This window comes from Oncorhynchus tshawytscha, linkage group LG05 (assembly GCF_018296145.1).
Source record: "Oncorhynchus tshawytscha isolate Ot180627B linkage group LG05, Otsh_v2.0, whole genome shotgun sequence".
Taxonomy (NCBI): Eukaryota; Metazoa; Chordata; class Actinopteri; order Salmoniformes; family Salmonidae; genus Oncorhynchus; species Oncorhynchus tshawytscha.
The window spans coordinates 90,172,719-90,316,897 of NC_056433.1; the positions used below are offsets into that span (position 1 = coordinate 90,172,719).

The 144,179-nt window shown below is 42.4% G+C and overlaps 3 protein-coding genes across 9 annotated transcripts in view; 2 read left to right on the forward strand and 1 right to left on the reverse strand.

Annotated features, from left to right (window-relative positions):
- chd1l (chromodomain helicase DNA binding protein 1-like) overlaps positions 1 to 19,769 on the forward strand; it is a 58,549-nt gene extending 38,780 nt beyond the window's left edge. Inside the window, exons 17-24 of one of the 3 annotated variants that reach the window (XM_042322677.1) lie at positions 1 to 100; positions 325 to 515; positions 652 to 750; positions 3,753 to 3,823; positions 6,425 to 6,539; positions 6,712 to 6,820; positions 17,397 to 17,850; positions 18,739 to 19,769. The exon at positions 1 to 100 is cut by the window's left edge and continues 52 nt beyond it. In XM_042322677.1, coding sequence (XP_042178611.1) covers positions 1 to 100; positions 325 to 515; positions 652 to 750; positions 3,753 to 3,823; positions 6,425 to 6,539; positions 6,712 to 6,820; positions 17,397 to 17,850; positions 18,739 to 18,861 — 1,262 coding nt within the window. In that variant the 3' untranslated portion in view covers positions 18,862 to 19,769. Of the gene's footprint in view, positions 101 to 324; positions 516 to 651; positions 751 to 3,752; positions 3,824 to 6,424; positions 6,540 to 6,711; positions 7,315 to 17,396; positions 17,851 to 18,738 lie in introns of those variants that run through there. The other 2 variants (XM_042322679.1, XM_042322678.1) reach the window with 2 other exon arrangements.
- A 1,000-nt stretch (positions 19,770 to 20,769) lies between these two features.
- On the reverse strand, positions 20,770 to 25,715 carry LOC121846570 (deleted in azoospermia protein 2-like). The gene is made up of 2 exons (XM_042322680.1): positions 23,567 to 25,715; positions 20,770 to 23,445 (listed from the first exon to the last, which is right to left on the reverse strand). The coding sequence occupies exon 1, from the start codon at positions 25,205 to 25,207 to the stop codon at positions 24,179 to 24,181; it is 1,029 nt and encodes a 342-aa protein (XP_042178614.1). The 5' UTR covers positions 25,208 to 25,715; the 3' UTR covers positions 20,770 to 23,445; positions 23,567 to 24,178.
- A 3,828-nt stretch (positions 25,716 to 29,543) lies between these two features.
- On the forward strand, positions 29,544 to 97,069 carry traf3ip2l (TRAF3 interacting protein 2-like). 5 transcript variants are annotated; one of them, XM_042322682.1, is made up of 10 exons: positions 29,544 to 29,697; positions 36,868 to 36,962; positions 60,563 to 61,191; positions 69,010 to 69,046; positions 69,163 to 69,248; positions 70,592 to 70,689; positions 76,531 to 76,599; positions 90,810 to 90,926; positions 91,966 to 92,040; positions 96,115 to 97,069. In XM_042322682.1, exons 2-10 carry the CDS (start codon positions 36,919 to 36,921, stop codon positions 96,259 to 96,261), a joined length of 1,302 nt encoding a protein of 433 aa, XP_042178616.1. In that variant the 5' UTR covers positions 29,544 to 29,697; positions 36,868 to 36,918; the 3' UTR covers positions 96,262 to 97,069. The 5 variants fall into 5 exon arrangements, with proteins under 5 accessions (XP_042178616.1, XP_042178617.1, XP_042178615.1 ...); XM_042322683.1 differs by having other exon boundaries at positions 60,566 to 61,191; XM_042322681.1 differs by lacking the exon at positions 29,544 to 29,697 and adding an exon at positions 50,246 to 50,334 and having other exon boundaries at positions 60,566 to 61,191.
- Positions 97,070 to 144,179: the final 47,110 nt, after the last annotated feature.

Below are 144,179 nucleotides of genomic sequence, written 5' to 3' on the forward strand. Positions count from 1 at the left end.
CTGAGACTGACCTGAAAGAGAGGGAGGAGGCTGCAGCTAAGAGGGCCAGAGTACAGGAGGACAAGAGGAGGAGACTACAGGAGAACAAACACAGGAAGAAGTAAGAACAAAGTCATTTTCACAAGAAACCAAACTGCAGAAAACTGACTGAAACAGGGAGGGACTAACTAACATTTTCAAATAAGAAAACTTGTTTCTGTTACAAAATATGTTGCTATGGTTTGCAACAGTGTGCATTAATGAATATGACCCTGATCGTGGGATAGACACCTGCAACATAGACCCTAGTTCTGGTTCTGGTATAATGAGGCGTTTGTGTTGCAGGATGGCATGGTGGGAGTCCAGTGGGTACAGGTCCCTGTGTTTACCCTCTGTGGAGAGCGAGGAGGAGGAGGAGGCTGATGACCTCAGTGTGACCTCTACAGATTCAGAACACTCTGCTATTAGTTACGTGTTGGGCGATGTCACACACCCCTACGCCAACCAGGAAGATGCCATCATAGTGCACTGTGTTGGTATGGAATCATTCTGATATTAAAACATTCATTTTGGTTATTACATTGCTTACAGCAAAGAAAGAGAGCGCATACAAACATGAAAACATTGTATTGAAAACGTCAATGTCTGTGTTTATGCCCTGGCATCTTGTAGATGACTCTGGCCGGTGGGGTAGAGGTGGTCTCTTCACAGCATTGGAGAACAGGTCAGATGCACCATGTAAACAATATGAGCTGGCTGGAAAGATGAAAGGTGAGCTCACATCGTCCAGGGTCACAAACCCTTTTTCCGTAAAGAATATTAACGTGGGCCTCCCGGGTGGCGCAGTGGTTAAGGGCTGTGCCACCAGAGGCTCTGGGTTCAACCTTCGTCTCTCCCGAGCCCGTACGGGAGTTGTAGCGATGAGACAAGATAGTAGCTACTAACAATTGGATACCACGAAATTGGGGAGAAAAAGGGGAGTAAAATAAAAAATAAAAAAAATAAAGAAAATAATATTAACGTGCTAGAACTGATGCGGCGGGCAAACGCACTGGAAAAGCATTTAAATGGACGAGGCACACGAGAGCGCGTTAGATACATTTGCTCAGAAGAGGTGGTTTCAACTCCATTCTAATATGGACTTTGCTTCTGGAAAACCGTATCAAGTCACGGCTCAGTTGTGTCGAGTGCTGCTTTGGATGTCCCTCGTATACTTCTGTTATCGGGGAAAGGTCCACAATGGAACTTATATTAATGTGGAGAATGATACATTTACATCGGTTGGCCATCAAATATAATTGTCTATGCTTTTGTGGGCTAATGTAGCCCCCATTTGATACAATAAATATGTTGTCGTGAGGACAGTCTGAGGACTGTTATTTATCAAATGTTTACATTTATTTAACTAGTAGGCAAGTCAGTTAAGATCAAATTCTTATTTTCAATGACGGTGACCTAGGAACAGTGGGTTAAATGTCTTGTTCAGGGGCAGAACGATGGATTTGTACCTTGTCAGCTCGGGGATTCGATCTTGCAACCTTTCGGTTACTAGTCCAATGCTCTAACCACTAGGCTACCCTGCCGCCCCATTAATGTTGTGACTTGACTTTAACATTAATCTGAGGACTGTTATTTATCTAATTAACTAAATATGTTTAATTGTTAAATTCATCATGTAACAATTAACTCATTAGGATCTGGGGCACCACGAGAGAGGTTCTTTAAAGAGTTACCATCTCCTGAATTAAACTCTATACGGTCTTTACCTTTTCACATCTATAAACAGTCAACTTATTAATCATAACCTTGTATCATATCATTCTGAACAGCCGTAACATCCTTGCGTCTGCAAAAACCTGAGCCTTACTTATGATTCAGCACAGTCGTGGCCAAAAGTTTTGAGAATGACACAAATATTAATTTTCACAAAGTCTGATGCCTCAGTTTGTATGATGGCAATTTGCATATACTCCAGAATGTTATGAAGAGTGATCAGATGAATTGCAAAGTCCCTCTTTGCCATGCAAATGAACTGAATCCCCCAAAAACATTTCCACTGCATTTCAGCCCTGCCACAAAAGGACCAGCTGACATCATGTCAGTGATTCTCTCGTTAACACAGGTGTGAGTGTTGAGGAGGACAAGGCTGGAGATCACTCTGTCATGCTGATTGAGTTTGAATAACAGACTGGAAGCTTCAAAAGGAGGGCAGTGCTTGGAATGATTGTTCTTCCTCTGTCAACCATGGTTACCTGCAAGGAAACACGTGCCGTCATCATTACTTTGCACAAAAAGGGCTTCACAGGCAAGGATATTGGTGCCAGTAAGATTGCACCTAAATCAACCATTTATCAGGTCATCAAGAACTTCAAGGAGAGCGGTTCACTTGTTGTGAAGAAGGCTTCAGGACTGTTGTGAAGAAGACTTTTGGAGGATGGCCTAGTGTCAAGAAGGACAGCAAAGAAGCCACTTCTCTCCAGGAAAAACATCAGGGACAGACTGATATTCTGCAAAAGGCACAGGGATTGGACTGTTGAGGACTGGGGTAAAGTCATTTTCTCTGATTGTTTGGGGCATCCGGAAAAAAGCTTGTCCGGAGAAAACAAGGTGAGCGCTACCATCAAGTCCTGTGTCATGCCAACAGTAAAGCATCCTGAGACCATTCATATGTGGGGTTGCTTCTCAGCCAAGGGAGTGGACTCACTCACAATTTGCCTAAGAGCACAGCCATGAATATAGAATGGTACCAACACATCCTCCGAGAGCAACTTCTCCCAAACATCCAGGAACAGTTTGGTGACGAACAATGCCTTTTCCAGCATGATGGAGCACCTTGCCATTGGGCAAAAGTGATAACTAAGTGGCTCGGAGAACAAAACATCGATATTTTGGGTCCATGGCCAGGAAACTCCCCAGACCTTAATCCCATTGAGGGCGGGTGGACAAACGAAAACCCATAAATTCTGACAAACTCCAAGCATTGATTATGCAAGAATGGGCGGCCATCAGTCAGGATGTGGCCCAGAAGTTAATTGACAGCATGCCAGGGCGGATTGCAGAGGTTTTGAAAAAGAAGGGTCAACACTGCAAATATTGACACTGCATCAACTTCATGTAATTGTCAATAAAAGCCTTTGACACTTATGAAATGCTTGAAATTATACTTCAGTATTCCATTGTAACATCTGACAAAAATATCTAAAGGCACTGAAGCAGCAAACTTTGTGGAAATTAAAATTTGTGTCATTCTCAAAACTTTTGGCCACGACGGTACATGCCAATCAGGATATATCTATAGCTATGTACTGTACATGCCAATCAGGATATATCTATAGCTATGTACTGTACATGCCAATCAGGATATATCTATAGCTATGTACTGTACATGCCAATCAGGATATATCTATAGCTATGTACTGTACATGCCAATCAGGATATATCTATAGCTATGTACTGTACATGCCAGTCGATAGCAGTCAAACGGGTTAAATCGACATCATCAATGGAAAATCATATTTTATCTTGCAACATATGCAATCTCCTTTATTAGCTCACAGTAATTCTCATTTTGATGGAAAACCACATTTTGCTTCTTAATTCCCTCAATAACACTCAGGAAAAATGTTCTCGATGTCTCTGTCTACTGGCTCTACATCAGCCCTGGTTCTAATGTCTAATCTAATGGCCTCCAGTGCCTTAGACCTAGTTGTAACTGTACTACCTGTGCTGTCCTGCCATCACACACCAGTAAATCAGAGTTATTTCTGTTTCAGACTTGGAGCTGGGATCTGTGTTGCTGTTTCCTGTTGATGATAAACAGTCCAGACTGGATGGCCAAGACCAGGTAAGTGTAGCAGAGATGACGTAGACCTGTCTGTGTCACCCTCATGAGGAAATTTCCTCTAGGTCTAATGGTTGATGTTCAGGTGGGTTCAGATCCCACCTGTTACATAAGCACACACACACACACCCTCTCAACACACAGTACGTGTCTATGCCCTAACATCTTCTCAGAGTGTTAAAGCTATAGAACCTTCAGAAAGTATTCACACCACTTGACTTTTTCCACATTTTGTTGTGTTACAGCTTGCATATAAAATGGGATAAATTCAGATTTTGTCACTCTCCTAAACACAATACCCCATAATGTAAAAGTGGAATTGTGTTTTTTCACATTTTTACTAATTAATAAAAATGTGTAGCTGAATTGTTAAGTCAATAAGTAGTATTAAACCCCTTTGTTATGGCAAGCCTAAACATTTTCAGGAGTAAAAATGTGCTTACCATAATAAGTGTCATGGACTCACTCTGTGTGCACTAATGGGGTTTAACAATATTTTTGAATGACTACCTCATCTCTGTACCCCACAGATACAATTATCTGTAAGGTCCCTCATCTCTGTACCCCACACATACAATTATCTGTAAGGTCCCTCATCTCTCTACCCCACACATACAATTATCTGTACGGTCCCTCATCTCATCTCAATTATCTGTAGGTCCCTCATCTCTCTACCCCACACATACAATTATCAAGGTCCCTCATCTCTGTACCCCCACACATACAATTATCTGTAAGGTCCCTCATCTCTGTACTCCACACATACAATTATCAATTCATCTCTGTACTCCACACATACAATTATCTGTAAGGTCCCTCATCTCTCTACCCCACACATAGGTCCCTCATCTCTCTACCCCCACACATACAATTATCTGTAAGGTCCCTCATCTCTGTCCCTCATCTCCACACATACAATTATCTGTAAGGTCCCTCATCTCTGACCCCACAGATACAATTATCTGTTAGGTCCCTCATCCCTGTACCCCACACATACAATTATCTGTTAGGTCCCTCATCCCTGTACCCCACACATACAATTATCTGTTAGGTCCCTCATCTCTGTACCCCACAGATACAATTATCTGTTAGGTCCCTCATCTCTGTACCCCACACATACAATTATCTGTTAGGTCCCTCATCTCTGTACCCCACAGATACAATTATCTGTAAGGTCCCTCAGTCCAGCAGGGAATTTCAAACACAGATTCAACAACAAAGACCAGGGAGGTTTTCCAACTCCTCGCAAAGAAAAGCACCTATTGGTAGATGGTAAAAAAAAAAGCAGTCATTGAATATCCCTTTGATCATGGTGAAGTTATTAGTTATACTTTGGATTGTGTATCAATACACCCAGCCACTACAAAGATACAGGCGTCCTTCCTAACTCAGTTGCCGGAGAAGAAGGAAACTGCTCACCATGAGGCCAATGGTGACTTTAAAACAGTTAGAGTTTAATGGTTGTGATAGGAGAGAACTGAGGAGGGATCAACAACATTGTAGTTACTCCACAATACTAAACTAATTGAGAGTGAAAAGAACGAAGCATGTACAGAATACTAATACTCCAAAACATGTACCCTGTTTGCAACAAGGGACTAAAGTAATAATGTAAAAATATTGCAACGCAATTCACTTTTTGTCCTGAATACAAAGTGTTATGTTTGGGGCAAATCCAATACAACACATTACTGAGTACCTCTCTCCATATTTTCAAGCACACTGTTATGGGTATGCTTGTTATCTTTAAGGGCTAGTGAGTTTTTCAGGATAGAAAAGAAATGGAATGGAGCTAAGCACAGGCAAAAAGGAAAACCTGGTTCAGTCTGCTTTCCACCAGACACTGGGCGATGGCTTCACCTTTCATCAGGACAATAACCTAAAACACAAGGCCAAATCTACACTGGAGATGCTTACCATGAAGACGGTGAATATTCATCAGTGGCAGTTACAGTTTTGACTTAAATCTGGTTGAAAATCTATGACAAGACCTGAAGATAACAATGATCAACAACCAATTTGACAGAGATAGAAAATAACAATGTGCAAATGTTGCACAATCCAGGTGTGGAAAGTTCTAGAAACTTACCCAGAAAGACTCACAGCTGTAATCGCTGCCAAAGGTGCTTCTACAAAGTATTGAGTCAGGGGTGTGGATACATCTCTAAATGATATATTTCTGTATTTAATTTTCAATGATTATCAAAAGAAATCTAAAAACATGTTTTGACTTGGTCATTATGGGGTATTGTGTAGAAAAAAAATCTGTTTAATCAATTTGAATTCAGGCGGTAACACAGCAAGATGTGAAATAAGTCAAGGGGTATGAATGCTTTCTGTAGGCGCTGTATGTTCCTGTGTGTGCCCAAAGGTAATCACATGCGTCAAAAAGTCAGGACACTCTGCTCTGACATAATTAAGATACCTGTGTAATTATGATGATGATGTACCTGATTTGTATAATGAGTGATTTGTTCCCTCCCTCCTGTTCTCAGATGACCCTGATGTGATGTGTTCTGTCCGTCCGTCCGTCCCCAGGTTGTTCTGATGTGTCTGTCCGTCCGTCCGTCCCAAAGTTGTTCTGATGTGTCTGTCTGTCCTCAGGTGGCCCTGATAGTGGCCCAGCAGAGAGCCAGAGACAACAGCCTGTCAGGGATCCATCTCTCTGCTCTGGAAGAAGGACTCCAGAAAATCTACAGGGTCGCCAAGACTAACAAGGGTAGTCTGTCTGTCTTTGTCTGTCTGTCTGTCTCTCTCTGTCTGTCTATGTGTAGTTGGAGTAAGAGACCATTTACTCTGCTGTACACATCACTAAAGATGTTGATTTGAGTCACAAAAGATTTCATTTGTCTCCTTATTTCCCTCTCATACACCTCTCTCCTCTCCCCTAGCTAGCGTCCACCTCCCCCGTATCGGCCACTCCACCAGAGGGTTTAACTGGTATGGAACAGAGAGACTCATCAGAAAACACCTGGCCTCCAGAGGGGTACACACCTCCATGTATCCTTTCTACTCCTTTACTAACACACCTCCATGTATCCTTTCTACTCCTTTACTAACACACCTCCATGTATCCTTTCTACTCCTTTACTAACACAACCCCATGTATCCTTTCTACTCCTTTACTAACCCTAACACTCCATGTATCCTTTCTACTCCTTTACTAACACACCTCCATGTATCCTTTCTACTCCTTTACTAACACAACCCCATGTATCCTTTCTACTCCTTTACTAACAACCCCATGTATCCTTTCTACTCCTTTACAAACCCTAACACACCTCCATGTATCCTTTCTACTCCTTTACTAACACAACCCCATGTATCCTTTCTACTCCTTTACTAACACACCTCCATGTATCCTTTCTTCTCCTTTACAAACCCTAACACACCTCCATGTATCCTTTCTACTCCTTTACTAACACACCTCCATGTATCCTTTCTACTCCTTTACTAACACAACCCCATGTATCCTTTCTACTCCTTTACTAACACAACCCCATGTATCCTTTCTTCTCCTTTACAAACCTTAACACACCTTCAAATCAAATCAAATCAAATCATGTATCCTTTCTACTCCTTTACTAACACAACCCCATGTATCCTTTCTACTCCTTTACTAACCCTAACACCCCCATGTATCCTGTCTACTCCTTTACTAACACACCTCCATGTATTCGTTCTACTCCTTTACTAACACACCTCCATGTATTCTTTCTACTCCTTTACTAACACACCTCCATGTATCCTTTCTACTCCTTTACTAACACAACCCCATGTATCCTTTCTACTCCTTTACTAACAACCCCATGTATCCTTTCTACTCCTTTACCTCCAAACCCTAACACACCTCCATGTATCCTTTCTACTCCTTTACTAACACAACCCCATGTATCCTTTCTATCCTTTCTCCTTTACTAACACACCTCCATCCATGTATCCTTTCTACTCCTTTACTAACACACCTCCATGTATCCTTTTCTCCTTTACAAACCCTAACACACCTCCATGTATCCTTTCTACTCCTTTACTAACACAACCCCATGTATCCTTTCTACTCCTTTACTAACACACCTCCATGTATCCTTTCTTCTCCTTTACAAACCCTAACACACCTCCATGTATCCTTTCTACTCCTTTACTAACACACCTCCATGTATCCTTTCTACTCCTTTACTAACACAACCCCATGTATCCTTTCTACTCATTTACTAACCCTAACAACCCCATGTATCCTTTCTACTCCTTTACTAACACACCTCCATGTATTCGTTCTACTCCTTTACTAACACACCTCCATGTATTCTTTCTACTCCTTTACTAACACACCTCCATGTATCCTTTCTACTCCTTTACTAACACACCTCCATGTATCCTTTCTTCTCCTTTTTACCTCCAAACCCTAACACACCTCCATGTATCCTTTTTCTTTACAAACCCTAACACACCTCCATGTATCCTTTACTAACACAACCCCATGTATCCTTTCTACTCCTTTACTAACACACCTCCATGTATCCTTTTCTTCTCCACCTCCATTACAAACCCTAACACACCTCCATGTATCCTTTCTACTCCTTTACTAACACACCTCCATGTATCCTTTCTACTCCTTTACTAACACACACCTCCATGTATCCTTTCTACTCCTTTACTAACACAACCCCATGTATCCTTTCTACTACTAACACACCTCCATGTATCCTTTCTTTCTCCTTTACTTTACTAACCCTAACACACTCCATGTATCCTTTCTACTCCTTTAACACCCCCATGTATCCTTTCTACTCCTTTACTAACACACCTCCATGTATCCTTTCTACTCCTTTACTAACACACCTCCATGTATCCTTTCTACCTCCTTTACTAACAAACACCTCCATGTATCCTTCTACTCCTTTACTAACACACCCCATGTATCCTTTACTAACACACCTCCATGTATCCTTTCCTTTACTAACCCTAACACACCCCATGTATCCTTTGTATCCTTTCTAACCCTAACACACCCCCATGTATCCTTTCTCTACTCCTTTACTAACACACCTCCATGTATCCTTTCTTTACTAACACACCTCCATGTATTCGTTCTACTCCTTTACTAACACAACCCCATGCATCCTTTCTACTCATTTACTAACCCTAACACCCCCATGTATCCTTTCTACTCCTTTACTAACACACCTCCATGTATCCTTTCTACTCCTTTACTAACCCTAATACCTCCATGTATCCTTTCTACTCCTTTACTAACCCTAATACCTCCATGTATCCTTTCTACTCCTTTACTAACCCTAATACCTCCATGTATCCTTTCTACTCCTTTACAAACCCTAACACACCTCCATGTATCCTTTCTACTCCTTTACTAACCCTATCACACCTTAATGTATCCTTTCTTCTCCTTTACAAACCCTAACACGCCTCCATGTATCCTTTCTACTCCTTTTAAAACCCTAACAGACCCCCAAAAACCCTACCACACTTCCATGTATCCTGTCTACTCCTTTACTAACCCTAACACCCCAGTGTATTTGTTCTACTCCTTTACTAACCCTAACAACCTCATGTATCTTTTCTACTCCTTTACTAACCCTGACACCCCCATGTATCCTTTCTACTCCTTTACTAACACACCTCCATGTATCCTTTCTTCTCCTTTACTAACCCTAACACCCCCATGTATCTGTTCTACTCCTTTACTAACCCTAACACCCCGTGTATCCTTCCTACTCATTTACTAACCCTAACATCTCCTTTGGTAAACAGTTGTGTACTCTTTGTTTATTTAACCAAATAGCTTGCTGGCTAACATTAGCTGCCTAACTAAGTAGCATTGCTGTAACCAGCTAGCTGGCTAAATATGTCTTCAGCTAGTTAGCTAGCCATGTTCTATGCTGTCAGACTGATATACATTTTTGTAACTAGGCAAGTCCGTTAAGAACAAATTGTTATTTACAATGATGGCCTAGGAAAAGGCAAACGGCCTCCTGCGGGGACGGGGGACTGGGATTAAAAATAAATAAAATAAAAATATTGGACAAAACACTCATCACAACAAGAGAGACAGCACAACACTACATGAAGAGAGACCTAAGATGACAACATAACATGGCGGCAACATAACAACAACATGGTAGCAACACAACATGACATGGTAGCAGCACAAAACATGGTACAAGCATTATTGAGCACAGACAACAGCACAAAGGGCAAGAAGGTAGAGTCAACAATACATCACACAAATCAGTCACAAGTGTCAGTGTGTCCATGACGGAGTCTTTGAATGAAGAGATTGAGATAAAACTGTCCAGTTTAAGTGTTAGTTGCAGCTCGTTCCAGTCGCTAGCTGCAGCGAACTGAAAAGACGAGCGGCCCAGGGGTGTGTGTACTTTGGGGACCTTTAACAGAATGTGACTGGCAGAACAGGTGTTGTATGTGGAGGATGAGGGCTGCAGTAGATATCTCAGATAAGGGGGAGTGAGGCCTAAGACGGTTTTATAAATAAGCATCAACCAGTGGGTCTTGTGACGGGTATAGAGAGATGACCAGTTTACAGAAGAGTATAGAGTGCACTGATGTGTCCTATAAGGAGCATTGGTGGCAAATCTGATGGCAGAATGGTAAAGAACATCTAGCCGCTCGAGTGCACCCTTACCTGCCGATCTATAAATTATGTAGCATGGGTAGGATGGCCATCTGAATCAGGGTTAGTTTGGCAGCTGGGGTGAAAGAGGAGCGATTACGATAGAGGAAACCAGGTCTAGATTTAACTTTAGCCTGCAGCTTTGATATGTGCTGAGAGAAGGACAGTGCACCGTCTAGCCATACTCCCAAGTTCTTGTATGACGTGACTAACTCAGAGGTAGTAATCACACCTGTGGGGAGAGGGGCATTCTTCTTCCCAAACCACATGACCTTTGTTTTGTAGGTGTTCAGAACAGGGTTAAGGGCAGAGAAAGCTTGTTGGACACTAAGAAAGCTTTGTTGTAGAGCGTTTAATACAAAATCCAGGGAGGGGCCAGCTGAGTTTAAGACTGCATATGAATGGATAAGAGAGTGGATGAATCTGGTAGAGGGGCCAGCTGAGTATAAGACTGCATATGAATGGATAAGAGAGTGGATGAATCTGGTAGAGGGGCCAGCTGAGTATAAGACTGCATATGAATGGATAAGAGAGTGGATGAATCTGGTAGAGGGGCCAGCTGAGTATAAGACTGCATATGAATGGATAAGAGAGTGGATGAGAGAGCTTCCTACTATCTGAGCTATGTTGTTGATGTAAGAGAGTGGATGAATCTGGTAGAGGGGCCAGCTGAGTATAAGACTGCATATGAATGGATAAGAGATGGATGAATCTGGTAGAGGGGCCAGCTGAGTTTAAGACTGCATATGAATGGATAAGAGAGTGGATGAATCTGGTAGAGGGGCCAGCTGAGTATAAGACTGCATATGAATGGATAAGAGAGTGGATGAATCTGGTAGAGGGGCCAGCTGAGTATAAGACTGCATATGAATGGATAAGAGAGTGGATGAATCTGGTAGAGGGGCCAGCTGAGTTTAAGACTGCATATGAATGGATAAGAGAGTGGATGAATCTGGTAGAGGGGCCAGCTGAGTTTAAGACTGCATATGAATGGATAAGAGAGTGGATGAATCTGGTAGAGGGGCCAGCTGAGTATAAGACTGCATATGAATGGATAAGAGAGTGGATGAATCTGGTAGAGGGGCCAGCTGAGTTTAAGACTGCATATGAATGGATAAGAGAGTGGATGAATCTGGTAGAGGGGCCAGCTGAGTATAAGACTGCATATGAATGGATAAGAGAGTGGATGAATCTGGTAGAGGGGCCAGCTGAGTATAAGACTGCATATGAATGGATAAGAGAGTGGATGAGAGAGCTTCCTACTATCTGAGCTATGTTGTTGATGTAAGAGAGTGGATGAATCTGGTAGAGGGGCCAGCTGAGTATAAGACTGCATATGAATGGATAAGAGAGTGGATGAATCTGGTAGAGGGGCCAGCTGAGTTTAAGACTGCATATGAATGGATAAGAGAGTGGATGAATCTGGTAGAGGGGCCAGCTGAGTATAAGACTGCATATGAATGGATAAGAGAGTGGATGAATCTGGTAGAGGGGCCAGCTGAGTATAAGACTGCATATGAATGGATAAGAGAGTGGATGAATCTGGTAGAGGGGCCAGCTGAGTTTAAGACTGCATATGAATGGATAAGAGAGTGGATGAATCTGGTAGAGGGGCCAGCTGAGTTTAAGACTGCATATGAATGGATAAGAGAGTGGATGAATCTGGTAGAGGGCCAGCTGAGTATAAGACTGCATATGAATGGATAAGAGAGTGGATGAATCTGGTAGAGGGGCCAGCTGAGTATAAGACTGCATATGAATGGATAAGAGAGTGGATGAATCTGGTAGAGGGGCCAGCTGAGTATAAGACTGCATATGAATGGATAAGAGAGTGGATGAATCTGGTAGAGGGGCCAGCTGAGTATAAGACTGCATATGAATGGATAAGAGAGTGGATGAATCTGGTAGAGGGGCCAGCTGAGTATAAGACTGCATATGAATGGATAAGAGAGTGGATGAATCTGGTAGAGGGGCCAGCTGAGTATAAGACTGCATATGAATGGATAAGAGAGTGGATGAATCTGGTAGAGGGGCCAGCTGAGTATAAGACTGCATATGAATGGATAAGAGAGTGGATGAATCTGGTAGAGGGGCCAGCTGAGTATAAGACTGCATATGAATGGATAAGAGAGTGGATGAATCTGGTAGAGGGGCCAGCTGAGTATAAGACTGCATATGAATGGATAAGAGAGTGGATGAATCTGGTAGAGGGGCCAGCTGAGTATAAGACTGCATATGAATGGATAAGAGAGTGGATGAATCTGGTAGAGGGGCCAGCTGAGTTTAAGACTGTATCATCTGCATATACAGTGGGGCAAAAAAGTATTTAGTCAGCCACCAATTGTGCAAGTTCTCCCACTTAAAAAGATGAGAGAGGCCTGTAATTTTCATCATAGGTACACTTCAACTATGACAGACAAAATGAGGGGGAAAAATCCAGAAAATCACATTGTAGGATTTTTAATGAATTTATTTACAAATTATGGTGGAAAATAAGTATTTGGTCACCTACAAACAAGCAAGATGTCTGGCTCTCACAGACCTGTAACTTCTTCTTTAAGAGGCTCCTTTGTCCTCCACTCGTTGCCTGTATTAATGGCACCTGTTTGAACTTGTTATCAGTATAAAAGATACCTGTCCACAACCTCAAACAGTCACACTCCAAACTCCACTATGGCCAAGACCAAAGAGCTGTCAAAGGACACCAGAAACAAAATTGTAGACCTGCACCAGGCTGGGAAGACTGAATCTGCAATAGGTAAGCAGCTTGGTTTGAAGAAATCAACTGTGGGAGTAATTATTAGGAAATGGAAGACATACAAGACCACTGATGATCTCCCTCGATCTGGGGCTCCACGCAAGATCTCACCCCGTGGAGTCAAAATTACCACAAGAACGGTGAGCAAAAATCCCAGAACCACACGGGGGGACCAAGTGAATGACCTGCAGAGAGCTGGGACCAAAGTAACAAAGCCTACCATCAGTAACACACTACACCGCCAGGGACTCAAATCCTGCAGTGCCAGACGTGTCCCCCTGCTTAAGCCAGTACATGTCCAGGCCCGTCTGAAGTTAGCTAGAGAGCATTTGGATGATCCAGAAGAAGATTGGGAGAATGTCATATGGTCAGATGAAACCAAAATATAACTTTTTGATAAAAACTCAACTCGTCGTGTTTGGATGACAAAGAATACTGAGTTGCATCCAAAGAACACCATACCTACTGTGAAGCATGGGGGTGGAAACATCATGCTTTGGGGCTGTTTCTCTGCAAAGGGACCGGGACGACTGATCCGTGTAAAGGAAAGAATGAATGGGGCCATGTATCGTGAGATTTTGAGTGAAAACCTTCCATCAGCAAGGGCATTGAAGATGAAACGTGGCTGGGTCTTTCAGCATGACAATGATCCCAAACACACCGCCCGGGCAACGAAGGAGTGGCTTCGTAAGCATTTCAAGGTCCTGGAGTGGCCTAGCCAGTCTCCAGATCTCAACCCCATAGAAAATATTTGGGGGGAGTTGAAAGTCCGTGTTGCCCAGCAACAGCCCCAAAACATCACTGCTCTAGAGGAGATCTGCATGGAGGAATGGGCCAAAATACCAGCAACAGTGTGTGAAAACCTTGTGAAGACTTACAGAAAACGTTTGACCTCTGTCATTGCCAACAAAGGGTATATAACAAAGTATTGAGAAACTTTTGTTATTGACCAAATACTTATTTTCCACCATAATTTGCAAATAAATTCATTAAAAATCCTACAATGTGGGGCCTAGGATTGAGCCATTTGGGAAACTCCCTTGATGACAGGCAGTGGTTGAGACAGCAGATTTTCTGACTTTATACACTGCACTCTTTGAGAGAGGTAGTTTGCAAACCAGGCCAAAGACGCCTTAGAGACACCAATACTCCTTAGCCGGCCCACAAGAATGGAATGTATCTACCGTATCAAAAGCTTCAGCACAACATTGCTTCGAATCAAGGGCAATGGTGACATCATTGAGGACCTTTAAGGTTGCAGTGACACATCCATAGCCTGAGCGGAAACCAGATGGCATACTTTTAACAAGCATGCACGAGAGCACCAGCTGTTCTGGATGACTGTGTGATAACGCTCTCGGTAGCCAATATGAACAAAACCTTTAAATAGGTCAACATTCACAAAGCCGCTCGGCCAGACGGATTACCAGGACGTGTACTCAGAGTACGCGCGGACCAACTGTCAAGTGTCTTCACTGACATTTTCAACCTCTCCCTGACCGAGTCTATAATACCTACATGTTTCAAGCAGACCACCATAGTCCCTGTGCCCGATGAAGCGAAGTTAAACTGCCAAAATGATTACCGCCCGTGGCACTCATGTCGGTAGCCATGAAGTGCTTTGAAAGGCTGGTCATGGCTCACATCAACAGCATCCTCCCGGACACCCTAGACCCACTCCAATTCGCATACCGCCCCAACAGATCCACAGATGACACAATCTCAATCACACTCCACACCGCCCTTTCTCACCTGGACAAATGGAACACCTATGTGAGAATGCTGTTCATTGAATACAACTCAGCGTTCAACACCATAGTGCCCACAAATCTCATCCCTAAGCTAAGGACTCGAGGACTAAACTCCTCCCTCTGCAACTGGATCCTGGACTTCCTGACAGGCCTCCCCCATGTGGTAAGGGTAGGTAACAACACATCTGCCACGCTGATCCTTAACACTGGTGCCCCTCAAGGGTGTGTACTTAGTCCCCTCCTGTATTCACCCACGACTGCGTGGCCAAATATGACTCCAACATCATCATTAAGTTTGCTGATGACACAACAGTGGTAGGCCTGATCACCGACAATGATGAGACAGCATATAGGGAGGTGGTCAGAGATCTGGCAGTGTGGTACCAGGACAACAACCTCTCCCTCAACGTGAGCAAGACAAAGGAGCTGATCGTGGACTACAGGGAAAAGGAGGGCCGAACAGGCCCACATTAACATCGACGGGGTTGTAGTGGAGCGGGTTGAGAGTTTCAAGTTCCTTGGTGTCCACATCACCAACGAACTATCATGGTCCAAACATACCAAGACAGTTGTGAAAAAGGCACGACAAAACCTTCCCCCCCCCCCAGAAGACTGAAAAGATTTGGCATGGATCCCCAGATCCTCAAAAGGTTCTACAGATGCACCATCGAGAGCATCCTGACCGGTTGCATCACCGCCCGGTATGGCAACTGCTTGGCATCTGACCGTAAGGCGCTACAGCGGGTAGTGCATACGGCCCAGTACATCACTGGGGCCAAGCTTCCTGCCATCCAGGACCTCTATACCAGGCGGTGTCAGAGGAAAGCCCATAAAATTGTCAAAGACTCCAGTCACCCAAGTTATAGACCGTTTTCTCTGCTACTGCATGACAAGTGGTACCGGAGCGCCAAGTCTAGGACCATAAGGCTCCTCAACAGCTTCTACCCCCAAGCGATTAGACTGCTGAACGATTCATAAAAATCAACACCGGACAATTTACATTGACCCCCCTCCCCCTCTTGCTACTCGCTGTTTGTTTGTTACCTATGCAGAGTCACTTCGCCATACCTACATGTACAGATTACCTCAACTAGCCTGTACCCCCGCACACTGACTCGGTACCGGTGCCCCCTGTATATAGCCTCCACATTGACTCTGTACCGGTACCCCCCTTTATATAGCCTCCACATTGACTCTGTACCAGTACCCCCTGTATATAGCCTCCACATTGACTCTGTACCGGTACACCCTGTATAAAGCCTTGTTATTGTTATTCTTATTGTGTTACTTTTTATTTTAGTCTACTTGGTAAATACTTTCTCCTACTTGAACTGTACTGTTGGTTAAGGGCTTGTCAGTCAGCATTTCACGGTAAAGTCTACACTTGTTGGGTTGGGTTGTGCCATGGCGGAGATCTTTGTGGGCTATACTCGGCCCTGTCTCAGGATGGTAAGTTGGTGGTTGAAGATATCCCTCTAGTGGTGTGGGGGCTGTGCTTTGGCAAAGTGGGTGGGGTTATATCCTTCCTGTTTGGCCCTGTCCGGGGGTGTCCTCGGATGGGTCCACAGTGTCTCCTGACCCCTCCTGTCTCAGCCTCCAGTATTTATGCTGCAGTAGTTTATGTGTCGGGGGGCTAGGGTCAGTTTGTTATATCTGGAGTACCTCTCCTGTCCTATTCGGTGTCCTGTGTGAATCTAAGTGTGCGTTCTCTAATTCTCTCCTTCTCTCTCTCGGAGGACCTGAGCCCTAGGACCATGCCCCAGGATTACCTGACATGATGACTCCTTGCTGTCCCCAGTCCACCTGGCCGTGCTGCTGCTCCAGTTTCAACTGTTCTGCCTTCTTATTATTCGAACATGCTGATCATTTATGAACATTTGAACATCTTGGCCATGTTCTGTTATAATCTCCACCCGGCACAGCCAGAAGAGGACTGGCCACCCCACATAGCCTGGTTCCTCTCTAGGTTTCTTCCTAGGTTTTGGCCTTTCTAGGGAGTTTTTCCTAGCCACCGTGCTTCTACACCTGCATTGCTTGCTGTTTGGGGTTTTAGGCTGGGTTTCTGTACAGCACTTTGAGATATCAGCTGATGTACGAAGGGCTATATAAATAAATTTGATTTGATTTGATTTGACTTGTTGTATTCCGTGCATGTGGTAAATAAAGCTTGATTTGATACCAGAGATAATACTATAGACATCAATAAAGCCAGTCAGTTGGTTATTGGCACGTTTTTACAACACTTTTGATAAACTGGGCGCTCTAAAAGAATAGGGTTCCGTTTGGGAAGCAGACAAATGGCCTTTTCTCTGCATTGCATTTGTTGAAGTGTTGAGGGATCGAGTGCTAAATGTGTTTGTCTTAACTGTGAAGGCTTTGTTTTGTCCAGGATGTTTAGTCCTTAACTGGCCTGTCTGTCAGATACTACTACAGCAGGTCTGTCTCTACCTCTGCTTTAGGTACATCCACAACACCCTCCACAGCATCAGCCTCAACCTCCAAGGCCTCAGCCTCTAGCTCCAAGATCTCAGCAGCATCCCCCTCCCCATCCTCCGTCTCCCCCTCCCCAACCTCCGTCTCAGTCTCCCCCTCTCCTCCACACTCCCCCCCAGTGCCACATTATCCTGGCCCTGACTCAGACAGGGAGAGTGAGGAAAGAGAGACAGCCAATCAGAGCAGCAGGACCCCCAGCCCCTCTGGACCTGCTCTGCCTGACTTCATGAGAGGAGTTCATGTGTTCTTCTACAACCTGACAGCCTCAGACAGGAAGAGACTGGCCCGCTACCTCATCACATATGAAGGAGATGAGGAGGAGATCATGAGTTCAGAGGTCACACACATTGTAACAGAGCTGGAGAGTCCTGTCCAATCACAGGTGACCTCAACAGTCAGTCTTACATTTACAATTTCATGGATGGTTATAACATGAAAACCATTGATGTACAGTGACACATATATTTCTGATGTTGCTATGGTCTGATGATGCTAGTCTTGTGATGTTGCTATGGTCTGATGATGCTAGTCTTGTGATGTTGCTATAGTCTGATGTCTGATGTTGCGATGGTCTAATGATGCTAGTCTTGTGATGGTCTGATGATGCTAGTCTTGTGATGTTGCTATGGTCTGATGATGCTAGTCTTGTGATGTTGCTATGGTCTGATGATGCTAGTCTTGTGATGTTGCTATGGTCTGATGATGCTAGTCTTGTGATGTTGCTATGGTCTGATGATGCTAGTCTTGTGATGTTGCTATGGTCTGATGATGCTAGTCTTGTGATGTTGCTATGGTCTGATGATGCTAGTCTTGTGATGTTGCTATGGTCTGATGATGCTAGTCTTCTGATGTTGCTATGGTCTGATGATGCTAGTCTTGTGATGTTGCTATGGTCTGATGATGCTAGTCTTCTGATGTTGCTATGGTCTGATGATGCTAGTCTTGTGATGTTGCTATGGTCTGAAGATGCTAGTCTTGTGATGTTGCTATGGTCTGATGATGCTAGTCTTGTGATGTTGCTATGGTCTGATGATGCTAGTCTTGTGATGTTGCTATGGTCTGATGATGTAGTCTTGTGGTGTTGCTATGGTCTGATGATGCTAGTCTTGTGATGTTGCTATAGTCTGATGTTGCTATGGTCTGATGATGCTATGGTCTGTTGATGCTAGTCTTGTGATGTTGCTATAGTCTGATATTGCTATGGTCTGATGATGCTAGTCTTGTGATGATGCTAGTCTTCTGATGTTGCTATTATTTTCTGTGTCACCAGGAGCTCCAGGAGCTGATTGGTCAGCACCCTCATGCACTTCCTGTTCAGAAGACCTGGCTGGAGGCCTGCTTCTCTAGACAGAGACAAGTCAACACCACCAAGTTCCTGCACTGCTTTAAATGATGCATCTCTTCAGTACTATAACACGCAGGTGATGTGAGCCTGCAGGAGCCACGGATCAATTCCTTTTGCAGCACTCCCTTTCTCCCGCAACAATACAACTTTAATACACTCAACTGATTACACTGAAGTAGAGAACATTCCTTTACTCTGCTTTTTATTTGTATACATGTTAATCAGTTATTTTAACTTGAAATGTATTTTGGTAGTTGCAGGCAGCCTAGTAGTTACAGCGTTGGGCCAGTAACTGAAAGGTTGCTGGATCGAATCCCCGAGCTGACAAGGTAAACATCTGTCATTCTGCCCCTTAGCTAGGCAGTTAACCCACTGTTCCCCGAGCGCTGAAGACATGGGTGTCGATTAAGGAAGCCTCCCCCCGCACCTCTCTGATTCAGAGAGGTTGGGTTAAATGTGGAAGACACATTTCAGTTGAATGCATTCAGTTGTACAACTGACTAGGTATCTCCCTTTCCTTATCATTAGGTGTTCTCTATATCAGTGGTTCCCAACATTTTTCAGATACTGTCCCTGAGGTACCCCCATGGCTGGGAACCAATGCTGTATATCTGACCAGGTACCACTCTAAAGTGATATGTTATGGAACAGAGAGGTGGGGCTTATAGAAAAGGGGCGTGGCATGATGCTCCAGCTGTAGAGGTCAATGAGGTATAAAAGAACTGGGAACTGCTTCCAAGATGGACATCGGTTGTTTTTAATGTAATCTGCTCACGTTGGCATATGCTGTTTTGTGGTCACTCCCATCTGCTTGACAGAGCCGGTAATGCCTGATCACTAGCGCTGTGTGCACTGGCGCTAGCAGCAATGACGGCATCCAGAAGCATTGCAGACATTGAATGATTATTAAATGTTCAGCTGTCAGTGATGGGAAACAATTTGTTCCCAGACAATTATTAGAAAAAAAAAGCACTGGATATTTTTGGCACAAAGGTGATAACGAGTGTCTTTTTAGGATTTTTTCAAATTGGACTTATGGGGATTGTCCTGTTGTGCTTTGCTCGGCTTGGTAGCAACACTACATGGCAGCAGCAAAAACGCAATGTGACCAACAGGCACAACCACAGCGGTCCTTGGGACGTCCACAACCTAACTCTTTTACATTTCAGATTACTGGGGTAACGTTATTTGGGACAGCCCAAGGATCCCAGATAGCATAGAAAGGTCCGCTGTGGTTGTGCCTGTTGGTCACATTGCGTATATATGTGTGATGTATTGTTGTCTATGCCCAATAATGTTTGTACCCTGTTTTGTGCTGCTGCCATGTTGCTACCAAGCTATGTTGAAGTTTACATCCACCTTAGCCAAATACATGCACCAAAGTACGTTCATCTCTAGGAGACAGACCGCGTTTCCTATCTGAGCGGATTCGTGGTGTTTGTACAGATGAACGTGGTACCTTAAGGCGTTTGGAAATTACTCCCAAGGATGAACCAGACTTGTGGAGGTCAGAAAATAAAATTCTGACATCTTGGCCGATTTCTTTTGATTTTTTTATGACAAGCAAAGAGGCACGGAGATAGAAGGTAGGCCTTAGAAATACATCCAGTTACACCTCCAATTGACTCATGATAGCCTAGTGGTTAGAGCATTGGACTAGTAACTGAAAGGTTGCAAGTTCAAATCCCGAGCTGACAAGGTACAAAATCTGTCGTTCTGCCCTTGAACAGGCAGTTAACCCACTGTTCCTAGGCAGTCATTGAAAATAAGAATTTGTTCTTACCCGACTTGCCTAGTAAAATAAAATTGAATTTAAAAAAAAAAATGTCAATTAGCCTATCATAAGCTTCTAAAGCCATGACAATTTTCTGGAATTTGCCAAGCTGTTTAAAGGCACAGTCAACTTAGTGCATGTAAACTTCTGACCCACTGGAATTGTGATAGTGAATTAATCTGTCCGTAAACAATTGTTGGAAAAATTACTTCTGTCATGCACAAAGTAGATGTCCTAACAGACTTGGTAACACTAGTTAACAAGAAATTTGTGGAGTGGTTGAAAAATGAGTTCTAATAGCTCTACAAAGTGTAACTTCCAACTTCAACTGTCTAAGTGTTGAACATTCAAATATTTTCAGAAAATAAAGCTCAAGCACCAAGGAGAAGACAGCATTTGCGTGTTACATAAATTGCATAGTTTATTTACAAAAAAAACACAAAAAACACTGCAATTTGACATACCAGGTATCAAGCAGAAATGGACTTGATTTGTACCCATCAATATTATAAACTTACAGTATCATATTTATGCTTGGATATATTATGTTAACTAATAGCAAAGAAAAGTTTTGGAATTGTCCTAATCAAGACCATTTTAAATCTGTGTGACATGATCCCCTTTGGATGGATCATTTTAGAATGTCAGTGTACTAGCTAGTACACAGTGCAGGTTTTAATCATGAGCAGAGGGACCGGCTATGTGACAATTTATCCCTGGTAGATTTAAACCAGCATAATTCTGTGGTTCTGGTGAGAACTGGCAAAATGTTTCACAAACTCACCCATGTTGAGGGAGCGTGCCCTCCTTGACTCAACACTGAGAATTCTGAGCTGACTTAACCGGTCATCGACCATTGTTGTCCTAAGGTGGTTTTAATCCATTTTAAAGCTGAGAAGCTTCTCTCGCAATAAGCACTGCTTACTGGTGTAACAGAAATCTAAGTCGAAATAGCTCATGGAAAACCTCTTTATAAGGTTCTAGAAACACAACAAAGTCAAGGAGAGTAGATGGTCTGTCCCTTCCACTTCTCTCCTATCAAGAAGCCGCTTGGTTTGATGAACCTCGTGTTTGAGGTCCTCTGAATCTGACTCAAAGGTCTGAGCAAAGGCAAACAAAGGCTCCTCATTCAAGAATGGTGTCCTCTTTGGGTTGAGAGACTGGGCCCTTTGCATTATCTCACAATCCTTCTTTGAAAAACACCTCTGCAGCTCAGCTGTGAGACTGTCAAGCACCTGATTAAAGACAGCTCTTTGGAAGCTCTCACCATCACATTGGTCACTATTTTTCTGTCCTACAGTGTGCTCATCAATGATTTGTGGAATCACAAGCTTGTTTTAGACTGTCTTTTACACACTGTTTGTACACTTATTTTGCAGTGCTCTGCAATCTCTTTCCATAGTTCTCCATAGTAACCCTACCTTCTGTAGTCCTGTAATGGGTCTGTAAGGGCACCTACTAGACACACAGACCTTGCTAGGTCAAGAGAGCTTGGTTGGAGCATGCCAGAAGACGTTTGGAATCACCGAGCACTTTCCAAAAGAAAGAAGGCCCCTGAGAAAGATGGCCCCTTGCCTCCACTGATCTATCACCACTATTTTCAAGTGTGGTATCCTGTAGCACTCTCAGAACTGCTGGAAGCCTGTCCCTCAGATTACGGCATGCCATGTATCTGCATGCCCACCTTCCATCTGTAAGTCTCCGTAGTTCCCTGGGCTGCTGCTGTGGATTCAGCTCTTTCTGAACTGCAAGCCACTTGAGATGAACGTATGAGCCAGATACTAAGTTAGAAAGCTTCTGCAGGAGGCACTGATTTTTACAGCATCGACAAGAACCAAATTCAAACAATATGCATTACAGTGCACATACAATGTAAATCTTGCACTGTTTTTAATCCGTGCAGACACGCCAGAATGCTTTCCGCTCATGACGGATGCACCGTCACAGCCTTGCCCCACCAGATTATTTCTGTAGTCCAGACCGTGTTTTTCAAGGCAATCAATGTGAGACCTGCTGCATCTAACCCTTCAGCTGAAAGTGTAAAAATTATTTCGCGGACGGCCCCGTTGTAATAGTACCTCACAACTAAAGACATGTTATTCTTTCTTTAAATCTTTGGTTTCATCTGAAATTACACTAAAAACGTCACTTTCTTTAACTTCTCTTATTATTTCACTTTGTACCATCTCAGCATTGCTTTCTCAGCTCAGCCCTCAAGAACTCTCGATGACCTCTCTGCGCTATATTTTGAGTGGCAGTTAAGAGGAGCACATCTGTAATTGTTTTAATGTCAGTACAGTTTTCCTCCACTTTCTGTTTCCGGTCCTCATTCATGACATCTAACATTGATGAGTTGCTGTCAATAGCCCTTTGATGCTGATTCCAAGCATACATAGCATTGATATGATGCTATGCATTCGAATGGAGACGGCAGGGTAGCCTAGTGGTTAGAGCGTTGGACTAGTAACCGAAAGGTTGCAAGTTCAAACCCCTCGTTCTGCCCCTGAACAGGCAGTTAACCCACTGTTCCTAGGCCGTCATCGAAAATAAGAATTTGTTCTTTAACTGACTTGCCTGGTTAAATAAAGGTCAAATTAAAATCCCAGAATCTTTAAACAGCGCCTTTTCCCAGTTACAAAAACCTGACTGATGTGAAGGCAGATTCAGGTGTATTGGGCAGAGAAAAATACCGACAGGCGAAACAATAAGTCGAATCTTGACTTACAGAATATTCAAGCCATGAATTGTCCTTTATTCCAGGAGCTGATGAAAGCCCTTTCCCCTAGTACCATGCTGAGCTCTGGGAAATGTTTTCAAACACTGCTGTACAGGACCCTCTTCTCTGGATCTTGAAATGTCTGAAATTCACGTTAAATAATGTGTCATATCTCCATGGAAATGCATAATTAAGGGATCCACAAGATTAGAATATAACAGCTGCTAACTGAAATGTGTAGTTTAAGTAAAGGCCTGGCCTACCGTTGGGTTCTTTTGGAACAGCACATCTGGTGCTTAATGCAGTTGGGAGGGGCTTGATGATATCTACTCGCAGCTCTTGCTCACAGTCTTGCTCAGAGCCAGAGGTCTCGGTGTCATCCCTTGATACAGTTGGGAGGGGCTTGATGATATCTACTAGCAGCTCTAGCTCACTGTCTTGCTCAGAGCCAGAGGTCTCTGTGTCATCCCTTGATACAGTTGGGAGGGGCTTGATGATATCTACTAGCAGCTCTAGCTCACTGTCTTGCTCAGAGCCAGAGGTCTCTGTCAACCCTTGATACAGTTGGGAGGGGCTTGATGATATCTACTAGCAGCTCTAGCTCACTGTCTTGCTCAGAGCCAGAGGTCTCTGTGTCATCCCTTGATACAGTTGGGAGGGGCTTGATGACATCTCCTGGCAGCTCTAGCTCACTGTCTTGCTCAGAGCCAGAGGTCTCCGTGTCATCCCTTGATGCATCCATTACATTAAAATAACAACCATTAGTGTAGAATCACAATAAAAATGTCACAGCCATCAAAACAAGAACACACATGAGGTTTAATCTGACAAAATATTCTATTACAAACTGAAGCTCAACTTAAATTCTGAACTGGTCATGTGACTGACTGCCTGGTAGCTGCTCTGACCTGGTGGTGGTAGACTGGGACCTTGTGAAGTCTGACCACACTGACTAGCCTCAGGTAGGGAGCCGCTCTGACCTGGTGGCGGTAGACTGGGACCTTGTGAAGTCTGACCACACTGACTAGCCTCAGGTAGGGAGCCGCTCTGACCTGGTGGTGGTAGACTGGGACCTTGTTTAGTCTGACCACACTGACTAGCCTCAGGTAGGGAGCCGCTCTGACCTGGTGGTGGTAGACTGGGACCTTGTGATGTCTGACCACACTGACTAGCCTCAGGTAGGGAGCCGCTCTGACCTGGTGGTGGTAGACTGGGACCTTGTGAAGTCTGACCACACTGACTAGCCTCAGGTAGGGAGCCGCTCTGACCTGGTGGTGGTAGACTGGGACCTTGTGAAGTCTGACCACACTGACTAGCCTCAGGTAGGGAGCCGCTCTGACCTGGTGGTGGTAGGCTGGGACCTTGTTATGTCTGACCACACTGACTAGCCTCAGGTAGGGAGCCGCTCTGACCTGGTGGTGGTAGACTGGGACCTTGTGAAGTCTGACCACACTGACTAGCCTCAGGTAGGGAGCCGCTCTGACCTGGTGGTGGTAGACTGGGACCTTGTGATGTCTGACCACACTGACTAGCCTCAGGTAGGGAGCCGCTCTGACCTGGTGGTGGTAGACTGGGACCTTGTGAAGTCCGACCACACTGACTAGCCTCAGGTAGGGAGCCGCTCTGTGGTCTGGTGATGGTAGACTGGGATCTTGTGAAGTCTGACCACACTGACTAGCCTCAGGTAGGGAGCCGCTCTGACCTGGTGGTGGTAGACTGGGACCTTGTGATGTCTGACCACACTGACTAGCCTCAGGTAGGGAGTCGCTCTGGGGTCCGGTGGTGATGCAAGGGCTGGAGTCTGTTTGTGCTTCTTTAAAAAGAAGTCCGATATCTCTCCCTTTCTTGTCATGTTTAATTGACCCTATGCAAAAATAAGACGGTCTATGGTTACATCTAAGCATCCAATTACCCACATTTTAGTCCAATTATCATGACTGTACCTTAAAATCAACTACCAGTCTAAGTTACTATTAGATAATGGCTAGCCCTACTCTGCAGTAAGTAACTATTAGATAATGACTAGCCCTACTCTGCAGTAAGTAACTATTAGATAACGACTAGCCCTACTCTGCAGTAAGTAACTATTAGATAACGACTAGCCCTACTCTGCAGTAAGTAACTATTAGATAACGACTAGCCCTACTCTGCAGTAAGTAACTATTAGATAACGACTAGCCCTACTCTGCAGTAAGTAACTATTAGATAACGACTAGCCCTACTCTGCAGTAAGTAACTATTAGATAACGACTAGCCCTACTCTGCAGTAAGTAACTATTAGATAACGACTAGCCCTACTCTGCAGTAAGTAACTATTAGATAACGACTAGCCCTACTCTGCAGTAAGTAACTATTAGATAACGACTAGCCCTACTCTGCAGTAAGTAACTATTAGATAACGACTAGCCCTACTCTGCAGTAAGTTACTATTAGATAATGGCTAGCCCTACTCTGCAGTAAGTTACTATTAGATAACGGCTAGCCCTACTCTGCAGTAAGTAACTCAGCTAGCTATAATTTCTTACAACTTGATGATAGCAAACGGGCTATCTGCAAACTGTGGTAATCGTTTGAGTAACATTAACAGATTGATAATAACAATTGTTTGTTTTGAGTTAAAGTACAAAAATCTGAGTTAATGGATTTCAAATTGCTGAATGTTAACTTGCTGAACACTGACAGCTGTAGCCTACTAGTTACCCCACATTAGCGCAACATTCATATACTGTAATTTACGACACTGCACTGTATATGCGTGTATTACTAGCACAGATGTAAACAATGTTAGGCTAAATTGGGAACCGATCTCTCTTATCTGATTAACTCTGTTAACTTTAGGCCTTTGGCTCCAGACAGTTAACTTACAGTGACTCAACTTTCGTAAAAGTTGTTAAGGAAACCTAAACCCGATGCGAAATCTTAACTTACTTCAAATATGCTTTTGCCAATCGCAAAAGGAGCTGTGGAAATATTATCTTTGTTACGCTCGCCCCTATGAAGAGGGAACGAAACACCCTGCTACAACTCAACGTGAAGTGAAAGAGGTATGGACTGTAGATGTGAGTAAGGATGACAAGACAGAATTGACCATTTACTAGGAATTTATTCCTTCACACGGTAATATGGGGAAAAGGCTGGACGGAACCAAAGCAAAGAAAGTAAATATCAAAGCCCCCTCTCCTATCTAACATGCCTACCCACTACTTACCTAACTTAGCATCACCTGGTGCACTAACCAAAATGCAGGGGGTGGTCCGCCCAGGTCTTACCTACTAGTGTGCCTAGATAGTGAATATTGTAGCGACCCACAGACAGCTGTGTTTTATGTGTTAGGCTAGTAGGTGGTTGTGTTGTACTTACCAGTACCCAGTGTTCGCGGGGTCCGACATGCCAATCAACCTGCTATCTGCCAATCACGGGAATGCCTGGAATGTTCTGATGCCGGGCATCCTGGCGGTTGGCGGAGTGGCGTGGAGGGGGCGGGGCATTGGAAGTTAAGACCAGGTTTAGCCTTTGTTCTCTCTCTTACGTCTGGGCTTCACAAGAGAAGGTCCCAGTTGGCTTGTGGGGTATCTTTAATTTATTTGGTGTGGGCTACGGCCAAACAGCCTGTGTAAAGTTGGGTTAATTAACCGTCAATTCTTAAACTCAACCCTCTGTCTGGACAATTGTTCCTTTATGATCTAGTCAGTACATTACAATATATTACAGGTATATGTATGCCTGCGGGGCCTCTTGCCTAAGCACTCCCTAGATGCCTTCCCCATCCCCCCTGGGAACAAATGAAAGAATATTACAAACCACTTCACAACAAAACTGGGAAAAAAACTAACTCAGGACATTAAAGAAGCTCTCTCTGAGCAACAAACTAACACAGGACATACCAAATCTCTTAGCAACAACCCAACATGATATAAGCATCAGCCTCCTCTCTCTCAGCAAAAGTCTCTCAGCGAAAAAAATAAATCTCTCCTGAACAACAGAACACTGGCTTTTATAACTGGAGGAGTCTAGTGGGATTCAGCTGTAACTTGACGAGGGGGCGGGGTCAGCTCCAATTAGCCGTGGAGTCGACCAATCAGCTGCTTGGGAGATTTCAGGAAGCCATCTCCTAAAACACACTCAAATACACAAACTACAACACAGAAACTAGGGAACGGAACATTCTTCTGTATGTTCTTCTTCTGTATCTAGCAACCAACATGAATCTCTCTTCCTCGATTTGAAAAATGTGCCGCCGAAAGTCAAAATAAATGCTTCTTTCAACAAGAGGTGAAATGAGATGTCAATCAGCATTAAACTGCCAGTAGCGAATGACATATTTGGGACACCCCTCTGGTTCCGCCCCTGGTCCTTATTGAACCTCAGATTGTTGTTCTTGTAGCTGGTGCTATATGCTGCACCGCTGTAACTCTGCGTTGTGTGTGGTTGATAGACTATAAACGTGGACTTTGGAGATCAGGTCGTTTTAATCAAGCAGAACTGACTCTCTGCATCCAAAAGGAAATAAAACATTTGTAGAGCACATATGTTCTGAGAATCGTCGCCTCTTTCTACAACAGATGCACAATAGGAGGGACTGGGATCATTCGAGGAGCTAGCCATCGTTCACACATACAATAAATAGCCTGCTAATACCTTAGCTAGCTATTAACCACATGTTGAATTCAGAATGTTGATATCATCCTAAAAAGTACAATTACAAGTGCATCTTAACAAACATCCACTTATGAGTAACCTCTAAATATACATCATTATTCATGAACAAAACACTGTGTGTATGACTTTGTACTTAAAAGAATCAAACTTTTCTGAAGACAGAAAAAGCATGCCTACCTCTCTCAGTGCATCAAAATGATTTGAGCACGAGCACGCCGGGCAAAACGTATGTACACACTCCCCTTCTCCCAGGATGCAGGCATGCATAACAAATCAACACGACATATTAATATATGAACCTGGTGAAATTCACATAGTACTTTAACAACTGTTACATAGTCATTTTTCCATGTCCGATCCCTCACTGTTCTGGAGATGAATCTCATAATCACTGGACGCGGTGGTTCTCCCCATCTCTCAGCCTAGCCCGGCTGTCACGGATCCCTCTGGAACTTTCATTGCGAACACCATAAGTGTGCCCCCTATTCCCACTGATTGTATTTGTAAAAGTGTGCCCTTTATTCAACATGTTGGGGTTGATTATTCTTACAATGTCCGTTGGTGCGTGTGAGCACCTGTGCTGTGTGTTTTGGGCTTTCGTGCCATTGTGGATTGCCAGATGATTACGGGTCTCGTCCGGTGTGACAATCGTTGTGCGTGTGTGTATTTATTCAAGGTACTCCTCGCTCTTTTGTTTGCGTTTCAACCCAGTGTTTTTGTTACGTGTTTGTTTGGTCTTTGTCCCCGTGCTTTTACACCGCACGGCGTAATTTGGGCTAAATTTTAAAAAACGAATCATTCATGCCAACGTGACACAGGCGGTGCACCACATCCAGAGAACCTGCAACAACATTTTGCTCAAGCCCCTGACTATTGTCCTGCAAATGTCCTTCACTTGTGCTTTGATGTTCTCCTCAGCTCTTTCTGCGATTCCGTAAATTCGAAGATTCCATCTCCGACCCTACGGGTCAGTCTCGTTTACCATTTACTCCATTTCAGTGAGTTTCTTCTCTTGCTTTGCAACCTGAGTTTACAATGTTGCGTTCTGCTGCTTCAGATTTTTTACTTCCTCAGAATTCAAATCAATCGCTTTCTTCAGGTTAATGATGCTGACAGTGTTATTTCACCAAGTCCTTGTCATCTGCGCTCTCTGATTTTAGCAGCGAGGATACGGATGATGTTGTCCTGTAGCTGGCTCAGTGATGGTTCGCTTCTCAGCCTCTTTGGAAGTTGCTCCCAGGTTGGGCTATTCGGGTATTACTGCAAGCATATGAATGAGTTTCAGCAAAAGCTATTTCCTCCTTGGAAGTCTCACATCCAATATCTCGGCAACAGTTTGGTTATGATCTTAATCCATACTGCTAGCAATGCAGGTGTTAGCGATGGCTTGATTAATGACAAAATTATTCAAAATAGCTACATTGTATAGGTATATAATTGTGTTTGTTGCAACTGCAGCCTAAAATGATTAATGTGAGAACCGCTATTGTTCCTCAGCTATAAATGTTACTTCTCATGCTGCCATCAACGTATTGAGTTTGTCATGACGTATACAGATCTATGCAAACAACGTCAGTTATTGACCGAAGAGAGGAGGCTGGGCTTGGTGAACATTTCTCTCTTGGCAGTGTCACTTGAGCGAGTGTCGTGACATACATACCATACCGACTCTTCGATTTTCAACTTTTTGAACAAACCGTCAGGTCTGGAGTAAAATCCTTCTTTTGAACATGAGGTAGGTGAAATAGCCTTCTAGAGCACTATGCCCTGGTTAATATGAGATGTGGATCTCATCTTTTTCACTTACACCAGGAAGCTATTCTGAAAATATAGTTTACCCATCTATCAATTACTTCACAATGGAAGAAGTTAAACAGCACTAAAGCTACCCTTAAATATGCACTGTGCAGAAATTGCTCATGGTTGCTAAAATTATCATAGTTAACCTAATTTCAGTGTATGTAACAGAACAAACAGTCATTTATGTAATAATCATTGTACCATCTACACCCTTGTGAAATATATATTTCCATAACTAAATATTGTATTTTCAGCTGTTTGAAGCGGGTTTACAAAACTGAAAGTAAAAGACAAACTAATCTTAAGAACGGGAAGCATAGAAATAGCACACAGACCAGCTCTACTGCTTCTTAGATTTGCTTTCAAAGAGAATGAAAGATCTATGACTCACATTTCTATGTGAATTTGGTGCGGTCCCCCAAAAAGCTTTAAGAAAAATATAGTTTACTTAACTGGAGTTACTTTTAAAAATGAGTTTGCTACATCCAAATACTTAGTTAAAAATTGTCTTATGCAAATCTGGAATGTCATTGAATACAAATTGCAAGAACAGATCACTATTGGGTCATATGTTACCACAAGGTAATTTAGCCTATTTAAAAACTTTTTAAAAGTGAGAATTAGGCACTTGTGACGGTGAAAAAGGAAATGATTGCCTATGTCAACCAAGTGTTGTGTAATTCCAGTAGTTACCTACACCCCTAGATAGCAAAAAAGTAATCAACTACTGAAAACACTACCTAGATTTGAATTTGTTCAACTACCACCAAGCTACTGCTAAAATGGAGCTAAAGTACTAGTTGAAGTGCATGTAGTTAACTACTCTCCTTTATGTATCCACCGCAGTACGGGATCTGGTAATGTTTCTTTCCCAACATTTATATGTTATTGGTAAAGATTTGTTGCAATAAAAAAACGAATCATTTCCTGAATATTTTGTTCTGAAGGTACAATTGCAAGGCGCGTCTAGCTCTGGTCCAGGTGCGTCTTCTAGCTCTAGTCCAGGGTGTAATGCACATGCATGTAGTATTTTCCATGTCAAGAATCAGAAAGTCAACTTCTAACATTTTAAATTCAGTGTCACAATAAAAGCTTCTGAAAGTTCATTTTGATAACTGACAGACCGTAGATCTGAACACAGGAAAGCGACAGGAAGAGGCACCAATCGAAATTGCACTCAACGCAGATTTTTGCGGTCGATAGGATAGATGTCTCGGGGGCAGTTTCTGTGCACCTTTGCAAGCGCTGCTGCTCACGCAGGGTGTGACCATGTCAAGCAGAATGTGAACTGTTGGAAAATATGAGTTCAGCTTCTGTTCTGAATCAGGGTCAACGCTACTGCCCCTGCTGTTTCAGTGGAAAACGTGACTGACTACAATGACTTCATCAGCGAAACGTTCTGAGATGTATAGCCTCTAGGCCAGGGGTCTGCAACAGGCGGCCTGCGGGCCAAAAAACGGCCCGCAAGGGATTTTATTTTTACATTCTCTTTGTGCCTTTATTTATGGTCAATTTGCAGTGTGTTCATTATTTTCCGTCCCCTGACCATTTGCTCTGACAGCTGAATCTAGTTACATACCCCTGCTCTAGGCTTTGTGCATCACACCTGGAGACGGAACAGATACCTCTTTCCCAAACCATAGTAAATTATAAATACTCCGATTCAATCAAGCTGTCAAAAACCCAAACCTGTCCTCACCTTAAATATTGTATTAAATGACTCAGGTTTCATTACACCAATGTAACCATGTAAAAACACAGAACTTCTGATGGTTGGTTATCCGTCTATGTAAAAACACAGAACTTCTGATGGTTGGTTATCCGTCTATGTAAAAACACAGAACTTCTGATGGTTGGTTATCCGTCTATGTAAAAACACAGAACTTCTGATGGTTGGTTATCCGTCTATGTAAAAACACAGAACTTCTGATGGTTGGTTATCCGTCTATGTAAAAACACAGAACTTCTGATGGTTGGTTATCCGTCTATGTAAAAACACAGAACTTCTGATGGTTGGTTATCCGTCTATGTAAAAACACAGAACTTTGTAAAAGAGCTGGAATGTTGTGTACCTGAATATTGTAGTTGCCCCTAGACTACCTGAGGCCAGCCAGCTTTCACACATATCATAAACTTGAACTTTTATAACTCTGGACTGACTGTATGGTTTCTAACCTAGAATTTATAAACCTGGACTGTGTGCCTGCATGATGTGTCCCAAATGACACCCTTCACCCTATATAGTGCCCTTCTTTTGCACTAAATAGGGAATAGAGAGCCATTTGAAGACATGTATGCCTACAATCAAGACACATATTAACATTAAATGAGGATATGTTGATGGTTTGGTTTCCCATCAGGGAGAGTCGAGTTTGTATTTCCACTGAACTCGCATCACGTCCTCCTCCCCACTAGTGCTACTAGATAACAGACTATACTGCTGGTAAATTACTGCTACAGGTTCAGAAAAGTCCCTATGAGCAGAGTAGCTGTAGGTGGCATGGCACGTTGACTCAATAGCCTTTACATTTTAAATTAATTTGCCAAAATGACTATATCAAATCAAGCATTATTAATACAGCACATTTCAGACATGGAATGCAAAACTAACAAAACACAATGAAAATAAAAGCTGAAATAGTTACTACACAAAAAACATAAGATAAACAAAAGAATGACACAAACTGAACAACTAAAAAGCACGCTAAGGAAAAGCAAAGCTAAAAAGGTGTTTTAAAATCCCTTTTAAATATGTCCACAGTTTCAGCCCCCCTCAGGTTCTCTGGCAGGCTATTCCAGAGGATGGGGGCATAGTAACTAAAGGCTGTCTCTCCATGCCTCTTGGTCCCCCTCAGGTTCTCTGGCAGGCTATTCCAGAGGATGGGGGCATAGTAACTAAAGGCTGTCTCTCCATGCCTCTTGGTCCCCCTCAGGTTCTCTGGCAGGCTATTCCAGAGGATGGGGGCATGCTAAAGGCTGTCTCTCCATGCCTCTTGGTCCCCCTCAGGTTCTCTGGCAGGCTATTCCAGAGGATGGGGGCATAGTAACTAAAGGCTGTCTCTCCATGCCTCTTGGTCCCCCTCAGGTTCTCTGACAGGCTATTCCAGAGGATGGGGGCATAGTAACTAAAGGCTGTCTCTCCATGCCTCTTGGTCCCCCTCAGGTTCTCTGACAGGCTATTCCAGAGGATGGGGGCATAGTAACTAAAGGTTGCCTCCATGCCTCCTGGTCTGAGGCTTTGGGATAGTTAAAAGGCTGCCTCTCCATGCCTCTTGGTCCAAGGCTTTGGGATAGTTAAAAGGCTGTCTCTCCATGCCTCTTGGTCCTAGGCTTTGGGATAGTTAAAAGGCTGCCTCTCCATGCCGCTTGGTCCTAGGCTTTGGGATAGTTAAAAGGCTGTCTCTCTATGCCTCTTGGTCCTGGGCTTTGGGAAAGTTAAAAGGCCAGAGGACCTGAGGGACCTACTGGGTACATAACTTAAAGCATGTCTGATCATGTATTGGGGTGCATAATCATGGATTGAGTTGAAAACCAATAGAAAAATCTTCAAATTAATTCTAAAACTCGCAGCCAGTGCAGAGACCTTAAGACTGGTGTAATGTGTCCTCTCCATCTGGTCTTGGTCAGTACCCTGCAGCATTCTGTATGTTTTACAGTACAGAGACCATTAAACTGGTGTAATGTGTGCTCTCCATCTGGTCTTGGTCAGTACCCATGCTGGAGCATTCTGTATGTTTTGCAGTTGACCAATGGCTTTCTTGGGTAGACCAGACAGGAGAGCATTACAGTAGTCAAGCCTGCTTGTAATGAAAGCATGGATGAGTCTCTATCATCCTGAGAGAGAAACGGCTGCACCTTGGAGATGTTCCTCAGGTGGTAAAAAAGCTAATTTGGTCACATTCCTAATGTGGGATTTGAAATTTTGTAAAGAATCTAAAATAACTCGTTTTTTTTAACCTGGTGTTTTATCTTTATTTCCGGTGAATTAAAATGTGCGGCCAGCTTCTCTCTCTGTGCTTTGGCTCAAACAATTAGCACCTCGGTCTTGTCTTGATTTAGCTGGAGGAAGTTGTGAGTATTTCAATCACTAATACTGTCTAATAATTTATCTGTGGAGCTGAAATCCTCTTGTGACACAGACATGTAAAGTTGTGTATCGTCTGTGCAAACTCACCACATTTAGATGTGGAGGAAAGCTCACATAACTTTGCTGGGGTAGGATTTATCAGGCCATCAATGGTCAAGAAGAGCACTCAAATTATTCTCATTAGTGATCGTTATAAAATGACCCCATTTTGCATTTCTAGTTGCTCTCAGAATATCATAGTGGACCTGCAACTTTGACTTTCTCCACTTCTGCTCTGTCTTTCTGCAATGTCTCTTTAATTGATTAGTTTCCTCGCTCATATAAGGGGCTCTCCATTTGGATGTGTCCTTTTTCAACCTTAATTGAGCTATGGCATCAATGGTAGTCTAGTGGTTAGAGCATTGGACTAGTAACCGAAAGGTTGCAAGATCAAATCCCCGAGCTGACAATATAAACATCTGTCGTTCTGCCCCTGAACAGGCAGTTAACCCACTGTTTCTAAGCCGTCATTGAAAATTAGTCATTTGTTCTTAACTGACTTGCCTCGTTAAATAGGTTAAGGTTCAAAAAATGTACTATTAAAGTTATCAACTAAATCATCACAGGAGGGAGGCAGAATAGGTGGTGGAGTATTGTTCACTAAATAACATCTGTAGCAACTTCAGAGGTCAGATAGCGTTTCTTAATAATGCGTTTCTTAATAATGCGTTCAGTATTACCCTGTGCTGTGGGCAACAAGGTAGTATAAAGCAACATCAACAATAGAGGATATGTCAATAGAAAGCCCCTTGGTAATGACCAGGTCCAGAGTATGGCTGTGGTTATGGGTGGGCCCACTAGAAAGCCCCTTGGTAATAACCAGGTCCAGAGTATGGCCACAGTTATGGGTGGGCCCAGTAGAAAGCCCCCTGGTAACAACCAGGTCCAGAGTTTGGCTGTGGTTATGGGAGGGCCCAGTAGAAAGCCCCCTGGTAACAACCAGGTCCAGAGTTTGGCTGTGGTTATGGGTGGGCCCAGTAACATGATGGCTAAAGTCCATAGAGCTCAAAAGATTGACTCCAAGGCCATTGAACTTATCAATATTTTTGTCAACATGAATATTAAAATCGCCCAACACAATGATTTTATCCAAATTCTCAAGGACAATAGACAATAGTTCGGAGAAATCAATAAAGAAAGTGGGGCAGTGCTTTGGTTGCCTATACAGGGTTATGGCCAGCACTGGTGGCTGACATTTAAACAGTATAACATGATGCTCTGGTCTGGTGGCTGACATTTAAACAGTATAGCATGATGCTCAAAAGACTCAAAGTCGCCAAATGAAATGTCCTTACAGCTTTTTCCTTTTCTGATGGAGTATGAAAAGCTGTAGTCTGGGGGGTGGCTTCAATAAGAGAGCCACTACAGTCTGAAGACAGCCATGTTTCAGTGAGAAACATGCAATCAACTTTGCACTCAGTAATGAGGTCATTCATAAGAAAGGCCTTACTCCAGAGTGGCCCAGCGGTCTAAGACACTGCATCGTAGCGCTAGCTGTGCCACTAGAGATTCTGGGTTCGAGTCCAGGCTCTGTCAGCCGGCCGCGACCGGCGCACAATTGGCCCAGCACCATCCAGGTTAGGGGAGGGTTTGGCCGCTACTCCGGGCGCGGTGCACGCAGACATGGTCGGCAGGTGTACAGTGTTTCTTCCAACACTTTAGTGCAGCTAGCTTCTGGGTTAAGTGGGCATTGTGTCAAGAAGCAGTGCGGCTTGGTTGGGTTGTGTTTCGGAGAACGCACGGCTCTCTGCCTTCGCCTCTCCCGAGTCCGTATGGGAATTGCAGCGATGAGACAAGACTGTAACTACCAATTGTATACCACAAAATTGGGATGACCACATTTTCTGACCGTCTCCAATCTATCAGAATGGTAGGAGATAACAGTTTGAATAAACTGGCGGAGTTAAAGGAACATAAATAAGGTTACTCACAATAACCATAGCCTGTCTGAAGTATGTCCTGGGATATGTGTCCTGTCTGAAGTATGTTCTGGGATATGTGTCCTGTCTGAGGTATGTTCTGGGATATGTGTCCTGTCTGAAGTATGTCCTGGGATATGTGTCCTGTCTGAAGTATGTCCTGGGATATGTGTCCTGTCTGAAGTATGTTCTGGGATATGTGTCCTGTCTGAGGTATGTCCCGGGATATGTGTCCTGTCTGAAGTATGTTCTGGGATATGTGTCCTGTCTGAAGTATGTTCTGGGATATGTGTCCTGTCTGAGGTATGTTCTGGGATATGTGTCCTGTCTGAGGTATGTCCCGGGATATGTGTCCTGTCTGAAGTGAAACGTCTATGATTTTTCTACCTTTGTGTACCAATTCAGGATACATCACTATGAAGAGAACTGTGTTCTGGTCATGATGTGTTTGTCCTACATTTTTAATCTCAGCCCCCGTCCACGCAGGAGGCCTTTTGCCTCTTGGTAGGCCGTCATTGTAAATAATCATTTGTTCTTAACTGACTTACCTAGTTAAATAAATACAACATCCATATTTATGCATTTCTGTGTACTACAGATCAGCGACCATGATGTAATTCTGTTACCGGGTGGAAATCCACTTACTGCAGTTCAATAACCAACAGATTTTGGTGCCACCCCATTGTTTATACATATAGACATCTTTGAATCTTAACTCAGAGAAGATATTTAGGAGTTTTGGGAAAACGTGCCCACAGAGGGGAATTTTACCATCATTCTGTTACATCTGCACTGTTGGAGAAAATGTGTTTTTGTAAAATGTTAATTGTAAATTGTTCAAAGTAGTCCTTGTGCATGGAGTTGTATGGTTTGTTGAACTTTGAAATCATTGGTTTTAGCTCGGCATACTTTTAAAGTGAAAAAAACTGTCATTCTGTTACTGTAGAATTGCCCTCATTCTTTGCTAGCAGGATGTTGTGTGTTGCCATAAGTTACCTGTGATGTTGATTTTGGCAGGCTGTGTGTTGCCATAAGTTACCTGTGATGTTTATTTTGGCAGGCTGTGTGTTGCTGGGACTTGACAGGAGCTGATCCTCCAGTGGCAGACAGAATGATGCTGCCCACTCCCTGTTACTCAACCACAGCTACTAACAGGTAGGCCTACATGCTACAGTATGTCCTACTATGGGGCATTTCCATGTAAAAGGACACATGAGCACCAACGTGAAATTTATAGGAGCTTGTCAAATGAAAGATAAGTCCATTTTTGGGGCGAAATTAAGGCATATATACATTTTTCAACCATTTTCCATCGTAATAATTTAGCAAAAGTGTTTAATTTCTGGTCGAACAGATTGAAAAGCGGTCTTAGAAAACGTTTAGCAGAAAAAGTCTTAAAATGATATTAGAATACATCAATGCACAATGTTGAGGTAAAGCACCCAGACAACTAATATCAACATTTAGTTTGGAGAAATTACTTGCCTTCTGTAAGTTTGAGAAACATTACCTTGTCATACTATTACCAAAAACCAGCGGCGCAACTTTGGTTTTAGAAATGGGGGGGACATAATTATTATTTATTTTTTTATCCAGTCAGATAAACACTCCAAACAGCCTGACCGCTCGGAGGCGTCCACATGGTCCTAAAGCAAACCTTTGCCTTGTTTTGTATCACATTCCAATGATAAAACTGGCGGGGACAGAAATGCCACATACTGTTTCTTGAAGATATTTTCTAATTTCTCTCCTTCATGAAGAGGAAGGATAATGAAAGTTTACATAAATAACAAGGTAGACCTACCAATTAGTTATAGTATTTTTACTGATATCAAGTTTTATATCAGTGCTGTCACTAAATTGGTAACTCTATAACTGAAACATTTGTCGGGGAGAGTGGGGTAAGTTTAGCCAAAGGGTTAGTTAATTCACCACTTGTTTCTAGGAAACCATGTCACCATTTCATGGAGTCTGTGAAGGAAGACACCAAATGGAAAAAGTGTTAAGCAAGTCGGTCCAAAAACACAGATTTTTTACAAAGTCAAATCAATTTTACGCAGCTTTTTTTGAAAGAAATCACGTAGTAGAACTGCATAAGTGTTCCTCTCCACTTTCTGGAGGATGAGTTTTGAAATCAGTGGAATTAGAGTATGATAGCTAAGGAGATGGACAATATTCTGCCATTTGATTGCAAATGAATTCATTAGGCCCTAATCTATGGATTTCACTTTAATAGGAGAAATGTTCTCTGTTCATTGTGGCCTGTGGAATGTTGTCCAACATGCTCAATGGGTGACATGTCTGGTGAGTATGCAGGCCATGGAGGAACTGGGACATTTTCAACTTCCAGGAATTGTGTACAGATTCTTGCGACATGGGGCCGTGCATTATCATGCTGAAACATGAGGTGATGGCGGCTGATGAATAGAACAACAATGGGCCTCCGGATCTCGTCACGGCATCTCTGTGCATTCAAATTGCCATTGATAAAATGCAGTTGTGTTCGTTGTCCATAGCTTATGCCTGCCCATACCATAACCCCACCTCCACCATGAGTCACTCTGTTCACGACGTTACCATCAGAAAACCGCTTGCCCACACAATGTTATACACCTGGTCTGCGGTTGTGAGGCCGGTTGGACGTTCTGCCAAATTCTCTAAAACGGCGTTGGAGGTGACTTATGGTAGATAAATTAGCATGAACTTATCTGGCAACCACTCTGGTGGACATTCCTGCAGTCAGGATGCCAATTGCACGCTCCCTCAACTTGAGACGTCTGTGGCATTGTGTTATGTGACACAACTGCAAGTTTTTTTGGCCTTTTTATAGTCCCCAGCACAAGGTGCACCTGCGTAATGATCATGCTTTTTAATCAGTTTATTGATATGCCACACCTGTCAGGTGGATGGATCTAGGCAAAGGAGAAATGTTCTCAAATTTGTGTATAACATTTGAGAGAAATGCACTTTTTGTGTGTATGGAAAATTTCAGGTATCTTTTATTTCAGCTCATGAAGCACTTTACATATTGAGTTTATATTTGTGTTCAGTGTAGATGGTTTTACGATTGTTCTATACATCAGTTAGGGTCTCTATAAGCTTCAATATCAGGTCCTAAACATGGCATGAAAGTGCATCCTTGTAGCTGTGTGGGCTAATATAGTCAACCTTCTTTCCTTGGGGTTAGTGGAACCAATGGCCACCATACTCCATTCAAATGATGATTACATAGTATTTTTGTAATGTGTCATGCAAATGAACTCAAGATGGTGCGTTTTTATTGTTCCAGAGCAGACCTCATCATGTCCCGTGTATACAAATGTAAAACAAGCATGGGTCTATCACCCTTGAGTTTCTTCAAACAACAGGAAGTGAGAGAAGGGAAGAAGTCTATATGAGCAGCCCTCATCATGTCCCGTGTATACAAATGTAAAACAAGCAGGGGTCTAGCACCCTTGAGTTTCTTCAGACAACAGGAAGTGAGAGATGGGAAGAAGTCTATATGAGCAGCAGCAAGGGATATCTTTTTTTGACAATGACACTGAAGAGGTAAATTTGACAAAAAAAGATGAAGGAAAAAGGAAACCGCACACTGCTCTTGATAGTATCACTGATATTTAATAAGCTTACGTATCGTACTACGTATTCGTCGGAGCTTTTGTGAATTTCTTACAATTTGCACCCTTATGTGGACCTCGCCGCACCCACATCTGTGAAAATCTAACGGTAGAAATGAGTAGAGAGTAGCAGATGAACACAAGGTCTGATAACATGGAGTCTGAGCTTGATAAACATATCAAGAATCTAGAAAAACGACTCAGAAAAAAGAGGGAAACGAAGCGGTCTTCTGGTCAGACTCCGGAGACGGGCACATCGTGCACCACTCCCTAGCATTCTTCTTGCCAATGTCCAGTCTCTTGACAACAAGGTTGATGAAATCCGAGCAAGGGTAGCATTCCAGAGGGACATCAGAGACTGTAACGTTCTTTGCTTCACGGAAACATGGCTAACTGGAGAGACGCAATCCGAAGCGGTGCAGCCAGCGGGTTTCTCCACGCATCGCGCCGACAGAAACAAACATCTTTCTGGTAAGAAGACGGGCGGGGGCGTATGCCTTATGGCCAACGTGACATGGTGTGATGAAAGAAACATACAGGAACTCAAATTCTTCTGTTCACCTGATTTAGAATTCCTCACAATCAAATGTAGACCGCATTATCTACCAAGAGAATTCTCTTCGATTATAATCACAGCCGTATATATCCCCCCCCAAGCAGACACATCGATGGCTCTGAACGAACTTTATTTAACTCTCTGCAAACTGGAAACGATTTATCCGGAGGCTGCATTCATTGTAGCTGGGGATTTTAACAAGGCTAATCTGAAAACAAGACTCCCTAAATTTTATCAGCATATCGATTGCGCAACCAGGGGTGGAAAGACCCTGGATCATTGTTACTCTAACTTCCGCGACGCATATAAGGCCCTGCCCCGCCCCCTTTCGGAAAAGCTGACCACGACTCCATTTTGTTGATCCCTGCCTACAGACAGAAACTAAAACAAGAAGCTCCCACGCTGAGGTCTGTCCAACGCTGGTCCGACCAAGCTGACTCCACACTCCAAGACTGCTTCCATCACGTGGACTGGGAGATGTTTCGTATTGCGTCAGACAACAACATTGACGAATACGCTGATACGGTGTGCGAGTTCATTAGAACGTGCGTTGAAGATGTCGTTCCCATAGCAACGATTAAAACATTCCCTAACCAGAAACCGTGGATTGATGGCAGCATTCGTGTGAAACTGAAGGCACGAACCACTGCTTTTAATCAGGGCAAGGTGTCTGGTAACATGACTGAATACAAACAGTGCAGCTATTCCCTCCGCAAGGCTATCAAACAAGCTAAGCGCCAATACAGAGACAAAGTAGAATCTCAATTCAACGGCTCAGACACAAGAGGCATGTGGCAGGGTCTACAGTCAATCACGGACTACAGGAAGAAACCCAGCCCAGTCACGGACCAGGATGTCTTGCTCCCAGGCAGACTAAATAACTTTTTTGCCCGCTTTGAGGACAATACAGTGCCTCTGACACGGCCTGCAACGGAAACATGCGGTCTCTCCTTCACTGCAGCCGAAGTGAGTAAGACATTTAAACGTGTTAACCCTCGCAAGGCTGCAGGCCCAGACGGCATCCCCAGCCGCGCCCTCAGAGCATGCGCAGACCAGCTGGCCGGTGTGTTTACGGACATATTCAATCAATCCCTATACCAGTCTGCTGTTCCCACATGCTTCAAGAGGGCCACCATTGTTCCTGTTCCCAAGAAAGCTAAGGTAACTGAGCTAAACGACTACCGCCCCGTAGCACTCACATCCGTCATCATGAAGTGCTTTGAGAGACTAGTCAAGGACCATATCACCTCCACCCTACCTGACACCCTTGACCCACTCCAATTTGCTTACCGCCCAAATAGGTCCACAGACGATGCAATCTCAACCACACTGCACACTGCCCTAACCCATCTGGACAAGAGGAATACCTATGTGAGAATGCTGTTCATCGACTACAGCTCGGCATTCAACACCATAGTACCCTCCAAGCTCGTCATCAAGCTCGAGACCCTGGGTCTCGACCCCGCCCTGTGCAACTGGGTACTGGACTTCCTGACGGGCCGCCCCCAGGTGGTGAGGGTAGGCAACAACATCTCCTCCCCGCTGATCCTCAACACTGGGGCCCCACAAGGGTGCGTTCTGAGCCCTCTCCTGTACTCCCTGTTCACCCACGACTGCGTGGCCATGCACGCCTCCAACTCAATCATCAAGTTTGCGGACGACACAACAGTGGTAGGCTTGATTACCAACAACGACGAGACGGCCTACAGGGAGGAGGTGAGGGCCCTCGGAGTGTGGTGTCAGGAAAATAACCTCACACTCAACGTCAACAAAACTAAGGAGATGATTGTGGACTTCAGGAAACAGCAGAGGGAACACCCCCATCCACATCGATGGAACAGTAGTGGAGAGGGTAGCAAGTTTTAAGTTCCTCGGCATACACATCACAGACAAACTGAATTGGTCCACTCACACAGACAGCATCGTGAGGAAGGCGCAGCAGCGCCTCTTCAACCTCAGGAGGCTGAAGAAATTCGGCTTGTCACCAAAAGCACTCACAAACTTCTACAGATGCACAATTGAGAGCATCCTGGCGGGCTGTATCACCGCCGGTATGGCAACTGCACCGCCCTCAACCGTAAGGCTCTCCAGAGGGTAGTGAGGTCTGCACAACGCATCACCGGGGGCAAACTACCTGCCCTCCAGGACACCTACACCACCCGATGCTACAGGAAGGCCATAAAGATCATCAAGGACATCAACCACCCGAGCCACTGCCTGTTCACCCCGCTGCCATCCAGAAGGCGAGGTCAGTACAGGTGCATCAAAGCTGGGACCGAGAGACTGAAAAACAGCTTCTATCTCAAGGCCATCAGACTGTTAAACAGCCACCACTAACATTGAGTGGCTACTGCCAACACACTGTCAATGACACTGACTCTACTCCAGCCACTTTAATCATGGGAATTGATGGGAAATGATGTAAATATATCACTAGCCACTTTAAACAATGCTACCTTATATAATGTTACTTACCCTACATTGTTCATCTCATATGCATACGTTGATACTGTACTCTATATCATCGACTGCATCCTTATGTAATACATGTATCACTAGCCACTTTAACTATGCCACTTGGTTTACATACTTATCTCATATGTATATACTGTACTCGATATCATCTACTGTATCTTGCCTATGCTGCTCTGTACCATCACTCATTCATATATCCTTATGTACATATTCTTTATCCCCTTACACTGTGTATGACAGTAGTTTTTTTTTGAATTGTTAGTTAGATTACTTGCTCGTTATTACTGCATTGTCGGAACTAGAAGCACAAGCATTTCGCTACACTCGCATTAACATCTGCTAACCATGTGTATGTGACAAATAAAATTTGATTTGATTTGATTTGAGAGAAAAAAAATCTCACGGACCAGTTTGATGGGCTGGAAACAACATCTCTGTCCCATACAACTGTTCAAGAAATGAAAGGGTAATTGATATTGAACAGAGAGATACAACACCCCCATTCCATGAATTACACTTTGACCTTACACTTCAAACAACCCTCATCAATTTTGGAATGAAATCAATAAACTTTGAAGGAAAAGTCTTGTGATAATTCCCATGGAAATCATACTGGAAAATGCTGAATTTGAACATGCAAAGAATTGTGTATTAGATAAGTGGGAGAATGATTTTGCTAACCTGTTTTCAGGGAACAATATAGCATCTGTGTTTGATGACTTCTTAAATGATACTTGTCATTTAAAGAATTGGATGGGAATTAAGATGAATAGAGCTGGATACACCTGAATGCAAAATGTAACATGGAGGAAGTTAGAGGCTGTTGAGAAAGCAGAAACAAGAGAAGCATCAGGAATACAGGAGCTTCCAGGTGAGGTCATAAAGTATCCTAGGTTACTGCAGACTCTAGTCTTTTTCTTCCTGTCAACTTGGTACAGAGTCATCATTAACCCAATCCCAAAGTCATCAAAGAATGATCCAGGTTCCCATTCAATTACAGAGGCATCAGTCTTATTAGCAGTCTGCGGTTATACTCTGGCATCAGTCTTATTAGCAGTATGCGGTTATACTCTGGCTTCAGTCTTATTAGCAGTCTGCGGTTATACTCTGGTATCAGTCTTATTAGCAGTCTGCGGTTATACTCTGGTATCAGTCTTATTAGCAGTCTGCAGTTATACTCTGGCTTCCGTCTTATTAGCAGTCTGCGGTTATACTCTGGCTTCAGTCTTATTAGCAGTCTGCGGTTATACTCTGGCTTCAGTCTTATTAGCAGTCTGCGGTTATACTCTGGTATCAGTCTTATTAGCAGTCTGCGGTTATACTCTGGTATCAGTCTTATTAGCAGTCTGCGGTTATACTCTGGTATCAGTCTTATTAGCAGTCTGCGGTTATACTCTGGTATCAGTCTTATTAGCAGTCTGCGGTTATACTCTGGCTTCAGTCTTATTAGCAGTCTGCGGTTATACTCTGGCTTCAGTCTTATTAGCAGTCTGCAATTATACTCTGGCTTCAGTCTTGTTAGCAGTCTGCGGTTATACTCTGGTATCAGTCTTATTAGCAGTCTGCGGTTATACTCTGGCTTCAGTCTTATTAGCAGTCTGCAATTATACTCTGGCTTCAGTCTTATTAGCAGTCTGCGGTTATACTCTGGTATCAGTCTTATTAGCAGTCTGCGGTTATACTCTGGCTTCAGTCTTATTAGCAGTCTGCGGTTATACTCTGGCTTCAGTCTTATTAGCAGTCTGCGGTTATACTCTGGCTTCAGTCTTATTAGCAGTCTGCTGTTATACTCTGGCTTCAGTCTTATTACCAGTCTGCGGTTATACTCTGGCTTCAGTCTTATTAGCAGTCTGCGGTTATACTCTGGCATCAGTCTTATTAGCAGTCTGCGGTTATACTCTGGCTTCAGTCTTATTAGCAGTCTGCGGTTATACTCTGGCATCAGTCTTATTAGCAGTCTGCGGTTATACTCTGGTATCAGTCTTATTAGCAGTCTGCAGTTATACTCGGGCATCAGTCTTATTAGCAGTCTGCAGTTATACTCTGGCTTCAGTCTTATTATAGGGGCGGCAGGGTAGCCTAGTTGTTAGAGCGTTGGACTAGTAACCGAAAGGTTGCAAGTTCGAATCCCCGAGCTGACAAGGTACAAATCTGTCGTTCTGTCCCTGAACAGGCAGTTAACCCACTGTTCCTAGGACATCATTGAAAATAAGAATTTGTTCTTAACTGACTTGCCTAGTAAAATAAAAATGTAAAATAAATATGCCAGATGGCTGTGGGCAACACTAGTTCATTTAGCACACAAGATTTGCTTAGAATTCCTTGGCATTATTTGATATTATTTTATAGTATGAAGAATTCAACTGAACAAAGCTGAATAAAAAGGATATTTTCTCCAAAAGATTTGCGGGAGTGTGCAGCTGCGGCTACTCTGAGTGGTTAACAAAGGAACAGGTCCTACTATAAGCTTCATGTAGAGTTATTAATGTTATTAATGTAACTTTAGTTGTTCTACAAACGTTGGGCTATATGTAAGGCTGCATGATGAGACTCTAATGATTTGAAAAAAGTTGCATGAAAGGCATGCAACATTCTCCAAGATGGCGTAGCAGTAAGTCGTCCTGTCTCCTCGTGTCCCTTGTATATATCGTATATTTTTCGTTTTTTACATATTTTTCTTCGCATATCTCTTCAAAAACATTTTGCTAAACCTAAGCTTCCAAATACTCTCCTGCAACCCGCCTCACCCAATGTAGCTATTTTTCCTAAAGTATTTATATTTACTTCGGAACCGGAACCCCTCAACTGAAGCTAGCCAGCTATGCTAGCGGTCTTCAGCTAACCGGTCATCAGCTAAGCTAACCTTTAGCTCGGAAAGCTCTCGCCAGCTCGAACAAAGCGACTCTAACCAGAGCATAACGGACCTATTTATTTTTCATCCCCGGATTCATCCCCGGATTCCCACCGCAAACGGAACATTTTTCAGCTGGATCTTCACAACTAGCTATCTAGCTAAACCGCAACCCTGGATGATTACTCCTGGCTAGCGCTTCCACCCACTTAGCGTGAAGCTAGCCCGGCCAGCGCACCTGCACTACCACCGTAGCATACTCCTGGGCTACAATACCCGGGCCCACGACCGGTCTATCGATGTCACCGCATGAAGAGGAATAAACAGACTCACCCCATCGCGACGTCCCCCAAAGGCTAACTCTCTAGCCCTCGCTATCTCCCTGCTTGCTAATTCGGCCTGCTAACTGCTAGCTTGTCTAGCCCCGGTCCGCTAACTGCTACCTTGTTTAGCCCGGGCCTACGAACTGTTAGCTTGTTAGCACAGGCCTGCTAACCGTCTGAATCGCCGCGTCCCAAACACGCACCGGACCCATACTCACTCTCTATCTCTTTTTGATTTTTAATCTGTTTATACCTTTCCGGAAACCTGCCTCACCCAATGTGACACGGAATCGCTATTATTTTTAATTTTTAGAACACACTCAAGAACCTCCAGAAGCCAACCAGCTAACTAGCTACAAGCTATTTAGTCATTGTTAACTTTTTTTCAACCTGGATAACACTCGCCAGTCCAGCTCCCCTTGCCCCATCCACCGCTGCCCCCTGGACAATGATCTCTTGGCTACATAGCTGATGCAGGCTGGACTGTCCATTAATCACGGTACTCCATTCTGCTTGTTTATGTTTTATCTGTCGGCCCCGTTGCCTAGTCAACGCCATTTTACCTGCTGTTGTTGTGCTAGCTGATTAGCTGTTGTCTCACCTACTGTTTTAGCTAGCTTTCCCAATTCAACACCTGTGATTACTGTATGCCTCGCTGTATGTCTCTCTCAAATGTCAATATGCCTTGTATACTGTTGCTCAGGTTAGTTATCATTGTTTTAGTTCACAATGGAGCCCCTAGTTCTACTCTTCATACCCCTGATACCTCCTTTGTCCCACCTCCCACACATGCGGTGACCTCACCCATTACAACCAGCATGTCCAGAGATACAACCTCTCTCATCATCACCCTGTGCCTGGGCTTACCTCCGCTGTACCCGCACCCCACCATACCCCTGTCTGCGCATTATGCCCTGAATATATTCTACCATGCCCAGAAACCTGCTCCTCTTATTCTCTGTCCCCAACGCTCTAGGCGACCAGTTTTGATAGCCTTTAGCCGCACCCTCATACTACTCCTTCTCTGTTCTGCGGGTGATGTGGAGGTAAACCCAGGCCCTGCATGTCCCCAGGCACCCTCATTTGTTGACTTCTGTGATCGTAAAAGCCTTGGTTTCATGCATGTCAACATCAGAAGCCTCCTCCCTAAGTTTGTTTTACTCACTGCTCTAGCACACTCTGCTAACCCTGATGTCCTTGCTGTGTCTGAATCCTGGCTCAGGAAGGCCACCAAAAATTCAGAGATTTCCATACCCAACTATAACATCTTCCGTCAAGATAGATCTGCCAAAGGGGGAGGAGTTGCAGTCTACTGCAGAGATAGCCTGCAAAGTAATGTCATACTTTCCAGGTCCATACCCAAACAGTTCGAACTACTAATTTTGAAAATTACTCTCTCCAGAAATAAGTCTCTCACTGTTGCCGCCTGCTACCAACCCCCCTCAGCTCCCAGCTGTGCCCTGGACACCATTTGTGAATTGATCGCCCCCCATCTAGCCTCAGAGTTTGTTCTGTTAGGTGACCTAAACTGGGATATGCTTAACACCCCGCCAGTCCTACAATCTAAGCTAGATGCCCTCAATCTCACACAAATCATCAAGGAACCCACCAGGTACAACCCTAACTCTGTAAACAAGGGCACCCTCATAGACGTCATCCTGACCAACTGGCCCTCCAAATACACTTCCGCTGTCTTCAACCAGGATCTCAGCGATCACTGCCTCATTGCCTGTATCCGCTACGGATCCGCTACAATTTTGCAGATTAACACTGGAGTGATAAATGATCAGATGGTCATGTACAGGTAGAGATATTGGTGTGCAAAAGAGCAGAAAAGTAAATAAATAAAAACAGTATGGGGATGAGGTAGGTAAAAATGGGTGGGCTATTTACCGATAGACTATGTACAGCTGCAGCGATCGGTTAGCTGCTCAGATAGCAGCTGTTTGAAGTTGGTGAGGGAGATAAAAGTCTCCAACTTCAGCGATTTTTGCAATTCGTTCCAGTCACAGGCAGCAGAGAACTGGAACGAAAGGCGGCCAAATGAGGTGTTGGCTTTAGGGATGATCAGTGAGATACACCTGCTGGAGCGCGTGCTACGGGTGGGTGTTGCCATTGTGACCAGTGAACTGAGATAAGGCGGAGCTTTACCTAGCATGGACTTGTAGATGACCTGGAGCCAGTGGGTCTGGCGACGAATATGTAGCGAGGGCCAGCCGACTAGAGCATACAGGTTGCAGTGGTGGGTGGTATAAGGTGCTTTAGTGACAAAACGGATGGCACTGTGATAAACTGCATCCAGTTTGCTGAGTAGAGTGTTGGAAGCTATTTTGTAGATGACATCGCCGAAGTCGAGGATCGGTAGGATAGTCAGTTTTACTAGGGTAAGTTTGGCGGTGTGAGTGAAGGAGGCTTTGTTGCGGAATAGAAAGCCGACTCTAGATTTGATTTTCGATTGGAGATGTTTGATATGAGTCTGGAAAGAGAGTTTACAGTCTAGCCAGACACCTAGGTACTTATAGATGTCCACATATTCAAGGTCGGAACCATCCAGGGTGGTGATGCTAGTCAGGCGTGCGTGCGGGTGCAGGCAGCGAACGGTTGAAAAGCATGCATTTGGTTTTACTAGCATATAAGAGCAGTTGGAGGCCACGGAAGGAGTGTTGTATGGCATTGAAGCTCGTTTGGAGGTTAGATAGCACAGTGTCCAAGGACGGGCCGGAAGTATATAGAATGGTGTTGTCTGCGTAGAGGTGGATCAGGGAATCGCCCGCAGCAAGAGCAACATCATTGATATACACAGAGAAAAGAGTCAGCCCGAGAATTGAACCCTGTGGCACCCCCATAGAGACTGCCAGAGGACCGGACAGCATGCCCTCCGATTTGACACACTGAACTCTGTCTGCAAAGTAGTTGGTGAACCAGGCACGGCAGTCATCAGAAAAACCGAGGCTACTGAGTCTGCCGATAAGAATATGGTGATTGACAGAGTCGAAAGCCTTGGCAAGGTCGATGAAGACGGCTGTACAGTACTGTCTTTTATCGATGGAGGTTATGATATCGTTTAGGACCTTGAGCGTGGCTGAGGTGCACCCGTGACCGGCTCGGAAACCAGATTGCACAGCGGAGAAGGTACGGTGGGATTCAAGATGGTCAGTGACCTGTTTGTTGACTTGGCTTTCGAAGACCTTAGATAGGCAGGGCAGGATGGATATAGATCTGTAACAGTTTGGGTCCAGGGTGTCTCCCCCTTTGAAGAGGGGGATGACTGTGGCAGCTTTCCAATCCTTGGGGATCTCAGACGATATGAAAGAGAGGTTGAACAGGCTGGTAATAGGGGTTGCGACAATGGCGGCGGATAGTTTCAGAAATAGAGGGTCCAGATTGTCAAGCCCAGCTGATTTGTACGGGTCCAGGTTTTGCAGCTCTTTCAGAACATCTGCTATCTGGATTTGGGTAAAGGAGAACCTGGAGAGGCTTGGGCAAGTAGCTGCGGGGGGGGCGGAGCTGTTGGCCGAGGTTGGAGTAGCCAGGCGGAAGGCATGGCCAGCCGTTGAGAAATGCTTGTTGAAGTTTTCGATAACTCAAAGTGCTGTACAGAAACCCAGCCTAAAACCCCAAACAGCAAGCAATGCAGGTGTAGAAGCACGGTGGCAAGGAAAAACTCCCTAGAAAGGCCAAAACCTAGGAAGAAACTTAGAGAGGAACCAGGCTATGAGGGGTGGCCAGTCCTCTTCTGGCTGTGCCGGGTGGAGATTATAACAGCACTCCCTGATTGCTGCCTGCTCCGAAGCACCTCTCACTCACATGGCTCATGTGATCGGGTCTTTCTCACAGGCTACAAGTGAAGACAGACACATCGGGGAAGCAACTGCGTGAGTCCATATCCAATTCCGAGGTGCATATTGAAGATATTGGAAGAACTTTACTTTTCATCAGCCAACAAGATGAGTAGGCCTAACGAACAGCAAAAGCACTAGCCTATGTCAATCTACTGTCCCCTATAGTATGAACGTTGACCTTTTCTATTCTGTGCAAGAAATCAATTTTCCAACATAGTCTTGGACAGTTGTGGGATGCGATAGATCCCAAATTAATACAACCACTAGCATAAAAAAAACAGAACGTTTAGCTAAAATGTTGAACTTTTAGGCTATTTCTTCACATTATAAACGTAGCAATGCGGACATGGCAGTATAAGCGCAAATGTTCCATTAGCGGGGAAAACACCATGATCAAAAGTGACAAAAAATGTGATTATGCATGTAATGCTTTTATTACAAAGGTGAATTTTTATGGTGAAAATGATCTTCCCCAAACTGGAAACTCACGCGCTGCTTATGTATGTAGTTAGGCTCTACACCCCTTGTAAAGCGGATTAATGTGCTTAGTTTTAAAAGTTATTTGGCCACTTCCGTTGCAATATAAACCTTATCAAAACATATAGTCCTATGGGCTATGCTACATGAGGTGTGCAACTATGATTTGAACAACTCTGGGGGGAGGCTTACTGCACACAAGCTGGGCATCATTCACAAGTGATCGGCTAATATTGTCACCCATCAGTTGTCTTTACATATACTAAATGATATTTAATGAAATTTGTTTTGATTTAGGATGGACCATTATCATGCACCTGTTTAAGTGCACCTATGCACTTAAATAGCAAATGGAGGGTGCTTTTTCTGTGGTTCATTTTAGCCAGGTAGGTTATACACCTTTTGTAAAGACAAGCAATGTGCTTAATATTAGGAAAGTTGAGTTGTAAATACAGTTGGCCTGGCCTATAGGAACCTGGTAGGATTCTCCTCTTTTGTAATAGAGGCCATCACTCTGTTTTCTCACGCAATTGCATAGCCTATAGAAATGTTGCGCAACATGAGCTCATGGGCTCTTATGAAGTGTTTGATTAGATTTTCAAATATATTTGCATTGATGTCAGAGTGATTAGAGGGAAATAGAGTGCTGAGTACCGGGCAGTTAGCAATTTTGGTAGGCTACTCGCGCACTAGCGACTCCTGGCGCAGTGCGCACTGACCAGGTCGCTAGGTGCACTGTGTTTCCTTCGACACATTGGTGCAGCTGGCTTCCGAGTTGGATGCACGCTGTGTTAAGAAGCAGTGCAGCTTGTTTGGGTTGTGTTTCAGAGGACGCATGACTCTCGACCTTCGTCTCTCCCGGGCCCGTACGGGAGTTGTAGCGATGAGACAAGACAGTAACTACTAACAATTGGATACTACGTAATTGGGGAGAAAAGAAGGGGGTAAAAATAAATAATCTCTTATTCAATTATTCATACATACCCCTGTCCCACTGTGTCCCTTACAGCCTGTTTGAGTTCAGTGAGTACTGGTGCCCTATCTATTTGTCCTCAGGAAGCTTATCTCTAACCCAAACACCAGATGGCAAACTCTAATATAATGTGCCAAGATTGAGCTCCCTCTGTTTGTCATGTGACCTTGTATAGAAACCTCAGCATCTTCAAAATACTAAAATACTGCATTCCTATTAGGAAGAACTTCTCAATCACTACTGCTAATACACACAGATCACTCTCAAACAATGTTCTGCTTTTACCCCTATTGTAAGGTTTTAAAACAAAACAAACATGACAACTTTCTCCATATTGGAAAGAATTGTTTTTATTTGAGTCCACCCTAACAATGTTATATTTAGTACAAATTTCTGTTGGATATTTACTTTCTGCATCACATTTATTAAATGTCTAATATTTTAAGATGACATGTAATGTGGTGAATTTATAAAATACATTGTTCAATTCAGAATGGAAGGGATCACCTTTCTGGGACCAAGGTGTATTAAAACTGGGCTGTCACTGTCTATCAGCCCCCTGTAGATGGTGTGCTCTGTCCATAATAAGTCTCTACCTAGCAAGTTAAAATCTAGTAAGCCATTATACATTCATACATTGTTACTTTATCAAATCTAGTAACCCATTGTACTATTCATTTCTTTTAATACTTTTTCACCACTTAGGTACGTCTACGTGTGGGTGTGCAAGTTGTATATTATTATTATTATTTTCCCATTGTTACTTTATCAGAGCTCTAGTAACCCATTATACACAAATTCCTCCTTTACACTTGTGTTCTGTTCATACAGGGGTTTAAATATTTACACTAGTGTTCTATTTTACAGCATATTCGGGAATAGTACTTTCTCCTTTCATATCTCACATTCAGAATCCCTATATAATATTATAAATCAACATAAATGCTGACAGACAATTGTCAGTGGTGCTTAGGCATTCACATCCACACCAGTCCATGTGCATCTTCAACAATTCCTAAATACCTACAATAACATCTTGTGCTATTATCAGACCCCGTAGACTTTTCTATTGTTACATCCTATGCACCATATGTATCTTCAACATTTCTTACCGCTACTTCCTATACATATAAAACACCCCGTGCTCAATAATACCTTGTGCTAGTAGTCCCAGACTACGATGATCGGTGGTGGACTGAACCCCTAGATAACCTTATAGATCAAAAAGCTCAGCTCACACAGAACTGGTTGGGGTATTTATTCAGACACGCACCTCTTTCACACTGGAGCCAGTCCCCTGACAGCTCTCATTCACTCAGTACTTAATAGTAATATCTATTATTATCTACATTTCAATCCTCTTCGATCCACTCTCTGTGCATCTTCAACGATTTTCTTGTTGATTTTCTTAGAGCCAAACTACAAGAATGGAAACCTACATATGGATGTTTTATTGATTTTCAAAAGGCCTTATTTTGGGCAAATACAGATTCTCGCTTTCCAACATAAATGCAGGGGTGGAAGGTTATGATGAAGTTACATCTCTATATACAACTCAAGTCTCCGGTGGACAGGTTAATCAACAGAAGACTGGATGGTCTCCTGTATACAGCTCCAGTCTCCTGTGGACAGTCTCCTGTGGACAGGTTAATCAACAGAAGACTAGATGGTCTCCTGTATACAGCTCCAGTCTCCTGTGGACAGGTTAATCAACAGAAGACTGGATGGTTTCCTATATACAGCTCCAGTCTCCTGTGGACAGTCTCCAGTGGACAGGTTAATGAACAGAAGACTGGATGGTTTCCTATATACAGCTCCTGTGGACAGTCTCCTGTGGACAGGTTAATCAACAGAAGACTGGATGGTCTCCTATATACAGCTCCAGTCTCCTGTGGACAGTCTCCTGTGGACAGGTTAATCAACAGAAGACTGGATGGTTTCCTATATACAGCTCCAGTCTCCTGTGGACAGTCTCCTGTGGACAGTCTCCTGTGGACAGGTTAATCAACAGAAGACTGGATGGTTTCCTATATACAGCTCCAGTCTCCTGTGGACAGTCTCCTGTGGACAGGTTAATGAACAGAAGACTGGATGGTTTCCTATATACAGCTCCAGTCTCCTGTGGACAGTCTCCTGTGGACAGTCTCCTGTGGACAGTCTCCTGTGGACAGGTTAATGAACTGGATGGTTTCCCACTCAGTTTGGAGTCGAACAAGGCCACATTCTTTCCCTAACTATTTTTGCCCTTTTTGTAAATGACTTGTCCCAGCAAATCAAGCATGCTAACCTAGGAGATAAATTAGATGACATCACTTTAGGGATAATATTTAACACAGATTATATTGTCCTCCTTGCAGAGAGTGAGTTTGATTTGCAATGTTGAACGTGGTCATTCTGTGGTGTACAAAATGGAGATGGATGATAATCCCAGATCAACCCAGATAATCCTAGATAAACCCTGAAAGGTACATTAAGAAGTATTCAGTACTTCTCTTTTGGAGCCACTCCCCTAAACTACACCAGCTCATATAAATACCTTAGTTTCCTGTCTAATGAATGTGACCTTTGAAGTCTTTCAGATTCTGCAGGTAGAGCGTTGGTCTGTTGGTAGTAAACTGAACATCTGTGAAGACCATGGCTATTGTACATAATCACAGTTCTATCATTTATGTGTGTGTCCTATACTGAACTATGCCAATGGAATCTGGGTTTGTAAAGAATCTAAAACAGCAAACTCTATTCAGAATATGGCATACCATGTTTTTTGGGAGTGCATATGTTTGCCCCAAGCCTTACTATTCAAGGAGACATGGAATGGAGCCCTGTGAAATAAGACAGAGGAGGGAAATTATCAATGTCAGAAGACAGAATAACAACAACAAAACATTCAACTGGGATTAAACACACAGCTACCCCTGGACAAAGGAACACAATGCCATATTTTAAAGAAGCTGATCTACAACACATATTTAGAAACAAGTTACGATGCAATGCCAATATGAGCTCAAACAAGTTAACCCTAAAATACAACCGACAAAACTGGCCAACTGACATATGGCTAAAACCAAAACTCTAAACCTTCAACCAGACCAAAAACAGCTACAATCCAGAACCTTGTCACCTCTCACCTAAGAAGAAACTAAAGGTCCTTGTGTGGCCAGTTGAGAAACAGGATACTGCCCCTGGTAATGTAAGTAGGTAGGTTCAATGCCATAGATGAAGAAGAGGGGCTATGTACTATCTGGGATTTAGGGAAGGTCCAGAATTAACTTTATATGATGATTTGAGAGCTGTACTGTTTGATAAGAAAACAACATGAACTAAAGTTGAATGTCTCTTTAGGGAGTATTTGTGGTTGCAGACGGTCTCCATACTTGGAGGATGAGACCGGATGAGTTGTTTGGTTTTCTCAGTTCTGTCACTGACGTATGAACATTTATTTTTTTATCCAAAAATGTTTTTCATTGGCCAACACACCATATCTGTAACGGTTTTCTAGGTGTGAAGGAGAGTCGGACCAAAATGCAGCGTGTAGATTGCGATCCATGTTTATTCAACAAACGTAACACGAATCTAAATACAAACACTATAAAACAAATAAAGTAACGAAAACTGAAACAGCCTATACTTGCGTAAACTAACACAGAGACAGGACCAAATACACTAAGGACAATCACCCACGACAAACTCAAAGAATATGGCTGCCTAAATATGGTTCCCAATCAGAGACAACGATAAACACCTGCCTCTGATTGAGAACCACTCCAGACAGCCCAATACAAACACACCAGAACCCCAAGACAAAACACACCACAATACAAAAACCCCATGCCACACCCTGGCCTGACCCAATACATGAAGAAAAACACAAAATACTTAGACCAGGGCGTGACAGAACCCCCCCCCCCTAAGGTGCGGACTCCCAAACGCACCTCAAAACAATAGGGAGGGTCCGGGTGGGCGTCTGTCCATGGTGGCGGCTCCGGCGCGGGACGTGGAACCCACTCAGTTAATGTCTTAGTCCCCTCTCCTCGCGTCCCTGGATAGTCCACCCTCGCCGCCGACCATGGCCTAGTAGTCCTCACCCAGAAACCCACTGGACTGAGGAGCAGATCGGGACTGAAGGACAGCTCGGGAGTGAGAGAAAGCTCGGGAGTGAGAGAAAGCTCGGGAGTGAGAGAAAGCTCGGGAGTGAGAGGAAGCTCAGGCAGGTAGGTAGATCTACCAGATCCTGGCTGGCTGGTGGTTTCAGCAGATCCTGGCTGACTGGCAGATCCTGGCTGACTGGCGGATCTGGCGGATCCTGGCCGACTGGCGGATCCTGGCCGACTGGCGGATCCTGGCCGACTGGCGGATCTGGAAGAGTCTGGTTGACTGGCAGATCTGGAAGAGTCTGGTTGACTGGCAGATCTGGAAGAGTCTGGTTGACTGGCAGATCTGGAAGAGTCTGGCTGACTGGCAGATCTGGAAGAGTCTGGCTGACTGGCAGAGTCTGGAAGAGTCTGGCTGACTGGCAGATCTGGAAGAGTCTGGCAGATCTGGAAGAGTCTGGCTGACTGGCAGATCTGGAAGAGTCTGGCAGATCTGGAAGAGTCTGGCAGATCTGGAAGAGTCTGGCTGACTGGCAGATCTGGAAGAGTCTGGCTGACTGGCAGATCTGGAAGAGTCTGGTTGACTGGCAGATCTGGAAGAGTCTGGTTGACTGGCAGATCTGGAAGAGTCTGGTTGACTGGCAGATCTGGAAGAGTCTGGTTGACTGGCAGAGTCTGGTTGACTGGCAGATCTGGAAGAGTCTGGTTGACTGGCAGATCTGGAAGAGTCTGGTTGACTGGCAGATCTGGAAGAGTCTGGTTGACTAGTAGATCTGGAAGGGTCTGGCTGACTGGCGGATCTGGAAGAGTCTGGCTGACTGGCGGATCTGGAAGAGTCTGGCTGACTGGCAGATCTGGAAGAGTCTGGCTGACTGGCGGATCCTGGCAGACTGAAAGAACTGGCTGCTCCATGCTGACTGGCGGCTCTGGCTGCTCCACGCTGACTGGCGGCTCTGGCTGCTCCATGTAGGCTGACAGCTCTGGCGGCTTCTTACAGACTGGCAGCTCTGGCGGCTCCGTGCAGACTAGCAGCTCCTTACAGACTGGCAGCTCCGTGCAGACTGGCAGCTCCGTGCAGACTGGCAGCTCCGTGCAGACTGACAGCTCTGGCTGCTCCATGCAGACTGACAGCTCTGGCTGCTCCATGCAGACTGACAGCTCTGACTGCTTCATGCAGACTGACAGCTCTAACTGCTTCATGCAGACTGACAGCTCTAACTGCTTCATGCAGACTGACAGCTCTGACTGCTCCATGCAGACTGACAGCTCTGACTGCTCCATGCAGACTGACAACTCTGGCTGCTCCATGCAAACTGGCAGCTCTGGCAGCTCCATGCAGACTGGCAGCTCTGGCTGCTTCATGCAGACTGGCAGCTCTGGCTGCGCTGAACAGGCAGGAGACTCCGGCAGCGCTGTAGGGGAGGAAGGCTCTGGCTGCGCTGAACAGGCGGGAGATTCCTGCAGCGCTGTGTCGGAGGAAGGCTCTGGCTGCGCTGAACAGGCGGGAGACTCCGGCAGCGCTGGAGATGAGGAAAGCTCTAACAGCGCTAGATAGGCGGGAGACTCCGGCAGTGCAGGAGAGGAGAAAGGCTCCGACAGCGCTGGAGAGGCGAGGCGCACTGTAGGCCTGATGCGTGGTGCTGGTACTGGTGGTACTGGACCGAGGACACGCACAGGAAGCCTGGTGCGGGGAGCTGCTACCGGAGGGCTGGGGTGTGGAGGTGGTACTGGATAGACCGGACCGTGCAGGCGCACTGGAGCTCTTGAGCACCGAGCCTGCCCAACCTTACCTGGCTCGATGCCCACTCTAGCCCGACCGATACGAGGAGCTGGAATATACCGCACCGGGCTATGCACCCGCACTGGGGACACCGTGCGCACCACTGCATAACACGGTGTCTGCCCGGTCTCTCTAGCCCCCGGTAACCACAGGAAGTTTGCACAGGTCTCCTACCTGGCATAGCCATACTCCCTGTGAGCCCCCCAAGACATTTTTGGGGCTGACTCTCGGGCTTCCGTCCGCGCCGCCGTGCTTGCTTCGCCAACCTCATTCTCCGATAACCTTCCGCGCACTGCTCCATCGAATCCCAGGCGGGCTCCGGCACTCTCCCTGGGTTGACCGCCCACCTGTCTATCTCCTCCCAAGAAGTATAGTCCATACTGTACTCCTCTTTGGGCTGCTCCTGTTGCCTCCTCTCCTGCTGCACCTGTTGCCTCTCCTGCTGCTCCTGCCTGTTGACACGCTGCTTGGTCCATTGGTGGTGGGTGATTCTGTAACGGTTTTCTAGGTGTGAAGGAGAGTCGGACCAAAATGCAGCGTGTAGATTGCGATCCATGTTTATTCAACAAACGTAACACGAATCTAAATACAAACACTATAAAACAAATAAAGTAACGAAAACTGAAACAGCCTATACTTGCGTAAACTAACACAGAGACAGGACCAAATACACTAAGGACAATCACCCACGACAAACTCAAAGAATATGGCTGCCTAAATATGGTTCCCAATCAGAGACAACGATAAACACCTGCCTCTGATTGAGAACCACTCCAGACAGCCATAGACTTTGCTAGACAACCCCACTAGCTACAATCCCAATACAAACACACCAGAACCCCAAGACAAAACACACCACAATACAAAAACCCCATGCCACACCCTGGCCTGACCCAATACATGAAGAAAAACACAAAATACTTAGACCAGGGCGTGACAAAATCCCATAGTGTCAAAGTGGAATTATGTTTATTTTTACAAATGAAAAATTAAACGCTGAACTGTCTTGAGTCAATAACTATTCAACCCTTTTGTTATGGCAAGCCGAAATAAGTTCAGTAGTAAAAATATGCTCAACAAGTCACATAATAAGTTGCATGGACTCACTCTGTGTGCAATAATAGTGTTTAACATGATTTTTGAATGACTACCTCATCTCTGTACCCCCCACATACACTTATCTGTAAGGTCCCTCAGTTGAGCAGTGAATTTCATACACAGATTCAACAACAAAGACCAGGGATGTTTTCCAACTCCTCGCAAAGAAGGGCACCTATTGGTAGATGGGTAAAACAACAAGAAAAGCAGACATTGAGTATCCCTTTGAGCATGGTGCAGTTATTAGTTACACTTTGGATGGTGTATCAATACACCCAATCACTACAAAGATACAGGTGTCCTTCCTAACTCAGTTGCTGTTGAGGAAGGAAACCGCTCAGGGATTTCACCATGAGGCCAATGGTGACTTTAAAACAGTTACAGAGTTTAATGGGGGTGGCAGGGTAGCCTAGTGGTTAGAGTGTTGGACTAGTAACCTAAAGGTTGCAAGTTCATATCCCCGAGCTGCCCCTGAACAGGCAGTTAACCCACTGTTCCTAGGCCGTCATTGAAAATAAGAATTTGTTCTTAACTGACTTGCCTAGTTAAATAAAGGTAAAAAAAATAAAATAAATGGCTGTGATAGAGAAAACTGAGGATGGATCAACAACACAGTACTAAACTAATTGACAGAGTGAAAAGAAGGAAGCCTGTACAGAATAAAAATATTCCAAACATGTACCCTGTTTCCAACAAGGCACTAAAGTAATACTGCTAAAATGTGGCAAAGCATGTCACTTTTGTTCCTGAATACAAAGTGTTAGTTTTGGGGCAAATCCAATACGACACATTACTAAGTACCACTCTCCATATTTTGAAGCACTGTGGTGGCTGCATCATGTTATGGGTATGTTTGTAATGGTTAAGGACTGTGGAGTTTTTCAGGATAGAAACGGAACACAAGCAAAATCTCCACTGAAGTTGCTTATCGAGAAGACAGTGAATTTTCAAGTTACAGTTGACTTAAATCAGCTTAAATCTATGGCAAGACCTGAAAATGGCTGTCTAGCAATGATCAGCAACCAATTAGACAGACTTTGAAGAATTTAGAAATTAATAATGGGCTAATGTTTCACAATCCAGGTGTGGAAAGCTCTTAGAGACTTTCCCAGAAAGACTCACAGCTGTATTCGATGCCAAAGGTACTCTTTTTTTCTTTCTTCCCAGGACACACTTCAGACAGGACACATACCCCAGGACACACTTCAGACTGGACACATACCCCAGAACATACCTCAGACAGGACACATATCCCAGGACACACTTCAGACAGGACACATATCCCAGGACATACTTCAGACAGGACACATATCCCAGGACATACTTCAGACAGGACACATATCCCAGGACACACTTCAGACAGGACACATATCCCAGGACACACTTCAGACAGGACACATATCCCAGGACATACTTCAGACAGGACACATACCCCAGGACACACTTCAGACAGGACACATACCCCAGGACACACTTCAGACCGGACACATACTCCAGAACATACCCCAGACAGGACACATATCCCAGGACATTCGTCAGACAGGACACATATCCCAGGACACACTTCAGACAGGACACATATCCCAGGACATTCTTCAGACAGGACACATATCCCAGGACATTCTTCAGACAGGACACATATATCCCAGAACATACTTTAGACAGAACAAATCATAGAACACCTCAGACAGGACACAGATAGGCTATGGTTATTGTGAGTAACCTTATTTATGTTCCTTTAACTCCGCCTTCTAGTGAGTTTATACAAACTGTTGTCTTCTACCATTCTACCAATAATTTGGTTGTTATTCCATTGATTACCTCCAGCCAGATGACCCAGTGACCCAATGAACCTCATGAACCTTTCAAATGTTAGTCACAAATAAAACAGTTTTTTTTTACTCCTTTTTCTCTTCAAATCCGTCCAATTGGTAGTAACAGTTTTGTCTCATCGCTACAACTCCCGTACGAACTCGGGAGAGGCAAAGGCCGATAGCCGTGCGTCCTCCAAAACACAACCCAACCACAACCCAACCAAGCCGCACTGCTTTCCCATTTAACCCGGAAGCCAGCCGCGCCAATGTGTCGGAGGAAACATCGTACACCTGGCGACCGTGTCAGCGTTCACTGCGCCCGGGCCGTCACAGGAATCGCTAGTGCGCGATAGGACAAAGGACATCCCTGTGACAGAGCCTGGACTCGAACCCAGAATCTCTAGTGGCACAGCTAGACCACTGTGATGCAGTGCCTTAGACCACTGTGATGCAGTGCCTTAGACCACTGTGATGCAGTGCCTTAGACCACTGTGATGCAGTGCCTTAGACCACTGTGATGCAGTGCCTTAGACCACTGTGATGCAGTGCCTTAGACCACTGTGCCACTCGGGTGATTCTAACGTGTATTGACTCAGGGGGTTGAATACTTACCTAATCATACTGTATATTAGAGTTTTGAGTTTTTACAAATATTCACATTTTTTACTTTGACAGAGTACTTTGTGTAGATTGTTGATAAAAAAATTACAATCTATTTTAATCCCACTTTGTAACACAACAAAAAGTGGAATAAATCAAAGGGTGTGAATACTTTCTGAAGTACATGATGTAACTGAAGCCTGTCCTCTGTCCCAGGCCTAACCCTAACCTCTGACTCCTAACTGACCTCTGTCCCAGTAGGCGTGACCCCCAGCTGATCTGCTGCCATAGAGAGTTCCAGAACACTCCAGAGGAGGACGACGAAACCTCTACCCCCTGCCCTGATCTCCCCCCTGACCTCCACTCTGACCTTCGCCCCGACCTCCGCCCCGACCTCCAACATGACGAACCCAGCTCCATGGCTGGCTCTGCCCTCAGCAATCGGAGGGCGGGGCCCAGCTACACGCCGTATCAGCCTCCTGTAGGCCTCCCAGTCGGGTACAGCCAGCCTACCCCGTTCCCCAGCCAGGCTGATGGCTCCTGGCTTCACCCCAGCTATACCAGTGCCTGGTCTGGTCCTGGACCTGCTTACCCCAGCAGCCTGCCCTCCTGCCTCACCCCTCCGAACTACCCCAGCTACCCAGGGGAGAGCTGCTACTCCCGGGGAAGGTCCCTGTCCCTCACCCCCCTGCCGGGCCGTGACAGCCCTAGTATGACCAGCCTGGAGCAGCCCCACTCCCTTCACTCCATCCCCCTCTCAGCAGGCTTCTACCACCACTCTCTGACTCCATACACCTGCTGTGCCCAGTGCCCTGTGGAGGGCTTCAACATGGGCCCCTACCACAGCCCCCGGCCCATCGCTGGTTACCTACCCTCCAGGCCCATGTGTGAGTAACGCTAGCTAACAAACTTTTGTACATCGCACTGTTCCGTACGATTTACCTTATTTTAGTGTCCAAAAAAGGTAATAGTTCCAGGTCAACTGTAATATGAATACTATTGTAAAGCACAATTTCTCCCCTTTCCAACAAAATCAATGACGAGACCTTCAGGCTGCCCGTCTCTGCATGATTGAAGAAGGCAATGAGCTCCGTTGGGTCTTTTGAAAAATGGCGGGTGGGGATTCAAAACCTATTGCGTGATAGTGAAAGGGTGTGTAATCTGCTTTTTTCACCCGATCTGTCCAATTTATCACCTCTAAAATGTAAATAAAACACTATAAAGGGTTTATATAATGTGTCATTACATACCTATTTGAAAGTGTGTGTCGAATTTGAATCTGTTTTTTAGTGTGGCGCTAATGTTAACAGCGGCTGTCGTGGCTTTTGAGAGTCACAGTGGCTTAGAATGATGACGCAAAAAATGTATGCATTCAGTTGTACAATTGACTAGGTATCCCCCTGTCCCTGTCCTCTTACCCTGTCCTCTACCCTGTCCATGTCCCCTGTCCATGTCCCCTGTCCATGTCCCCCTACCCTGTCCCCTTACCCTGTCCCCTTACCCTGTCCCTGTCCTCTTACCCTGTCCACGTCCCCTGTCCACGTACCCTGTCCACGTACCCTGTCCCCTTACCCTGTCTCTGTCCATGTCCCCGTACCCTGTCACCTTACCCTGTCCATGTCCCCTGTCTCTGTCCATGTCCCCTTACCCTGTCCATGTCCCCTTACCCTGTCCATGTCCCCTTACCCTGTCCCCTTACCCTGTCCACGTCCCCTGTCCATGTCCCCTTACCCTGTCCCTTACCCTGTCCATGTCCCCTTACCCTGTCCCTGTCCCCTTACCCTGTCCTCTTACCCTGTCCCTGTCCTCTTACCCTGTCCCCTTACCCTGTCCATGTCCTCTTACCCTGTCCCCTTACCCTGTCCCCTTACCCTGTCCATGTCCTCTTACCCTGTCCCCTTACCATGTCCCTGTCCCTTGTTTTTAATCTACACTCTCGCTTTGTGTGCTGTACGTTACGTCATGACACGTCACAATTTAATGTACATCATCAGAGGGGTCCATTTAATGTACATCATCAGAGGGGTCCATTTAATGTACATCATCAGAGGGGTCCATTTAATGTACATCATCAGAGGGGTCCATTTAATGTACATTGTCAGAGGGGTCCATTTAATGTACATTGTCAGAGGGGTCCATTTAATGTTCATTGTCAGAGGGGTCCATTTAATGTACATTGTCAGAGGGGTCCATTTAATGTACATTGTCAGAGGGGTCCATTTAATGTACATTGTCAGAGGGGTCCATTTAATGTACATTGTCAGAGGGGTCCATTTAATGTACATTGTCAGAGGGGTCCATTTAATGTACATTGTCAGAGGGGTCCATTTAATGTACATTGTCAGAGGGGTCCATTTAATGTACATCATCAGAGGGGTCCATTTAATGTACATTGTCAGAGGGGTCCATTTAATGTACATTGTCAGAGGGGTCCGTTTTTAAAAAACTTTTCTCCAATACTATCGGGCCATCACCATGTCAATCAAAGCTTGACTAGAAACGTAGTTCACACCCCGGATGTTGATGCCAACACAGTCGCTACAGTCCCATTTAGTTTTCATTACAGTCTCGTTTGAATGCAACGGTTGTCCAAATTTGTACGGAATGGGGTTAGTCACCGTTACTAGTCCCAAATGGCACCATATTCCCTTCATAGTGCATTACTTTTGACCAGAGCAAAGTCGTGCACCATCAAGTGAATAGGGTTCCATTTGTGACGCGGACCTGACTGTTGTCTAATGAGAAGAAGCTGGGAAAGGGTTTGGGACCTGACCTCACTGTTGTCTAATGAGAAGAAGCTGGGAAAGGGTTTGGGACCTGACCTCACTGTTGTCTAATGAGAAGAAGCTGGGAAAGGGTTTGGGACCTGACCTCACTGTTGTCTAATGAGAAGAAGCTGGGAAAGGGTTTGGGACCTGACCTCACTGTTGTCTAATGAGAAGAAGCTGGGAAAGGGTTTGGGACCTGACCTGGGTGTTCCATTATTACAATCCCTACCATGGCTAGTATTGGGTGTTCCATTATTACAATCCCTACCAAATCAAATCAAATCAAATTTTATTTGTCACATACACATGGTTAGCAGATGTTAATGCGAGTGTAGCGAAATGCTTGTGCTTCTAGTTCCGACAATGCAGTAATAACGAGCAAGTAATCTAACTAACAATTCCAAAAAAAACTACTGTCATACACAGTGTAAGGGGATAAAGAATATGTACATAAGGATATATGAATGAGTGATGGTACAGAGCAGCATAGGCAAGATACAGTAGATGATATCGAGTACAGTATATACATATGAGATAAGTATGTAAACCAAGTGGCATAGTTAAAGTGGCTAGTGATACATGTATTACATAAAGATGCAGTAGATGATATAGAGTACAGTATATACATATACATATGAGATGAATGATGTAGGGTATGTAAACATTATATAAGGTAGCATTGTTTAAAGTGGCTAGTATTATATTTTACATCATTTCCCATCAATTCCAATTTTTAAAGTGGCTGGAGTTGAGTCAGTGTGTTGGCAGCAGCCACTCAATGTTAGTGGTGGCTGTTTAACAGTCTGATGGCCTTGAGATAGAAGCTGTTTTTCAGTCTCTCGGTCCCAGCTTTGATGCACCTGTACTGACCTCGCCTTCTGGATGATAGCGGGGTGAACAGGCAGTGGCTCGGGTCCTTGATGATCTTAATGGCCTTCCTGTGACATCGGGTGGTGTAGGTGTCCTGGAGGGCAGGTAGTTTGCCCCCGGTGATGCGTTGTGCCGACCTCACTACACTCTGGAGAGCCTTACAGTTGTGGGCGGAGCAGTTGCCGTACCAGGCGGTGATACAGCCCGACAGGATGCTCTCGATTGTGCATCTGTAGAAGTTTGTGAGTGCTTTTGGTGGCAAGCCAAATTTCTTCAGCCTCCTGAGGTTGAAGAGGCGCTGCTGCGCCTTCTTCACGATGCTGTCTGTGTGGGTGGACCAATTTAGTTTGTCTGTGATGTGTACGCCGAGGAACTTAAAACTTACTACCCTCTCCACTACTGTTCCATCGATGTGGATAGGGGGTGTTCCCTCTGCTGTTTCCTGAAGTCCACAATCATCTCCTTAGTTTTGTTGACGTTGAGTGTGAGGATATTTTCCTGACACCACACTCCGAGGGCCCTCACCTCCTCCCTGTAGGCCATCTCGTCATTGTTGGTAATCAAGCCTACCACTGTTGTGTCGTCCGCAAACTTGATGATTGAGTTGGAGGCGTGCGTTGCCACGCAGTCGTGGGTGAACAGGGAGTACAGGAGAGGGCTCAGAACGCACCCTTGTGGGGCCCCAGTGTTGAGGATCAGCGGGGTGGAGATGTTGTTGCCTACCCTCACCACCTGGGGGCGGCCCGTCAGGAAGTCCAGTACCCAGTTGCACAGGGCGGGGTCGAGACCCAGGGTCTCGAGCTTGATGACGAGCTTGGAGGGTACTACGGTGTTAAATGCCGAGCTGTAGTCGATGAACAGCATTCTCACATAGGTATTCCTCTTGTCCAGATGGGTTAGGGCAGTGTGGTTGAGATTGCATCGTCTGTGGACCTATTTGGGCGGTAAGCAAATTGGAGTGGGTCTAGGGTGTCAGGTAGGGTGGAGGTGATATGGTCCTTGACTAGTCTCTCAAAGCACTTCATGATGACGGAAGTGAGTGCTACGGGGCGGTAGTCATTTAGCTCAGTTACCTTAGCTTTCTTGGGAACAGGAACAATGGTGGCCCTCTTGAAGCATGTGGGAACAGCAGACTGGGATAGGGATTGATTGAATATGTCTGTAAACACACCAGCCAGCTGGTCTGCGCATGCTCTGAGGGCGCGGCTGGGGATGCCGTCTGGGCCTGCAGCCTTGCGAGGGTTAACACGTTTAAATGTTTTCCTCACGTCGGCTGCAGTGAAGGAGAGTCCGCATGTTTTGGTCATGTTTCCGGTCACCTTGCCCTGATTAAAAGCAGTGGTACGCGCTTTCAGTTTCACGCGAATGCTGCCATCAATCCACGGTTTCTGGTTTGGGAATGTTTTAATCGTTGCTATGGGAACGACATCTTCAACGCACGTTCTAATGAACGCGCACACCGAATCAGCGTATTCGTCAATGTTGTTATTTGACGCAATATGAAACATATCCCAGTCCACGTGATGGAAGCAGTCTTGGAGTGTGGAATCAGATTGGTCGGACCAGCGTTGAACAGACCTCAGCGCGGGAGCTTCTTGTTTTAGTTTCTGTCTGTACGCAGGGATATATATGGCTGTGATTATAATCGAAGAGAATTCCCTTGGTAGATAATGCGGTCGACATTTGATTGTGAGGAATTCTAAATCTGGTGAACAGAAGAACTTGAGTTCCTGTATGTTGTTGTGATCACACCACGTCTCGTTAACCATGAAGCATACGCCCCCGCCCCTCTTCTCACCAGAAAGATGTTTGTTTCTGTCGGCGCGATGCGTGGAGAAACCAGCTGGCTGCACCGACTCCGATAGCGTCTCTCCAGTGAGCCATGTTTCCGTGAAGCAAAGAACGTTACAGTCTCTGATGTCCCTCTGGAATGCTACCCTTGCTCGGATTTCATCAACCTTGTTGTCGAGAGACTGGACATTGGCGAGAAGTATGCTAGGGAGTGGTGCACGGTGTGCCCGTCTCCGGAGTCTGACCAGAAGACCGCTTCGTTTCCCTCTTTTACGAAGTCGTTTTTTTGGGTCGCCGGCTGGGATCCATTCCGTTGTCCTGGGTGAAAGGCAGAACACAGGATCCGCTTCCCGAAAGACATATTCTTGGTCGTACTGATGGTGAGTTGACGCTGCTCTTATATTCAGTAGTTCTTCTCGACTGTATGTAATGAAACCTAAGATGACCTGGGGTACCAATGTAAGAAATAACACGTAAAAAAACAAAAAACTGCATAGTTTCCTAGGAACGCGAAGCGAGGCGGCCATCTCTGTCGGCGCCGGAAGTGTACCAAGCAGCCTGGGTGAAGGAGACAGGGGGGTAGGGAGATGGTGCATAGAAAAGGGCTGGTGCAGAGGGAGGGGTGCTCACTGTACCCAAAGAGGGCAACGTCATGACAGAATGATGGCTGGCCCTACTGACTGAAAACACACAGTCCAGTTCAAAGTGAATGATGGCTGGCCCTACTGACTGAAAACACACAGTCCAGTTCAAAGTGAATGATGGCAGACCCTAGTGCCTGTAAACACACAGTCCAGTTCAAAGTGAATGTTGGCAGGCCCTACTGCCTGTAAACACACAGTCCAATTCAAAGTCAATGATGGCAGGCCTGTTTGGCAAATGGCTTGTTTGAATAAAGGCCTACTGTAGCTCTGATTGGCTATAGCGCCCCGGTCTGCATAGACTTTTTATTGGGTTTTATTTACTGCAGTGTCTATTAATTGTCCAAACGCACAGCCGCTTTCCCTCTATATTGCTATAGAATTTTCACAAATGCCTTAATTTCCCTCAGCCAATCATCGGTAATTTGTGTAAGTGTGATGCTTGTTGAATGTCCTTCCCTGAAAGTCTGTCAATTTGTTCACTATAAAATAGCATTGTATCTTGTCAAACACAATTTTTTCCAAAACTTTACTAAGGGTTGATAACAGGCTTATTTGAGCCAGTAAAGGGGGCTTTACTATTCTTGGGTAGCACAAAGACTTTTGCTTCCCTCCAGGCCTGAGGGCACACACTTTCTAGTAGGCTTAAATTGAAGATCTGGCAAATAGGAGTGGCAATATCTTATGCTATTATCCTCAGTAATTTTCCATCCATGTTGTCAGACCCTGGTGTTGATAGACAACAATAAAAAAAATCTAACTTTATGGAATTCAAAATTACAGTTCTTGTCTTTCATAATTTGGCCAGCGTTTGTTGCTGGCATGTCATGCCTAAATTTACCAATTTAAAAAATCATTAAAGTAGTTGGCAATATCAGTCTGTTTTGATGGAGCTGAGTTTGCTATCATTCTTTGTCATTTATCTTTGTTTCATAGTGTAGTTTCTTCTTTTTATTCATTATCGTCACATGATTTCTCAACTTGCAGTACGTTTGCCAATCGGTTGTGCAGCCAGACTTATTTTCCATTCCTTTTGCCTCATCCCTCTCAACCATACCATATTTCAATTCCACTGGGATTTAACAGTTTTTAGTCATTTTCGTAATGGGTGCGTGCTTATGTCAAGTGCAACGTCTATTTGCTCCTCATTACACACCACGGACCAACAAATATTCTATATATCAACAACATAGGAATCACTACAAACTTATTGTATGACCTCTTATACACTATATTAGGCCCAGCCTTTGGAACTTTGATTTTCCTAGATATGGCTACTATATTGTGATCACTACATCTGATGGATTTGGATACTGTTTTAAAGCACATTTCTGCAGCATCAGTAAAGATGTTATCAATACTTATTGATGATTTCATTCCTGTGCTGTTTGTATCTACCCTGGTAGGTTGACTGATATCCTGAACAAGGTTGCAGGCACTGGTGACAATTTGAAGCTTTTTCTTGAGTGGGCAGCTTGATGAAAGCCAGTCAATATTTAAATCACCCAGAAAATGTACCTCTGTTGATATCACATACATTATCAAGCATTTCACAATAAAAAAAAAAAACATTACACACATTTAACATCAGGCACTAAAATGATTCCAAGCTATTTAACATCAGGAGTCTGCTTGATTCACTCCTCTTTGATCATAATGTTGAGTGACTCTAACATTAGCAATTTTCTGGAGGAAAAACAAATCACAGAGGTCTTCTTGATATTCAATGTCAAGCATGAGTTATTAAGCTATTCTACAATTGAAACCATATGTTGTGTCAACACAGTAACGGCAAGACATGTTTTTCCTGCCACATAAACTACAGTGTGGTCATCATACAGCTGAAGACTAGCCCCTGCACTTACCTCAGGAAGATAATTTATGTATGAACTAAAAAGAAGTGGAACTCGAACCGATCCTTGTGGGACACCCATTCTGTTTTTCTGAGCTGTATACGTGTTATTGATCACTACACTTTGTTCCCTGTTCTTGAGATATGATTCAAACCATCTAAGTGCTTTTTTAGGAAATTTGAACCTGGAGTGTTGAGACCAGGATGCGGTGTCAAAAGCTTTGCTTAAATTGAGAAAAATAGCTCCAACCACATTGCCTTTGTCCAACGTTCAAAACCATCTATCAGAAAACTGTTTTCTTTGTCTGTTGAGTCTCCCGAGTGGCGCAGAGTCTGCATCTCAGTGCAGGAGGCGTCACTGCAGTCCCTGGTTTGAATCCAGGCTGCATAACATCTGGCTGTGATTGGGAGTCCCATAGGGCGGTGCACAATTGGCCCAGCATCGTCTGGGTTTGGTCGGTGTAGGCCGTCATTGTAAATAAGAATTGGTTCTTAACTGACTTGCCAGGTTAAATAAAAAATGTAGTGTTTACGTCTAAAGCCGAATTGCTGTGAATGCTGGAATTGATTCTACAAGTAGGCCATTAATTGCTCTGTTAAAGCTGTCTCCATTACTTTTGATAGAACTGGGAAAATGTTAATCGGCCTGTAGTTACATGCCTGGTCAACTTCACCCCATTTTAAAAATGGGTGTAACCAGTGCCTTTATCCACCCCTATGGAAACTGTGTAGTACTTATTGACAGATTTATCAGGTCTCTCTCTCTCTCTCTCTCTCTCTCAGATAACTACAGACTGCCAGGTGCAGGCGACGTGCAAAGGTAAGCTAGCGAGCATATGATCTGCATTACCAAGAGCAAAGGTCTCAGAAATCCCTTTTTGCAAAGAGATGAACTTTGTTTCTGAAATGGTAACTCATGTTGGATCTTCTTTCTAGTGGCCACATGAGTCCCCATCCTAACCCCTGCAGTGCCTCGCTCTCTGTGGAACAACCCTGCAGTGCCCCGCTCTCTGTGGAACAAAGTAAGTACATGAGTCCCCATCCTACACCCTGCAGTGCCCCCCTCTCTGTGGAACAACCCTGCAGTGCCCCCCTCTCTGTGGAACAAAGTGGAAGTGTTTTAGTGTGCTAGTGGTAGCGTGGTGGTGTAGTAGTGATAGTGGGGGGGTAGTAGTGATAGTAGTAGTGGTAGTGTGATGGTATAGTAGTGGTGGTGGTGTGGTAGAGGTATATTGATGTGTGTGTTTATATATTTATAGTGATGTGTATAGTGATGTGTGTGCTAAAATCTTTCCCTCCCTGTGACCTCTAACCTCTATTTAAATCCTTCATCACAGTAGAATTGTTTGTAACCTCTAACCTCTTTAATCCCTCATCACCGTAGGAGAAGTGTTTGTGACCTCTTGTCACGATCGTCGTTGTAATCATACTCAGACCAAAGTGCAGCATGGAATCGGTTCGACATCTTTTATTGATAGTCAAACGCACAAAAAACAAGGAAGAATAAACAATACGTGAAGCTCAAGCAGTGTTCACAGGCAACTACATAGAAACCAGATCCCACAAAATCCAGTGGGGAAATGGCTGCCTAAATATGATCCCCAATTAGAGACAACGATAAACAGCTGCCTCTGATTGGGAACCAAACATAGAAACAAAACACCTTGATCGGAACACCCTCCCTAGTCACACCCCGACCTAACCAAAATAGAGAATTACAAGGCTCTCTATGGTCGTGGGCGTGACACCTCTAACCTCTATTTAAACCCTTTATCACCATAGGAGAAGTGTTTGTGACCTCTAACCTCTAACCTCTATTTAAACCCTTCATCCCCGTAGGAGAAGTGTTTGTGACCTCTAACCTCTATTTAAACCCTTCATCCCCATAGGAGAAGTGTTTGTGACCTCTAACCTCTAACCTCTATTTAAACCCTTCATCCCTGTAGGAGAAGTGTTTGTGACCTCTAACCTCTATTTAAACCCTTCATTTGTTTGACCTCTAACCTCTATTTAAACCCTTCATCACCTGAACTCTAACCTCTATTTAAACCCTTCATCACCGTAGGAGAAGTGTTTGCGACCTCTAACCTCTATTTAAACCCTTCATCACCGTAGGAAGGGTGTTTGTGAACTCTAACCTCTATTTAAACCCTTCATCACCGTAGGAAGGGTGTTTGTGACCTCTAACCTCTATTTAAACCCTTCATCACCGTAGGAGAAGTGTTTGTGACCTCTAACCTCTATTTAAACCCTTCATCACCGTAGGAAGGGTGTTTGTGACCTCTAACCTCTATTTAAACCCTTCATTACCGTAGGAAGGGTGTTTATGACCTCTAACCTCTATTTAAACCCTTCATCACCGTAGGAAGGGTGTTTGTGACGTACGAAGCCGACAGCGATAAACACGTCAAACAGATCATCAACTTTGTGGCGTTGCTGAGACACAATGGCTTCGATACACACGTAAGCACACGCACACACACGCGCACACACACACACACACGCGTAAGCACACACACACACCCACGTAAGCACACACACACGTAAGCACACACACACACACGCAAACACGCGCACACACACACACACATACACACGTAAGCACACACACACGTAAGCACACACACACACACGTAAGCACACACACACACGCGTAAGCACACACACGTAAGCACACACACACACATACACACGTAAGCACACACACACGTAAGCACACACACACACGTAAGCACACACACACACGTAAGCACACACACACGTAAGCACACACACGCGTAAGCACACACACACGTAAGCACACACACACGTAAGCACACACACACGTAAGCACACACACACACGCACACACACACACGTACGCGCACACACACACACACACACACACACACACACACGTAAGCACACACACACACACACGTAAGCACACACACACACTTAAGCACACACACGTAAGCACACACACACACACGTAAGCACACACACACACGTAAGCACACACACACACACACACACACACACGTAAGCACACACACACACACACGTAAGCACACACACACACACACACAAGCACACACACACACATAAGCACACACACACACGTAAGCGCACACACACACACACACACACGTAAGCACACACACACACACACACGTAAGCACACACACACACATAAGCACACACACACACATAAGCACACACACAGACACACGTAAGGCTGGATTCTCCTAGTAGAGACAGTGGAAGACCAATGAAGAGCTTTTACTTTTAGGAATTATCAAATCAAATCAAATCAAATTTATTTATATAGCCCTTACACCAGCTGATATCTCAAAGTGCTGTACAGAAACCCAGCCTAAAACCCCAAACAGCAAGCAATGCAGGTGTAGAAGCACGGTGGCTAGGAAAAACTCCATAGAAAGGCCAAAACCTAGGAAGAAACCTAGAGAGGAACCAGGCTATGTGGGGTGGCCAGTCCCCTTCTGGCTGTGCCGGGTGGAGATTATAACAGAACATGGCCAAGATGTTCAAATGTTCATAAATGATCAGCATGTTCGAATAATAAGAAGGCAGAACAGTTGAAACTGGAGCAGCAGCACGGCCAGGTGGACTGGGGACAGCAAGGAGTCATCATGTCAGGTAATCCTGGGGCATGGTCCTAGGGCTCAGGTCCTCCGAGAGAGAGAAGGAGAGAATTAGAGAACGCACACTTAGATTCACACAGGACACCGAATAGGACAGGAGAAGTACTCCAGATATAACAAACTGACCCTAGCCCCCCGACACATAAACTACTGCAGCATAAATACTGGAGGCTGAGACAGGAGGGGTCAGGAGACACTGTGGACCCATCCGAGGACACCCCCGGACAGGGCCAAACAGGAAGGATATAACCCCACCCACTTTGCCAAAGCACAGCCCCCACACCACTAGAGGGATATCTTCAACCACCAACTTACCATCCTGAGACAGGGCCGAGTATAAAATCAAATCAAATCAAATGTTATTTGTCACATACACTTGGTTAGCAGATGTTAATGCGAGTGTAGCGAAATGCCAACAAGTAATCTAACTAACAATTCCAAAACTACTGTCTTATACACAGTGTAAGGGGATAAAGAATATGTACATAAGGATATATGAATGAGTGATGGTACAGAGCAGCATAGGCAAGATACAGTAGATGGTATCGAGTACAGTATATACATATGAGATGAGTATGTAAACAAAGTGGCACAGTTAAAGTGGCTAGTGATACATGTATTACATAAGGATACAGTCGATGATATAGAGTACAGTATATACGTATGCATATGAGATGAATAATGTAGGGTAAGTAACATTATATAAGGTAGCATTGTTTAAAGTGGCTAGTGATATATTTACATCATTTCCCATCAATTCCCATTATTAAAGTGGCTGGAGTTGAGTCAGTGTCAGTGTGTTGGCAGCAGCCACTCAATGTTAGTGGTGGCTGTTTAACAGTCTGATGGCCTTGAGATAGAAGCTGTTTTTCAGTCTCTCGGTCCCAGCTTTGATGCACCTGTACTGACCTCGCCTTCTGGATGATAGCGGGGTGAACAGGCAGTGGCTCGGGTGGTTGTTGTCCTTGATGATCTTAATGGCCTTCCTGTGACATCGGGTGGTGTAGGTGTCCTGGAGGGCAGGTAGTTTGCCCCCGGTGATGCGTTGTGCAGACCTCACTACCCTCTGGAGAGCCTTACGGTTGAGGGCGGAGCAGTTGCCGTACCAGGCGGTGATACAGCCCGCCAGGATGCTCTCGATTGTGCATCTGTAGAAGTTTGTGAGTGCTTTTGGTGACAAGCCGAATTTCTTCAGCCTCCTGAGGTTGAAGAGGCGCTGCTGCGCCTTCTTCACGATGCTGTCTGTGTGAGTGGACCAATTCAGTTTGTCTGTGATGTGTATGCCGAGGAACTTAAAACTTGCTACCCTCTCCACTACTGTTCCATCGATGTGGATAGGGGGTGTTCCCTCTGCTGTTTCCTGAAGTCCACAATCATCTCCTTAGTTTTGTTGACGTTGAGTGTGAGGTTATTTTCCTGACACCACACTCCGAGGGCCCTCACCTCCTCCCTGTAGGCCGTCTCGTCGTTGTTGGTAATCAAGCCTACCACTGTTGTGTCGTCCGCAAACTTGATGATTGAGTTGGAGGCGTGCGTGGCCACGCAGTCGTGGGTGAACAGGGAGTACAGGAGAGGGCTCAGAACGCACCCTTGTGGGGCCCCAGTGTTGAGGATCAGCGGGGAGGAGATGTTGTTGCCTACCCTCACCACCTGGGGGCGGCCCGTCAGGAAGTCCAGTACCCAGTTGCACAGGGGGGGGTCGAGACCCAGGGTCTCGAGCTTGATGACGAGCTTGGAGGGTACTATGGTGTTGAATGCCGAGCTGTAGTCAATGAACAGCATTCTCACATAGGTATTCCTCTTGTCCAGATGGGTTAGGGCAGTGTGCAGTGTGGTTGAGATTGCATCGTCTGTGGACCTATTTGGGCGGTAAGTAAATTGGAGTGGGTCTAGGGTGTCAGGTAGGGTGGAGGTGATATGGTCCTTGACTAGTCTCTCAAAGCACTTCATGATGACGGAAGTGAGTGCTACGGGGCGGTAGTCGTTTAGCTCAGTTACCTTAGCTTTCTTGGGAACAGGAACAATGGTGGATAGCCCACAAAGATCTCCGCCATGGCACAACCCAGGGGGGGGCGCCAACCCAGACAGGATGACCACATCAGTGAATCAACCCACTCAGGTGATGCACCCCTTCCAGGGACGGCATGAGAGAGCCCCAGTAAGCCAGTGACTCAGCCCCTGTAATAGGGTTAGAGGCAGAGAATCCCAGTGGAAAGAGGGGAACCGGCCAGGCAGAGACAGCAAGGGCGGTTCGTTGCTCCAGAGCCTTTCCGTTCACCTTCCCACTCCTGGGCCAGACTACACTCAATCATATGACCCACTGAAGAGATGAGTCTTCAGTAAAGACTTAAAGGTTGAGACCGAGTTTACGTCTCTGACATGGGTAGGCAGACCGTTCCATAAAAATGGAGCTCTATAGGAGAAAGCCCTGCCTCCAGCTGTTTGCTTAGAAATTCTAGGGACAATTAGGAGGCCTGCGTCTTGTGACCGTAGCGTATGTGTAGGTATGTACGGCAGGACCAAATCAGAGAGATAGGTAGGAGCAAGCCCATGTAATGCTTTGTAGGTTAGCAGTAAAACCTTGAAATCAGCCCTTGCTTTGACAGGAAGCCAGTGTAGAGAGGCTAGCACTGGAGTAATATGATCAAATTTTGGGGTTCTAGTCAGGATTCTAGCAGCCGTATTTAGCACTAACTGAAGTTTATTTAGCGCTTTATCCGGGTAGCCGGAAAGTAGAGCATTGCGGTAGTCTAACCTAGAAGTGACAAAAGCATGGATGAATTTTTCTGCATCATTTTTGGACAGAAAGTTTCTGAAAAAGTTTCAGTAACAGGGAAGTGTAGAATAACATCCCCCAAGAGGTAAAATATATAGTGAAAACAATAGTGGTCCTAAAACGGAACCTTGAGGAACACCGAAATTTACAGTTGATTTGTCAGAGGACAAACCATTCACAGAGAAAAACTGATATCTTTCCGACAGATAAGATCTAAACCAGGCCAGAACTTGTCCGTGTAGACCAATTTGGGTTTCCAATCTCTCCAAAATTATAACTGGCCGAACCCCTTTTATGGATACAGTACTAGTCAAAAGTTTGGACACACCTACTCATTCTAGGGTTTTTCTTTATTTTTACTATTTTCTACATAGTAGAATAATAGTGAAGACATCACAACTATGAAATAACAGCTATGGAATCATGTAGTAACCAAAAAAGTGTTAAACAAATCAAAATAGCCTCCAGACTTGCACAGTGGTCTAAGGCATGCAGTGCTAGCTGTGCCACTAGAGATCCTGGTTCGAATCCAGGCTCTGCCGCAGCCGGCCGTGTTTCCTCCGACACATTGGTGCGGCTGGCTTCCGGGTTAAGCGGGCGTTGTGTCAAGAAGCAGTGCCTTTTGGCTGGGTTGGGTTTCAGCTCTTGACCTTCGCCTCTCCTGAGTCTGTACAGGAGTTGCAGCGATGGGACAAGACTGTAACTACCAATTGGATACCACAAAATTGGGGATATTTTTTATATTTTTTTATAAATAAATGTAAAACTTATAGGAATATATTTGAGATTCTTCAAAGTAGCCTTTGCCTTGATGACATCTTTGCACAAGAAACACCTAAGATTTTCCTAAAATGAAGTCTGAAAAAAAAGTTACAAAAAATATAAATCATAAAATAATTTGACAACCCTGTTTGTAAACTTTTAAATTATATCAAACTCAACTGTATATTTCCGGTGATGAAGACATGGATGCCTCATGGTAGGGTGGGGTATGCAAAACGCCTGTTAATTTCTGACCACTTCTACCACAAAATGTTCATTTCTGACCACTTCTACCACAAAATGTTCATTTATGACCACTTCTACCACAAAATATTCATTTATGACCACTTCTACCACAAAATGTTCATGTATGACCACTTCTACCACAAAATGTTCATGTATGACCACTTCTACCACAAAATGTTCATTTATGACCACTTCTACCACAAAATGTTCATTTTGACCACTTCTACCACAAAATGTTCATGTATGACCACTTCTACCACAAAATGTTCATTTCTGACCACTTCTACCACAAAATGTTCATTTATGACCACTTCTACCATGGGCAAATATGTTTAGAAAGCTTCGTTCAAATCAAAAGGTGTGCGTTGAAAAAGTGATTGAAATCAAATGTAATGACCCAGTTGCACCTTCCTTGAGAGCTTTTGAATTCTTGAACACTGTATTTAGCATACAGTTCCCTTGGGGCTGTTCCAGAGAACTAGATCAATGAGAAACTTAATGACAGGGTACAATTTGTGTTTATTATGGATCTGCCTTGGCAGCAGCTACTCTTCCTGGGGTCCAGCAAAATTAAGGCGACAACAACATCCACATTTAGCTTCCTTAATAAACCTTAAAATCTAGTTATATGTGGCTGTATATGTGGCTGTTAATTTGGGTGTTTGTCAAAGTTAGCTGGCTAACGTAGTACATTTACATTTTAGTCATTCAGCAGACGCTCTTATCCAAAGCGACTTAAAGGAGCAATTAGGTTTGAGTGCCTTGCTCAAGGGTCCATGGACAGATTTAAAAAAAATCCTAGTTAGCTCTGTGATTCAAACCATTTCCTCTGAAGTACTGCACCCCACTAGTCTGCTCTACATCCTGGTGTTTCAGATCGATATGTTTGAGCAGCAGTTCCGGAGCATCAGTAAGATCGACTTCATGGAGCGGTACCTCAGCGAGGTAAAGGACGTCCCTCACCTGTCATTCCAGCTCACCAGCTTTTCTTGTTAACTTAATGATAGTTTGGCTCGACATTCCTGTTCAGGGTTAGGGAATAGGGTTAGGGAATAGGGTTAGGGAATAGGGTGCTCTATGTTGGGAATAGGGTGCCCTGGGCCCATACGGCTCCTGAGTGGCGCAGAGGTCTAAGGCACTGCATCTCAGTGCTAGAAGCGTCACTACAGACCCTGGTTTGATTCCAGGCTGTATCACAACCGGCCGTGATTGGGAGTCCCATAGGGCGGCGCCCAAATGGCCCAGCGTCGTCCGGGTTAGGGTTTGGCTGGGGTAGGCCTAGTTAAATAAAGGTTAATAAAGGTTACATAGCATTTAAAGATGTAAAATTAATGCACTATGTAGGGAATAGTGTGACATTTGGGATATGTTTATGCTATGATCAAAATCCATGAATGTCAATAGTGAAGTTAGTAACGGGGAAGTGTAAGAGACAGACCGACAGGTTAGTAACAGGGAAGTGTAAGAGACAGACAGACAGGTTAGTAACAGGGAAGTGTAAGAGAGACGGACAGGTTAGTAACAGGGAAGTATAAGAGACAGACAGACAGGTTAGTAACAGGGAAGTGTAAGAGAGACAGACAGGTTAGTAACAGGGAAGTGTAAGAGACAGACAGGTTAGTAACAGGGAAGTGTAAGCGACAGACAGGTTAGTAACAGGGAAGTGTAAGAGACAGGTTAGTAACAGAGAAGTGTAAGAGACAGACAGGTGAGTAACAGGGAAGTGTAAGAGACAGACAGGTTAGTAACAGGGAAGTGTAAGAGACAGACAGACAGGTTAGTAACAGGGAAGTGTAAGAGACAGACAGACAGGTTAGTAACAGGGAAGTGTAAGAGACAGACAGGTTAGTAACAGGGAAGTGTAAGAGAGACGGACAGGTTAGTAAAAGGGAAGTGTAAGAGAGACAGACAGGTTAGTAACAGGGAAGTGTAAGAGAGATGGACAGGTTAGTAACAGGGAAGTGTAAGAGACAGACAGGTTAGTAACAGGGAAGTGTAAGAGACAGACAGGTAGTAACAGGGAAGTGTAAGAGAGACGGACAGGTTAGTAACAGGGAAGTGTAAGAGACAGACAGGTTAGTTACAGGGAATTGTAAGAGACAGACAGGTTAGTAACAGGGAAGTGTAAGAGAGACAGACAGGTTAGTAACAGGGACGTGTAAGAGACAGACAGGTTAGTTACAGGGAATTGTAAGAGACAGACAAGTTAGTAACAGGGAAGTGTAAGAGAGACAGACTGGTTAGTAACAGGCCAGTGTAAGAGACAGACAGGTTAGTAACAGGGAAGTGTAAGAGACAGACAGGTTAGTAACAGGGAAGTGTAAGAGAGATGGATAGGTTAGTAACAGGGAAGTGTAAGAGACAGAGAGGTTAGTTACAGGGAATTGTAAGAGACAGACAAGTTAGTAACAGGGAAGTGTAAGAGAGACAGACTGGTTAGTAACAGGCCAGTGTAAGAGACAGACAGGTTAGTAACAGGGAAGTGTAAGAGACAGACAGGTTAGTAACAGGGAAGTGTAAGAGAGACGGACAGGTTAGTAACAGGGAAGTATAAGAGATGGACAGGTTAGTAACAGGGAAGTGTAAGAGAGACAGGCAGGTTAGTAACAGGGAAGTATAAGAGAGATGGACAGGTTAGTAACAGGGAAGTGTAAGAGACAGACAGGTTAGTTACAGGGAATTGTAAGAGACAGACAAGTTAGTAACAGGGAAGTGTAAGAGAGACAGACTGGTTAGTAACAGGCCAGTGTAAGAGAGACAGACAGGTTAGTAACAGGGAAGTGTAAGAGACAGACAGACAGGTTAGCAACAGGGAAGTGTAAGAGAGATGGACACGTTAGTAACAGGGAAGTGTGAGACGGACAGGTTAGTTACAGGGAATTGTAAGAGACAGACAGGTTAGTAACAGGGAAGTGTAAGAGAGACAGACAGGTTAGTAACAGGGACGTGTAAGAGACAGACAGGTTAGTTACAGGGAATTGTAAGAGACAGACAAGTTAGTAACAGGGAAGTGTAAGAGAGACAGACTGGTTAGTAACAGGCCAGTGTAAGAGACAGACAGGTTAGTAACAGGGAAGTGTAAGAGACAGACAGGTTAGTAACAGGGAAGTGTAAGAGAGATGGACAGGTTAGTAACAGGGAAGTGTAAGAGAGACGGACAGGTTAGTAACAGGGAAGTATAAGAGATGGACAGGTTAGTAACAGGGAAGTGTAAGAGAGACAGGCAGGTTAGTAACAGGGAAGTATAAGAGAGATGGACAGGTTAGTAACAGGGAAGTGTAAGTGAGATGGACAGGTTAGTAACAGGGAAGTGTAAGAGACAGACAGGTTAGTTACAGGGAATTGTAAGAGACAGACAAGTTAGTAACAGGGAAGTGTAAGAGAGACAGACTGGTTAGTAACAGGCCAGTGTAAGAGAGACAGACAGGTTAGTAACAGGGAAGTATAAGAGACAGACAGACAGGTTAGTAACAGGGAAGTGTAAGAGAGACAGACAGGTTAGTAACAGGGAAGTGTAAGAGACAGACAGGTTAGTAACAGGGAAGTGTAAGCGACAGACAGGTTAGTAACAGGGAAGTGTAAGAGACAGGTTAGTAACAGAGAAGTGTAAGAGACAGACAGGTGAGTAACAGGGAAGTGTAAGAGACAGACAGGTTAGTAACAGGGAAGTGTAAGAGACAGACAGACAGGTTAGTAACAGGGAAGTGTAAGAGAGACAGACAGGTTAGTAAAAGGGAAGTGTAAGAGACAGACAGGTTAGTAACAGGGAAGTGTAAGAGACAGACAGACAGGTTAGTAACAGGGAAGTGTAAGAGAGACGGACAGGTTAGTAACAGGGAAGTGTAAGAGACAGACAGACAGGTTAGTAACAGGGAAGTGTAAGAGAGACGGACAGGTTAGTAACAGGGAAGTGTAAGAGACAGACAGGTTAGTAACAGGGAAGTGTAAGAGACAGACAGACAGGTTAGTAACAGGGAAGTGTAAGAGACAGACAGACAGGTTAGTAACAGGGAAGTGTAAGAGACAGACAGGTTAGTAACAGGGAAGTGTAAGAGACAGACAGGTTAGTAACAGGGAAGTGTAAGAGACAGACAGACAGGTTAGTAACAGGGAAGTGTAAGAGACAGACAGACAGGTTAGTAACAGGGAAGTGTAAGAGACAGACAGGTTAGTAACAGGGAAGTGTAAGAGACAGACAGACAGGTTAGTAACAGGGAAGTGTAAGAGAGACGGACAGGTTAGTAAAAGGGAAGTGTAAGAGAGACAGACAGGTTAGTAACAGGGAAGTGTAAGAGAGATGGACAGGTTAGTAACAGGGAAGTGTAAGAGACAGACAGGTTAGTAACAGGGAAGTGTAAGAGACAGACAGGTTAGTAACAGGGAAGTGTAAGAGACAGACAGGTTAGTAACAGGGAAGTGTAAGAGACAGACAGGTTAGTAACAGGGAAGTGTAAGAGACAGACAGGTTAGTAACAGGGAAGTGTAAGAGACAGACAGGTTAGTAACAGGGAAGTGTAAGAGACAGACAGACAGGTTAGTAACAGGGAAGTGTAAGAGACAGACAGACAGGTTAGTAACAGGGAAGTGTAAGAGACAGACAGGTTAGTAACAGGGAAGTGTAAGAGACAGACAGACAGGTTAGTAACAGGGAAGTGTAAGAGAGACGGACAGGTTAGTAACAGGGAAGTGTAAGAGACAGACAGGTTAGTAACAGGGAAGTGTAAGAGACAGACAGACAGGTTAGTAACAGGGAAGTGTAAGAGACAGACAGACAGGTTAGTAACAGGGAAGTGTAAGAGACAGACAGGTTAGTAACAGGGAAGTGTAAGAGACAGACAGACAGGTTAGTAACAGGGAAGTGTAAGAGAGACGGACAGGTTAGTAAAAGGGAAGTGTAAGAGAGACAGACAGGTTAGTAACAGGGAAGTGTAAGAGAGATGGACAGGTTAGTAACAGGGAAGTGTAAGAGAGACAGACAGGTTAGTAACAGGGAAGTGTAAGAGACAGACAGGTTAGTAACAGGGAAGTGTAAGAGACAGACAGACAGGTTAGTAACAGGGAAGTGTAAAGAGACAGACAGGTTAGTAACAGGGAAGTGTAAGAGACAGACAGGTTAGTAACAGGAAGTGTAAGAGAGACAGACAGGTTAGTAACAGGGAAGTGTAAGAGACAGACAGACAGGTTAGTAACAGGGAAGTGTAAGAGACAGACAGACAGGTTAGTAACAGGGAAGTGTAAAGAGAGAGACAGGTTAGTAACAGGGAAGTGTAAGAGACAGACAGACAGGTTAGTAACAGGGAAGTGTAAGAGAGACGGACAGGTTAGTAACAGGGAAGTGTAAGAGACAGACAGGTTAGTAACAGGGAAGTGTAAGAGACAGACAGACAGGTTAGTAACAGGGAAGTGTAAGAGAGACGGACAGGTTAGTAAAAGGGAAGTGTAAGAGAGACAGACAGGTTAGTAACAGGGAAGTGTAAGAGAGATGGACAGGTTAGTAACAGGGAAGTGTAAGAGACAGACAGGTTAGTAACAGGGAAGTGTAAGAGACAGACAGGTTAGTAACAGGGAAGTGTAAGAGAGACGGACAGGTTAGTAACAGGGAAGTGTAAAGAGACAGACAGGTTAGTAACAGGGAAGTGTAAGAGACAGACAGGTTAGTAACAGGGAAGTGTAAGAGAGATGGACAGGTTAGTAACAGGGAAGTATAAGAGACAGAGAGGTTAGTTACAGGGAATTGTAAGAGACAGACAAGTTAGTAACAGGGAAGTGTAAGAGAGACAGATTGGTTAGTGACAGGCCAGTGTAAGAGACAGACAGGTTAGTAACAGGGAAGTGTAAGAGACAGACAGGTTAGTAACAGGGAAGTGTAAGAGAGACAGACAGGTTAGTATCAGGGAAGTGTAAGAGACAGACAGGCAGGTTAGTAACAGGGAAGTGTAAGAGCGACAGAGAGGTTAGTAGCAGGGAAGTGTAAGAGACAGACAGGCAGGTTAGTAACAGGGAAGTGTAAGAGAGACGGACAGGTTAGTAACAGGGAAGTGTAAGAGAGACAGACAGGTTAGTAACAGGGAAGTGTAAGAGAGACGGACAGGTTAGTAACAGGGAAGTGTAATTGACAGAACGACGGGTTAGTAACAGGGAAGTGTAAGAGACAGACAGACAGGTTAGTAACACGGAAGTGTAAGAGAGACGGACAGGTTAGTAACAGGGAAGTGTAAGAGAGACAGACAGGTTAGTAACAGGGAAGTGTAAGAGACAGAACGACAGGTTAGTAACAGGGAAGTGTAAGAGACAGACAGACAGGTTAGTAACAGAGAAGTGTAAGAGAGACAGACAGGTTAGTAACAGGGAAGTGTAAGAGAGACGGACAGGTTAGTAACAGGGAAGTGTAAGTGTCGGACATGTTAGTAACAGGGAAGTGTAAGAGACAGGTTAGTAACAGGGAAGTGTAAGAGACAGGTTAGAAACAGGGAAGTGTAAGAGAGATGGACAAGTTAGTAACAGGGAAGTGTAAGAGAGACAGACAGGTTAGTAACAGGGAAGTGTAAGAGAGATGGACATGTTAGTAACAGGGAAGTGTAAGAGAGACGGACACGTTAGTAACAGGGAAGTGTAAGAGACAGACAGGTTAGTAACAGGGAAGTGTAAGAGAGACATACAGGTTAGTAACAGGGAAGTGTAAGAGACAGACAGGCAGGTTTGTAACAGGGAAGTGTAAGAGACAGACTGGTTAGTAACAGGGAAGTGTAAGAGACAACGACAGGTTAGTAACAGGGAAGTGTAAGAGAGATGGACAAGTTAGTATCAGGGAAGTGTAAGAGAGACGGACAGGTTAGTAACAGGGAAGTGTAAGAGACAGACAGACAGGTTAGTAACAGGGAAGTGTTAGAGAGACAGACAGGTTAGTAACAGGGAAGTGGCAGAGAGACAGCCAGGTTAGTAACAGGGAAGTGTAAGAGAGATGGACAGGTTAGTAACAGGGAAGTGTAAGAGACAGACAGGTTAGTAACAGGGAAGTGTAAGAGAGACAGACTGGTTAGTAACAGGGAAGTGTAAGAGACAGAACGACAGGTTAGTAACAGGGAAGTGTAAGAGACAGACAGACAGGTTAGTAAACAGGAAGTGTAAGAGAGACGGACAGGTTAGTAACAGGGAAGTGTAATTGACAGAGACAGACAGGGTTAGTAACAGGGAAGTGTAAGAGACAGACAGACAGGTTAGTAACAGGGAAGTGTAAGAGAGACGGACAGGTTAGTAACAGGGAAGTGTAAGAGAGACAGACAGGTTAGTAACAGGGAAGTGTAAGAGAGACAGACAGGTTAGTAACAGGGAAGTGTAAGAGAGACGGACACGTTAGTAACAGGGAAGTGTAAGAGACAGACAGGTTAGTAACAGGGAAGTGTAAGAGACAGAACGACAGGTTAGTAACAGGGAAGTGTAAGAGACAGACAGACAGGTTAGTAACAGGGAAGTGTAAGAGAGACAGACAGGTTAGTAACAGGGAAGTGTAAGAGAGACGGACACGTTAGTAACAGGGAAGTGTAAGAGACAGACAGGTTAGTAACAGGGAAGTGTAAGAGATAGACAGGTTAGTAACAGGGAAGTGTTAGAGAGACAGACAGGTTAGTAACAGGGAAGTGTAAGAGACAGAACGACAGGTTAGTAACAGGGAAGTGTAAGAGACAGGCAGACAGGTTAGTAACAGGGAAGTGTAAGCGAGACGGACAGGTTAGTAACAGGGAAGTGTAAGAGAGACAGACAGGTTAGTAACAGGGAAGTGTAAGAGAGACGGACAGGTTAGTAACAGGGAAGTGTAAGAGACAGACAGGTTAGTAACAGGGAAGTGTAAGAGAGATGGACAAGTTAGTATCAGGGAAGTGTAAGAGAGACGGACAGGTTAGTAACAGGGAAGTGTAAGAGACAGACAGACAGGTTAGTAACAGGGAAGTGTAAGAGAGATGGACACGTTAGTAACAGGGAAGTGTAAGAGACAGAACGACAGGTTAGTAACAGGGAAGTGTAAGAGACAGACAGACAGGTTAGTAACAGGGAAGTGTAAGAGAGACAGACAGGTTAGTAACAGGGAAGTGTAAGTGTCGGACATGTTAGTAACAGGGAAGTGTAAGAGACAGGTTAGTAACAGGGAAGTGTAAGAGAGATGGACAAGTTAGTAACAGGGAAGTGTAAGAGAGACAGACAGGTTAGTAACAGGGAAGTGTAAGAGAGACGGACACGTTAGTAACAGGGAAGTGTAAGAGAGACGGACACGTTAGTAACAGGGAAGTGTAAGAGACAGACAGGTTAGTAACAGGGAAGTGTAAGAGAGACATACAGGTTAGTAACAGGGAAGTGTAAGAGACAGACAGGCAGGTTAGTAACAGGGAAGTGTAAGAGACAGACTGGTTAGTAACAGGGAAGTGTAAGAGACAACGACAGGTTAGTAACAGGGAAGTGTACGAGGATGACAGACAGGTTAATAACAGGGAAGTGAAAGAGACAGACAGACAGGTTAGTAACAGGGAAGTGTAAGAGAGACAGACAGGTTAGTAACAGGGAAGTGTAAGAGGGATGGACAGGTTAGTAACAGGGAAGTGTAAGAGACAGACAGGTTAGTAACAGGGAAGTGTAAGAGAGACAGACAGGTTAGTAACAGGGAAGTGTAAGAGACAGAACGACAGGTTAGTAACAGGGAAGTGTAAGAGACAGACAGACAGGTTAGTAACAGGGAAGTGTAAGAGAGACGGACAGGTTAGTAACAGGGAAGTGTAATTGACAGAACGACGGGTTAGTAACAGGGAAGTGTAAGAGAGACGGACAGGTTAGTAACAGGGAAGTGTAAGAGAGACAGACAGGTTAGTAACAGGGAAGTGTAAGAGAGACGGACAGGTTAGTAACAGGGAAGTGTAAGAGACAGACAGACAGGTTAGTAACAGAGAAGTGTAAGAGAGACGGACAGGTTAGTAACAGGGAAGTGTAAGAGAGACGGACAGGTTAGTAACAGGGAAGTGTAAGTGTCGGACATGTTAGTAACAGGGAAGTGTAAGAGACAGGTTAGTAACAGGGAAGTGTAAGAGACAGGTTAGAAACAGGGAAGTGTAAGAGAGATGGACAAGTTAGTAACAGGGAAGTGTAAGAGAGTCAGACAGGTTAGTAACAGGGAAGTGTAAGAGAGATGGACACGTTAGTAACAGGGAAGTGTAAGAGAGACGGACACGTTAGTAACAGGGAAGTGTAAGAGACAGACAGGTTAGTAACAGGGAAGTGTAAGAGAGACATACAGGTTAGTAACAGGGAAGTGTAAGAGACAGACAGGCAGGTTTGTAACAGGGAAGTGTAAGAGACAGACTGGTTAGTAACAGGGAAGTGTAAGAGAGACGGACAGGTTAGTAACAGGGAAGTGTAAGAGAGACAGACAGGTTAGTAACAGGGAAGTGTAAGAGACTGAACGACAGGTTAGTAACAGGGAAGTGTAAGAGACAGACAGACAGGTTAATAACAGGGAAGTGTAAGAGACAGACAGACAGGTTAGTAACAGGGAAGTGGCAGAGAGACAGACAGGTTAGTAACAGGGAAGTGTAAGAGAGATGGACAGGTTAGTAACAGGGAAGTGTAAGAGACAGACAGGTTAGTAACAGGGAAGTGTAAGAGAGACAGACTGGTTAGTAACAGGGAAGTGTAAGAGACAGAACGACAGGTTAGTAACAGGGAAGTGTAAGAGACAGACAGACAGGTTAGTAACAGGGAAGTGTAAGAGAGACGGACAGGTTAGTAACAGGGAAGTGTAATTGACAGAACGACGGGTTAGTAACAGGGAAGTGTAAGAGACAGACAGACAGGTTAGTAACAGGGAAGTGTAAGAGAGACGGACAGGTTAGTAACAGGGAAGTGTAAGAGAGACAGACAGGTTAGTAACAGGGAAGTGTAAGAGAGACAGACGTTAGTAACAGGGAAGTGTAAGAGAGACGGACACGTTAGTAACAGGGAAGTGTAAGAGAGACAGACAGGTTAGTAACAGGGAAGTGTAAGAGACAGAACGACAGGTTAGTAACAGGGAAGTGTAAGAGACAGACAGACAGGTTAGTAACAGGGAAGTGTAAGAGACAGACAGGTTAGTAACAGGGAAGTGTAAGAGACAGACAGGTTAGTAACAGGGAAGTGTAAGAGACAGACAGGTTAGTAACAGGGAAGTGTAAGAGAGATGGACAAGTTAGTATCAGGGAAGTGTAAGAGAGACGGACAGGTTAGTAACAGGGAAGTGTAAGAGACAGACAGGTTAGTAACAGGGAAGTGTAAGAGAGATGGACAAGTTAGGAACAGGGAAGTGTAAGAGATACGGACAGGTTAGTAACAGGGAAGTGTAAGTGTCGGACATGTTAGTAACAGGGTGCAAGTGTAAGAGAGACAGACAGGTTAGTAACAGGGAAGTGTAAGAGATATGGACACGTTAGTAACAGGGAAGTGTAAGAGACAGAACGACAGGTTAGTAACAGGGAAGTGTAAGAGACAGACAGACAGGTTAGTAACAGGGAAGTGTAAGAGAGACGGACAGGTTAGTAACAGGGAAGTGTAAGTGTCGGACATGTTAGTAACAGGGAAGTGTAAGAGAGATGGACAAGTTAGGAACAGGGAAGTGTAAGAGAGACGGACAGGTTAGTAACAGGGAAGTGTAAGAGAGACAGACAGGTTACTAACAGGGAAGTGTAAGAGAGATGGACAAGTTAGTAACAGGGAAGTGTAAGAGAGACAGACTGGTTAGTAACAGGCCAGTGTAAGAGACAGAAAGGTTAGTAACAGGGAAGTGTAAGAGACAGACAGGTTAGTAACAGGGAAGTGTAAGAGAGATGGACAGGTGAGTAACAGGGAAGTGTAAGAGTGACAGACAGGTTAGTAACAGGGAAGTGTAAGAGACAGAACGACAGGTTAGTAACAGGGAAGTGTAAGAGAGATGGACAAGTTAGGAACAGGGAAGTGTAAGAGAGACGGACAGGTTAGTAACAGGGAAGTGTAAGAGAGACAGACAGGTTACTAACAGGGAAGTGTAAGTGTCGGACATGTTAGTAACAGGGAAGTGTAAGAGACAGGTTAGAAACAGGGAAGTGTAAGAGACAGGTTAGTAACAGGGAAGTGTAAGAGAGATGGACAAGTTAGTAACAGGGAAGTGTAAGAGAGACAGACAGGTTAGTAACAGGGAAGTGTAAGAGAGACGGACACGTTAGTAACAGGGAAGTGTAAGAGACAGACAGGTTAGTAACAGGGAAGTGTAAGAGAGACATACAGGTTAGTAACAGGGAAGTGTAAGAGAGACAGACAGGTTACTAACAGGGAAGTGTAAGAGAGATGGACAAGTTAGTAACAGGGAAGTGTAAGAGAGACAGACTGGTTAGTAACAGGCCAGTGTAAGAGACAGACAGGTTAGTAACAGGGAAGTGTAAGAGACAGACAGGTTAGTAACAGGGAAGTGTAAGAGAGATGGACAGGTGAGTAACAGGGAAGTGTAAGAGACAGGCAGACAGGTTAGTAACAGGGAAGTGTAAGAGAGACGAACAGGTTAGTAACAGGGAAGTGTAAGTGTCGGACATGTTAGTAACAGGGAAGTGTAAGAGACAGGTTAGAAACAGGGAAGTGTAAGAGACAGGTTAGTAACAGGGAAGTGTAAGAGAGATGGACAAGTTAGTAACAGGGAAGTGTAATAGAGACGGACACGTTAGTAACAGGGAGGTGTAAGAGACAGACAGGTTAGTAACAGGGAAGTGTAAGAGAGACATACAGGTTAGTAACAGGGAAGTGTAAGAGACAGACAGACAGGTTAGTAACAGGCCAGTGTAAGAGACAGACAGGTTAGTAAGAGGCCAGTGTAAGGCACAGACAGACAGGTTAGTAACAGGCCAGTGTAAGGGACAGTCAGACAGACAGGTTAGTAACAGGCCAGTGTTGGGGACACACAGACAGGTTAGTAACAGGCCAGTGTAAGGGACAGACAGGTTAGTAACAGGCCAGTGTAAGGGACAGACAGACAGGTTAGTAACAGGCCAGTGTAAGTGACAGTCAGACAGGTTAGTAACAGGCCAGTGTAAGGGACAGACAGACAGACAGGTTAGTAACAGGCCAGTGTAAGGGACAGACAGACAGGTCAGCAACAGGCCAGTGTAAGAGACAGTCAGACAGACAGGTTAGTAACAGGGAAGTGTAAGAGAGACAGACAGGTTAGTAACAGGCCTGTGTAAGGGACAGTCAGACAGGTTAGTAACAGGCCAGTGTAAGGGACAGTGAGACAGGTTAGTAACAGGTCAGTGTAAGGGACAGACATACAGGTTAGTAACAGGCCAGTGTAAGGGACACACAGAAAGGTTAGTAACGCCAGTGTAAGGGACAGACAGACAGACAGACAGACAGACAGACAGACAGACAGACAGACAGACAGACAGACAGACAGGTTAGTAACAGGCCAGTGTAAGGGACAGACAGACAGGTTAGTAACAGGCCAGTGTAAGGGACAGACAGGTTAGTAACAGGCCTGTGTAAGGGACAGTCAGACAGGTTAGTAACAGGCCAGTGTAAGGGACAGTCAGACAGGTTAGTAACAGGCCAGTGTAAGGGACAGACAGTCAGACAGGTTAGTAACAGGCCAGTGTAAGGGACAGACAGGTTAGTAACAGGCCAGTGTAAGGGACAGTCAGACAGGTTAGTAACAGGCCAGTGTAAGGGACAGACATACAGACAGGTTAGTAACAGGCCAGTGTAAGGGACAGACAGGTTAGTAACAGGCCAGTGTAAGAGACAGTCAGACAGGTTAGTAACAGGCCAGTCAGGGACAGTCAGACAGGTTAGTAATAGGCCAGTGTAAGTGACAGACAGGTTAGTAACAGGCCAGTGTAAGGGACAGGCAGACAGACAGGTTAGTAACAGGCCAGTGTAAGGGACAGACAGGTTAGTAACAGGCCAGTGTAAGGGACAGTCAGACAGGTTAGTAACAGGCCCGTGTAAGGGACAGTCAGACAGGTTAGTAACAGGCCAGTGTAAGGGACAGACAGTCAGACAGGTTAGTAACAGGCCAGTGTAAGGGACAGACAGACAGACAGACAGGTTAGTAACAGGCCAGTGTAAGGGACAGACAGGTTAGTAACAGGCCAGTGTAAGGGACAGACAGACAGACAGGTTAGTAACAGGCCAGTGTAAGGGACAGACAGACAGGTTAGTAACAGGCCAGTGTAAGAGACAGTCAGACAGGTTAGTAACAGGCCAGTAAGGGACAGTCAGACAGGTTAGTAAAAGGCCAGTGTAAGGGACAGTCGGGTTAGTAACAGGCCAGTGTAAGGGACAGTCAGACAGGTTAGTAACAGGACAGTGTAAGGGACAGTCAGACAGGTTAGTAACAGGCCAGTAAGGGACAGTCAGACAGGTTAGTAACAGGCCAGTGTAAGGGACAGACAGGTTAGTAACAGGCCAGTGTAAGGGACAGACAGACAGGTTAGTAACAGGCCAGTGTAAGGGACAGACAGTCAGACAGGTTAGTAACATGCCAGTGTAAGGGACAGACAGTCAGACAGGTTAGTAACAGGCCAGTGTAAGGGACAGACATACAGACAGGTTAGTAACAGGCCAGTGTAAGGGACAGACAAGTTAGTAACAGGCCAGTGTAAGGGACAGTCAGACAGGTTAGTAACAGGCCAGTGTAAGGGACAGACATACAGACAGGTTAGTAACAGGCCAGTGTAAGGGACAGACAGGTTAGTAACAGGCCAGTGTAAGGGACAGGCAGACAGACAGGTTAGTAACAGGCCAGTGTAAGGGACAGACAGACAGACAGACAGACAGACAGACAGACAGACAGACAGACAGACAGAGACAGAGACAGACAGGTTAGTAACAGGCCAGTGTAATGGACAGACAGGTTAGTAACATTCCAGTGTAAGGGACAGACAGACAGACAGGTTAGTAACAGGCCAGTGTAAGGGACAGACAGACAGGTTAGTAACAGGCCAGTGTAAGAGACAGTCAGACAGGTTAGTAACAGGCCAGTAAGGGACAGTCAGACAGGTTAGTAACAGGCCAGTGTAAGGGACAGACAGGTTTGTAACAGGCCAGTGTAAGGGACAGACAGACAGACATACATACCGGTTAGTAAAAGGCCAGTGTAAGGGACAGTCGGGTTAGTAACAGGCCAGTGTAAGGGACAGTCAGACAGGTTAGTAACAGGACAGTGTAAGGGACAGTCAGACAGGTTAGTAACAGGCCAGTAAGGGACAGTCAGACAGGTTAGTAACAGGCCAGTGTAAGGGACAGACAGGTTAGTAACAGGCCAGTGTAAGGGACAGACAGACAGGTTAGTAACAGGCCAGTGTAAGGGACAGACAGTCAGACAGGTTAGTAACATGCCAGTGTATGGGACAGACAGACAGGTTAGTAACAGGCCAGTGTAAGGGACAGACAGGTTAGTAACAGGCCAGTGTAAGGGACAGACAGACAGACAGGTTAGTAACAGGCCAGTGTAAGGGACAGACAGGTTAGTAACAGGCCAGTGTAAGGGACAGACAGACAGACAGGTTAGTAACAGGCCAGTGTAAGGGACAGACAGACAGGTTAGTAACAGGCCAGTGTAAGGGACAGACAGGTTAGTAACAGGCCAGTGTAAGGGACAGACAGACAGACAGGTTAGTAACAGGCCAGTGTAAGGGACAGACAGACAGGTTAGTAACAGGCCAGTGTAAGAGACAGTCAGACAGGTTAGTAACAGGCCAGTGTAAGGGACAGACAGGTTTGTAACAGGCCAGTGTAAGGGACAGACAGACAGACAGACAGGTTAGTAAAAGGCCAGTGTAAGGGACAGTCGGGTTAGTAACAGGCCAGTGTAAGGGACAGACAGGTTAGTAACAGGCCAGTGTAAGGGGAAAACAGACAGACAGACAGGTTAGTAACAGGCCAGTGTAAGGGACAGACAGACAGGTTAGTAACAGGCCAGTGTAAGAGACAGACAGACAGGTTAGTAACAGGCCAGTGTAAGAGACAGTCAGACAGGTTAGTAACAGGCCAGTAAGGGACAGTCAGACAGGTTAGTAACAGGCCAGTAAGGGACAGTCAGACAGACAGGTTAGTAACAGGCCAGTGTAAGGGACAGACAGACAGGTGTCTAACTCCTCCGTGCCTCACCCTTACAGAAGGAATACCTCATTATCATCATCATCAGTCCAAAGTACCATGAGACTGTGACCTCATCACCGGTCAGCTTAGAGAACGACGAGAGGATCCTCAACACAGTCTACATACACAAACAGGTACCTCAACACTGTCAGACCTCAACACTGTCAGACCTCAACACTGTCAGACCTCAACACTGTCAGACCTCAACACGGTCAGACCTCAACACAGCCTACATACACAAACAGGTACCTCAACACTGTCAGACCTCAACACTGTCAGACCTCAACACTGTCAGACCTCAACACTGTCTACATACACAAACAGGTCAGAGGTATATTCTTTAGTCGGTCACTGTTGCAAAATATTGCAGCAAAAACAGTTTACTCCAAACAGAAAAAGCTTTGCAACGAAAACAAGTTTTTATTGGACAAATTCAGACAAATTCAGTTCTGTTTGGTTCTGTTTGGTCCTTGGTGAAAACACCCCAGGCCTTCATGCAACCTTTAAACTGAGTCTGTTGCATTTTGGCTACAATGTCTCTGTCCCCTGTCACAAGGGGATTTATGGGTGATTTAAGATGAAATCGTCAACCCTGTTACAGTCAACCCTGTTACGGTCAACCCTGTTACAGTCAACCCTGTTACGGTCAACGCTGTTACAGTCAACCGTGTTACTTTATTTGGCACTTAATTGACACTTACTGTAGTCATTTTTATTTTTTTACCTTGAGATGGGAAAACTAGTTTTTTTATGACCGATGTTAAAATGAGGTGAAATCAAACATTTTGGTAACACTTGACACCAGGTGTCATAACACATTATGACACGGTTATAACCATGTCATAACAGCTGTCTGGCATCAATGTGTGCACAATTACAATGATCATTTAATTGACCATATCAATTTTCTTTTTTCTATAACAAACACACTGTTGACATGTAGATTATGGTGTAATTAAATGTTTTGCCTTGTGTGGTAGGTTTGGTGGCTTTTGACATTCTCATGTAGGTGTCATAACCAGCCATAGAATAACGGTCACAACAGGTGTCACAACACGTATGAATATGCCATGACAGTGTCATTAAAACAGCTTATGACATGTTATGTCATCATGATGTGGCTCTGACCGTGTCATAACGCTGGGTCACATGTTCTGTGTGTTTGTGCTGCAGCTGCAGAATGAGTTCATTCAGAACGGCAGTAAGAACTTCCGGTTCATCCCTATCCTGTTCCCTGGGGCTAGAAAGGTAAAATATATACATCTGTCTCTCTACTGCTGTAGCTGCTTTATCGTCAACACAACATTACACTGCTGTCAATTTTTAAAATCATGACAAGTTAGCTAGCGCCGGTGACATGCCCGTAATACAGGTGCCCAGTAGGGAGCATGTTGATGGTGCACTGGTCACCAGCTTATCGACTCATTGTGAATCCCAAACAGCCATGTAAAACGGTCTTGAGTGACAGCAAATTAGCTGATTCGCTTTCCATGCACCCATTCCTTTCAACACACTACCCACTACCCACTACCCACTACCCACACTACTACTACTTTCGACAGCTACCCATACTCCAGTCATCATATTGTCCTGCAGCTACCCATACTCAAGTCACCATATTGTCCTGCAGCTACCCATACTCCAGTCACCATATTGTCCTGCAGCTTCCCATACTCCAGTCACCATACTGGGGGACAGCTACCCATACTCAAGTCACCATATTGTCCTGCAGCTACCCATACTCAAGTCATCATATTGTCCTGCAGCTACCCATACACAAGTCACCGTATTGTCCTGCAGCTACCCATACTCAAGTCACCATATTGTCCTTCAGCTACCCATAATCAAGTCAGCATATTGTCCTTCAGCTACCCATACTCAAGTCAGCATCTTGTCCTGCAGTTACCCATACTCCAGTCAGCACATTGTCCTGCAGCTACCCATACTCAAGTCACCATACTGGGCTGCAGCTACCCATACTCCAGTCACCATATTGGTCTGCAGCTACCCATACTCCAGTCACCATATTGTCCTGCAGCTACCCATACTCCAGTCACCATATTGTCCTGCAGCTACCCATACTCCAGTCACCATACTGGGGGACAGCTACCCATACTCAAGTCACCATATTGTCCTGCAACTACCCATACTCAAGTCACCATATTGTCCTTCAGCTACCCATACTCAAGTCACCATATTGTCCTTCAGCTACCCATACTCAAGTCACCATATTGTCCTGCAGCTACCCATACTCAAGTCACCATATTGTCCTGCAGCTACTCATGCTCAAGTCACCATATTGTCCTGCAGCTACCCATACTCCAGTCACCATACTGGGGGACAGCTACCCATACTCCAGTCACCATACTGGGGGACAGCTACCCATACTCCAGTCACCATACTGGGGGACAGCTACCCATACTCCAGTCACCATACTGGGGGACAGCTACCCATACTCCAGTCACCATATTGTCCTGCAGCTACCCATACTCCCGTCACCATACTGGGGGACAGCTACCCATACTCAAGTCACCATATTGTCCTTCAGCTACCCATAATCAAGTCAGCATATTGTCCTGCAGTTACCCATACTCCAGTCACCATATTGTCCTGCAGCTACCCATACTCAAGTCACCATACTGGGCTGCAGCTACCCATACTCCAGTCACCATATTGGGCTGCAGCTACCCATACTCCAGTCACCATATTGCCCTGCAGCTACCCATACTCCAGTCACCATATTGTCCTGCAGCTACCCATACTCCAGTCACCATACTGGGGGACAGCTACCCATACTCAAGTCACCATATTGTCCTGCAACTATCCATACTCAAGTCACCATATTGTCCTTCAGCTACCCATACTCAAGTCACCATATTGTCCTTCAGCTACCCATACTCAAGTCACCATATTGTCCTGCAGCTACCCATACTCAAGTCACCATATTGTCCTGCAGCTACTCATACTCAAGTCACCATATTGTCCTTCAGCTACCCATACTCAAGTCACCATATTGTCCTGCAGCTACCCATACTCCAGTCACCATATTGCCCTGCAGCTACCCATACTCCAGTCACCATATTGTCCTGCAGCTACCCATACTCCAGTCACCATATGGTCCTGCAGGTACCCATACTCCAGTCACCATATTGTCCTGCAGCTACCCATTCTCCAGTCACCATACTGGGGGACAGCTACCCATACTCAAGTCACCATATTGTCCTTCAGCTACCCATACTCAAGTCACCATATTGTCCTGCAGCTACCCATACTCAAGTCACCATATTGTCCTGCAGCTACCCATACTCAAGTCACCATATTGTCCTTCAGCTACCCATACTCAAGTCAGCATATTGTCCTTCAGCTACCCATTCTCAAGTCAGCATATTGTCCTGCAGCTACCCATACTCCAGTCACCATATTGTCCTGCAGCTACCCATACTCCAGTCACCATATTGTCCTACAGCTACCCATACTCCAGTCACCATATTGTCCTGCAGCTACCCATACTCCAGTCACCATATCGTCCTGCAGCTACCCATACTCAAGTCACCATATTGTCCTGCAGCTACCCATACACAAGTCACCATATTATCCTGCAGCTACCCATACTCAAGTCACCATATTGTCCTGCAGCTACCCATACTCCAGTCACCATACTGGGGGACAGCTACCCATTCTCCAGTTACCATACTGGGGGACAGCTACCCATACTCCAGTCACCATACTGGGGGACAGCTACCCATACTCCAGTCACCATACTGGGGGACAGCTACCCATACTCCAGTCACCATACTGGGGGACAGCTACCCATACTCCAGTCACCATACTGGGGGACAGCTACCCATACTCCAGTCACCATACTGGGCTGCAGCTACCCATACTCCAGTCACCATACTGGGGGACAGCTACCCATACTCCAGTCGCCATAATTGGGGACAGCTACCCATACTTCAGTCACCATACTGGGCTGCAGCTACCCATACTCCAGTCACAATATTGGGCTGAAGCTACCCATACTCAAGTCGGCATACTGTCCTGCAGCTACCCATACTCCAGTCACCATACTGGGGGACAGCTACCCATACTCCAGTCACCATACTGGGAGACAGCTACCCATACTCCAGTCACCGTACTGGGGGACAGCTACACATACTCCAGTCATCATACTGGGGGACAGCTACCCATACTCCAGTCACCATACTGGGGGACAGCTACCCATACTTTACTCACCATACTGGGGGACAGCTACCCATACTCCAGTCACCATACTGGGGGACAGCTACCCATACTCCAGTCACCATACTGGGGGACAGCTACCCATACTCCAGTCACCATATTGTCCTACAGCTACCCATACTCCAGTCACCATATTGTCCTGCAGCTACCCATACTCCAGTCACCATATTGTCCTGCAGCTACCCATACTCAAGTCACCATATTGTCCTGCAGCTACCCATACACAAGTCACCATATTGTCCTGCAGCTACCCATACTCAAGTCACCATATTGTCCTGCAGCTACCCATTCTCAAGTCACCATACTGGGCCACAGCTACCCATACTCCAGTCACCATATTGGCCTGCAGCTACCCATACTTGGACTACAGTTGTGTCAAAGATGTTCTACTAAGACAGACCACATCTTGTCGTTTCCAATGGGAGTGTGCCGAGTAGATTGGATCAAGTGTTGAGATGGGTTTTTCAAAGCCGCGTTTATTGGTCTATCAGATGTCAATCAGATTACTTAGTGACGTCAATAAAATACATGTCCATCATATTCAAATTTAGTTCAAAATGAGATGCAGACGTTGGACTGGAGTGTTGGAGAAGAGGGACTTCAACAATTGAGTTTGATGTAGCTAACTTTAAGTAACTATTGGTAACTATCTACTTGGGACAAACTAGCTAGCTACCACCTGTAAGATGAAGACCATTTGTGCCTTATAAATATGCATGACGTTCATTAGGAAAACGGCCACTATCTAGTGCACTCATCCTAAACAATGTCATCTCTATAAACACTTAGGTAAGTCAAGTCTACCAAACGTAGTGCACTCTGTTTCTTATAGATTCTAGTTTTGGAAACAGAAAACTGTATGGAGATCAAATGTTTCATTGATGAGGAAATTAGCAGAATTTCGGCCAAAACCCATCTCAACCTTCTCCCACTGCCGGCAAAAGGACTTCCGCTCATCACCATATTTGGTAGTGAGAGGAAACGCCAACCGGATGTCTCACATTTACACATCCGGTGAAATATCTGTCTCATCCATCTGTAGTAGTGTTTCTTGTGAAGCTCACTCTTCTCTCTCTCCCTCAGTGTCACGTCCCTACGTGGCTCCAGAACACTCATGTCTACAGCTGGCCTAGGGACAGAGATGACGTCCTACGTCGCCTGATGAGAATAGAGAAATACAACCCTCCTCCTATTGGGAAGCTACCGACCATCGTCTCTATCCCCATCTAACAGCACAGCTCCCCCGCTGGACTGGAGGACCGACAGACGATTTAAACCATAAGGCTTCAGCCACACAAAGACCCATAAATATGGATTAAATCATAGTAACTGTTTTTGTTTGTCGTAAATTAAACTCAAGTCAACTATTTTCGGACAAGTTGCATCCATAAAAAGACAGACAAGTTGTGGATGTTCTTTGAGACTATCTCTGTGGTCCTTCAGTCAATCTGTAATTTTCAGACACAAAATCTCTGTTTGGCAGTGACCTAACAGTCAGAATGGACCTCTGCTCTGAAGACATCCTCACCCTCCAGATTAGAACCTGTTGCTGATCTGGGACCAGTGAAATACTTTACCTGGATCTTTATAGGATTCAACCGGAGACATATCTTCTATGATTTGTTGTAAACAACTGTTTTATCTGCTATGATCTGTTAACAACTGTTTTATCTGCTGTTTTAACTGCTGTACACAGAAGGACTGAACATATGAGGCACAGACCTCAATCGTCTCTGCTTCAGTCACGGCAGCTTGTGACTGTCTCTGCCTTTTCAGCTGGATGTGTTTTAACTGTTCTGTGAACTGACTGTTGTCCTGGAACACTGTGTGATAACTTACAGTTGAAGTCGGAAGTTTCCATACACCTTAGCCAAATACATTTATACTCATTTACTACATTTATACAGCCCAATATGGTGGTTTTTCACAATTCCTGACATTAAATCCTCATAAATATTCCCTGTCTTAGGTCAGTTAGGATCACCACTTTATTTTAAGAATGTGAAATGTCAGAATAATAGTAGAGAGAATTATTGATTTCAGCTTTAATTTATTTGATCACTTTCCCAGTGGGTCAGAAGATTACATACACTCAATTAGTATCTGGTAGCTATGCCTTTAAATTGTTTAACTTGGGTCAAATGTTTTGGGTAGCCTTCCACAAGCGTCCAACAATAAGTTGGGTGAATTTTGGCCCATTCCTCCTGACAGAGCTGGTGTAGCTGAATCAGGTTTGTAGGCCTCCTTACTCGCACATGCTTTTTCAGTTCTGCCCACAGATTTTCTATAGGATTGAGGTCAGGGCTTTGTGAAGGCCACTCCAAAACCTTGACTCTGTTGTCCTTAAGCCATTTTGCCACAGCTTTGGATGTATGCTTGGGGTCATTGTCCATTTGGAAGACCCATTTGCGACCAAGCTTTAATTGATGTCTTGAGATGTTGCTTCAATATATCCACATAATTTTCCATCCTCATGAAGCCATCTATTTTGTGAAGTGCACCAGTCCCTCCTGCAGCAAAGCACCCCCGCAACATAATGCTGCCGCCCCTGTGCTTCACAGATGGGATGGTGTTCTTCGGCTTGCAAGCCTCCCCCTTTTTCCTCCAAACATAACAATGGTCATTATGGCCTAACAGTTCTATTTTTGTTTCATCAGACCAGAGGACATTTCTCCAAAAAGTATGATCTTTGTTCCTATGTGCAGTTGCAAACCGTAGTCTGGCTTTTTTATGGCGGTTTTGGAGCAGTGGCTTCTTCCTTGCTGAGCGGCCTTTCAGGTTATGTCGATATAGAACTTGTTTTACTGTGGATATAGATACTTTTGTACCTGTTTCCTCCAGCATCTTCACAAGGTCCTTTGCTGTTGTTCTGGGATTGATTTGCACTTTTTGCACCAAAGTACGTTCATCTCTAGGAGACAGAACGATGATGGCTGCGTGGTCCCATGGTGTTTATACTTGCGTACTATTGCTTGTACAGATGAATGTGATACCTTCAGGCGTTTGGAAATTGCTCCCAAGGATGAACCAGACTTGTGGAGGTCTACCATTTTTTTTTCTGACATCTTTTGATTTTCACATGATGTCAAGCATAGAGTCACTGAGTTTGAAGGTATGCCTTGAAATACATCCACAGGTACACCTCCAATTGACTCAAATGATGTCAATTAGCCTATCAGAAGCTTCTAAAGCCATTAAATCATTTTCTTGAATTTTCCAAGATGTTTAAAGGCACAGTCAACCTAAGTGTATGTTAACTTCCGACTTCAACTGTATGTCTGTCCCTAGCAGCACTGAACACAAACAAAGAGCCTTGTGACATGTTTATACCTCTGTATAAGTATTGCCCGAGGAGGACAGACAAGCTAATTAGTCCCAAATGGCACCCTATTCCCTATATAGTGGGGCCCTGATCCCTACATTCCCTATGGGCCCTGATCCCTACGTCCCCTATGGGCCCTGTTCCCTATGGGCCCCGATCCCTATGTTCCCTATGGGCCCTGATCCCTATGTTCCCTATGGGCTCTGATCCCTATATTCCCTATGGGCCCTGGTCCCTATGTTCCCTATGGGCCCTGATCCCTATGTTTCCTATGGGCTCTGATTCCTTTGTTCCCTATGGGCCCTGATCCCTATATTCTCTATGGGCCCTGATCCCTGTATTCCCTATGGGCCCTGTTCCCTATGTGTCCTGATCCCTATTTTCCCTATGGGCCCTGTTCCCTATGGGCCCTGATCCCTATATTCCCTATGGGCCCTGATCCCTATGTTCCCTATGGGCCCTGATCCCTATGTTCCCTATGGGCCCTGATCCCTATGTTCCCTATGGGCCCTATGTTCACTATGGGCCCTGATCCCTATGGGCCCTGATCCCTATATTCCCTATGGGCCATGATCCCTATATTCCCTATGGGCCATGATCCCTATATTCCCTATGGGCCCTGTTCCCTACGGGCCCTGATCCCTATATTCCCTATGGGCCCTGTTCCCTACGGGCCCTGATCCCTATGGTCTTTGATCCCTATATTCCCTACGGGCCCTGATCCCTATATTCCCTATGGGCCCTGTTCCCTACGGGCCCTGATCCCTATGGTCTTTGATCCCTATATTCCCTATGGGCCCTGTTCCCTATGGGCCCGGATACCTATATTACATATGGGCCCTGATCCCTATTTTCCCTATGGGCCCTGATCCCTATTTTCCCTATGGGTCCTGTTCCCTATCGGCGCTGATCCCTATATTCCCTATGGGCTTTGATCCCTATATTCCCTATGGGCTTTGATCCCTATATTCCCTATGGGCCGTGTTCCCTATATTCCCTATGGGCCCTGATCCCTATATTCCATATGGGCCCTGATCCCTATTTTCCCTATGGGCCCTGATCCCTATTTTCTCTATGGGTCCTGTTCCCTATATTCCCTATGGGCCCTGTTCCCTATGGGCCCTGATCCCTATATTCCCTATGGGCCCTGATCCCTATGTTCCCAATGGGCCCTGATCCCTATGTTCACTATGGGCCCTGTTCCCTATGGGCCCTGATCCCTATATTCCCTATGGGCCCTGATCCCTATATTCCATATGGGCTCTGATCCCTATTTTCCCTATGGGCCCTGATCCCTATTTTCCCTATGGGTCCTGTTCCCTATATTCCCTATGGGCCCTGTTCCCTATGGGCCCTGATCCCTATGTGTCCTGATCCCTATTTTCCCTATGGGCCCTGTTCCCTATGGGCCCTGATCCCTATATTCCCTATGGGCCCTGATCCCTATGTTCCCTATGGGCCCTGATCCCTATGTTCCCTATGGGCCCTGATCCCTATGTTCACTATGGGCCCTGTTCCCTATGGGCCCTGATCCCTATATTCCCTATGGGCCCTGATCCCTATATTCCCTATGGGCCCTGATCCCTATATTCTCTATGGGCCCTGATCCCTATATTCCCTATGGGCCCTGTTCCCTATGTGTCCTGATCCCTATTTTCCCTATGGGCCCTGTTCCCTATGGGCCCTGATCCCTATATTCCCTATGGGCCCTGATCCCTATGTTCCCTATGGTCTTTGATCCCTATGTTCCCTATGGGCCCTGATCCCTATGGGCCCTGATCCCTATGTTCACTATGGGCCCTGTTCCCTATGGGCCCTGATCCCTATATTCCCTATGGGCCATGATCCCTATATTCTCTATGGGCCCTCTTCCCTACGGGCCCTGATCCCTATATTCCCTATGGGCCTTGTTCCCTACGGGCCCTGATCCCTATGGTCTTTGATCCCTATATTCCCTATGGGCCCTGATCCTTATGTTCCCTATGGGCGCTGATCCCTATATTCCCTATGGTCCCTGTTCCCTATGGGCCCTGATACCTATATTACATATGTGCCCTGATCCCTATTTTCCCTATGGGCCCTGATCCCTATTTTCCCTATGGGTCCTGTTCCCTATCGGTGCTGATCCCTATATTCCATATGGGCCCTGATCCCTATATTCCATATGGGCCCTGATCCCTATATTCCATATGGGCCCTGATCCCTATGTTCCCTATGGGCCCTGGTCAACAATAGTGCACTATATGGTGAATAGGGTGCCATTTGGGATGCATATTGTTATTGTTTATCATGATGAGAGGACATATGCCAGAGGCTTCTTCCCTCCATGATTCTAAAGCAGGGTTCCCCAACTGGCGCCCCGCGGGTCATTTTATTTGGGTCCTACTGTAGTGCTCTATAAACAGATTAGGGTGCCATTTGGGACGTAGCCCGCGTTATACTGTACTCACCTGTACTGTGTGTTAAACAAGTTCAGGTGTATATTGAACTGTGTGATGACAGACTGAACCAGAACATCCAACCTCACATGACTGACACTCCAAAGTTACCTTCCCTTCAATGAAGTGTTCCAGTTTCAAAAGAAGCGCCTCTTAACTGTACTGTAGGTACAAATTGTAGCAACCTTAATGCCTTTCCCCATGTTGTCTTTCAGGACTGCGCTGCACGTGTGTGATCCAACCATAGAAATAAAAACAAAACAAACACACATTTTAATTGTGTTAATGTTACATTTACATGTTATGTTTGCCCACTCTCTTTCCTTGTAATTAATAATTGTGAATATGTCAACGATGCAGTCGCATTGGGGAGTTTGGAAAATGTTTATGATGTGTCATCACTGACATATAATTATTCATTCATGTGACTGTCATCAAAATAAAATACAATAACATACGATGATGACCGACAGTAAACAGAATGTTTGTAATATCAGCTCCTTAGTGGTCAGAACTGTCAGCATAAGCTTTAATAAAATCATACTTCCTACAATGTTATTACTTCAATCATTTCCATGTAGATTACATTGCTTATTGTCAAGACAAACACTTTTGCATGACAATGAGTTGGCAAGATTGAACAAACAGACTGGCCCTGTTTCAATAGACTCAACTAGTCTATTGTTCTATAGCATTGAGTTCAGTCAGAGAGACAGTATTGATCTGTAGTATTGAGTTCAGTCAGACGGACAGTCTATAGTCTGTGTAGCAGTAAGTTAACTCAGTCTATTGATCTATCGTAGTGAGTTCAGACAGTCTATTGATCTGTAGCAGTGAGTTCAGTCAGACGGACAGTCTATAGTCTGTGTAGCAGTAAGTTAACTCAGTCTATTGATCTATCGTAGTGAGTTCAGACAGTCTATTGAACAGTAGCAGTGAGTTCAGACAGTCTATTGATCTGTAGTAGTGAGTTCAGACAGTCTATTGATCTGTAGTTGTCACGCCCTGGTCTTAGTATTTTGTGTTTTCTTTATTATTTTGGTCAGGCCAACCATATTTAGGCAGCCATATTCTTTGAGTGTTTCGTGGGTGATTGTTCCTGTTTCCTGTGTTAGTGCCACACTGCACTGTTTTCGGGCTTTCACTTTGTTGTTTTGGTTATGTGTTCATGTTCAGTTTTCTAATTTAAAAAACCATGGACAAGTACCGCGCTGCATTTTGGTCCTCCTCTCCTTCCCAGGAAGAAAACCGTGACAGAATCACCCACCACAACAGGACCAATGGGGTGACAGGCAGCGGCAGCAGGAGCAGCGCAAGGAGGAATGGACATGGGAAGACGTTTTGGACGGCAAGGGTTGTTACACTTGGGAGGAAATACTGGCTGGAAGAGATCGCCTCCCATGGGAACAGGTGGAGGCACTTAGGAGAGTAGAGGCAGCCGGAGAGAGGAGCCGGCGATACGAGGGAACACGGTTGGCAAGGAAGCCCGAGAGTCAGCCCCAAAAATTTATTGGGGGGGGGCACACAGGGAGTATGGCGAAGCCAGGTAGGAGACCTGCGCCAACTTCCTGTGCTTACCGGGGGACTAGAGAGACCAGGCAGGCACCGTGTTATGCTGTGGAGCGCACGGTGTCTCCAGTGCGGGTGCATAGCCCGGTGCGGTACATACCAGCTCCTCGTATCGGCCGGGCTAGAGTAAGGGGGGCGGCCCGTCAGAAGTCCATGATCCAGTTTCAGAGGGAGGTAATTAGTCCCAGGGTCCTTAGCTTATTGATGAGCTTTGAGGGCACTATGGTGTTGAACGCTGAGCTGTAGTCAATGAATAGCATTCTCACATAGGTGTTTCTTTTGTCCAGGTGGGAACAGGCAGTGTGGAGTACAATAGATTTAGCATCTGTGCATCTGTTGGGGCGGTATGCAAATTTGAGTGTGTCTAGGGTTTCTGGGATGATGGTGTTGATGTGAGCCATGACCAGCCTTTCAAAGAACGTCATGGCTACAGACGTGAGTGCTATGGGTCAGGAGTCATTTAGGCAGGTTACCTTAGTGTTCTTGGGCACAGGCACTATGGTGGTCTGCTTAAAACATGTTGGTATTACAGACTCAGAAATAAAAAATTACAGAAATGTTCCATATGCACAAAAAGCGTATTTCTTTGTAAAATTTGTTTTTTAGCCCTGTTAGTGAACATTTCTCCTTTGCCAAGATAATCCATCCACCTGACAGGTGTGGCATATCAATAAGATGATTTAACAGCATGATCATTACACAGGTGCACCTTGTGCTGGGGACAATAAACAGCCACTCTAAAATGTGCAGTTTTGTCTCACAACACAATGCCACAGATGTTTCAAGTTGAGGGAGTGTACAATTGGCATGCTGACTGCAGAAATGTCCCCCAGAGCTGTTGCCAAAGAATGTATGTGGACACCTGCTCATCAAAATCTCATTCCAAAATAATGGGCATTAATATGGAGTTGGTCCCCACTTTTGCTGCTATAACAGCCTCCATTCTTCTGGGGAAGGCTTTCCACTAGATGTTGGAACATTGCTGTGGGGACTTGCTTCCATTCAGCCACAAGAGCATTAGTGAGGTCGGGCATTGATGCTGGGTGATTAGGGCTGGCTCGCAGTTGGTGATCCAATTCATCCCAAAGTTTTTTGATTGGGTTGAGGTATTTGTATTTATTATGTGTTATGTATTATTATGTATTTATTGGTTCCTGTCAAGGCAGCAGCTACTCTTCCTGGGGTTTATTATGGATCCCCATTAGTTCCTGTCAAGGCAGCAGCTATTCTTCCTGGGGTTTATTATGGATCCCCATTAGTTCCTGTCAAGGCAGCAGCTATTCTTCCTGGGGTTTATTATGGATCCCCATTAGTTCCTGTCAAGGCAGCAGCTACTCTTCCTGGGGTTTATTATGGATCCCCATTAGTTCCTGTCAAGGCAGCAGCTACTCTTCCTGGGGTTTATTATGGATCCCCATTAGTTCCTGTCAAGGCAGCAGCTACTCTTCCTGGGGTTTATTATGGATCCCCATTAGTTCCTGTCAAGGCAGCAGCTACTCTTCCTGGGGTTTATTATGGATCCCCATTAGTTCCTGTCAAGGCAGCAGCAGCTACTGTTCTTGGGGTCCAACATAATTAAGTCATTTTATACCATTTTAAAAACATTACAATTCACAGAATTCACAACACACTGTGTGCCCTCAGGCCCCTACTCCACCACTACCACATATCTGCAGTACTAAATCTATATGTGTGTATAGTGCGAATGATATCATGTGTATGCATGTCTGTGCCTATGTTTGTCTCTCTTCACAGTCCCCGCTGTTCCATAAGGTGTATTTTTATGTTTTTTTAAATCTAATTTTACTGTTTGCATCAGTTACTTGATGTGGAATAGATTTCCATGTAGTCATGGCTCTATGTAGTACTGTGTGCCTCCCATAGTCTGTTTTGGACTTGGGGACTGTGAAGAGACCTCATGTGGTATGTCTTGTGGGGTATGCATGGGCTGTGCGCCAGTAGTTCAAACAGACAGCTTGGTGCGTTCAACATGTCCATACCTCTCATAAATAAAAGTAGTGATGAAGTAAATCTCTCCTCCACTTTGAGCCAGGCGAGATGTACATATTATTAATGTTAGCTCTCTGTGTACATCCAAGGCCAGCCGTGCTGCCCTGTTCTGAGCCCTTTTTTGTCCCTTTTTGTGGCACCTGACCACACGACTGGTCAGGTGCCACGACAGCAGTCCAGTTGTGACCAAACTAGAGGCTGTAGGACCTGCCTTGTTGATAGAGTTAAGGCAGAGCAGTGCTTTATTATGGACAGACTTCTCCCCATCTTAGCTACTGTTGTATCAATATGTTTTGACCATGACAGTTTACAATCCAGGGTTACACCACGCAGGTTAGTCACATCAACTTGCTCAATTTCCACGTTATTTATTACAATATTTAGTTGAGGTTTAGGGTTTAGTGAATGACTAACTTCTTCCTTGTGTAAGAATATTTTAAGATAATACACAACACAGAGTACTAACGGTCAATAGGGAATTAACGATCAATGGAAATAGTTGGTTTTCAGTTCAACATCTGTTTAGAATCTGTGTAGGAATGTCAGTCCTGGACTCATGGCTACGTGTGCCACATTGTCATTGGTCTGAATCATCTGTACATTGAGCCTGAAATAGGATACTTGTTATTTGGCCATTGGCCCAATTTAACTGCAAGGACTTCTAATTGGTCAACCACAGGCTAGTGTGGGGGTTATAAATTACCCCCGGTTACTTTGTTCTGTGGAGAAAGTCACTGAGGACAGAGGAGAATGAACCATCTACTTCCCAGCATAACATCCATGATTTGTCCTCTTTGAATAAACCTATTTTTCTCCCCATGATTTCCTTTGGGGTCTGTGTTGTTGAATAATAACATCAATCAATCAAATGTATTATAAAGCCCTTCTTACATCAGCAGATGTTACAGAGCTATACAGAAACCCAGCCTAAAACCCCAAACAGCAAGCAATGCAGATGTAGAAGCACGGTGGCTAGGAAAAACTCCCTAGAAATGCAGGAACCCAGGAAGAAACCTAGAGAGGAACCACACTCTGAGGGGTGGCCAGTCCTCTTCTGGCTGTGCCGGGTGGAGATTATAACAGAACATGGCCAAGATGTTCATAGATGACCAGCAGGGTCAAATAACAACAATTGCAGTGGTTGAAGAGGGTGCAACAAGTCAGCACCTCAGGAGTAAATGTCAGTTAGCTTTTCATAGCTGATCATTGAGAGTATCTCTACCACTCCTTCTGTCTTTAGAGAGTTGAAAACAGCAGGTTTGGGACAGGTAGCACGTCCGGTGAACAGGTCAGGGTTCCATAGCCGTAGGCAGAACGGTTGAAACTGGAGCAGCAGCACAACCAGGTGGACTGGGGACAGCAAGGAGTCATCATGCCAGGTAATCCTGAGGCATGGTCCTAGGGCTCAGGTCCTCCGAGAGAGAAAGAGAGAGAGAATTAGAAAGAGCATACTCAAATTCACACAGGACACCGGATAAGACAGGAGAAGTACTCCAGATATAACAAGCTGACCCTGGCCCCGGGACACATAAACTACTGTAGCATAAATACTGGAGACTGAGACCGGAGCGGTCAGGAGACACTGTGGCCCTATCCTATGATACCCCCAGACAGGGCCAACCAGGCAGGATATAACCCCACCCACTTTGCCAAAGCACAGCCCCCACACCACTAGGGGGATATCTTCAACCACCAACTTACCATCCTGAGACAAGGCCGAGTATAGCCCACAAAGATCTACCCCACTGCACGAACCCGAGGGGGGCGTCAACCCGGACAGGAAGATCACGTCAGTGACTCAACCCACTCAGTGACGCACCCCTCCTAGGGACAGCATGGAAGAGCACCAATAAGCCAGTGACTCAGCCCCCGTAATAGGGTTAGAGGCATAAAGCTGTCCCAACAGCAGAACTTTCTTTTCAGCACCATGGAGTGAATCCTTACCACTGCTACACCTGGCTATCAGCGGAGCCTTGTCTGGCTGCAAAACAGCTAATTCAGTCTCATTTACTGCCTCTTTAAAAAAAACATAGCTGATATGGTTGACTTGCTTAAACTAATGTGGTTTCTACTGACAAGTGAGATGTACAAACTATGGCATAAGGGAACGACGAGCTTATAAGAGGCAATCTGTGGCCTCCGAAGTGGTGCAGTGGTTTAAGGCACAGCATCTATAGCCTGGGCTTTCGATCCCAGGCTGTGTCATTACCGGCCATGACCGGGAGTCCCATAGGGCAGCGCACAATTGGCCAAGCGTTGTCCGGGTTATGGGAGGGTTTGGCCGGAGGGCCTTAACTTGACTCATCGCGCTCTAGCGACTCCTTGTGGCGGTCCTGGCGCCTGCAGGGTGACTTCGGTCGTCAGTTGAATAGTGTTTCCTCTGACACATTGGTGCATCTGGCTTCCGGGTTAAGCGAGTGGGTGTTAAGAAGCGCGGTTTGGCAGGTCATGTTTCGGAGGACGCATGACTCAACCTTTGCCTCTCCCGAGCCCGTTGCAGTGATGAAACAAGATCGTAATCACGAAATTGGGGAGAAAAAGGGGGTAAAAATAAAAAAATCTGTAATTTCGATTAAGACATTAATAAGCAAGCTAGGATGGACGTAGTCAATATGATTATTTGTTCAGCACTTTTGAAATGTACAGTGACAGAATTCAGAACATGGGCCTTTCTTAAGGTATTCTGCCTGTACACCAAGTCAGAACCGTAGGATAAATAAAGGGGGCATATAAGCAGACAATGAAAGCTCTTACAATATTCAATGATTACATTTCTCTAAAACAGGCTATAGGCTATATGTGCACCACCAAGTCAGAACAGTAGGCTAAGTTATGAGGGGGATAGCGAGCAAATGATTACTGTGAGGCACAAGGGCTACTAACAGCTTACTACACAACATACACTTAGAGTTACTTTCTTAGCTACAGTATACATATCTCCCTGGCATATTACGTAATTTATGTAGCAGCGTACAAGACATTTTTGGACTCACCTTGTTGTGCTGTGCTCACTTGAACAGGAAGGTGGCGCGGTGATCCTTCTTGTGGGCAAATTTTGTCATAAAACTTTGTCATCAAAGTCTGGCATTCTCTGGATTTATGGTGCTTTCAAGACAACTGGGAACTTTGAAAAAAAAAACAAGGTTGAATAATGGCGTCAGTGATCTTCAGGTCGGAGCTCTAGAAAGAGGCCTGTGTTCCCGACTTGGAATGCCGAGTTGGATGGCTTTTCAAAACGTATTTTCCCAGTCTGAGCTAGTTATTTTCAGAGTTCCCAGTTGTCTTGAACTCACTGAAGTCTGGGATTGTCCAGTTGTTTTGAACGCGGCAGAAGTCATGCTGGATTGACAGCATGGCCAATGTATTCAACCTTTTCTGGCCCATGGTGTTGCATGTGAATATTCATCCTTTTAAGCTTGGAAAGGAGACCCTTAAACCCAGACTTCGACAACACACCCACTCCACCGAATAGTGGTAGGCCTGATCACCGACAATGATGAGACAGCCTATAGGGAGGAGGTCAGAGACCTGGCCGTGGGGTGCCAGGACAATAACCTCTCCCTCAGTGTGAGCAAGACAAAGGAGCTGATCGTGGACTACAGGAAAAGGCGGGCCGAACAGGCCCCCATTAACTTCGACGGGGCTGTAGTGGACCGGGTCGAGAGTTTCAAGTTCCTTGGTGTCCACATCACCAGCAAACTATCATGGTCCAAACACAACAAGACAGTTGTGAAGAGGGCACCACAACACCTTTTCCCCTCAGAAGACTGAAAAGATTTGGCATGGGTCCCCAGATCCTCAAAAATTCTACAGCTGCACCATTGAGAGGATCCTGACCGGTTGCATCATCGCTTGATATGGCAGCTGCTCGGCATCTGACCGTGAGGTGCTACAGAGGGTAGTGCTTCTACCCCCAAGCCATAAGACTGCTAAACAATTAATCAAATGGCCTCCAGACTATTTACACAGACCCCCCCCCTACATTTGTTTTGTATACTGCTGCTACTCACTGTTTATTATCTATGTATAGTCACTTCACCCCTACCTACATGCACAAATTACCTCGACTAACCTGTACCCCCCACTCGGTACCGGTACACCCTGTATATAGCCTCATTATTGTTATGTTATTGTGTTACTTTTAATTATTTTATACTTAAGTTTATTTGGTAAATATTTTCTTAACTCTTCTTGAACTGCACTGTCGGTTAAGGGCTTGTAAGTAAGCATTTCACTGTAAAGGCGAACACTTGTCGTATTCGGCACATGTGACAAATAAAGTTGGATTTGATAGCAGGCTAGTGATTGCTTTCCAACGCTTGCAGTTAGCCACTGAGTCCTTCCAAACCACAGATTGTTGAATTTGCGATTTCCAACTTGTTGTGTAATATTTATATCCAATGGCCGATGAGCACCGATACGTTTTATCTGTAATTTCTCTTCATATGACAAGGATTGAAAAGGATTTGCCAGTAGATTGTAGATGTGATTCATGATGATGACTGATTGTCTAGCTTGCTAACTAAGATTTTGAATGTATGATGTTGACATGATCAGTCCAATCAAAGCTACAGTAGATATAACGTGATAACATTTTATATGTGGCCAATAACCTTGGGCCTTCTTGGATGGGCAGTTCTAAATCTCATGAGTGGCAGAACACTCATGTGTCCTCATGAGTGGCAGAACACTGAGCCAATCACGGCGCAACTAGGGAACATTACCAACCCCTACGCTCTGTATTTTCCTCTGGCTGCCCCACCACCAGAGAAAGCACTGAGCTAGGCTGAAACACCTGCATTTTGGAGCTACCTTACTCAAGAAAGCAGAGACCATGTTTGTATATATATTGTTTTACATTGTTTGAAAACTGATATGTGACACAAATGAAATCACAAATGAAATTTTATTTGTCACACACACATGGTTAGCAGATGTTAATGCGAGTGTAGCGAAATGCTTGTGCTTCTAGTTCCGACCATGCAGTAATAACCAACAGGTAATCTAACCCAACAATTTCACAACAACTACCTTATACACACAAGTGTAAAGGAATGAATAAGAATATGTACATAAAGATATATGAATGAGTGATGGTACAGAACGGCATAGGCAAGATACAGTAGATGGTATAGAGTACAGTATATACATATGAGATGAGAAATGTAGGGTATGTAAACATTATATAAAGTGGCATTGTTTAAAGTGGCTAGTGATACATTCGTTTATTTTTCATTATTAAAGTGGCTAGAGATGAGTCAGTATGTTGGCAGCAGCCACTCAATATTAGTGATGGCTGTTTAACAGTCTGATGGCCTTAAGATAGAAGCTGTTTTTCAGTCTCTCGGTCCTTGCTTTGATGCACATATTAATGCCAAAATAACATGCTAAACAGGTGGGGCTCAAATGACGCCCTGAATGATGGGTCACCACTGGTCTATCCACACTCACTAGACTCTACCTACACACTCACATATGCTTACACTGACACTCCAACACACACACACACACGCTGCTGCTACTACTATGTTGATTATCTGTCCTGATAGCCTTGAGACTATTACCCCTACCTACACGTACATATTACGACGTGGTACCCCAGCACATTGACTCGGTACCGCTACTCCTTGATTATACCCTCATTATCTATTGTGTTTCTATTTCCTTACTTTTTAAGTCTCCAATGTTGGGAAAGGGCTAGTAGCATTTCACTGTAAAGTCTAAATGAGTCCAAAAACGTGATGTGATTGATTTTGATGATATACCAGAAATCACCAAAACGGGTTTGCCCTGCCCACTACTTCAAGCTGGCGAGCTCTATAGACTAAAGTCTATAGTATCTACTCGATAGCACGTAAACTCTATGTGCATAAACTACTGTCATCCTTTTCGAGGTAAAGTTACATGTCTACAACACCAGGTGGTGCTGTTGTAGTATATGTCAGAGGCTCGTTGGCAATTTGGAAGATCAACCTAGAGTCACCGGTAGACGTAACTTAGTAAAAGTACATTTTACGAAATTATTTACTTTGTTACGTTTCGCATTGTATATATTAATTTGTGGTTGTCCATCAGACATTTCGTATGATATGTTGCGAATTACAATTGATGTTATATGTGCAAGCATGCTAGCAGATATCCATAGACTTCCAGCTATTGCGCTGATGCTAGTTAGTTTTGCGAGCCAATACTATCTCTAACTTCCTCAATACTGGACAGAGACTTAAAATGGTATCCATAAATTCATATTTCTCTGGGGACGTTGATAAAGGCCTCATTGCCAAAATCCTGAAGTATACCTTCAACATATCATACTCATTGAAGTGCCTTGGATTTGCGTTTACGATGTTATGTCTAGTCTATGACAGCAGGCTGCAGCTGTCCAAATCCCAGGTTGCTGTGTAAATCCATTGCATCCACAGGTTAATAAACTAGCATGCTAGCTAGTCTCTTGGAAAAGGTGGGTCGCTTGAAAACGATTTGTTAACTAGATAATTACACGTATGTCCATTAATTGGCAGAAGACAAGTGACGAATATTATGAAGAATGCATAACTTTGAAAGCTGTGCTCGTCGACAAAAGCAAACCAGGCAAGATCGGGTCATTTTCAACACATTGAATTCCCAGGTAGCTAACGTTGGAAACTAAATTTAACACTATCGAGTTTAAACCTCTGCGATGAATTACTCTAGCAAACAGTTCATGCCTGAATGTTTAATTTATTAAAGTCAAGTGTAATGCTTTATTGAATTTATATACCGGTTTCCAGAAAGTCCCAGGTATTTCCATGTGTTTGGAAAAATATCTAATCGACTGCTAGTTTGGAGCTAGCCTAGCAATCATTAACTAGCTTGACGTGCGTGAGACTTCGCGAGTTTGTTGTTTGTGAACAATATGATCTTAGCTGACTAGTTAAATATTACATTAACGTATTTTAGATAACTAACTAGATACAACTTTGCCTGTTCATGTGATAACTTATTAGAGTGACTCACAAAGCAGGGGTCCTACTCTATTTGGATGAGTTATTTAGCTAACGTTAGTTCAACCCTGTATGCTGACAACATGTTTTAAGTCTCAACTAAGAGCATTACGCCTCATGTCCACCAGATTCATCAAACTGTTTGCGTTCCGGCGGAAGTCCTCCTTTTATCAGTTCGAAACGCTACGCTGGGGATGCCGCACTAGGTTTCGGTGCATTCTGCGTGCCGCATGAGTCAAATATTTTCCACTCCTGCTTTGCTGTACAGAACGGTGGTACAAAGGGAAGTACACACACATACTCCAACAAGTTGAAAAGCGACGAAGGTGCATCAACTACAAAAATGTGAGCTAGACATATGGCCAAATAAAACGCAGATGTATCTGGTGGACATCGGGCGTTACAGTCTGGCGTGTGATCAGGAGAAGGCATAGTGATGTAGTAAAAATGTTTGTTTTTTTCAGTTATCAAGAAAAAGCTTTATTTGTTTCTGTTATTGAAAACTGACCTCTGTCTTTTATCAAGTGAGGTGTTTTTCTAAGCTCCATGGACACCTTGGATAGTAGGAGTGAGCCCCGGTATTCTGATGGCGATCACAACCATTGGCTGATGGAGAGACCGGAAGACATGGATCAGAGGAGCCGGGAGGGGTGGCGGCTGGTAGATGTCCTGCTCTCCGGGGGTGCTCCATGGGGATTCACACTCAAAGGAGGCAGAGAGCACCGAGAACCACTGCTCATCACAAAGGTAATTCAGGAGACAGTCTGCTCTAATAAAAATACATATTTAATACCATGCAAGAAAGGCCCTCTTCCAAGTCTGAGTTGTGAAATATCAGAGGACATTAATATGGTACACTCTTTACTGTTTTATGTTCCTGATAACTTTGACAAATGTTTCCTGTTGTAGAAGGAAGTGTGCTTGTCTTAACAGGGTTGAGGGATTTGCCTGTCAGTCAGAAGGAGTATATTCAGTAGGTCATGTGTAGACGAGCCTCTTTGCCCCAGGAGACCTGTACTTGGTCTGTCGCTGCTGAAGGTGACATCCCGTACTCCAAAAACATATTTAACAGCCCCCTGTTTGACCCATTTCTGAGAAACTTCCTGTCACCAAAGCCAAATCTATAAACTGGAATGTCTCCTGGAGCAAAGATACTAGTGGAGGTTTGACCTCTCACAGCAGAAAGACTAGTGGAGGTTTGACCTCTCACACAGCAGAAAGACTAGTGGTGGTTTGACCTCTCACACAGCAGAAAGACTAGTGGAGGCTTGACCTCTCACACAGCAGAAAGACTAGTGGAGGCTTGACCGCTCTCAGCAGAAAGACTAGTGGAGGCTTGACCTCTCTCAGCAGAAAGACTAGTGGAGGTTTGACCTCTCTCTCAGCAGAAAGACTAGTGGAGGTTTGACCTCTCTCTCAGCAGAAAGACTAGTGGAGGCTTGACCTCTCTCTCAGCAGAAAGACTAGTGGAGGCTTGACCTCTCTCTCAGCAGAAAGACTAGTGGAGGTTTGACCTCTCTCTCAGCAGAAAGACTAGTGGAGGCTTGACCTCTCTCTCAGCAGAAAGACTAGTGGAGGTTTGACCTCTCTCTCAGCAGAAAGACTAGTGGAGGTTTGACCTCTCTCAGCAGAAAGACTACTGTAACTCAGGGATGTTTTACTGTAAAGGGTACTGTAACTCAGGGCTGTTTTACTGTAACGGGTACTGTAACTCAGGGCTGTTTTACTGTAACGGGTACTGTAACTCGGGGCTGTTTTACTGTAACGGGTACTGTAACTCGGGGCTGTTTTACTGTAACGGGTACTGTAACTCGGGGCTGTTTTACTGTAACGGGTACTGTAACTCGGGCCTGTTACTGTAACGGTACTGTAACTCGGGCCTGTTACTGTAACGGTACTGTAACTCGGGCCTGTTACTGTAACGGTACTGTAACTCGGGGCTGTTTTACTGTAACGGTACTGTAACTCGGGGCTGTTTTACTGTAACGGTACTGTAACTCGGGGCTGTTTTACTGTAACGGTACTGTAACTCGGGGCTGTTTTACTGTAACGGTACTGTAACTCGGGGCTGTTTTACGGTAACGGGTACTGTAATTCGGGGCTGTTTTACTGTAACGGGTACTGTAATTCGGGGCTGTTTTACTGTAACGGGTACTGTAATTCGGGGCTGTTTTACTGTAACGGGTACTGTAACTCGGGGCTGTTTTACTGTAACGGGGTACTGTAATTCGGGGCTGTTTTACTGTAACGGGTACTGTAACTCGGGGCTGTTTTACTGTAACGGGTACTGTAATTCGGGGCTGTTTTACTGTAACGGGTACTGTAATTCGGGGCTGTTTTACTGTAACGGGTACTGTAACTCGGGGCTGTTTTACTGTAACGGGTACTGTAACTCGGGGCTGCTTTACTGTAACGGGTACTGTAACTCGGGGCTGCTTTACTGTAACGGGTACTGTAACTCGGGGCTGCTTTACTGTAACGGGTACTGTAACTCGGGGCTGCTTTACTGTAACAGGTACTGTAACTCGGGCCTGTTGTACTGTAACTCGGGGCTGTTGTACTGTAACTCGGGGCTGTTGTTCTGTAACGGGTACTGTAACTCGGGGCTGCTTTACTGTAACGGGTACTGTAACTCGGGGCTGCTTTACTGTAACGGGTACTGTAACTCGGGGCTGCTTTACTGTAACGGGTACTGTAACTCGGGGCTGCTTTACTGTAACGGGTACTGTAACTCGGGCCTGTTGTACTGTAACGTGTACTGTAACTCGGGCCTGTTGTACTGTAACTCGGGGCTGTTGTACTGTAACGGGTACTGTAACTCGGGGCTGTTTTACTGTAACGGGTACTGTAACTCGGGGCTGTTGTACTGTAACTCGGGGCTGTTGTTCTGTAACGGGTACTGTAACTCGGGGCTGCTTTACTGTAACGGGTACTGTAACTCGGGGCTGCTTTACTGTAACGGGTACTGTAACTCGGGGCTGCTTTACTGTAACGGGTACTGTAACTCGGGCCTGCTTTACCGTAACGGGTACTGTAACTCGGGCCTGTTGTACTGTAACGGGTACTGTAACTCTGGGCTGTTGTACTGTAACGGGTACTGTAACTCGGGGCTGTTTTACTGTAATGGGTACTGTAACTCGGGGCTGTTGTACTGTAACTCGGGGCTGTTGTACTGTAACGGGTACTGTAACTCAGGGCTGTTGTACTGTAACGGGTACTGTAACTCGGGGCTGTTGTACTGTAACGGGTACTGTAACTCGGGGCTGTTGTACTGTAACGGGTACTGTAACTCGGGGCTGTTGTACTGTAACGGGTACTGTAACTCGGGGCTGTTGTACTGTAACGGGTACTGTAACTCGGGGCTGTTGTACTGTAACGGGTACTGTAACTCGGGGCTGTTGTACTGTAACGGGGGCTGTAACTCGGGGCTGTTGTACTGTAACGGGGGCTGTAACTCGGGGCTGTTGTACTGTAACGGGGGCTGTAACTCGGGGCTGTTGTACTGTAACTCGGGGCTGTAACTCGGGGCTGTTGTACTGTAACGTTATTGGGGCTCCCGAGTGGCGCAGCGGTCTAAGGCATCTCAGTGCTAGAGGCGTCACTACAGACACCCTAGTTTGATTCCAGGCTGTATCACAACCCGCCGTGATTGGGTGGCGCACAATTGGCCAAGCCTTGTCCGTCTTTGGCTGGTGTAGGCCTTCATTGTAAATAAGAATTTGTTCTTAACTGACTTGCCAAATCATCATTAGTCGCATAATGCAGCCTTACGTTTGTATCACAACTAAAGTTCAATAAATAACTCTTATTAAGCATACAGTAATACCTACTCCTTTGTTAACCACTCAACACAGAATAGCTACATGTGCGCACTCCCTCAAATCTTTTGGAGAAAATATAATTTCTATTTTATTCAGCTTTGATCAACTGTATTCTTCATACTATAAAATAATGCCACAATTCTAAGCAAATCTTGTCTGCTAAATGAACTAGTGTAGCCCACAGCCATATGTCATAGCCAGATCAGGACCTAACATAGGACAACTCAGAGTATGCTATTCTGTTCTTCTGAAATAAACTACATTTTCTTCATATTATGTTTCTTTAGACAGGTCTAAAATCGATAATTGATTTATTGTGATGGTGTAGACTGTTACATGGATTTATTGTGATGGTTTAGGCTATATTACATGGATTTATTGTGATGGTGTGTGTAGGCTATATTACATGGATTTATTGTGATGGTTTAGGCTATATTACATGGATTTATTGTGATGGTGTGTGTAGGCTATATTACATGGATTTATTGTGATGGTGTGTGTGTAGGCTATATTACATGGATTTATTGTGATGGTGTGTGTAGGCTATATTACATGGATTTATTGTGATGGTGTAGGTAGACTATATTACATGGATTTATTGTGATGGTGTAGGTAGACTATATTACATGGATTTATTGTGATGGTGTAGACTATTACATGGATGTATTGTGATGGTGTGGACTATATTACATGGATTTATTGTGAGGGTGTAGGTAGACTATATTACATGGATTTATTGTGATGGTGTAGGTAGACTATATTACATGGATTTATTGTGATGGTGTAGACTATTACAAGGATTTATTGTGAAGGTGTAGGTAGACTATTACATGGATTTATTGTGATGGTGTAGGTAGACTATTACATGTATTTATTGTGAGGGTGTAGACTTATATGGATTTATTGTGATGGTGTAGACTACATGGATGTATTGTGATGGTGTAGACTATATTACATAGATTTATTGTGATGGTGTAGGTAGACTATTACATGGATTTATTGTGATGGTGTAAGTAGACTATTACATGGATTTATTGTGATGGTGTAGGTAGACTATATTACATGGATTTATTGTGATGGTGTAGACTATATTACATGGATTTATTGTGATGGTGTGGACTATATTACATGGATTTATTGTGATGGTGTAGGTAGACTATATTACATGGATGTATTGTGATGGTGTAGGTAGACTATATTACCTGGATTTATTGTGATGGTGTAGGTAGACTATATTACATGGATTGATTGTGATGGTGTAGGTAGACTATATTACATGGATGTATTGTGATGGTGTAGGTAGACTATATTACATGGATTTATTGTGATGGTGTAGGCTATATTACATGGATTTATTGTGATGGCGTAGGTAGACTATATTACATGGATTTATTGTGATGGTGTAGACTATATTATATGGAATTATTGTGATGGTGTAGGTAGACTATATTACATGGATTTATTGTGATGGTGTAGACTTATATGGATTTATTGATGGTGTAGGTAGACTATTACATGGATTTATTGTGATGGTGTAGACTTATGGATTTATTGTGATGGTGTACGTAGACTATATTACATGGATTTATTGTGATGGTGTAGACTATATTACATGGAATTATTGTGATGGTGTAGGTAGACTATATTACATGGATTTATTGTGAGGGTGTAGACTATTACATGGATTTATTGTGATGGTGTGGACTATATTACATGGATTTATTGTGATGTGTGGGTGGACTATATTACATGGATGTATTGTGATAGTGTAGGTAGACTATATTACATGGATTTATTGTGATGGTTGTAGACTATTACATGGATTTATTGTGATGGTGTGGACTATATTACATGGATTTATTGTGATGGTGTGGGTGGACTATATTACATGGATTTATTGTGATGGTGTAGACTATTACATGGATGTATTGTGATGGTGTAGGTAGACTATATTACATGGATTTATTGTGATGGTGTAGACTATATTACATGGATTTATTGTGATGGTGTAGTTCGACTATATTACATGGATTTATTGTGATGGTGTAGGTAGACTATATTACATGGATTTATTGTGATGGTGTAGACTATATTACATGGAATTATTGTGATGGTGTAGGTAGACTATATTACATGTATTTATTGTGATGGTGTAGACTTATATGGATTTATTGTGATTGTGTAGACTATTACATGGATGTATTGTGATGGTGTAGACTATATTACATGGATTTATTGTGATGGTGTGGACTATATTACATGGATTGATTGTGATGGTGTAGGTAGACTATATTACATGGATGTATTGTGATGGTGTAGGTAGACTATATTACCTGGATTTATTGTGATGGTGTAGGTAGACTATATTACATGGATTGATTGTGATGGTGTAGGTAGACTATATTACATGGATTTATTGTGATGGTGTAGGTAGACTATATTACATGGATTTATTGTGATGGTGTAGACTATTACATGGATTTATTGTGATGGTGTAGGTAGACTATATTACATGGATTTATTGTGATGGTGTAGACTATATTACATGGATTTATTGTGATGGTGTAGGTAGACTATATTACATGGATTTATTGTGATGGTGTAGACTTATATGGATTTATTGATGGTGTAGGTAGACTATTACATGGATTTATTGTGATGGTGTAGACTTATGGATTTATTGTGATGGTGTACGTAGACTATATTACATGGATTTATTGTGATGGTGTAGACTATATTACATGGAATTATTGTGATGGTGTAGGTAGACTATATTACATGGATTTATTGTGAGGGTGTAGACTATTACATGGATTTATTGTGATGGTGTGGACTATATTACATGGATTTATTGTGATGTGTGGGTGGACTATATTACATGGATGTATTGTGATGGTGTAGGTAGACTATATTACATGGATTTATTGTGATGGTTGTAGACTATTACATGGATTTATTGTGATGGTGTGGACTATATTACATGGATTTATTGTGATGGTGTGGGTGGACTATATTACATGGATTTATTGTGATGGTGTAGACTATTACATGGATTTATTGTGATGGTGTAGACTATATTACATGGATTGATTGTGATGGTGTAGACTATATTACATGGATTTATTGTGATGGTGTAGTTCGACTATATTACATGGATTTATTGTGATGGTGTAGGTAGACTATATTACATGGATTTATTGTGATGGTGTAGACTATATTACATGGAATTATTGTGATGGTGTAGGTAGACTATATTACATGTATTTATTGTGATGGTGTAGACTTATGGATTTATTGTGATGGTGTAGACTATATTACATGGATTTATTGTGATGGTGTAGACTATATTACATGGATTTATTGTGATGGTGTAGGTAGACTATATTACATGGATTTATTGTGATGGTGTGGACTATATTACATGGATTGATTGTGATGGTGTAGGTAGACTATATTACATGGATGTATTGTGATGGTGTAGGTAGACTATATTACATGGATTTATTGTGATGGTGTAGGTAGACTATATTACATGGATGTATTGTGATGGTGTAGGTAGACTATATTACATGGATTTATTGTGATGGTGTCGGTAGACTATATTACATGGATTTATTGTGATGGTGTAGACTTATATGTATTTATTGTGATGGTGTAGACTATTACATGGATGTATTGTGATGGTGTAGGTAGACTATATTACATGGATTTATTGTGATGGTGTAGGTAGACTATATTACATGGATTTATTGTGATGGTGTAGACTATATTACATGGATTTATTGTGATGGTGTGGACTATATTACATGGATTGATTGTGATGGTGTAGGTAGACTATATTACATGGATTTATTGTGATGGTGTAGGTAGACTATATTACATGGATTTATTGTGATGGTGTAGGTAGACTATATTACATGGATTTATTGTGATGGTGTAGGTAGACTATATTACATGGATTTATTGTGATGGTGTAGGTAGACTATATTACATGGATTTATTGTGATGGTGTAGACTATATTACATGGAATTATTGTGATGGTGTGGGTGGACTATATTACATGGATTTATTGTGATGGTGTAGACTATTACATGGATGTATTGTGATGGTGTAGGTAGACTATATTACATGGATTTATTGTGATGGTGTAGACTATTACATGGATGTATTGTGATGGTGTAGGTAGACTATATTACATGGATTTATTGTGATGGTGTAGGTAGACTATTACATGGATTTATTGTGAGGGTGTGGACTATATTACATGGATTTATTGTGATGGTATAGACTATATTACATGGATTGATTGTGATGGTGTAGGTAGACTATATTACATGTATTTATTGTGATGGTGTAGACTTATATGGATTTATTGTGATGGTGTACGTAGACTATATTACATGGATTTATTGTGATGGTGTAGACTATATTACATGGAATTATTGTGATGGTGTAGGTAGACTATATTAAATTGATTTATTGTGAGGGTATAGGTAGACTATTACATGGATTCATTGTGAGGGTGTAGGTAGACTATATTACATGGATTTATTGTGATGGTGTAGACTATTACATGGATTTATTGTGATGGTGTGGGTGGACTATATTACATGGATTTATTGTGATGGTGTGGGTGGACTATATTACATGGATTTATTGTGATGGTGTAGACTATTACATGGATGTATTGTGATGGTGTGTGTAGACTATTACATGGATGTATTGTGATGGTGTAGGTAGACTATATTACATGGATTTATTGTGATGGTGTAGGTAGACTATATTACATGGATTTATTGTGATGGTGTAGACTATATTACATGGAATTATTGTGATGGTGTAGGTAGACTATATTACATGTATTTATTGTGATAGTGTAGACTTATATGGATTTATTGTGATTGTGTAGACTATTACATGGATGTATTGTGATGGTGTAGGTAGACTATATTACATGGATTTATTGTGATGGTGTAGACTATTACATGGATTTATTGTGAGGGTGTAGGTAGACTATATTACATGGATTTATTGTGATGGTGTAGGTAGACTATTACATGTATTTATTGTGATGGTGTAGACTTATATGGATTTATTGTGATGGTGTAGGTAGACTATATTACATGGATTTATTGTGATGGTGTAGACTATTACATGGATTTATTGTGAGGGTGTAGGTAGACTATATTACATGGATGTATTGTGAGGTGGAGGTAGACTATATTACATGGATTTATTGTGATGGTGTAGGTAGACTATATTACATGGATTTATTGTGATGGTATAGACTATATTACATGGATGTATTGTGATGGTGTAGACTATATTACATGGATTTATTGTGATGGTGTGGACTATATTGCATGGATTTATTGTGATGGTGTAGGTAGACTATATTACATGGATTTATTGTGATGGTGTAGGTAGACTATATTACATGGATTTATTGTGATGGTGTGGGTGGACTATATTACATGGATTTATTGTGATGGTGTAGACTATTACATGGATGTATTGTGATGGTGTAGGTAGACTATATTACATGGATGTATTGTGATGGTGTAGGTAGACTATATTACATGGATTTATTGTGATGGTGTAGGTAGACTATATTACATGGATTTATTGTGAAGTATAGACTATATTACATGGATGTATTGTGATGGTGTAGACTATATTACATGGATTTATTGTGATGGTGTAGGTAGACTATATTACATGGATTTATTGTGATGGTGTAGGTAGACTATATTACATGGATTTATTGTGATGGTGTAGACTATTACATGGATTTATTGTGATGGTGTAGGTAGACTATATTACATGGATTTATTGTGATGGTGTAGGTAGACTATATTACATGGATTTATTGTGATGGTGTAGGTAGACTATATTACATGGATTTATTGTGATGGTGTAGACTATATTACATGGATGTATTGTGATGGTGTAGACTATATTACATGGATTTATTGTGATGGTGTAGGTAGACTATATTACATGGATTAATTGTGATGGTGTAGGTAGACTATATTACATGGATTTATTGTGATGGTGTAGACTATATTACATGGATTTATTGTGATGGTGTAGGTAGACTATATTACATGGATTTATTGTGATGGTGTAGACTATATTACATGGATTTATTTGATTGTGATGGATTTATTGTGATGGTGTAGGTAGACTTACATGGATTTATTGTGATGGTGTAGACTATATTACATGGATTTATTGTGATGGTGTAGACTAAATTACATGGATTTATTGTGATGGTATAGGTAGACTATTACATGGATTTATTGTGATGGTGTAGACTATTACATGGATGTATTGTGATGGTGTAGGTAGACTATATTACATGGATGTATTGTGATGGTGTAGGTAGACTATATTACATGGATTTATTGTGATGGTGTAGGTAGACTATATTACATGGATTTATTGTGAAGTATAGACTATATTACATGGATTATTGTGATGGTGTAGACTATATTACATGGATTTATTGTGATGGTGTAGGTAGACTATATTACATGTATTTATTGTGATGGTGTAGGTAGACTATTACATGTGATTTATTGTGAGGGTGTAGGTAGACTATATTACATGGATTTATTGTGATGGTGTAGGTAGACTATATTACATGGATTTATTGTGATGGTGTAGGTAGACTATATTACATGGATTTATTGTGATGGTGTAGACTATGGATTTTGTGATGGTGTAGACTATATATTACATGGATTTATTGTGATGTATTGTGATGGTGTAGGTAGACTATATTACATGGATGTATTGTGATGGTGTAGGTAGACTATATTACATGGATTTATTGTGATGGTGTAGGTAGACTATATTACATGGATTTATTGTGATGGTATAGACTATATTACATGGATGTATTGTGATGGTGTAGACTATATTACATGGATTTATTGTGATGGTGTAGGTAGACTATATTACATGGATTTATTGTGATGGTGTCGAATATATTACATGGATTTATTGTGATGGTGTAGACTTATATGGATTTATTGTGATGGTGTAGGTAGACTTACATGGATTTATTGTGATGGTGTAGACTATATTACATGGATTTATTGTGATGGTGTAGACTAAATTACATGGATTTATTGTGATGGTATAGGTAGACTATTACATGGATTTATTGTGAGGGTGTAGACTATATTACATGGATTTATTGTGATGGTGTAAGTAGACTATATTACATGGATTTATTGTGATGGTGTAGGTAGACTATATTACATGGATTTATTGTGATTGTGTTGACTATATTACATGGAATTGTTGTGATGGTGTAGGTAGACTGATACATGGATTTTTGTGATGGTGTAGACTTATATGGATATATTGTGATGGTGTACGTAGACTATATTACATGGATTTATTGTGAGGGTGTAGGTAGACTATATTACCTGGATTTATTGTGATGGTGTAGACTTACATGGATTTATTGTGATGGTGTAGACTATTACATGGATTTATTGTGATGGTGTGGACTATATTACATGGATTTATTGTGATGGTGTGGGTGGACTATATAACATGGATTTATTGTGATGGTGTAGACTATTACATGGATGTATTGTGATGGTGTAGGTAGACTATATTACATGGATTTATTGTGATGGTTGTAGACTATTACATGGATTTATTGTGATGGTGTGGACTATATTACATGGATTTATTGTGATGGTGTGGGTGGACTATATTACATGGATTTATTGTGATGGTTGTAGACTATTACATGGATTTATTGTGATGGTGTGGACTATATTACATGGATTTATTGTGATGGTGTGGGTGGACTATATTACATGGATTTATTGTGATGGTGTAGACTATTACATGGATGTATTGTGATGGTGTGGTCTATATTACATGGATTGATTGTGATGGTGTAGGTAGACTATATTACATGGATGTATTGTGATGGTGTAGGTAGACTATATTACATGGATTTATTGTGATGGTGTAGGCTATATTACATGGATTTATTGTGATGGCGTAGGTAGACTATATTACATGGATTTATTGTGATGGTGTAGACTATATTATATGGAATTATTGTGATGGTGTAGGTAGACTATATTACATGGATGTATTGTGATGGTGTAGGTAGACTATATTACATGGATGGATTGTGATGGTGTAGGTAGACTATATTACATGGATTTATTGTGATGGTGTAGGTAGACTATATTACAGGGATTTATTGTGATGGTGTAGGTAGACTATTACAGGGATTTATTGTGAGGGTGTAGACTTAGATGGATTCATTGTGATGGTGTAGACTATATTACATGAATTTATTGTGATGGTGTAAGTAGAGTATATTACATGGATTTATTGTGATGGTGTTGGTAGACTATATTACATGGATTTATTGTGATGGTGTAGGTAGACTTTATTACATGGATTTATTGTGATGGTGTAGGTAGACTATTACATGGATTTATTGTGATGGTGTGGACTATATTACATGGATTTATTGTGATGGTGTAGACTATATTACATGGAATTATTGTGATGTTGTAGGTAGACTATATTACATGTATTTATTGTGATGGTGTAGGTAGACTATTACATGGATTTATTGTGATGGTGTAGACTTATATGGATTTATTGTGATGGTGTAGACTATATTACATGGATTTATTGTGATGGTGTAGACTATATTACATGGAATTATTGTGATGGTGTAGGTAGACTATATTACATGTATTTATTGTGATGGTGTAGGTAGACTATTACATGGATTTATTGTGAGGGTGTGGACTATATTACATGGATTTATTGTGATGGTGTAGACTATATTACATGGATTTATTGTGATGGTGTAGACTATTACATGGATTTATTGTGATGGTGTGGGTGGACTATATTACATGGATTTATTGTGATGGTGTGGGTGGACTATATTACATGGATTTATTGTGATGGTGTAGACTATTACATGGATGTATTGTGATGGTGTGTGTAGACTATTACATGGATGTATTGTGATGGTGTAGGTAGACTATATTACATGGATTTATTGTGATGGTGTGGACTATATTACATGGATTGATTGTGATGGTGTAGGTAGACTATATTACATGGATTTATTGTGATGGTGTAGGTAGACTATATTACATGGATTTATTGTGATGGTGTAGGTAGACTATATTACATGGATTTATTGTGATGGTATAGACTATATTACATGGATTTATTGTGATGGTGTGGACTATATTACATGGATTGATTGTGATGGTGTAGGTAGACTATATTACATGGATTTATTGTGATGGTGTAGGTAGACTATATTACATGGATTTATTGTGATGGTGTAGACTATATTACATGGAATTATTGTGATGGTGTAGGTAGACTATATTACATGTATTTATTGTGATAGTGTAGGTAGACTATTACATGGATTTATTGTGATGGTGTAGGTAGACTATATTACATGGATTTATTGTGTGATGTAGACTATATTACATGGATTTATTGTGATGGTGTAGGTAGACTATATTACATGGATTTATTGTGATGGTGTGTAGACTATATTACATGGATTTATTGTGATGGTGTAGGTAGACTATATTACATGGATTTATTGTGATGGTGTAGGTAGACTATATTACATGGATTTATTGTGATGGTGTAGGTAGACTATATTACATGGATTTATTGTGATGGTAGACTATATTACATGGATTTATTGTGATGGTGTAGACTATATTACATGGATTTATTGTGATGGTGTGGACTATATTACATGGATTGATTGTGATGGTGTAGGTAGACTATATTACATGGATTTATTGTGATGGTGTAGGTAGACTATATTACATGGATTTATTGTGATGGTGTAGGTAGACTATATTACATGGATTTATTGTGATGGTGTAGACTATATTACATGGATTTATTGTGATGGTGTAGGTAGACTATATTACATGGATTTATTGTGATGGTGTAGGTAGACTATATTACATGGATTTATTGTGATGGTGTGGGTAGACTATATTACATGGATTTATTGTGATGGTGTAGGCTATATTACATGGATCTATTGTGATGGTGTAGTGTAGACTATATTACATGGATTTATTGTGATGGTGTAGGTAGACTATATTACATGGATTTATTGTGATGGTGTGTAGACTATATTACATGGATTTATTGTGATGGTGTAGGTAGACTATATTACATGGATTTATTGTGATGGTGTAGGTAGACTATATTACATGGATTTATTGTGATGGTGTAGGTAGACTATATTACATGGATTTATTGTGATGGTGTAGACTATATTACATGGATTTATTGTGATGGTGTAGACTATATTACATGGATTTATTGTGATGGTGTAGGTAGACTATATTACATGGATTTATTGTGATGGTGTAGGTAGACTATATTACATGGATTTATTGTGATGGTGTAGACTATATTACATGGATTTATTGTGATGGTGTAGGTAGACTATATTACATGGATTTATTGTGAGGGTGTAGGTAGACTATTACATGGATTTATTGTGATGTAGTGTAGACTATATTACATGGATTTATTGTGATGGTGTAGGTAGACTATATTACATGGATTTATTGTCATGGTGTAGACTATTACATGGATTTATTGTGAGGGTGTAGGTAGACTATATTACATGGATTTATTGTGAGGGTGTAGGTAGACTATATTACATGGATTTATTGTGATGGTGTAGGTAGACTATTACATGTATTTATTGTGATGGTGTAGACTTATATGGATTTATTGTGATGGTGTAGGTAGACTATATTACATGGATTTATTGTGATGGTGTAGACTATATTACATGGATTTATTGTGATGGTGTAGACTATATTACATGGATTTATTGTGATGGTGTAGGTAGACTATATTACATGGATTTATTGTGATAGTGTAGGTAGACTATATTACATGGATTTATTGTGATGGTATAGACTATATTACATGGATTATTGTGATGGTGTAGACTATATTACATGGATTTATTGTGATGGTGTAGACTATATTACATGGATTTATTGTGATGGTGTAGGTAGACTATATTACATGGATTTATTGTGATGGTGTAGGTAGACTATATTACATGGATTTATTGTGATGGTGTAGGTAGACTATATTACATGAATTTATTGTGATGGTATAGACTATAAAATATGGATGTATTGTGATGGTGTAGGTAGATTATATTTCATGGATTTATTGTGATGGTGTAGGTAGACTATATTATATGGATTTATTGTGATGGTGTAGGTAGACTATATTACATGGATTTATTGTGATGGAGTAGGTAGACTATATTACATGGATGTATTGTGATGGTGTAGACTATATTACATGGATTTATTGTGATGGTGTAGGTAGACTATTACATGTATTTATTGTGATTGTGATACATGTGTTTATTGTGAGGGTGTAGGTAGACTATATTACAGGGATTTATTGTGATGGTGTAGGTAGACTATATTACATGGATTTATTGTGATGGTGTAGGTAGACTATATTACATGGATTTATTGTGATGGTGTAGACTATTACATGGATGTATTGTGATGGTGTAGGTAGACTATATTACATGGATGTATTGTGATGGTGTAGGTAGACTATATTACATGGATTTATTGTGATGGTATAGACTATATTACATGGATGTATTGTGATGGTGTAGACTATATTACATGGATTTATTGTGATGGTGTAGGTAGACTATATTACATGGATTTATTGTGATGGTGTAGAATATATTACATGGATTTATTGTGATGGTGTAGACTTATATGGATTTATTGTGATGGTGTAGGTAAACTTACATGGATTTATTGTGATGGTGTAGACTATATTACATGGATTTATTGTGATGGTGTAGACTAAATTACATGGATTTATTGTGATGGTATAGGTAGACTATTACATGGATTTATTGTGATGGTGTAGACTATTACATGGATGTATTGTGATGGTGTAGGTAGACTATATTACATGGATGTATTGTGATGGTGTAGGTAGACTATATTACATGGATTTATTGTGATGGTGTAGGTAGACTATATTACATGGATTTATTGTGAAGTATAGACTATATTACATGGATGTATTGTGATGGTGTAGACTATATTACATGTATTTATTGTGATGGTGTAGGTAGACTATTACATGTATTTATTGTGATGGTGTAGGTAGACTATTACATGTGTTTATTGTGAGGGTGTAGGTAGACTATATTACAGGGATTTATTGTGATGGTGTAGGTAGACTATATTACATGGATTTATTGTGATGGTGTAGGTAGACTATATTACATGGATTTATTGTGATGGTGTAGACTATTACATGGATGTATTGTGATGGTGTAGGTAGACTATATTACATGGATGTATTGTGATGGTGTAGGTAGACTATATTACATGGATTTATTGTGATGGTGTAGGTAGACTATATTACATGGATTTATTGTGATGGTATAGACTATATTACATGGATGTATTGTGATGGTGTAGGTAGACTATATTACATGGATTTATTGTGATGGTGTAGGTAGACTATATTACATGGATTTATTGTGATGGTGTCGAATATATTACATGGATTTATTGTGATGGTGTAGACTTATATGGATTTATTGTGATGGTGTAGGTAGACTTACATGGATTTATTGTGATGGTGTAGACTATATTACATGGATTTATTGTGATGGTGTAGACTAAATTACATGGATTTATTGTGATGGTATAGGTAGACTATTACATGGATTTATTGTGAGGGTGTAGGTAGACTATATTACATGGATTTATTGTGATGGTGTAGACTATTACATGGATGTATTGTGATGGTGTAGGTAGACTATATTACATGGATGTATTGTGATGGTGTAGGTAGACTATATTACATGGATTTATTGTGATGGTGTAGGCTATATTACATGGATTTATTGTGATGGCGTAGGTAGACTATATTACATGGATGTATTGTGATGGTGTAGGTAGACTATATTACATGGATTTATTGTGATGGTGTAGGCTATATTACATGGATTTATTGTGATGGCGTAGGTAGACTATATTACATGGATGTATTGTGATGGTGTAGGTAGACTATATTACATGGATTTATTGTGATGGTGTAGGTAGACTATATTACATGGATTTATTGTGATGGTATAGACTATATTACATGGATGTATTGTGATGGTGTAGACTATATTACATGGATTTATTGTGATGGTGTAGGTAGACTATATTACATGGATTTATTGTGATGGTGTCGAATATATTACATGGATTTATTGTGATGGTGTATTTATTGTGATGGTGGTAGATATTACATGGATTTATTGTGATGGTGTAGACTATATTACATGGATTTATTGTGATGGTGTAGACTAAATTACATGGATTTATTGTGATGGTATAGGTAGACTATTACATGGATTTATTGTGAGGGTGTAGACTTATATGGATTTATTGTGAGGGTGTAGACTATATTACATGGATTTATTGTGATGGTGTAAGTAGACTATATTACATGGATTTATTGTGATGGTGTAGGTAGACTATATTACATGGATTTATTGTGATGGTGTAGGTAGACTATATTACATGGATTTATTGTGATTGTGTTGACTATATTACATGGAATTGTTGTGATGGTGTAGGTAGACTGATACATGGATTTTTGTGATGGTGTAGACTTATATGGATATATTGTGATGGTGTACGTAGACTATATTACATGGATTTATTGTGAGGGTGTAGGTAGACTATATTACCTGGATTTATTGTGATGGTGTAGACTATTACATGGATTTATTGTGATGGTGTAGACTATTACATGGATTTATTGTGATGGTGTGGACTATATTACATGGATTTATTGTGATGGTGTGGGTGGACTATATAACATGGATTTATTGTGATGGTGTAGACTATTACATGGATGTATTGTGATGGTGTAGGTAGACTATATTACATGGATTTATTGTGATGGTAGTAGACTATTACATGGATTTATTGTGATGGTGTGGACTATATTACATGGATTTATTGTGATGGTGTGGGTGGACTATATTACATGGATTTATTGTGATGGTTGTAGACTATTACATGGATTTATTGTGATGGTGTGGACTATATTACATGGATTTATTGTGATGGTGTGGGTGGACTATATTACATGGATTTATTGTGATGGTGTAGACTATTACATGGATGTATTGTGATGGTGTGGTCTATATTACATGGATTGATTGTGATGGTGTAGGTAGACTATATTACATGGATGTATTGTGATGGTGTAGGTAGACTATATTACATGGATTTATTGTGATGGTGTAGGCTATATTACATGGATTTATTGTGATGGTGTAGGTAGACTATATTACATGGATGTATTGTGATGGTGTAGGTAGACTATATTACATGGATGGATTGTGATGGTGTAGGTAGACTATATTACAGGTATTTATTGTGATGGTGTAGGTAGACTATTACAGGGATTTATTGTGAGGGTGTAGACTATATTACATGAATTTATTGTGATGGTGTAAGTAGAGTATATTACATGGATTTATTGTGATGGTGTTGGTAGACTATATTACATGGATTTATTGTGATGGTGTAGACTATATTACATGAATTTATTGTGATGGTGTAAGTAGAGTATATTACATGGATTTATTGTGATGGTGTTGGTAGACTATATTACATGGATTTATTGTGATGGTGTAGGTAGACTTTATTACATGGATTTATTGTGATGGTGTAGGTAGACTATTACATGGATTTATTGTGATGGTGTGGACTATATTACATGGATTTATTGTGATGGTGTAGACTATATTACATGGAATTATTGTGATGTTGTAGGTAGACTATATTACATGTATTTATTGTGATGGTGTAGGTAGACTATTACATGGATTTATTGTGATGGTGTAGACTTATATGGATTTATTGTGATGGTGTACGTAGACTATATTACATGGATTTATTGTGATGGTGTAGACTATATTACATGGAATTATTGTGATGGTGTAGGTAGACTATATTACATGTATTTATTGTGATGGTGTAGGTAGACTATTAAATGGATTTATTGTGAGGGTGTGGACTATATTACATGGATTTATTGTGATGGTGTGGGTGGACTATATTACATGGATTTATTGTGATGGTGTAGACTATTACATGGATGTATTGTGATGGTGTAGGTAGACTATATTACATGGATGTATTGTGATGGTGTAGGTAGACTATATTACATGGATTTATTGTGATGGTGTAGGTAGACTATATTACATGGATTTATTGTGATGGTGTAGGTAGACTATATTACATGGATTTATTGTGATGGTGTGGACTATATTACATGGATTGATTGTGATGGTGTTGGTAGACTATATTACATGGATGTATTGTGATGGTGTAGGTAGACTATATTACCTGGATTTATTGTGATGGTGTAGGTAGACTATATTACATGGATTGATTGTGATGGTGTAGGTAGACTATATTACATGGATGTATTGTGATGGTGTAGGTAGACTATATTACATGGATTTATTGTGATGGTGTAGTAGACTATATTACATGGATTTATTGTGATGTAGGTAGACTATATTACATGGATTTATTGTGATGGTGTAGACTATATTACATGGAATTATTGTGATGGTGTAGGTAGACTATATTACATGGATGTATTGTGATGGTGTAGACTTATATGGATTTATTGATGGTGTAGGTAGACTATTACATGGATTTATTGTGATGGTGTAGACTATATTACATGGATTTATTGTGATGGTGTAGGTAGACTATATTACATGGATTTATTGTGATGGTGTAGTTAGACTATATTACATGGATTTATTGTGATGGTGTAGGTAGACTATATTACATGGATTTATTGTGATGGTGTAGGTAGACTATATTACATGGATTTATTGTGATGGTGTAGGTAGACTATATTACATGGATTTATTGTGATGGTGTAGGTAGACTATATTACATGGATTTATTGTGATGGTGTGGACTATATTACATGGATTATTGTGATGGTGTTGGTAGACTATATTACATGGATTTATTGTGATGGTGTAGGTAGACTATATTACATGGATTTATTGTGATGGTGTAGGTAGACTATATTACATGGATTATTGTGATGGTGTAGGTAGACTATATTACATGGATTTATTGTGATGGTGTAGGTAGACTATATTACATGGATTTATTGTGATGGTGTAGGCTATATTACATGGATTTATTGTGATGGCGTAGGTAGACTATATTACATGGATTGATTGTGATGGTGTAGACTATATTATATGGAATTATTGTGATGGTGTAGGTAGACTATATTACATGGATGTATTGTGATGGTGTAGACTTATATGGATTTATTGATGGTGTAGGTAGACTATTACATGGATTTATTGTGATGGTGTAGACTATATTACATGGATTGATTGTGATGGTGTAGGTAGACTATATTACATGGATTTATTGTGATGGTGTAGTTCGACTATATTACATGGATTTATTGTGATGGTGTAGGTAGACTATATTACATGGATTTATTGTGATGGTGTAGACTATATTACATGGATTTATTGTGATGGTGTAGACTATATTACATGGATTTATTGTGATGGTGTAGGTAGACTATATTACATGGATTTATTGTGATGGGTGTAGACTATTACATGGATTTATTGTGATGGTGTGGACTATATTACATGGATTTATTGTGATGGTGTAGACTATATTACATGGAATTATTGTGATGGTGTAGGTAGACTATATTACATGGATTTATTGTGATGGTGTAGGTAGACTATATTACATGTATTTATTGTGATGGTGTAGGTAGACTTACATGGATTTATTGTGATGGTGTAGGTAGACTATATTACATGGATTTATTGTGAGGGTGTAGGTAGACTATATTACATGGATTTATTGTGAGGGTGTAGGTAGACTATATTACCTGGATTTATTGTGATGGTGTAGACTATTACATGGATTTATTGTGATGGTGTGGACTATATTACATGGATTTATTGTGATGGTGTGGGTGGACTATATAACATGGATTTATTGTGATGGTGTAGACTATTACATGGATGTATTGTGATGGTGTAGGTAGACTATATTACATGGATTTATTGTGATGGTGTAGACTATATTACATGGATTTATTGTGATGGTGTGGACTATATTACATGGATTGATTGTGATGGTGTAGGTAGACTATATTACATGGATTTATTGTGATGGTGTAGGTAGACTATATTACATGGATTTATTGTGATGGTGTAGGTAGACTATATTACATGGATTTATTGTGATGGTGTAGGTAGACTATATTACATGGATTTATTGTGAGGGTGTAGGTAGACTATATTACATGGATTTATTGTGATGGTGTAGGTAGACTATATTACATGGATTTATTGTGATGGTGTGGACTATATTACATGGATTTATTGTGATGGTGTAGGTAGACTATATTACATGGATTTATTGTGATGGTGTAGACTATTACATGGATTTATTGTGAGGGTGTAGGTAGACTATATTACATGGATTTATTGTGAGGGTGTGTAGACTATATTACATGGATTTATTGTGAGGTGGAGGTAGACTATATTACATGGATTTATTGTGAGGGTGTAGGTAGACTATATTACATGGATTTATTGTGATGGTGTAGGTAGACTTACATGGATTTATTGTGATGGTGTAGACTTATATGGATTTATTGTGAGGGTGTAGGTAGACTATATTACATGGATTTATTGTGATGGTGTAGGTAGACTATATTACATGGATTTATTGTGATGGTGTAGACTATTACATGGATTTATTGTGATGGTGTAGGTAGACTATATTACATGGATTTATTGTGAGGGTGTAGGTAGACTATATTACATGGATTTATTGTGAGGGTGGAGGTTGACTATATTACATGGATTTATTGTGATGGTGTAGGTAGACTATATTACATGGATTTATTGTGATGGGTGTAGACTATATTACATGGATTTATTGTGATGGTGTAGGTAGACTATATTACATGTATTTATTGTGATGGTGTAGACTTATGGATTTATTGTGATGGTGTAGACTATATTACATGGATTTATTGTGATGGTGTAGGTAGACTATATTACATGGATTTATTGTGATGGTGTAGACTATTACATGGATTTATTGTGATGGTGTGGACTATATTACATGGATTTATTGTGATGGTGTAGGTAGACTATATTACATGGATTTATTGTGATGGTGTAGGTAGACTATATTACATGGATTTATTGTGATGGTGTAGGTAGACTATATTACATGGATTTATTGTGATGGTGTAGGTAGACTATATTACATGGATTTATTGTGATGGTGTAGGTAGACTATATTACATGGATTTATTGTGATGGGTGTAGACTATATTACATGGATTTATTGTGATGGTGTAGGTAGACTATATTACATGGATTTATTGTGATGGTGTAGACTATATTACATGGATTTATTGTGATGGTGTAGACTATTACATGGATTTATTGTGATGGTGTAGGTAGACTATATTACATGGATTTATTGTGATGGTGTAGGTAGACTATATTACATGGATTTATTGTGATGGTGTAGACTATATTACATGGATTTATTGTGATGGTGTAGACTATATTACATGGATTTATTGTGATGGTGTAGGTAGACTATATTACATGGATTTATTGTGATGGTGTAGGTAGACTATATTACATGGATTTATTGTGATGGTGTAGGTAGACTATATTATGGATTTATTGTGATGGTGTAGGTAGACTATATTACATGGATTTATTGTGATGGTGTAGTTAGACTATATTACATGGATTTATTGTGATGGTGTAGGTAGACTATATTACATGGATTTATTGTGATGGTGTAGACTATATTACATGGAATTATTGTGATGGTGTAGGTAGACTATATTACATGGATTTATTGTGATGGTGTAGACTATATTACATGGATTTATTGTGATGGTGTAGGTAGACTATATTACATGGATTTATTGTGATGGTGTAGGTAGACTATTACATGGATTTATTGTGAGGGTGTGGACTATATTACATGGATTTATTGTGATGGTATAGACTATATTACATGGATTGATTGTGATGGTGTAGGTAGTCTATATTACATGGATGTATTGTGATGGTGTAGGTAGACTATATTACATGGATTTATTGTGATGGTGTAGTTAGACTATATTACATGGATTTATTGTGATGGTGTAGGTAGACTATATTACATGGATTTATTGTGATGGTGTAGACTATATTACATGGAATTATTGTGATGGTGTAGGTAGACTATATTACATGGATTTATTGTGATGGTGTAGACTATATTACATGGATTTATTGTGATGGGTAGGTAGACTATATTACATGGATTTATTGTGAGGGTGTAGGTAGACTATATTACATGGATTTATTGTGATGGTGTAGGTAGACTATATTACATGGATTTATTGTGATGGTGTAGGTAGACTATATTACATGGATTTATTGTGATGGTGTAGACTATATTACATGGAGTTATTGTGATGGTGTAGGTAGACTATATTACATGTATTTATTGTGATGGTGTAGACTTATATGGATTTATTGTGATGGTGTACGTAGACTATATTACATGGATTTATTGTGATGGTGTAGACTATATTACATGGAATTATTGTGATGGTGTAGGTAGACTATATTACATGGATTTATTGTGAGGGTATAGGTAGACTATATTACATGGATTTATTGTGAGGGTGTAGGTAGACTATATTACATGGATTTATTGTGATGGTGTAGACTATTACATGGATTTATTGTGATGGTGTAGACTATTACATGGATTTATTGTGATGGTGTGGGTAGACTATATTACATGGATTTATTGTGATGGTGTGGGTGGACTATATTACATGGATTTATTGTGATGGTGTAGACTATTACATGGATTTATTGTGATGGTGTAGGTAGACTATATTACATGGATTTATTGTGATGGTGTAGGTAGACTATATTACATGGATTTATTGTGATGGTGTAGACTATATTACATGGATTTATTGTGATGGTGTAGGTAGACTATATTACATGGATTTATTGTGATGGTGTAGGTAGACTATATTACATGGATTTATTGTGATGGTGTAGGTAGACTATATTACATGGATTTATTGTGATGGTGTAGGTAGACTATATTACATGGATTTATTGTGATGGTGTGGACTATATTACATGGATTGATTGTGATGGTGTTGGTAGACTATATTACATGGATGTATTGTGATGGTGTAGGTAGACTATATTACATGGATTTATTGTGATGGTGTAGGTAGACTATATTACATGGATTTATTGTGATGGTGTAGGTAGACTATATTACATGGATTTATTGTGATGGTGTAGGTAGACTATATTACATGGATTTATTGTGATGGTGTAGTAGACTATATTACATGGATTTATTGTGATGGTGTAGGTAGACTATATTACATGGATTTATTGTGATGGTGTAGACTATATTACATGGATTTATTGTGATGGTGTAGGTAGACTATATTACATGGATTTATTGTGATGGTGTAGACTTATATGGATTTTTGATGGTGTAGGTAGACTATTACATGGATTTATTGTGATGGTGTAGACTATATTACATGGATTTATTGTGATGGTGTAGGTAGACTATATTACATGGATTTATTGTGATGGTGTAGGTAGACTATATTACATGGATTTATTGATGGTGTAGGTAGACTATATTACATGGATTTATTGTGATGGTGTAGACTATATTACATGGATTTATTGTGATGGTGTAGACTATATTACATGGATTTATTGTGATGGTGTAGGTAGACTATATTACATGGATTTATTGTGATGGGTGTAGACTATATTACATGGATTTATTGTGATGGTGTGTAGACTATATTACATGGATTTATTGTGATGTGTACGTAGACTATATTACATGGATTTATTGTGATGGTGTAGGTAGACTATATTACATGGATTTATTGTGATGGTGTAGGTAGACTTACATGGATTTATTGTGATGGTGTAGACTTATATGGATTTATTGTGATGGTGTAGGTAGACTATATTACATGGATTTATTGTGATGGTGTAGACTATATTACATGGATTATTGTGATGGTGTAGGTAGACTATATTACATGGATTTATTGTGAGGGTGTAGGTAGACTATTACATGGATTTATTGTGAGGGTGTAGACTATATTATGGATTTATTGTGATGGTGTGGGTGGACTATATTACATGGATTTATTGTGATGGTGTAGACTATTACATGGATGTATTGTGATGGTGTAGGTAGACTATATTACATGGATTTATTGTGATGGTTGTAGACTATTACATGGATTTATTGTGATGGTGTGGACTATATTACATGGATTTATTGTGATGGTGTGGGTGGACTATATTACATGGATTTATTGTGATGGTGTAGACTATTACATGGATGTATTGTGATGGTGTAGGTAGACTATATTACATGGATTTATTGTGATGGTGTAGGTAGACTATATTACATGGATTTATTGTGATGGTGTAGGTAGACTATATTACATGGATTTATTGTGATGGTGTAGGTAGACTATATTACATGGATTTATTGTGATGGTGTGGACTATATTACATGGATTTATTGTGATGGTGTGGTAGACTATATTACATGGATGTATTGTGATGGTGTAGGTAGACTATATTACCTGGATTTATTGTGATGGTGTAGGTAGACTATATTACATGGATTGATTGTGATGGTGTAGGTAGACTATATTACATGGATGTATTGTGATGGTGTAGGTAGACTATATTACATGGATTTATTGTGATGGTGTAGGCTATATTACATGGATTTATTGTGATGGCGTAGGTAGACTATATTACATGGATGTATTGTGATGGTGTAGACTTATATGGATTTATTGATGGTGTAGGTAGACTATATTACATGGATTTATTGTGATGGTGTAGACTTATATGGATTTATTGTGATGGTGTAGGTAGACTATATTACATGGATTTATTGTGATGGTGTAGGTAGACTATATTACATGGATTTATTGTGATGGTGTAGGTAGACTATATTACATGGATTTATTGTGATGGTGTAGACTATATTACATGGAATTATTGTGATGGTGTAGGTAGACTATATTACATGTATTTATTGTGATGGTGTAGACTTATGGATTTATTGTGATGGTGTAGACTATATTACATGGATTTATTGTGATGGTGTAGGTAGACTATATTACATGGATTTATTGTGATGGTGTAGACTATATTACATGGATTTATTGTGATGGTGTAGACTATATTACATGGAATTATTGTGATGGTGTAGGTAGACTATATTACATGGATTTATTGTGAGGGTGTAGACTATTACATGGATTTATTGTGATGGTGTGGACTATATTACATGGATTTATTGTGATGTGTGGGTGGACTATATTACATGGATTTATTGTGATGGTGTAGGTAGACTATATTACCTGGATTTATTGTGATGGTGTAGACTATTACATGGATTTATTGTGATGGTGTGGACTATATTACATGGATTTATTGTGATGGTGTGGGTGGACTATATAACATGGATTTATTGTGATGGTGTAGACTATTACATGGATGTATTGTGATGGTGTAGGTAGACTATATTACATGGATTTATTGTGATGGTGTAGACTATATTACATGGATTTATTGTGATGGTGTAGTTAGACTATATTACATGGATTTATTGTGATGGTGTAGGTAGACTATATTACATGGATTTATTGTGATGGTGTAGACTATATTACATGGAATTATTGTGACGGTGTAGGTAGACTATATTACATGTATTTATTGGGATGGTGTAGACTTATGGATTTATTGTGATGGTGTAGACTATATTACATGGATTTATTGTGATGGTGTAGGTAGACTATATTACATGGATTTATTGTGATGGTGTAGACTATATTACATGGATTTATTGTGATGGTGTGGACTATATTACATGGATTGATTGTGATGGTGTAGGTAGACTATATTACATGGATGTATTGTGATGGTGTAGGTAGACTATATTACATGGATTTATTGTGATGGTGTAGGTAGACTATATTACATGGATTTATTGTGATGGTGTAGTAGACTATATTACATGGATTTATTGTGATGGTGTAGGTAGACTATATTACATGGATTTATTGTGATGGTGTAGACTATATTACATGGAATTATTGTGATGGTGTAGGTAGACTATATTACATGTATTTATTGTGATGGTGTAGACTTATATGGATTTATTGTGATGGTGTAGACTATTACATGGATGTATTGTGATGGTGTAGGTAGACTATATTACATGGATTTATTGTGATGGTGTAGGTAGACTATATTACATGGATTTATTGTGATGGTGTAGACTATATTACATGGATTTATTGTGATGGTGTGGACTATATTACATGGATTGATTGTGATGGTGTAGGTAGACTATATTACATGGATTTATTGTGATGGTGTAGGTAGACTATATTACATGGATGTATTGTGATGGTGTAGGTAGACTATATTACATGGATTTATTGTGATGGTGTCGGTAGACTATATTACATGGATTTATTGTGATGGTGTAGTTAGACTATATTACATGGATTTATTGTGATGGTGTAGGTAGACTATATTACATGGATTTATTGTGATGGTGTAGACTATATTACATGGAATTATTGTGATGGTGTGGGTGGACTATATTACATGGATTTATTGTGATGGTGTAGACTATTACATGGATTTATTGTGATGGTGTAGGTAGACTATATTACATGGATTTATTGTGATGGTGTAGGTAGACTATATTACATGGATTTATTGTGATGGTGTAGGTAGACTATATTACATGGATTTATTGTGATGGTGTAGGTAGACTATATTACATGGATGTATTGTGATGGTGTAGGTAGACTATATTACATGGATTTATTGTGATGGTGTAGGTAGACTATATTACATGGATTTATTGTGATGGTGTAGTTAGACTATATTACATGGATTTATTGTGATGGTGTAGGTAGACTATATTACATGGATTTATTGTGATGGTGTAGACTATATTACATGGAATTATTGTGATGGTGTAGGTAGACTATATTACATGTATTTATTGTGATGGTGTAGACTTATATGGATTTATTGTGATGGTGTAGACTATTACATGGATGTATTGTGATGGTGTAGGTAGACTATATTACATGGATTTATTGTGATGGTGTAGGTAGACTATATTACATGTATTTATTGTGATGGTGTAGGTAGACTATATTACATGGATTTATTGTGATGGTGTAGACTATATTACATGGAGTTATTGTGATGGTGTAGGTAGACTATATTACATGTATTTATTGTGATGGTGTAGACTTATATGGATTTATTGTGATGGTGTAGGTAGACTATATTACATGGATTTATTGTGATGGTGTAGGTAGACTATATTACATGGATTTATTGTGATGGTGTAGGTAGACTATATTACATGGATTTATTGTGATGGTAGGTAGACTATATTACATGGATTTATTGTGAGGGTGTAGGTAGACTATATTACATGGATTTATTGTGATGGTGTAGACTATTACATGGATTTATTGTGATGGTGTAGACTATTACATGGATTTATTGTGATGGTGTGGGTGGACTATATTACATGGATTTATTGTGATGGTGTGGGTGGACTATATTACATGGATTTATTGTGATGGTGTAGACTATTACATGGATGTATTGTGATGGTGTGTGTAGACTATATTACATGGATTTATTGTGATGGGTGTAGACTATATTACATGGATTTATTGTGATGGTGTAGGTAGACTATATTACATGGATTTATTGTGATGGTGTAGGTAGACTATATTACATGGATTTATTGTGATGGTGTAGGTAGACTATATTACATGGATTTATTGTGATGGTATAGACTATATTACATGGATTTATTGTGATGGTGTGTAGACTATATTACATGGATTTATTGTGATGGTGTAGGTAGACTATATTACCTGGATTTATTGTGATGGTGTAGGTAGACTATATTACATGGATTTATTGTGATGGTGTAGACTATATTACATGGAATTATTGTGATGGTGTAGGTAGACTATTACATGGATTTATTGTGAGGGTGTAGGTAGACTATATTACCTGGATTTATTGTGATGGTGTAGACTATTACATGGATTTATTGTGATGGTGTAGGTAGACTATATTACATGGATTTATTGTGATGGTGTAGACTTATATGGATTTATTGTGATGGTGTAGACTATATTACATGGATTTATTGTGATGGTGTAGGTAGACTATATTACATGGATTTATTGTGATGGTGTGTAGACTATATTACATGGATTTATTGTGATGGTGTAGGAGATATTACATGGATTTATTGTGATGGTGTAGACTATATTACATGGATTTATTGTGATGGTGTAGGTAGACTATATTACATGGATTTATTGTGATGGTGTAGGTAGACTATATTACATATTATTGTGATGGTTGTGATGGTGTGGTGTAGACTATATTACATGGATTTATTGTGATGGTGTGTAGACTATATTACATGGATTTATTGTGATGGTGTAGACTATATTACATGGATTTATTGTGATGGTGTAGGTAGACTATATTACATGGATTTATTGTGATGGTGTAGGTAGACTATATTACATGGATTTATTGTGATGGTGTAGGTAGACTATATTACATGGATTTATTGTGATGGGTGTAGACTATATTACATGGATTTATTGTGATGGTGTAGGTAGACTATATTACATGGATTTATTGTGATGGTGTAGACTTATATGGATTTATTGATGGTGTAGGTAGACTATTACATGGATTTATTGTGATGGTGTAGACTTATATGGATTTATTGTGATGGTGTACGTAGACTATATTACATGGATTTATTGTGATGGTGTAGACTATATTACATGGAATTATTGTGATGGTGTAGGTAGACTATATTACATGGATTTATTGTGAGGGTATAGGTAGACTATATTACATGGATTTATTGTGATGGTATAGGTAGACTATATTACATGGATTTATTGTGATGGTGTAGGTAGACTATATTACATGGATTTATTGTGATGGTGTAGGTAGACTATATTACATGGATTTATTGTGAGGGTGTAGACTTATATGGATTTATTGTGAGGGTGTAGACTATATTACATGGATTTATTGTGATGGTGTAAGTAGACTATATTACATGGATTTATTGTGATGGTGTAGGTAGACTATATTACATGGATTTATTGTGATGGTGTAGGTAGACTATATTACATGTATTTATTGTGATGGTGTAGGTAGACTTACATGGATTTATTGTGATGGTGTAGACTTACATGGATTTATTGTGATGGTGTAGGTAGACTATATTACATGGATTTATTGTGATGGTGTAGGTAGACTATATTACATGGATTTATTGTGATGGTGTAGGTAGACTATATTACATGGATTTATTGTGATGGTGTAGACTATATTACATGGATTTATTGTGATGGTGTAGGTAGACTATATTACATGGATTTATTGTGATGGTGTAGGTAGACTATATTACATGGATTTATTGTGATGGTGTAGACTTACATGGATTTATTGTGATGGTGTAGGTAGACTATATTACATGGATTTATTGTGATGGTGTAGACTATATTACATGGATTTATTGTGATGGTGTGTAGACTATATTACATGGATTTATTGTGATGGTGTAGGTAGACTATATTACATGGATTTATTGTGATGGTGTAGGTAGACTATATTACATGGATTTATTGTGATGGTGTAGGTAGACTATATTACATGGATTTATTGTGATGTGTGTAGACTATATTACATGGATTTATTGTGATGGTGTAGGTAGACTATATTACATGGATTTATTGTGATGGTGTAGGTAGACTATATTACATGGATTTATTGTGATGGTGTAGGTAGACTATATTACATGGATTTATTGTGATGGTGTAGGTAGACTATATTACATGGATTTATTGTGATGGTGTAGACTATATTACATGGATTTATTGTGATGGTGTAGGTAGACTATATTACATGGATTTATTGTGATGGTGTAGGTAGACTATATTACATGGATTTATTGTGATGGTGTAGGTAGACTATATTACATGGATTTATTGTGATGGTGTAGGTAGACTATATTACATGGATTTATTGTGATGGTGTAGGTAGACTATATTACATGGATTTATTGTGATGGTGTAGACTATATTACATGGATTTATTGTGATGGTGTAGGTAGACTATATTACATGGATTTATTGTGATGGTGTAGGTAGACTATATTACATAGATTTATTGTGATGGTGTAGGTAGACTATATTACATGGATTTATTGTGATGGTGTAGACTATATTACATGGATTTATTGTGATGGTGTAGGTAGACTATATTACATGGATTTATTGTGATGGTGTAGGTAGACTATATTACATGGATTTATTGTGATGGTGTAGACTATATTACATGGATTTATTGTGATGGTGTAGACTATATTACATGGATTTATTGTGATGGTGTAGGTAGACTATATTACATGGATTTATTGTGATGGTGTAGACTATATATGGATTTATTGTGATGGTGGTAGACTATATTACATGGATTTATTGTGATGGTGTAGGTAGACTATATTACATGGATTTATTGTGATGGTGTAGGTAGACTATATTACATGGATTTATTGTGATGGGTGTAGACTATATTACATGGATTTATTGTGATGTGTGTAGACTATATTACATGGATTTATTGTGATGGTGTAGGTAGACTATATTACATGGATTTATTGTGATGGTGTGTAGACTATTACATGGATTTATTGTGATGGTGTGGGTGGACTATATAACATGGATTTATTGTGATGGTGTAGACTATTACATGGATGTATTGTGATGGTGTAGGTAGAGTATATTACATGGATTTATTGTGATGGTTGTAGACTATTACATGGATTTATTGTGATGGTGTGGACTATATTACATGGATTTATTGTGATGGTATAGACTATATTACATGGATTGATTGTGATGGTGTAGGTAGACTATATTACATGGATGTATTGTGATGGTGTAGGTAGACTATATTACATGTATTTATTGTGATGGTGTAGGTAGACTATATTACATGGATTTATTGTGATGGTGTGTAGACTATATTACATGGATTTATTGTGATGGTGTAGGTAGACTATATTACATGGATTTATTGTGATGGTAGGTAGACTATATTACATGGATTTATTGTGATGGTGTAGGTAGACTATATTACATGGATTTATTGTGATGGTGTAGACTTATGGATTTATTGTGATGGTGTAGACTATATTACATGGATTTATTGTGATGGTGTAGGTAGACTATATTACATGGATTTATTGTGATGGTGTGTAGACTATATTACATGGATTTATTGTGATGGTGTAGACTATATTACATGGATTTATTGTGATGGTGTGGACTATATTACATGGATTGATTGTGATGGTGTAGGTAGACTATATTACATGGATTTATTGTGATGGTGTAGGTAGACTATATTACATGGATTTATTGTGATGGTGTAGTTAGACTATATTACATGGATTTATTGTGATGGTGTAGGTAGACTATATTACATGGATTTATTGTGATGGTGTAGACTATATTACATGGAATTATTGTGATGGTGTAGGTAGACTATTACATGGATTTATTGTGATGGTGTAGACTTATATGGATTTATTGTGAGGGTGTAGACTATTACATGGATTTATTGTGATGGTGTAGGTAGAC

Coding starts and splice junctions, on each gene's coding strand:
- LOC121846570 (XM_042322680.1), bottom strand. CDS start 25,207: ATGCTTAGATGTAACCATAGACCGTCTTATTTTTGCATAGGGTCAATT.
- traf3ip2l (XM_042322681.1), top strand. CDS start 50,282: ATGCACTTAAATAGCAAATGGAGGGTGCTTTTTCTGTGGTTCATTTTA. Junction 69,249..70,591: donor CCCGCTCTCTGTGGAACAAA/GTAAGTACATGA, acceptor TCATCACCGTAG/GAAGGGTGTTTGTGACGTAC. Junction 92,041..96,114: donor TGTTCCCTGGGGCTAGAAAG/GTAAAATATATA, acceptor TCTCTCCCTCAG/TGTCACGTCCCTACGTGGCT.